The sequence below is a fragment of the Triturus cristatus genome, chromosome 5_1 (assembly GCF_964204655.1).
Source record: "Triturus cristatus chromosome 5_1, aTriCri1.1, whole genome shotgun sequence".
Classification (NCBI taxonomy): Eukaryota; Metazoa; Chordata; class Amphibia; order Caudata; family Salamandridae; genus Triturus; species Triturus cristatus.
In genome coordinates this window covers 553,411,521-553,555,699 of record NC_140587.1, presented here as the reverse complement: position 1 = coordinate 553,555,699, position 144,179 = coordinate 553,411,521, and the positions used below count along the sequence as shown (strand labels likewise).

Sequence of the window (144,179 nt, the reverse complement as noted above, 5' to 3'; positions counted from 1 at the left end):
CTCCTGCCCCCGGACATCTCTGTATCATGGGGCCGAACCACTACCGGCTCCCTCGCCCGGCCCGGCCGCCATCTTGGACACTGCACCACGAGGCCGCGTGGCCTCAGCTCGACCCTAACCCTGGGCCTGGCCAGGCCCTGACATCCCGGCACCACCATCCACCCAGGAGGTGAACGGACCACTTGGCAGGTCAATGGGAGAAAGAAGTGTCGATGGCTTCCCCCGCCAGGTGCCGATCGCCCCCCAGCTCCCCCGGGCGCTGGCTCCACCCCCCTGCTGGGTGTCTGGACTCCCTCATCCCGGACCTCCCGACCTCCAAGTGCGAGGGTCCGGACATCATAGGGCGCCAGACCTATAACTGGGGCGGCTCCAGAGCAGGAAGGCAGTTGTATCCTGGAGTCGAGAGACCCCGTGAAGAACTCATCCTTGACGGACTACTGGCGCTGCCGTAGCCCTGCCTTGCGAACTATCGTCCTGCCTGCTGGCGCTGCCGCAACCTTCTGCATCCTTCATCCTCGTCGGGACCTGCTGGCGCTGCCGCGGACCGTTGTAACTACCACCTTCACCGGGACCTGCTGGCGCTGCCGCGGACCGTTGTAACTACCACCTTCACCGGGACCTGCTGGCGCTGCCGCGGACCGTTGTAACTACCACCTTCACCGGGACCTGCTGACGCTGCCGCGGCCCGTCCATCTAGAACACCGAGCTCGAGGATTGTGAGCTATCCATCATATCATCGCATCTACCAGATTGGTAACAAGACTGTCCCGCTACCCCCTTTCCCAACCAAGAGACTAGAATCGAGGGGACCCCTGAGTCCTGACCTCCTTGTACCATTCTATCGTACCTAAAGATTGCTTATAAAGAACGTTAAACCTTATCTTCGTGTGGTGTACATCTGTGGGGGGGGAAGTTACTCGTCTGTACGATCGCTGGAGACGGCTCTCCCCGGAGACCTCTCCCCTTGTCCTCGGCCGACCCTCCCGGTCCGTCTAACACAATCTAATAGAATTTAGTTATCCTTCTTCAGGTACATACATCCTAATGGATCTCAGTTATTCGTCTTCAGGTACATACATTCTAATGGATCTCAGTTATCCTTCTTCGGGTACATACAATCTAGTGGATCTCAGTTATCCGTCTTCGGCTACATACAATCTAATGGATCTCAGTTATCTGTCTGCAGGTACATACATTCTAATGGATCTCAGTTATTCGTCTTCAGGTACATACATTCTAATGGATCTCAGTTATCCTTCTTTGGGTACATACAATCTAGTGGATCTCAGTTATCCGTCTTCGGGTACATACAATCTAATGGAACTCAGTAATCTGTCTTCGGGTACATACAATCTAATGGAACTCAGTTATCTGTCTCCAGGTACATACAATCTAATGGATCTCAGTTATCCGTCTTCGAGTACATACAATCTAATGGATCTCAGTTATCCGTCTTCGAGTACATACAATCTAATGGATCTCAGTTATCCTTCTTTGGGTACATACATTCTAATCAACATATTCTCCAGCATAGTCCTTTTCATGGCAATTACACCTCCTGGTGAAGTATCTGGGTGTAATTTAGCCTGGCACAGGAGTTATTTGGGCGATATCTGGCGGTGTATTCCATACGGCTCTCATCACTACTGCAGTGCACCATATGCTCATATTCATATGAGAGTCACATGCCAGCAATGACAATGCACATGGAGGGCAAACAAATGTCTTTTCTTGAGCAGGCACAATGGTCCTATGCCCTGTGTCAGATATAAAAGTATTGTCTTTTTTGTGAACTCCCCAGCTACACTATTTTCAAATCTCGTTGAGGGCATGTCTTTTAGAAAACAGCTACGAGAAAAATAATTAGAATGATCATTACATTACCAATGCATGGAATTATAATACCAAATCATATATAATGATCATAAGGCATTCTAGAAGAAAAAGTTGTTATTTGGTGTTTGATATCGGAAATGGTACCAATGACAGAGCTGGTAAGAAGGCTTTTCTCTAGTGAATCCTTTTTTAGAAAAGAAAACCATAATCTTTTTCACTGGAGAGGGTGTGTCTGAATAAGAGAAAGAAGGACTGTTGATGCTATTATTGAAGCGGGTTAGATCAGTCACCCAGTCTCCGATTTTAATGCGGTAAAGGGGTTTGCCAAACCTAGGGTGATAATTATGTTTACCTTATTGACAGGGCACATGTTTGATTGACTGACTGAAATAGCAATTCATATATAATAATAACACCTCTTGGCCCCCTCCAGTACTGAGCTCAGTGCTTGAGGAGAAAGGCCAATTGACAAACATCTATTCCGCCGGTCCAGGATAGCACTCTCCCCAGCAGCTCCGCTTCACTGCCGCAGCCTTGAGTCCACAGCTGCGCAGGGTAAGCGCCTGCTGCCCGCCAGTTTTCGTCAATTGACTTCTCGTATTTTTCATTTACTGTGCTCTTGTATTTTTCATTTACTGTGCTCTCGTATTTTTCATTTACTGTGCCTGTTGTCCGCTTTTCCTCCCTCTTGTTATTTACTTGCCAGTCCTCAGCCCGGTTCCTGCCGCTGCTGCCCCTGTGGCCCCTCCCACCCCGTCAAAGCCTCCGCTCCTGCCTCCCACCTCGGATCACGCCCCCCTCGCCTACTTATGGTGACCACTGCAGGGGAGCGCGCGTGATTCCTAGACCTCCGGTCCAGGACAGCACTCTACCCAGCAGCTCCGCCTCACCGCCGCAGCCTTGAGTACACAGCTGCGCAGGGTTCATGCCTACTGCCCGCTAGTTTTCGTAATTTGAATTCTCGTATTTTTCATTTACTGTGCTCTCATATTTTTCATTTACTGTGCTCTCGTATTTTTCATTTACTGTGCCTGCTCCCTGAGTATTTCTCCTGCTGTCCGCTTTTCCTCCCTCTTGTTATTTACTTGCCAGTCCTCAACCCGGTTCCCACCGCTGCTGCACCTGTGGCCCCTCCCACCCCGTCACAGCCTCCACTCCCGCCTCCCACCTCAGATCCCGCCACCCTCCCCTGCAGCGTACGTGTGCAGCGGGTGCGTCGCTGGCGTGCCGAAGGCGTGCCTTGGGCAGACCCATCTGCCCACCTCTGCGATCCCACCATAACCAGTGCCAGGAACCCTGGTTCATCCAGACCCCATGGAAACGACTCAACTACCCTCCACACACTCAATCCCGGAAGACACACTGACTGAGCAAAATATCCTCACCGAACACCACCCATGGACAGTTCTCATGCAGACCCTGCCGCAGATCCTTCACCATCGACAAAACTCCCACCACCAACGAAGGCCCGCCCGATGCCCGCTACGCAGAAACCCTGACTTGCATCCTCCTCAAAGTGCGCACCCTGCATCGACATGCCATAGAAATCTGGGACCTGATCGACACCCTCTCGCCCGACGTTGCCTTCTTCACGGAAACTGGACCAACGCCTCCTCCGGCCCGGACATCACCACGGCCATCTCCGACGGCTACAAGATCCAGAGAAAGGACCACCCCCACTGTCCAGGAGGAGGACTTGCAATCACACACAAGACCCCCCTCCTACTCTCCACATCCAGCACGAGTGATCCCCGCTCCAACACAGAACACCTCCATTTCCAGATCCGGACGAGCCCCAGGACCACGCTATGCGGCACCCTCATCTACAGACCACCAGGACCTCGCACCCAGCCCTCAACTACCATTGCCGAGCTCATCGCACCCCACGCCATCACCTCTACGGACTACATTCTACTTGGGGACCTGAACTTCCACCTCGTCAACGGCAACGACCCAGACTCCACCACTCTCCTCGACAACCTCGCCAGCCTTGGACTGAAGCAGCTGGTCAACACGGCCACCCAGAGAGCTGGACACACACTCAACCACATCTTCGCCGGAGGGAGAAACATCCATTTCAGCCACACCACCGAGCCCCTCTGGATGGACCACCACTGCGTCCATTTCACTTTCAACACCACCACCGCACCCAAGCCCACCCCGCACCCGCCACGACAGAACAGGAACAAGGTCACGGAGGAACTCCTCAACACCACCCTGCTCCAAAAACCCCCGGCACCACCACCGACACCAATGCCGCAGCCATAGGTTTTCACTGCTGGATCTCCTGCTGCGCCGACAAGCTCACCCCCCTCCGCCACCCCACCAAACAATGCCCTCTGAAGGCCGCCTGGTTTACACGGAACTACAAGAAGCCAGACACACCTGCAGACGTCAAGATAAAACCTGGCAAAACCAGAAAACCACGGAAGCACAGAACAACCACCGGAGCGCCCTGCAGGAATACCACCAGCGCATTAGAGACACCAAACGTACCTTCATAAGAGACAAAGTCCAGACCAAAGCAACAAACCCCAAGAAACTGTTCAACGTTATACAGCAGTTCGCAAAGCCCGCTAGCGAAGCCACGGACATCGTACCTTCCAAGGAACTCTGCGACAAACTTGGATCCTATTTCCATCTGAAGATCAAGGCCCTCTACCACAATTTCAGTGAACCAACGCCTGACTCCACCTCCCCACCCACCGATGCTGATAAGTCTACCATTTCGACCTGGGACCCAGCCACCGCCGAACACATCACCGCGACTATGAAGAAAACCCACTCAGGAGCCCCAACGGACCCCTGCCCACCGCACATATTCCACAGAGCCTCCGCCGCCGTCGCACCTGAACGAGGACAGGCCATCAACGCCTCCTTCAGGTCCGGAATCTGCCCTGACGACTGGAAGCGGGCGGAGGTAAAACCCCTACTCAAGAAACCAACAGTCCACCCTACTGACCTGAAGATCTACCGGCCCATCTCTCTCCTCCCTTTTGCGGCAAAAGTCACCGAGAGACTCGTAAACACCCAGCTGACCGCATTCATCGAAGAGAAATCCATCCTAGATACTTCCCAGTCTGGATTCCACAGCAACCACAGCACCAAGACCGCCCTCCTCGCCGCTACTGACGACATCCGCTTTCTACTCAAACAGGGACACACTGCGGCCCTCATCCTTCTAGACCTCTCCTCAGCCTTCAACATCATATCACATCGCACCCTCGCGGCCAGACTTTACGATGCGGGATACAAGGAACCACCCTCTACTGGATCCAGTCCTTCCGCACCGGGAGAACCCAGCGGATCAGACTCCCTCCCTTCCTCTCCGAACCCACTGATATCAAATGCGGAGTACCCCAAGGATCATCACTCAGCTCCACACTCTTCAACATCTACATGGCCCCCCTCGCCACCATCGTCAGACAGCACGGGCTCAGCATTGTATCCTATGCCAACGACACCCAGCTCATCCTCTCACTGACGAGTAACCCGGAAGACACAAGACTCTGCTTCCAGGAAGGAATGAAGAACTTGGCAGCATGGATGAAAGACAGCTGATTGAAGATCGAATCACAGAAGACCAAGGTCCTCATCCTCGGATCCTGCACCTCTGCCTGGTGGCCCTCCACCCTCGGGAACCCACCCACCCCTATAAACCATGCACGAAACCTCGGCATCATCCTTGACTCCTCCCTCTCCATGAGCTGCCAGATCAATGCCGTGGCCTATACGAGCTTCAACTGCCTGTGCATCCTCCGCAAGACCTTCAAATGGATCCCCCCAACTGCAGAAGGACCGCCACCCATGCACTCATAACCAGCAGACTGGACTACGCAAATGCCCTCTAAGCCGGAATCAACAAGACTTTTCTACGCAAACTCCAAACCATCCAGAACACCACAGCCAGACTCGTCCTCGAGACCCCGCAACACGAACACATGACCCTACACCTACGAGGCCTCCACTGGCTCCCCGTCGAAAAGAGGGTCACTTTTAAGCTCCTCACCCACACCTACAAATCCCTATACAACATCGGACCCAAATACCTCAACTAGATATTCTCTTTCCACGTACCCAAGAGGAACCTCCGCTCCGCCGACCTCACCCAGGCGGAGGTCCCCCACATCCGTAGAAGCAGAACAGGCGGGAGAGCCTTCTCCTACATCACAGCCAAGACCTGGAACGAGCACCCTGTGAACATCAGACGCTCCCCAACCCTGCACGCATTCAGAAAGAACCTCAAGACCTTGCTCTTCGACTGATCCGGAGCTGCCCAAACCCCCCCCCCTCCCCAGCGCCTTGAGATCCTCACAGGTGAGTAGCGCACTATACAAACCCCTGATTGATTGAATGATTAATCTATTAAAAACCTGGAAATTGGGAAAGTGCAGCTATGCCCAGCCAAGAATGCTGTCACCTGAATGAGCACAGCTGATCAGAGTTAATCATAGAGCTCTGTCTGACATGATGGGCCCTGCGGCAGTGCTGGGTGAGAGGCGTGGTGGCACGGGTGTCAGTCGCTTGCCGCCTCCCATGAATGACTTCAGAGGCTGTGGCGTATCACTACCTTTTCTCAGCTGACCTCGACCACTGGAGCCACTACAGAGACCTGCACTTAAAATCTGGGTCTCTTCCTAAAATGATGAGACTCTAGCGATGGGACCCTCAACATGAGTACCACACCCTGAGTCAAGGGCATGCAGTCAGATGAACCCAAGAAACCAGGCAAAGTGAGCAGGCAGAACAGATTCACAGTATTGACTCCGCCTGTCACATAGAGGGATTGCCTTACCCCCTTATAGGCACTGCACCTGCATGCCATGTTAAAGTGCACTCATCTCCCGTCCAGCGAAGATACAAAGGAGTGACTTTCTCCCATGACAGGATGGAACAGAGATGCGACTGGCAAATTCCTGAGGGAAGGTAGGAGCCTGGTAGTGGGCGATGCTTCAGCCAGCTACCTTTACTGTTCTCGGTGCCATAGTAAGCAGTGGCACCATATCTGCTTTGGATTCTGTGAAGATCATCTGCCCGGAGATACAGCTGTGAAGTCTGCAATGCTATTCCCATTTCTCAACAAACATACCTTACCCCATCCACCCACAAAGCACTGAATATGTTGTCTTGCACTAAACCACCATCGGGCAGAAGACGGCACAATAAATGCCTCAACAACCTGCATGCTATATCAGCTCCTCTGGCTGATAAACATATTGAGGAGCTCTCGCACATACTTCCCATGCATCAGCTGTGATTCTTGAAAGCACTCGCAAATCAAATGCACAAGGCAAAAACAGGTACAGCAAAGGTGGCTGAAACATTGCGGAACTTGATCATGAAGGAAAACTCAAGAATGAAGCCACAAAGTCCTGACTAGATATAACTACTATTGTCCTGTATCGCATTTGCCTCTGCCCCCAAAACACCCTAGGACACAGGTATGGTCGTCTATTTCTTTATTCTTCTTTTTGTCTCGTGTGCTCGCAGACACTGTGCCCAGCCCCTTCCCTGACCGGAAGTGGTGTCTGGTGGCTGGCCCCTCCCTTCATTCTTGGGCAGGGTCCTACTGCCCTCTGCATAACATCACGATAGCTATGGACATGTCCTCAGAAGTAAAAACAATTAGTACAGACCAAGTGTCCTCCTACAACCGTGAAGCTGTGACTGGAAACAAGATGAACTAAAGGTTAAATATGACAATACAGATGACCAAGGTAATGATACCTAGCATGTGAAAAATAAGGTGACTGATTTGGAGGGTCATTTGTGAAGGCAAAATATACACCTCTATTGTGGAGAGAGCAAGTGGTGAAAGATATGCCTCCTGATGAACTAGCATTAGCTCAGTGTAAGAATGTGGGTTATTAGTTATGCAGGACATGAGCCTGTGCAAGTAATAGGTTCACAATTTACCCTATCTGGGAACCAAGCAACCCAGTGTAGCACTTGACTCTGTCAGGGTGGGGAAGAAGAGTAGTCCAAGCTTACTCAGGGGAGGTGGTGTGGGCTAGTAATCACTATTCACAGGTACGCAATAATACTCAATAAATAATTATCCAGTCAGTGCTTTTTCTTTCAAAAAGGAAAAGTACATTATTACATACACATTACAAACTACCAGTCAGATAGAAAATAACTTAGGTGACATTCTGACATCATAGTTGAGCACTAATGAGTCATGACAGTGGTAACAAGACTTTGTCAATAATGCATTGAAAATATACATACCATGCAGCACCTTTAGGCCACATTAAGTGCAGCCATGAAAACAACTACTAGAGATCGCTGCACTCCCAGGCTGTAGAATAAAATTTCCAGCCTTGGGAGTGCTTAAAAATAATGTTGAAAATTATGAGGGTCATGAATTTCATGACCCCAAAAACTTATGGTCAGTTTATCAGTCCTTTTAAGGGGCTGCTGCTGCACTCTCAGCAAAACCCACAGTACTTAAAAGGCAGGTCAGTGCTGCCCCTGCCCTCCTGGGACCATAAGAAGGAATATTTTATGGCCATGAGCCCCTCAAGGTATTATGGGATGCTCCAAGCCTAGGTGTCGTGCAAATTATATCAGTGGCTCAGCTGCATTCATTGTCTATGCAGAATAGTGCATTTTTTTTATTTTATTTTCTGCTGGTAGTGCTTGATACCACTCGGGCACCACAATATCTACTTTTATTGGAGCAGCACAGGAAGCCCGGTCCCACTGTGAACAGCTGGATTCCCACCTGAGTGGCTTTGTCTCAGCAGGTGCAAGAGCTGGCAATGTCATTCTTCTTGCTCCGTTGCCCAACAGCATGTTTAATTCGCCAGAAACTTCAAAGGCCCATGGTTCTAGGCTTGTTTTACTTCTGGTGGGGACCTCTAGCCACCAGGAGCATTTGTAGCAGGCGTCCTGGCCTAACGAGGGCTGCATTCATTGCAGGGAGCTGGTTCTACTGGCTCCGATTGACAGCTTTCTTCTTTTCTTTGGTCTCTGGTGCTCCTCTTCTCCTACTGGGGCAGGGAAGTCCAGATCTTCCCCCAACTGCTCCTTAGATGGTGCAAGGACACCAGCCTCACTGGTCCTAGAGAGACCACTGGTCCTGGGGTCAGCTGTAGGCAGAGTCCTTCGTCCAATTGGAGCTTTCCATTGTGTTGCAACTGTTCAATGTCAGTGTCCAACTCTCTTTCTTTCCCTTGTGCAAGGGTTTCTCAACTGGGGAGGAACATTCTAGTTGCCAGGCCCCCTTGGCTAATCCTAGGGTGCCACACCACCTTCCATCCCTGTCCCAACCCTCATGCAGGGCATGCTGGGACAATTCAAGAAGGCGCTGTTAAGTAGTCTCTGTTCACACCCCCTTTTGGGGCCTCAGCGCCACCCCTAGCTGACATCACAGTTAGGGACACTCCCACCAAAACTTCAAAGGAAAGCCCAATTCCTGAATTGGCTTCAGAGGTCTGGGCTTCATCCTTTGTTCAGTGGGCCTGCCTGAGCAGCCCCAGCCCTGGTACAGTGTGACAGCTAATAAACAGATGCTAATTTTCTTCCCCACCCCTTCCTCCTCAGAAGCTGAGTGAAGCATTGTTAATTACTCTTTTTTTGTTGGATGCCTTTGTTCCACCTGCTGGGTAGCAGAGTAATTACCCTGGCCCATCAGGGTGACAAAAGGCCTGGAATCTGATCCTGAGCTTAGCCAGAGATATATGACAAAATCTAGACGACCCATAAAATGTACATGTAGCTTCTTGGGACATGTGTAATCAAACTTGTGCACGTGTTTCATCCCAGTTTAATAACTTATTGGACTTTGCAGGGAAAGGGAAGCAAAACTACATGTTAAGGCAGATTTCCCCAGATGTGTTTAAAACAGTGACACTGCAGATAACCCAGTATACCCTAGTTTCCTTACCTATGAGTAACCACTAATATTATAAGGCTTATCCCAGGTCAACATCTAACCTTACAGAATCCCCTCTGCATCAGGCTACCTGTGCACAGTTACTGGGCTGCACGCCATGGCAGCCTCACACGTGCAGCGCGCAGAACTGTTTTCATGTGTAACCAACCAAGTACCCCTTTTCCACTAGCTGCATCACAGTGGCCTTATCTTAAAAGGTGGACACTGGTGGTAAACACCCCCAGTTATTTACACTATGGGTGAGAAACAAGTAGTGAGACTCACCCACAGTACAATGTTAATAAATGGGTGATCAAAGATCAAAAGCAAGTTGTGGTGTACTAAATGGGTGGAACTCATTTGCAATACTCAGTTATCTAGAAAAAAGAGAGGATCATTCCTATTTGAAGTTGAATCCAGCCATGTCACAGTGGATGATACAAATATTAAGAATAAAAAGCTTCTATCGCTACGAATAAAGGCAGAAGCGTTTTTGTGAAAATAAAATCTCTGGCAGGACAGTAGTAATAGTTACAGTATCTATACGAAAATCATAGGCAGCATTTTTTCTGTATTCTATCAGGAATCTTTTGTGAATTTGGGTACACCCTTTTGTAGCCAGAGAAGACTGGAACTTGGTACCAGACTCAGTACTAGAGAAATCAGGGTGCCTTTGTATGTGTTTTGGGAACAACAGAGTTGGATGTTGCATGATTTGTTTACTGATTACACTGCGATGGACATGGTGGAGCCTGTGCTTCACTAATAGAGACTACAATTGTCTCTCTTTTCTACATGGCATATTCTCACAGATCTACTAGTTTTTGGTTCACAGACCATTGTTAATTTACTTTTTCACATTAAAATATATGCAGACAGTGCGATTACCGATCATGCACCAATTCTGCTGGCTCCAATGATGAGACACAACACAACAGCACCTGCTTGGTGGCGTAAGAGAGCTCCTACCTATAGATAATCCTAAAGAACGAACATCACACATACAAATGTATATATCTAAGAATGTTAGCGCAGCCACATTTGTGCAGACAATATGGGCAGTCGTAAAGGCCACATAGAGGGTGCTCCCAATCATATACTAGGTGATTAGCAAGTTGAAGCTTGGGACAGAGCAAGCGTTCCTTGAAGAGATGGTTGGAGAAACACTGTAAAAGTTCCCTCCCCTACTGTTAGACAGCTGTTAATGACAGCAGAACTCACACTGCACACTTTCTTTACAGACATGGCAGGACGATCTTTAGTAAAGCTCAAACAGAGACATATGAACTTGGTGAGAAGGCGGGTAGGATTGTTGGAGGTGTAGATGAACCAAAATTAATGACTGACCTATATTTGAGCCATTAATTTGAAGGAGAATCATTTACTCACGCATCCCCATGACATTGCTCAGGCCTTTAAATCATATTTTAATACACTTAAAAGTTCAGAAAATGCTGACACTCTACATTTGGAGAACAATCTCCTAAGCACTCTACTGCTCCCCACCTTCACTCTACTGTCAAGTGAAATATTTAAAGTGAAAATAGCTGAGACTATTTCTGCTCTTCTCCTATGCCTGTTCCCTGAGAGGAGGATTTTCTGGTGAGTTCTATAAGAGAGCCTAATCTTTTCTACCTTTTCTACCTTTCTTGCTATATGAAGCATTCCAAGAGGTGGAAAATGCCAGTTCCTTGGACCTCATCTCCAACACTATCAATATTTATCTCATGCAGAAATAAAGTAAAGATCCTCTTGATTTCTCCAGTTATCACTGGAATATCCTTGATTAACACTGACATCAAAATTCTAGCTTTTACTGTGAAAGCGCACGGAGAGTGAAAGATACAGTGCCATGTCGTTGTAGATATGACACTGTTCTGCTCCCTTTGACACAATGCAGCTCAGCAACTTTGATTTTCAGTGCAAAGAACACCTTAGGCAACTACTATTCCCCTAGTAATCTTGTATGGCCACAAGAAAACAAACCTAAAATCATTCAGGAAACAAAGTTTGCAGTCTTCTCTGTCTTATTTATTTGCCATAGTGAAAAATAATCCATCAAGAGAAGCCTTAATTCTTTCAAACATCTAACTAAAATGTCATATTTCAGACACTCTCTGCATCCTTCCTTAGGTTATCACAGGTGTAAGACATTGTTACAAGTCTTCTATTGCTAATTTGGTAAATACAAAACTCTTTCAAAGATACGCTTCAAGGAAGTTTATATTTGAGTGGCCAAATTTAACCAAAAGGTGAGAAGGGAGAAAAGGTGCAGGGGAGATGAGCAATGCATTGTAGGTCTGGTTGTGCATGGACCCAATCAACTGCAGACAGTAGGAAAAGTTCTGTTATATCCCCTACTGCTGCTTCTCTCTTTCTCTCTGATCTCCTCTTCTGAAACCATGGTTTTGGATTTGTGAACACTTTCCTCAAAGTAAATGTGCAGAACAAATATATCTTGTGAAAGAGCAGCCCTTTAGTTACAGCCCACAATATCCTCTATTTTACTGGGATGTTTTCTTATTTAAACAAAATACATTAATCTGCCAGAAGGTGCTTGTAAGAGAACAACTGAGGAATAAATTGTATAACAACTAAAATGTGAACAATAATTCATCCTGTGTAGCTGGACTTTAATATTGAATGTTAGATTGAACTGGTCAGGCCAAAAGTGGAAAAAAGGAGTAAGATGCACTTAGGAATGTCACTTATCAAACAAAAGTGACAGGAAGGTGCAGCATCTATTTTCAAGATACCAGACACAACTGAGAGGAATCCCCCAGAAGGGAATTTGCTGCCCAAGCAATGTGATCACCTCACTTTATGTCATTAGGGTCACAGTTTCCAGTCCGGATTTGTGTATGTTAGCCTAATGCATCTTGGCCTTTATATGCTTGAGAGTGTCTATTGAACTAATTAGATTACCAAACTTTATAATAGTGATTTGTAGATGAAATGTTCAGGACTGGAGACACTGTCCATGATGACATGGAGTGAGTTTGTCATCCCTCTCCCCACAAATTAATGAAATACATAATTAGTAAATCTAAACTGGTAAATGGTGGCAGTGTACAAATTTACCAAAATATCTGACAGTGAGTAGTGTGCCAGAAAACTTAGAAGCGTGAGTTGTCTGACCTATATTGGGCTTAATTACAATGTTGGGCAAACCACAACTGACCGACCATCAGTTGTGGTCCTACCAACATCTGCCCTTGCGGTCCACCCGCTGCATTACGATGCAGCAGGTGGAGGCATCGGGCAGAGGTACTATCGGGCAGAGGGACAATCGGATGCTGTTCCGAAAGGCTCAAGGAGCCCATCAAAGCATCGGAAAGAATAACAATCCCATAATGATGGCAGAGCCAGCCTCGGCTCCGCCGTCGGGATTATGATGTCACTTTCAGACAGCCTTTCCATGTCAGCCTTTCCGACATGGAAAGGCTGTCAGAAAGTGACTTTTTCAATACGCAACAGTGTCAGGGGACACTAGTCAGCCTGACATTTTAATCAAGCCCTCAGACCAACAACCGATCTTCAAAAACTAGAAGAAGAGATCCATAAATTCACATGTAGAGTTCTGAACATATTAATTAAACATGTTTAAAAACTCTCTGGAAAATTCAATATACAGTACAATTGAAACAAGATAATATTTATTTGAATCTAGGGGATGAGGAGGAAGTTTTCTTTCATGAAATGAAGACAAGTCTGTTGTACTTAAAAGAAGAAATTAAGACTAAAAAGTACAGGTAGTTTATTAGGAATTGAAGATAATACAACCCCAACAGAGCATGCATCATTGTCCAAAAATGTGATCTCTACCTTTAATCTAAACAAAATAGATTCTTTATTCTACAGTTTTAGTGATATAGCTCCTCAGCGATTAGTGCTGAAAACAAGAATGACAGAGATGAAGTGTAACCAATCACCTCATATTTTTTAACTCAAACTACAGAAGAAAAGAAAGAAGAGCGTGAGGCAGCAGATAGTCAAGGGGCAATGGTAATCTTAGAAGACATTAAGGAGCAGAAGAAATGAGACAAGATCCATACACAGGTCCAGAAACCAAATCCATGGTGGGCAATCAATGTATCAACTGGTATCTTGCTAGAGTCGAATTCATCCCAGATTGTTCTGAGCCCCATAGAACTTGGAACTCTAGATCATGGACTTTCATTTGCACTATTTAGAAATTCTGATGCATTTAATTTGAAAGCTAATCGGTATAAAGTTAAAATTGTGACAATCTTTTGCATGTCAGTGTTTGAACATGGATAAACAGAGTTTAGCTCATCCTTTGTCTATTCTTGAATTACAGATCATCACACTTTTAAACTGCCTTGAGAATGTAACTGATGTTGATACAAATGTAGAATAAGAGTTCACATCGCTATGAATAATTGAATTAAGAGAAAGTCAGCATTTTTCCCAACTCTCAGTGTTTTTAAGAATGCCAATGACTTTAGGAACTTGAGGTCTTTCTTAGAGTTTGGCAGACAGGATATTCCAACACAAAGTTGGCATATGCCCCTTTCGCTGTATTAAAAAAGTCATTGGCTAAAATGCACTTGTGAAATGGTGGACAAGACATCAGTCACATTTGTGAGGGAGTCTCCTGTTCCCCATACTCTAAGTCAGACCTATAGGGCGTCATTACAGTCGTGGTCAGATGAGCATCAACCGCCATCGTAACAGGATTGGGACCGCCCAACAAGTAGTCAGTGACCCAACCAGCCAGATTATGATGCGATTGCCATGTAGGCAGTCAGAAAGATCCCTTTTTCTATTGTGGCTTGTGCTGCGGCCCGGAAAAGGGCCACAGCACAGGCCGCAATTGAAAAAGGGATGTTTTTAAACATCCATGCACTGGGTGCCGGCCACCATGTGTTGCCTGGCACATGGTACATTGATGTTTGGGGGCAGTGCATGTGCCTCCAGCCTCAAAGCAGAGGCCCACATGGGACATGTGCCCTGTTAGGGGGCCCCAAAGTCCCTTTCTGTCTGCCTTTATATGGAGGTGGGACCGCCATGTATAGGCTGAGGGAAAGGTACATCCTAATCCCAACTGAGGTGTATCTGCAGGCGCCGCCTCCATTGTAGGGATTAGTCTATGACCACCACCCCAACTGGCTCCTTGAGACTGTCAGAAGCAGCGATCTTACCCCCCACCCAATCGCTCCATCTGCCGTAATCCAGCGGTCAGACCGATACACTGGATTTCAGGCGGACTGCCACTGATGCCCTGTCATTGGCACTCCGTCTGACATCATAATCGGGCCTCAAGTCTTTGATTAATGATTACATAGAATTCAATATAACAGTGTGAGAGGTTGAAATTTAAGAAAGGAAGAACCTCAAGGGTGCTTGGAAAAAATATTGATTTAAAAATATCGGAAGACAGACATATCAGAAATTAAGTATCGTGACACATTAATATTGTGATGCACAAATATTGTTTACAAGAATATCGTTTTTAGAAGTAAGTAATATCATTTTAAATAATATTGATGTTTTTAATATTGTTTTCCCTAATATAGTGGCTAAAAATTATTTTCATTTATTTTAGTTGATAAACTGCTTTTATGTGGTACTATTGTTTATATACATTTTATTAATTGTTTTTAAAATATGGCTTTCAATTTTAGGTTATTTCGAATTTGTTATTAATGTTTAATGGTAACTTATAGTGTCAAAGTTGGTTGTTAGGTTTGTAGGAGGATAGAGTGGGAAGTTAATTAGGTAATAATTATTTATAGATTTTATTTAATTATATGTTTGATATTTATAATTTAATTTATTTGATACTCATTTTCATTATACGTTATTTGTGGTCTGTTTGGTTAGTAGGGGTATAGGGTGGGATGTTGATTAAGTAATAATGAATTCACAATTCATTATGAATTGGTAATTCATTTTTTCATTGATTTTTACCTATGTAATTTATAGAATACTTATTTATTTTCCTTATATTTTAGTTGTAGGTTGCTAGGTTTGTAGGCATATAAAGTTAAAAGTTAATTAAGTGATAATTAATCATCAATTTATTAAAAATTGGCAATTACTCATTTAATTGATTTTAATTATGTAAAGTATTGAATACTGAATTATTTAAATTGTATTTTAGTTGCAGGATGCTAAGTTTGTAGGGGTACAGGGTGGGAAGTTATTTGACTAATAATTAATGAACTATTCATTATTATTTGTAAAAACATGACATATTTGAATTTTAAATATGTAAATTGGGGAATATTTTTTTGTTGTTGTGGGATGCAAGGTTTGTAGAGGTTTAGGGTGAGAAGTTAATTTAGTAAAAAGTATTTAACAATGAATTATTAATTGTTAATTATTTTTAAAATTAATTTTAAATATGTAAGTTATGGAATGGTTATTTTCTTAGTTATATATTTTAGATGTGTGCTGTTGGGTTTGTAGTGGTAAAGGCAGGGAAGTTAATTGATTATTAAAATAATAACAGTTATTTAATAATGTATAATTATTTACAGTAAATATATAAAGTGGTTATTTGTTGTTATATTTTGTAATAGATATGTAAGTGACATTGTTGCAGTGTTCACGCTAGCTGAATTTGATCCAGACAGCAGTGCCACTGGTTATACATTTCTTAATTTGGCGCATATGGAGATACATTTAGAGATGAACTGTCCAAGTGCCTTCAAAACGAAATCCACTTTTACTCCCACCCTGCCCAATAATGCAATTGATACTTTTGAGACCATGAAAATTCAGGACCTCAAGAAATTGGCCGAAAAAGAGAGATGGCATTCAGATAATTGTCCTAAAATTGATAGATTAGCAGTAATAGGTTTGCCGATGGACATGAATAATGTTATCAGACCATCAGAAAAGGTGGCAATGTTGTTATCCTATCCAGAGAACAATATTTGAAGTAAAGCTAACAACAATTGAATGTTGGGGATTGTTATGAAGTGTTACAAAAAATTGTCATCGATGAGTCACATTCTAGATATGCTGACACACTGAGGGAGTGGAGGGACCAAGGCCTTATTGAATGGGTGGAATTATTATTATGTGTTCTTATATAGCACTCAACTTACCCTTGGGCATCTTGGCGCTTGCATTGGGAACCCGTCCTGGTTTTTCCCTGTGAGATAACCCGTACTGGGCATCCCCAAGGTGAAAGCCAGGCATCCCGCCGCGGGGGTGCCGTTGTGGAGATTAAGCAAGCTTGTTGCCCAGAGCTGCATAGTGTGAACTCGTGCTTAGAGTGGGCACCGAAGCGAGAATTATCGAGTTCGTGGACAATTGGGCTCCGGACCCTGCCGCATCAGGAATTGAACCCTGGTCCCGGGTCTGACCTCTGCTTCAGGGTATGCCTCCTCTAACCAGTGAGCTACACTTCTCCACAATGAATTCAAATGTTTACACTGCGAACATCCTAAGGTGTTCTGTATTTACTCCCCAAGATTGATCATTAGTAATGTTATCAATTATGTCATTTGAGATGTCATCAGTGATGTCATGAGTGATGTAATTATAACATGTTATGAGTGATGTAATATGTGAGGTAATAAGCAATGCATGGTAGGCATGTACGTTATAGTTTGCTCTTCTAACTATAACTGTGAATTTCTGTGGTTTTTTTTATGTTAACGTTGTCACTGGCAAATTCACCTAACTATATTTGTGACTTTAACCTTTGGTTTTTTCGGTAACTTTCTAACGTTTAAAAAAAAAAAAGAAAAGATCTGTTTTATCGTATCTAGCTATAAAGATAATTTACCCTTTGTTTTTTTCAGTAAATTTCTAGTTAGTTTTTTTAAACGTAAACTAATATATTATTCCCATACTTAAAGTCATCTCCCCGCCACACATGGCCTTTGGCGGTGCACAGCAGTGGGTTGGCCACAGGGCTTTATGTTTTTTAAAGGGGAGGGGTGCTACGTGGCACTCCTCCCCAGCCTAATTAAGCCTGTTAGGCCCTGTGAGTCCCAGGGCTTCATGTTTTCTTAAAGGAGAGGGGAGCCAAGCAGCCCCCCTCCTCCCAGAGCCTTATTAGGCCTTGGAGACCATATCCCTCAGAGTCATTTTTTATAAAAGGGGAGGGGTCAACATTGCCTACCTCCCTGAGCCCTATTAGGCCCTGAGGACCACCTCCCCAGGGCTTTTTTTAACGAATGGCGAGCGTACTGTGCAGCCCCCCCTCCTGAACCTCTCTAGGCCCGGGGGACACCATTCCCTCTACATATCAGTTAAAGGGGGTGGAGGACTGTGCATCTTGGGGACCTCATCTCCAGAGCTTTTTCCTGAAAGGGGGGGGGCCTTGTGGATCCTTTACTCGTGCCTCTTTGGACCCTGGGGACCCCATCCCCCAGGTCCATGCATATAAGTTAAAAGGGCAAGGGAACTTTGCTTTACCCTCCCGAGCCTCTTTAGGACTTGGTGACCCCATTGCCCAGTGCCCTTCTTCTTTTAAATGAGAAGGGGCCACACTACCGAAGCCTATTTAGTTCCTGGGGACCCCGTATTTCAGGTCCGTCCTTATAAGTTGAAATGGGAGGGGGCCACATGGCACCCTCCCCGAGAAACTTTAGGCACTGGGGACCATATTACCCAGGCCCTTTTTTTATTAAAGGGGATGGGGGGCTGTGCAGTTCCCGATCCTGTCCACTTTAGATCCTGGGTAGCCCATCCCTCAGGGCCGTACATATATGTTAATAAAGGAGGGAAGCTGTGTGGCCCTTCCTGAGCCTTGTTGTGCCCTGAGAACTACATCAACCAGGGCCATTTCTAATAATAGATGGGAGAAGAAGCTGCACGCCCCCTCCCTGAGCTGTTATCTAAATCATGCCCCAAATTTGTCTCGTCAGAAGTTTCATCTTCTTACTAAGGGCCTGATTTAAGTCTTGGCAGTCTTACCATCTGCCTGCGGCAGCAGGGGGATTGAGAACTCTTCCGAGCCGATGGTCTTCCGCCCGCTGTCTTTAGATGAATACGCGATCCAAACTAGAACGCCTCAGTGGTGGACTTATGTGCTGATAAACCGCCCGTCATCGCAGTCTTGATGGCGCGTTCCCGTCGAGCAGATTTGGATGTATCCGTTAGGGAGGTTGTATCCGTTAGGGTGGTGGTGTCCTGTCAGTGGAGGACTGACGGGGGAGACTATGGTGGTGGGGAGACAGGTAAGCAACTTTTTTTATATATGTAAAAACACATATATGTTGTGTAAATGTATATATGTGTATGTAGGTTATGTGTAGTGTACATATTGTCTACATTCTGCATTGCATGCCACCAAAATAAACACACCATGTAATGTATACACACACACCACAAACACCTACCTGTAAGTCCGTCAAAATGAGGTGTTGAGCCGGTACTTTCAAGGTGCAGTAGGACAGGGAGAACCTGGATGGAGGAGCATTCTGCATACTAGAAGTAGGAGGGATTCCCTCCAGAATTGCCTCAGAAACGGGCCACATCCAAATACCAATGGCGGGAATCTTGACTGGACTCACACGGCAGCCTGCTGCAGCCCATCCCGCATTAGGTGTGGGAAGCGTCCTGGCAGATTGGCTGGACCACAGCGGTCTTTTCTCCCATTGCTAGCCACCCTCTAAATAGAGCAGGTTATCTGCTAGGTTGGTAGGCGGGAGGACTGCCAAAAAAGCCCACTCCATTGCGGTCCCAGCAACATCTAAACCTCTAAACCTCTGATCTGGAATCAAAAATCTTCAGTGGGCAAAGGAAGGAGGCTGTGACCGAGAAGGGCTCCACCAGATCGTATAGCTGTTAGACGAAGTCCCGGTGAAACCACTGACTTTTGGTGAGAAAGCTCAGAGTGGGAGAAATTCTAAATTTGTGCCCAAGGAAGGTTCTTTGCTGGCTGGATACTTTCCCGGTAAACATTTCTATGTCAGACTTATTCACATTTTTGAAGCTTGGATTCCTCCAGTGGGGCATGGCTACAAAGCTGTAGCCAAAATGGCTCCACCAGGCCAAATACCTTCACCGCAAAGTCCCACTGAAACAGATTTGCTGCAGGAGCAACCTGAATCTTTGATCCAGCAGCAATGCGCCTTTGTCTGATTGACTTGACTGGACTGTTCCTGTCCTCCAGAAGTCTTTAGAGTCAAAAGGTTTCTAATTCCCAGGTTTTTCAGTATGTTAGCAAGAGCACACTTTGACACAGCCAAGCGTACCAGCACATCAAGAACAATAGTTGGGTTGTTATATTTCATATCGGTACCCTAATATAGGTTTAGAGAACATCATACTCTTTCCCTACATCATCTCCCCTTCATTTCAAATGAACGAGCCTTATAAGGACATAACTCCAAATAAGGACAGAATGCCTTATAAGGACTGACGCCTTTTAAGGACTAAACCTTTCACCTAGTTCACCTAGTTCTATGACGAGGGTGGGTTCTGCCCGATCGATATTGCTAAGACGTCATCCTTAGCACATATGAATAATTTATGAGTACACTCTCCAGGGGGCATACTTCACCTCTCTTATCTACGCACAAAGGTTTCATCCCCAACGTCATCCTCATACTGAACAATGGGTAACATACGCACAAAGACTGTATAAATACAGCACCTCTTGCTATCAGTAGGCAGGAGGGAACCGAGACTTCAAGGCCGACACAATGACCAGAGATGCTGCAGCTCCGGCATGCCATCGCTCCAGCTGACAGTGGTCTAACTATCCCTGACGGGGTGTCCAACTCAAGTCCAGGACGAAGTCCCACACTCTCACTATTCAGGTATGGAGGTTCGACTAAATCCTAGCGGGATTCTTGGCTCTTAGATATTAGGCTCTTAGGCTTAGTAGCTCTTTCGCACCTACTTATATGCTAGGTACACTCAGGTACATCTAGACAGGCATCTTAGGAGTACGCACTTTATTTTATAAATGCATTTTATTTTCACGTATGTGTTCATGACTATTGCAAAATGGTAGAACAATACTATTCCTTTTTATATTCACTGTACTGCTGATACTATATCTCTGCTACTGTGTTACAGTTGTAGCAGCACATTTGTTTTACATGAGAAGAACAACGGTACAATAAATTCTTATTGTAAACACACCCAACTGTTTCCTCTATGTATCTCTCTAAGAGCAAAACAAGCAAGCACAAGTGACTGGGTGAAAAGTAGTATAGTGTTTCCATGAGTCTGAGGTTATTGTGTTCTGAGGTTGCAAAAACTAATCTCTCTGATAACAGGAGATTCTAGTAGCACTACGAGCTAGCTAATGCGAAAACAGGCTGACATACTCGGCGGGGTGTACAGAGTCAGTCTGCCAGCAGACCCACAGTTTATGTTATACGCAAATGCGTAGGTCCTGCATGAAGAGTACTATTGGAACTATACTACAGGGTGCTAAGATTCACTTCAGCAGAAACCACCAGCATGTTACAGGGCAGGTCCAGTTGGGACTCCACAGCTGGGCTCTTCAGTAAAAGTGCTTCTAAGAACTTGTTGTGACACAGATTTAAAAAAGCAGCATCATCAGTCCCAAAAAATCTGCAAACCATCGCTATCATTCTTTCACTAAAACTAAATTGCCTAGACAGTGCCAATGCAGCTAACTACCATCTGATTAAACTTCTCCCTGCTATTGACAAAGAATTGAGTCTTGCTAGCAAAGCTACTCTTTGACCACCTGGAAAAATATCAGCTTCTAGACGATGCTCAAACTTGATTGAGACTGGATAAAGGCATTTAATTAGCTGAAGTCAGAACATTAAACAATCTTCATATGGCAGAGAACAACAACAGTGCATGTTCCCTGATATTATGCGATCTCTTGGCCATATTCAGTACTGTTGAACACAAGATTATGTTCAATAAACTAAATAGACTATCATGAGCAAGCATTTAATGGCTTTTTTCTCTTCTGTTAAACTGTACTCAGAAATTTAACTTAGGCTCTTGTTGGTCAGAAATCTTCTCTTGTCTGAGCTGTTTTCTCAGGGTTCTACCCTGTCTTCTTTTTTCGCTTGCTTCTGTGTTCATCCATTATCTGTGGTAGTGTGCTTCCATGATATTAGATTCTATACATATGCAGACATCACTCAAATCATATTTAAGCTGGATACCCAAAATGGAGACTCTCTCAAAGTTTGCATGACAAATATTAACACGTTGGTGAATGACCACTTTCCAAAAATCAACTCACATAAAACGGAGGTCTTGGTAATAGGATCCCTTTTCTCACAATGTATAATTACTTATGGCCTTCACCTAAGAGCAGCTGCCCAATTTGAGTCAAGGTAGTCAAACGCCTTGGAATAACAAGCATTGGCAAAGAAAATAGGTCCCGCCTATGTGAGAAGTATTTTTTTGTCAATGTTCTTTTACACATCTTGCACAGCAGCATGAGCTGCTAAGCAACATGGCTTTAAGTCAAGAAAAACAAAAATACTAGGACGCAGCAAGATAGGCTTCTCCAACATTAATATTTTGCAAAAACGATGACAACACAAAACAAGCCTGGCGGCCATTGCAGACCTGTTGGCTTTGCCAATGCTTGTTTAATCCTTGTTAAGGCTGCTTCCAACACCAGACTTGCATCGCTTTTCTGCCTACATAAGTATTGTATTCAATTGCACTCTCTTATTCTGTTTCAAGGTGAGCCACTCAAATATTTGAAAATGTGCCTGTTCATTTTCTAGCAATTATAGACTGATGCTCTGAGTCAATGCATATTTTGGGTAGGGCATCAGTGTCTCCTGCTGAGATTACACGTTATTCTGCCTTTACAAATATCAGACCTTCAGAAAGTCTGAGTTTATATCTTAGTTCACTTTACCCTCAAAAACATGGCAGCACCACAAACACAGGTTCCTTTCTGCTCACTGACTGAAGTTACTTTCACTACACGGATGTGGCTACAGCCAAAGAGAGCTCTCCTCTTCTCAGCTGGGAGGATACAATCTTAACAGTCTTTCTGCACCCCCATCTGATGTGTTTGATGTTTTCAAGTGTTCAGTTTTGCAGGCACTGTTCATCAGGGTTGCTGTGGGACAGAAAATATGCCCTGCCACTAAAATAAATGTGGCCCCATTACTGAATTAGATAGCTAAGACATTGGACTAGGGGTGGGCGGAATTGGCGGAAGGCACTTCCGCCAATTCTCGCGAGAATGCAAGCAATTTCCGCGATCACGCGATATTTCCGTGATCGCGGAAATTGGTGCTTCCGGCCTGCCGCTGCCGCCCGCTACAGGTTGTGTACGTTGCTAGGGGTGGGCGACAATTTCCGTTCCGCTCCCGGAAATTGCGACAATTCGACATTTCCGCGTTCCGACCGGAACGCGGAAATGCCGAATTGTCGCAATTTCCGGGAGGGAACGGAAATTGTTGCCTGGCCAAGCACTTACAGATATAAATAAAGCAGGTGCCCGAGTTGAAGCTCAAATTCAGTAACGCATTCATCGGCACAATACATTCGGGAGCTAGGTCGAGGCTGGGCAGGTGTGCTGTTCTCCCCATATCTACCGTCAAAAACTAGCTGTGGTCCTTACCTGTCGCGCAATCCCCGTGCAGTTCCTGACACCAGCTGCTCTGATCGGTCTCTGGCCCGCGGCGTCTCTGGCCCACGGCATGTGAACTGCATGGAAGCCCCACCCCACACACCAGCGGTGGGCAACATCTTCCGCCCTTTCCCCCACTACGATGGACAGCTGACTCGAGGGACCCCAGGGACGTCGGCGCCGTGGCTGGCAACGTACACAACCTGTAGCGGGCGGCAGCGGCAGGCCGGAAGCACCAATTTCCGCGATCACGGAAATATCGCGTGATCGCGGAAATTGCTTGCATTCTCGCGAGAATTGGCGGAAGTGCCTTCCGCCAATTCCGCCCACCCCTATACGTTGCCAGCCACGGCGCCGACGTCCCTGGGGTCCCTCGAGTCAGCTGTCCATCGTAGTGGGGGAAAGGGCGGAAGATGTTGCCCACCGCTGGTGTGTGGGGCGGGGCTTCCATGCAGTTCACATGCCGTGGGCCAGAGACGCCGCGGGCCAGAGACCGATCAGAGCAGCTGGTGTCAGGAACTGCACGGGGATTGCGCGACAGGTAAGGACCACAGCTAGTTTTTGACGGTAGATATGGGGAGAACAGCACACCTGCCCAGCCTCGACCTAGCTCCCGAATGTATTGTGCCGATGAATGCGTTACTGAATTTGAGCTTCAACTCGGGCACCTGCTTTATTTATATCTGTAAGTGCTTGGCCAGGCAACAATTTCCGTTCCCTCCCGGAAATTGCGACAATTCGGCATTTCCGCGTTCCGGTCGGAACGCGGAAATGTCGAATTGTCGCAATTTCAGGGAGCGGAACGGAAATTGTCGCCCACCCCTACATTGGACCATGTTTGCATGTCGGGCATTTTTGAACTCGTAAAGACAGATTGTTTAAGTGTTTCTTTAAAAACATCTTTTTATTAGCATATAATGTCAAACATGATCACAGGTAATCTAGTCCAATTGATAAATGAATTCAATACATCAGGCAGAGGGTTACCTCCCAGCTTTAAAAGCACATTACAATTACATTTTCAGTATTTAGGATAGCAAGTGATGAAAAGAAAAGAAAATATGTGGTTATGTAATCACCTAAGTACAAACAGTATGTTCTTCCAAACTGGCAATATCACAGTGATCCAAGGAAGGCTAATTCAAAGCCATGGTGTTACACCTTTGGTGCAGGCAGATTGATTGATGTAACAGAATTAATATTACTGTGGGAATGCCAGTTAAACCAAGCCCAGATGCGATCACATTTATTAATAGAGCGAAACCCCCTTGATCTGCTTCACAATTGCCCACCTCTCAGCTACCCTAGGAGGCAATGAGGAGATCCATGCTCTGGCAATACAGAGCCTGGCCAGCACAATAATGATAGATAATATTCGTTGTAATCCCAGGTCTGCTTCCACTCTATGGGGCATATCAGCAACAACTGGTGATAATTATCGCTCAGCGCTCTTAGCGTGAGGATAATTATCGCCGGGTAATGTGGATTTTGTATCACTGAGATAGCGTGCTATTAGCAACGCTTATCTCCTCAGCAATAAAAATCCTCACGCTAACTGCCTAACGTGAGATTATCGCTGGAAACCCAGCGATAATCTCACGTAGTGAGGCGTTAGCTTGCTGATAGTGACTCACAAACTTAGCCATGATATCCACCTTCCATAGGATATCATGGCTAAGTCAGTCCTGAAGCAGGCGTAAGGAAAGTAGCGAAAACAGGGGTTATCGCTACTTTTCCTGACGCTATGCTTCATAGCGTGGGTCTTGATGATAGGAGAAATGTCGCTTAGCGACATTTCTCCTGTCATGCTATGTCAGGAACGCCCACTGTGCATCTCATTAGAGATGCAAAGCTGGGCGTTAGGAATCCCGACGCTAAAGCAAGGTTTCACGCGTTAGCATGCCCTTGCTAATTAGGCGATAAAATTATCTCCGCTTTTCGGCCGAAAACGGCCGCAAAAGCGGCGATAATTTTTTATCGCCAGCTTGTAAATATGCCCCTATATCCTCATATAATCTCTTGATAGGTAAACAGTATGTCTTAACTAATGCGTAATCCAGAGAGCTGACTCACATCTGCCCGAAACTCCCCCAGTTTGGGGCAGATAGCAAACATATGTAAAGCCACATAGTTGCTTTTGGGACACTTGGTCTTATCCTCACTATTATCCTCCTGGATCACCTTGAGATTCCATCAAGAGTATAATATTATAATACAGCATACATATAGTTTTAAATTGTTGCATTTTTTAATTGATAGAATGTACCAAACCCTCTATAGTCTCTTAATGCAGCAAGAATTTCAGAGGGAATCTGAAAGGGCATTACTCCATTTAGCAGCAGGTTTAAGACTATCATTGGTCCTATACAGACAAACGTTTTGATGGACAATGCTCATTAGTGACTTCTTAGATGACCTGTAAAGACAAGAAAGTAGGTCGGGACTTGTGGGTGCAGTTAGAATCCTACTACCTACCATGAAATAGTCCCCACATATGTCACTGGAGGTGCCGGCTCAGATCTGTAGACGGCGGTAATCACTGGAGGAGTTCTATCCAGCTGTGCGCTGTGGAACGGTGTGGCTGACATCAGGTACAAGAGCAATGAGGAGGAAGCGCTCTCAGCGGGGAGCTCAACCCGCCATCTTCCTCAGCCCCTATTTAAGTGTTTTGCAATATATGGAAAACTGCATGGATTTGAGCTTGCTGCAGGCAATGTTTGTTTTAATATCAGTGACATCAACAGTAAAAACAGGCCCAGGAGACAAGAAACAGGCCCACAAACTGCTAAAAAATCAGCCCACACCTGGCCCTGATTGACTGCTCTATAGGCCAGTCTGACTCTGTAGTTTGTTACAAATTGTGATTTATCTCAAGTAATCCCAAGACCATGATTATTGCCGCTGCTAATTTAAGTCTCTTGTTAAAACTGTACTTAAGTTCCATCCAGTACAGACCAGTGTCACTGAACCATTATATAATATAGTTCACTACTGGCAATACTTCGTCAGAATGTTCTTGTTCCAGGTTCGGGAGGTGAGGCCTAACAACGTGGTTTGTTCTAGTTCTGTTTTATAAACCATGCTTCATTCATTTATGGACTTGTCTACTTTTCCATTAACCCACACATTCACTCATCCACGCAATCAGGCACCTATTTATTCATGCATGTTCTCAGGCAAACATCCATCCATTCAATCATTCACCAATTAATCTATTCTTTCATTCAGCCACACACAAAACACTCGCTAATCACAAAGAACCGCTTTTGGTTCTTTAAACAAATTCAGCCCTATTGGCTTTGGTAATGCGGTAAAATAAATGCAGTCACTGTCTGGACCCAGTGACTAGCGGCGCCCCTGCAAGCAATGTGAAAACAAACTACATATCCCAGACAGGGGCTTTCATGTTGCCGCTTGATCAAACGCATAAGACATTGTTTAATTATTTATTTTATTTATTTACGCAACTTTTATAGCGCGACAAATACCCGAAGGTGTCTCGGCGCTGTGGAGCAACTAAAGTTCATCATCCTACCGTCTTCTCACTGGTTAAACAACCATGTTTTCAAAAGCCTACGAAAACTAATCAGATTCGGAGCGGCTTTAATGACAATTGGCAAGAGGTTCCAAAGTTTTGGAGTGGCCACGAGAAAGCGCCTGTCGCCCCAGGAGACTGATCTTGTACGTGGCACCGGCAAAAGGCTGGTATTGGCCGATCTTAATTGCCTTCTGGGGGTATAGAACTGAAAAGCTTCGATCAGGAATCTGGGTCCAGTGCCATGTATGGCCTTATAAGCAATACAGAGGGCCTTGAATTTAACGCGGCTCTCAACTCTCAGCCAATGAAGCTGACGAATACCAAGGGTGGTAGATTTGCGGCGAGGGATGTTGAGGAGAATCCTAGCAGCCGCGTTCTGAATAGATTGCAGCTTCGTTATGACACGCTTCTGAGTATGGAGGAAGAGAGCGTTCCCATAATCTATTTTTGAGAAGACTAAGGTAGAGACCAGAGTCTTCCCAGCTGACGGAGGGAGATATGGTAGCAGCTTCTTAATCTTTTTCAAGATGTAAAATGAAGATGACACAACCTTATTGATATGGAGGTCAAAGACCAGCTTGTTGTCAAAAATCACTCCCAGATTTCTGGCTTTTTCCACTGGGACAGGCGGATGGCCGAGCTTTTCTGGCCACCAACCGAGGGACCATTCAGGGGAAAGTTTTCCAAAGTTCATGATCTCGGTCTTGTCCGAGTTAAGCCTGAGGCAATTCAAGGCCATCCAAGTACTGACCTCGAGCATAGCTTTCTGGAAGTTGGCTGCTACAGTAAGGCCATCCTTATGGATACCCAGCACCAGCTGGGTATCGTCTGCGTACGATTTTAACTGTATCCCATAGGCCTTTATTATCCTCGCTAAGTCCGCTACATAGATGTTGAAAAGCATAGGACTTAGCGAGGAGCCTTGTGGGACTCTACAAGGGAGTGCAGAGATGGGAGAATAAAAGTCTCCGAGCCTTACTGTCTGGGTACGGTTTGCCAGGAAGGATGAAATAAGATCCTTGGCCCGACCATTTATCCCCAGAGCTGTGACACGGTCGACAAGAGTGACATGGTCGACCGTGTCAAAGGCTGCTGACAGATCCAAAAGGATAAGAACAGCCGCCCCTCCCTGATCCATGATCGTCCTGATCTCATCAGAGGCCTTTATCAAGGCAGTCTCTGTTCCATGCCCTTTCCTGAACCCAAACTGCGTTTCGTCGAGAAGTTGGTGGGTCTCGACGAACTCTGAGAGCTGCTGATTCATCAGATATTCGCATACTTTGGCAGGAAAGGGCAGGCACGCAATCGGTCTGTAACTTGCGACAGCAGTAGGATCTAAGGAAGGTTTTTTTAAGAGGGGTTTAATAACAGCCTTCTTCCATATACTAGGAAATTGGCCTGTTAGGAATATATTATTGCAGATTTCCATCAAAGGGAGGGAGATCACTTCTGTGAGTTTCTGCATCATTGTTACTTCCGCAATGAACTCTGTCATTTCTCTAATATGGCTTTCATCAGACCTTGAGGAGAGTTGTGGCAGTCTGGGCTTGCGGCAGTGCTGGGAAGACGCTGGCTTTCTGGGTTTTCAAGAGCGGGTCACGTGAAGCTGAAACCTATACCCGAGACATCATGTCATGGGAGGGTACAAGACCCCTTCCATTGGACCCACTCCATGCTCACAGGCTACCTTCTCTCAATAAACGGGGGAGGTGGGGTGGACTCCTACTGCAGACCAATAAGGTCCCATTTCAATAAAGTATATAGTGGCATTGTGAAACTCAGTCATCTCCTTACGCACACACTGCCCTGTCAATGTATGCATCACACAAAGCAGTGAGGCAGAACCGTCTAATAACCGCCCACAAGACACAAACACAACCTCCTCTTTACACAAAAAACACAAACAAAGCCAATACGATATAGGCGCAAACAAGTAAACTTGCATTGGTGAGCTTACTTCAAAGCTAGAAAACAATGGCGCTGATTGGTTGCTTCTCGTGTGTCTTCAAAGAGAGCAGGTATTGAGAGACGTAAACACCTGTAATGCAAGTGATGCTCATGTAAAGCGCTTCAATACCTTCGGCTCGAGTCTTGGTCACGCTACATAACTAGGGCAAAAAAAAACAAATTTCACCTCAGTTACAGCATTAGCAGTGGACAGACACTAATTAAGCCTAATCAATCTGAACTTGCATGGTCAGTGACTGGCTACCGCCCTCCCCCTATGACCACACCACCCCCGAACACAGCACATAGACGTGGTATCTTTGGAAGGCGGGAGGTCGCGAGACCCCCCGGCCGTATTTATTAAGTACAAAACAATACATTTTTAAATTTGCATGATAAACAGTTATACAAAAATCAGCAGGACATTAGATACATTATTGTCAACAGGTGTGAGTGACTATCCTTAACAAAGACTCTAATACAGGTTGTTTCCTAACCGAGTCTAACATCCTCCTCTGCATTTTTGTATACTAACATTTCTGGGCCATATGGCAAGGTCGCTAACCGGTGTCAGGTCCTACTAGTTGCGCTTCCCCTACAGGTGTGCGCATGCGCAGCCGGGCCCGGTAATTACCCGGTCCACGCCCTGAACTTCATTTACCCACTAAAGGAGGGCCCTTACTCTGCGCCATCCGGTGACGTCATGAGTATGCGCGCGCGGGGTGGCTACCAGCCTAAGGAAAGCGTGACTCCCCAACCCGCGCCCCTTTGAAGCAGCAGTTACCTTGCCCCTGAAGTTCTAGGAGGGGCCAATGGCCCCTCCCCCTGGGCGGGCACCTCCGTAGGATGATGCCCGCCCCCTCAGACCTTCAAATAGTTGCTCACCGGTCATGACCTTACCGCATGCCCCATACCTAATAAATACGACGACCTATGGGAGAAAATTCTAAAGGACAACTACACTGACTAAAATCACACATCATGTATAACACCATAAAGCTGCAAGGGAAGGAAAGGCCTAAACACAACTGCACCAGTTACACATAATACAGTATCATTCACTACCTTGGGAGAAAAAGGCCTAAGAGAAAGCATAATCAAGAACATAACTTCACAATACAATATTGCTCGCTACAATGGGAGAAAAAGTCCTAAAAGAAAACCTCATCAGAAACTAACATTTCCTAACAGTTTACCGCGCCCAATGTCCGCTAGTCGGACTAGCAACGCATCAACCACGTACTCCAGGGATGGTGGGTGGGGAAAATTTAACGCCCTGAACGCCGGGGCACGTCCGTTGTGGGGGAGCGTCCAGGCAACAAGGGGGTCACCTGGGCGCTCCCCACCTCTTTATCCCCCCAGTGGCCCGCCCCCCCTCCCCTCCGACCCGGATGTCGATTAACGACATCCGGGTCGCGTAAGCAGCCAATCGGTGGTAGGGCGCGCCCCAGTGGACACGCCCCCACCACCGAGAAGTTCGGGGGAGGTCGCCGCACTGCCATGCAGGCGTGGGGGCCCAGAGCCCCCCCTTTCCACATGGTCAGTGACTGGCTACCGCCCTCCCCCTATGACCACACCACCCCCGAACACAGCACATAGACGTGGTATCTTTGGAAGGCGGGAGGTCGCAAGACCCCCCGGCCGTATTTATTAAGTACAAAACAATAAATTTTTAAATTTGCATGATAAACAGTTATACAAAAATCAGCAGGACATTAGATACATTATTGTCAACAGGTGTGAGTGACTATCCTTAACAAAGACTCTAATACAGGTTGTTTCCTAACCGAGTCTAACATCCTCCTCTGCATTTTTGTATACTAACATTTCTGGGCCATATGGCAAGGTCGCTAACCAGTGTCAGGTCCTACTAGTTGCGCTTCCCCTACAGGTGTGCGCATGCGCAGCCGGGCCCGGTAATTACCCGGTCCACGCCCTGAACTTCATTTACCCACTAAAGGAGGGCCCTTACTCTGCGCCATCCGGTGACGTCATGAGTATGCGCGCGTGGGGTGGCTACCAGCCTAAGGAAAGCGTGACTCCCCAACCCGCGCCCCTTTGAAACAGCAGTTACCTTGCCCCTGAAGTTCTAGGAGGGGCCAATGGCCCCTCCCCCTGGGCGGGCACCTCCGTAGGATGATGCCCGCCCCCTCAGACCTTCAAATAGTTGCTCACCGGTCATGACCTTACCGCCACAGGCCAGCATTGTTAACCGACGATCTGGCCTCCCCCTCTACCTAGACCTAAACCAGGAGCGCGCTTATTTTGCAAATCCCTCCAACCAGGCCCAGACATTATTAGACCACAAGACGTTCGCCGCCTCCGTCAAGCGCACCCCGTCCCTCAAGTAAAAATGCTCGCCCCAGATACACCCATGTGGAATCGTCTGCAACTGGGGGGTCCGAAATAATTTGTCCAACTGTGTGTTGACCCTCCGCACTGAGTGATTCAACGCCCTGACCGAGACCCCCCCTCGCCACTGCCACCGAGGGATAAGTTGAGACCAAACTACTGTGGAACCCTGGCCACCCACCCCGCAGTGGAAATGATCTCCTCAATCAGCACGCGCCTCCCCAATTTTGCCAAATCATTCTCCCCCAGGTGAAGTATCACCACTGACGGGGGGGCCGCTGCTGAGCTAAGAGTCCCTGGAAAAAATTCCGAAACTGGCTGAGACATAAACCCCCCCTCCCGAAAAATGATATATCAAACCCCTTTTGCGCTGCACTCGTCCTACGGTCTCCTGAACGAAAAACATGTTCCGCACGCCTAACATAAGAGTGGCCCACAATCCAAGTCACCAATTTCTTGTGTCCTCCGTGCTGTGCCGATGTCAGTCGTTGGCGCCCGGTGACGAGTTCCTCCCCTGCGTGACAGGTTCGAGAAACTGCAAAAAACCAGAAACATACCAAGCGTGAGCACCATCCTGTCACAACATGTCAATTCGTACATAACTCTTGTAACGTTCAGACGACCATCTCCCCAGTGTCTTCACATTCTCCACTGAGAGACCCCTCGCCACTGCCTCAGTTAATAATACTAATAATAATGCAGCATTTTGTAGAGCGCGAACAGTTACCTCACAAGGAGGTGTCCCGGCGCTAAAGACCGCTGGGGAACCCGTCCTGGCTTTCCCTGTGAGACGGTCCCTTTCTGGGTGTCTCCAAGGTGAAACCAGGCATCCCCGGCGTCTGTTGCAGAGATGAGGCAAGCTTAATGCCCAGAGTTGCCGAGTGTGTTCCTGGTTAGAGTAGGTACCGAGCCGTGCACTCGCGCTGCCTGCAGAAAGCCTCCACGTGAGAAACCGTGCAGCAGGGGTTGGCCCGTGCCCGGTGGAGCACTATGGTGTGACCCCGAGAGTCCTGATCGGTTTTCGATCTCTGAATTGTTATTCTCATAACGTCCTCCCTGATCTCCACACCGGCCCACCGTAGTCCGCCCACTCTATCAGCTTTTGACCCAGCAACTAACTCCCCAACCCTCAAAGCCCCATAGAAGGCCAGGGAAAATGCCGCCTTGAACAAGATAACCTCCCACTGGGAGCTACAAACACTGTGCAGCACCCCCAATAAGGCCGTCAGGCGTGCCAGTCCAATGGGCCTTCTCCTATCGCCCCGGTAACCCTGTAAACGGCGCCAACCCCTCAAGGCCTTGCGCACCAGAAAGGTGTTAGTGGGATCTCGCATACCCTTACCCTGCGCAAAGAAGGAGACCGCCGCCTTATGTCTGTTCGAAGTCGCCACTGAGCGCCCTTCCCTGTGCATCGATTCTAGGTAAGCTGCAAAGCTGTCCTCCTGAGCCCACCTAGCCTCCCAATCCTGCCCCAAAAAAGCCCGGTAAGACAAAAACGCCCCTTCGTAAGCTGTCTTGGTCCTGGGGGCTAAGCTAGCAACCACGAGGTCCTGTAATCTGGGGCACCAATCTGCCAAAGTACTGCCGGGAATTGCGCCGGCTGGGGATCTGCCGCAGGAAGATGTGCCCTGAAAACCTGCATTTTAAAGCGAGAAAGGGAGTCAGCTGCATTATTGAGGACGCCAGGGACATGCTTGGCTCTGAAAACCACATTCCATTTTAAGCATTGCAACACAATCTCCTTCAGTAAACGGAGTATGAATGGACAGCGTGCCCCCTGCTGGTTTATAAGAAATCCTTCCTACAATTTACTAAAGATACCCTATTTTCTAAAACGGTGTGGAGTAAAACTGCGGCGTTTTCACTGTGTTACCGTGAGTGTTGATACAAATACTGTACCCAGTGCCTATGATAAACTAGACTGCTCAGGCCAAGCTACCCGGAGGGTGAGCAAGGGTTATCGTAACAGTGCATCCCCCTTACCCTACTTGGACAGTGGTACCTACCCTGCCCACCAGACACCCCCCGACCTAACATCGGGCAGTCAGTTTAAATAAAAAACATTGCAATCGAATTTCCAATTAATGGCACCTGCCATAGCACCAGTTTGCAGTACATGAAAAAACTTTGAAATCAACTTTCAGAGAGATTTTGAGAGCGCTAAGCATAGTACCAGTTTCATTGCCTGCGGAACATTGAAAGCACTATAGTGCAGCACCAATTGTCATTACCTGGTGAGCATTGAACTCAGACTTTCAAAGTAGTGCTTAGCTAAGTACTAATTTTATTCCATGAGGGACATTGTTCCCTGATGAACATTGGAATCAGATTTTTAAAAGGTGCCTAATATGCGGACCCCTTCATAGTCACGCAGGTGGCTACACCATCTCCCCAGCACCACATGTGTGTTCAATGCCTAAGAGATTCAGATATAGAATACCCTGCTCTGCCATTAGCAAATGGTCCTGTCCTAAAAGAGCGAAAAGCCATTAATAGCACCATTGTTGGGGAAACCTAATGCACCTCCAGGTGCTCTGCCTAATATGAGGCCTATTTCTCTCTTGCTCTCTAATTAAGATACTGCAGCAACACATACATCAAAAGTTGTCTTTCCTGAATCAAAATCTGTGTCTTGTTTGAATCCAGCAAGCTTTCGACCAACTCATATGCTATTCGTCTCTCCAGATTGGAAAAATGGTTTGTGGTGAGCCAACGAAGTGGTGCTAGTCTTACCTGGAGAAAAGGTATCAAACAGTCTATCTACCCCCACCCTTTTTGACTATACGTCCATAAAACCAGGGCTTTCCCAAGGGTTAGCGTTAAGCCCAACATTCCTTCATCAAAGTGCGACCTTTGCCACCACTATTCTGATCATTTAGTCTCAGTTTAATTAATTATGCTGGTGACAGGCAGTTGGCTGTAGCCAACGATACAAGACAGTGGTTCTCTAGGTAGATCATTCCACAACCAGCTATGAAATGACTTCTGGCCACCTTCTGAGATCAAATGTGTCCAGCAAATTGCATGGCAACCACATAGCAGGTGATGCCACCATCCTGCGGACATAATACATGGGGCAGACAAATCCTTTGCCGGTCTAGTGCGAGACCCGAGAGGCAGAGTTAAGTGACAGACATGTGCTCTGAAATTTCCGAAAGCCGCGTGCCCTATGTCCTGCAGCGAAATGCCTGCCCTACTGTTGCGCCCCTATCTAGCGTTCCATATCACACTTTCGTCGCTTCACAGGCACTTACTAAGGGTGGACACCAACTACAACTGTTGTAAATCCTGCACTCACAAACACACGAGACCTGTACGTTTGATAGCTAAAGGGTTGTATACCACAAAAAGAAACGCGATTCCCCTGCTGCACTTGAGGTAATTAGAGGATTAACAGGTCTTTTTGGCTGCTATCAATATGCGACCTTTGCGCAGGTAAACGCGCATCTTGTGCTAATTCATGATATGGAGAAATATACGCAAAGACCAAGTATGAATAAAAGTGGTTACATGCACACACAATTACTATATATATCCGACCCAGCGACATTGTTTGTACTATGTACTTCCTGCCTCGCGCTTAACATACAAATCAGAATGCTTCTAATGACAACAGGGGCTGTACAGTCCGCGCGCTGATAGCACAAAAGCCTAGCAGCAAAGGTGTTCAATAATGTGTCAAAACATTTTATCGACAACCACATCATGAAGGTTAAATATAGACAGACAACTATATTTGCGCTACCAGTTTTAACACCTGATGTATGTATTGTGATATATTTAGAACTATAATTCTGCAAGGTGCATGCCTCGACGCAGACGCGTGCATTTCTCCAAAATACGGTCATATTTAGCAGCCCGATATCAAAGCATTCCAACCCAATGCTTCTTCGGGAAAAACCATCGGAAAATTCTTGCATAAACTTCATTTGGAACTGCGTGGCAATTCACAAAATAGATATTTCATACGCGATTTAGAATCCCATAATTTACGCTCGCCAGCTGCGGATTGTTTAGCTAAATAAATCTTTATAGCCACAGACGAAATGAAGGTGCACAGTTTATTCTCCCGAGAGGCATTAAAATGCGGTGCTAATGAACTATTAGAAGGCACCCTGCGGGAAAGAGTGTAGCATAGACCATCTGCCGGGATATTATTGGGCGCCAAGATACGCCTAGGAAGCAGTCGGAAAGTTCATAACAAAGAAATACATGCCTCCATCACAAGGAGACGAGTTTGCAAGTCTTTCTTCCATAACATGTCACGTCCTGCCCCATATGACTCATTTCTGTTGCTATTACAAATCGCTAACCACTTAAATATTAAGCTTGTGCAAAACGCAGTGCTCACCTAGATCGCATGCCGAGTTCTGTTCTCCGCTCTCAAGTACAGTTTCCTCACATGCCAGGGATATTTAACCAGACCCCATCAGTTTGCCGAAATAGCTGGAGATGTCATTAAATCTATGCAAAGCACCTGTGCGCCGAAATAACCTGATACTGTTCACATCTCGCCGCCCTCTAGACTGCTCCTGTTTTGGAATGAGCACAGCCTGTATTTCCCGTCCTAGGCGGAATACTGTGAGCAGGGCTAAGAGAGACCGGTTCCGGTGAGTGAACTAATCGTGCTAAGCCAGTCAACCCCGCTCAGAACAAGCGGGAAACATTTCAGTATACTAAGGGAGAATCAAAAACTCGCTTCAAAAGCCGGTCTATCGTTTTCTCCGGCCAGGGAAGCTTTACAGCGACATCGAGGCGGGAGCTGGCTGCAAAGCCTGCCACTGGACCCCGTTTGCGCCTGTGCCAACTAACTCGAGGTCCCTGAAAGGACAGCTGCGGCGTCCCTGCGTGTAGCTCACCACTTACACCGAGTGCGAAAGTAGCGTGGAAATTAACTTTGAAAAAACGTTGCGTTATATAAGCCAAGCAGGCTGCAGGCATAGAGCGTGGTCGCATGACTTAACTTTAGCCTCTAAAAAACCACTGATGGTCTCCGGGGCTCCGCAGCTCCCAAACCGGCTGGCACACTTCCATCGACGAAGATAGAATTCCTCCGGTGCTCTCCCAGGCTCGCAGCTCCCCACCGATGATGACGTTCTTGACGAAGGCTCAAACGCGGATCCCCGGCCTCGGACTCCGATCCTAAAAGCAGAGAAGAAATACAAAAAAGGTTAAAGGTCCTCCCGAGGGAGGAGGCTGAACGCCGGGGCACGTCCGTTGTGGGGGAGCGTCCAGGCAACAAGGGGGTCACCTGGGCGCTCCCCACCTCTTTATCCCCCCAGTGGCCCGCCCCCCCTCCCCTCCGACCCGGATGTCGATTAACGACATCCGGGTCGCGTAAGCAGCCAATCGGTGGTAGGGCGCGCCCCAGTGGACACGCCCCCACCACCGAGAAGTTCGGGGGAGGTCGCCGCACTGCCATGCAGGCGTGGGGGCCCAGAGCCCCCCCTTTCCATTCTATGTGCCAGTGAAAGGAACAGATGTGATGTGGTAAGGGACACCTTGCACACGCTGCTGAATTAGAAGGTAGCAAAGAAGAAAGATAATGATGCCAACATATGGAAAGTAATGGGTGATCTTAAAGCCCCTCTTTAGATTTTTTTAAGAACAATACATCGTGGCTAAAACAAGAGTGCATGCATGCTGCATGCAGACTCGACCTAAAATTGACAAAGAACTCCAAATGTCTTTGCAGGTACTTTCAGTAGAATCATCCAACACCTTTCAAATGCCTTACACACACCATTAACCTTCTCCATATGGACGGCAGCAGAATCATGTCTGCAGTGATATATTCAAGATTGGACTACTGTAATTTAGTTTACTTAGGCATGAAGAAATCTTTTCAACACTATATGTAAATAATTAGGAATAGTAGGACTGTGAAGTCTGTTTTCTAACAAAAATCATTCACCTTGTGATAGAAAGCTGAAAGTTGGTACAGACGTTCGTATTTGTAGTAGTAAACATAGAAGAGCAAGACCCCAAACAGATTCTGCCTATCACATCATATAGTCTAATTAAAATTCATGATTGCCCACAAATATCAAGAAATAATTTCATATCTTCGGATTTGCATCAAATTTGACACAAAAGTTCATATGTACACATCAGTGCATGTCATTTGCATGCCCAAGCTCAGAAAAAAAACATAGTGATACAGATTTATATGGTAGCTCAGTTAAAACACATTCAGCAATTCCAGTTCCTAATAAAATTCCAGGAAGAGAAGCATGTTTCTTTTGCAATAAATCAGATTTATCTGAAAAGCAAAAACATATGATGTGGATGCTAATGTTCATTAGTGTGCCAAGTTAGTCCAAGATACAGCACTTATTGCAAAATTGGCTCTGGATGATATGCACCACAGGATGCTGAATACCATCATAAATGTTTAGTTGGACTCTTTAACAGAGCAGGCAGTGTACGAAAGAATAAAAACGAATCATCTATTGAGACCTGAGAGTCAGTTGAAGGAAAAGTGTTAGCCAAGCTTGTATCTTGTCTGAACGATACGCGTGTGAGAGATGTTAAAATAATTTTAAAACTCCTTGGCTTAGTAAACCTTTAAACAAGCAGAGGAACAGAATCAATTCCACTGCAGGTAAAGTTAACTCAACACAACTTAAAGAGAGAATTCTCAGAAGTACAAGAGGTTTGAAGGCAGACAATGTAGAAAGAGATGTCCTTTCGAAGGTGATCTAGGTTCCGCATTAGTATTTGCCTGTGACAAGTCAGATTCTGATGGCTTAAATATTGCTAATGTAGCAAACATTTTTACAGGGGACATGATGCTTAAATATGAAAACTTCAATGGAACGTTTGGAGATGATTGTAGAAACCGATGATCCCGGAATTGCTTCTTGCCATTTTAAAAAGTAGACTTATAAATCCGGCATAAGAGATTAGTGTTCCTGTAAAACAGCCCCTACCATTATAGCGTTGTCTATTTTGAATTACTGATGTTTAACAGTGTAAACAATTCAAGAACAGACTCTTCTTCAGTTCCTAGACATGACAGCAACAAAGAAACTCCTCTTTCCATATAAATTGCTCTTCTTATCCACAGTCAAAAAAGAAATCGAGAACTTATATACAAGTAACATTAACTAGGTATTTGTATTTCACGTGATGGGGTTTTGCAAATATTTGCTAACGTAGGAAACAGCATTTGCGCACTGTATGCGAGTGAACAAGTTGTGTGTCCACCAAAACTGAAGGTGCAAGTACTCAACAGTGGAAAAATTGATAAACCAGATCACAACCCAAGTTCATTGACAGCGAAAGACTCCTTCTATAGAACAGCAATAACACAACACCCAGAGCAAGAACTAGAAGGAATTTATTATGGTATTGTGGTGATTAGGCCTAATATAGTAAACTCTAAACAAATTTCAAATCTTCCAGTACTGTATAGATATATTGAACCAGCTTCAATGAACAATACAAATGATCACATTCCATTACTATCTGTGGTGGCTGATCGCCAAAGTGATCTAATTGATGCTGCTGAAACCTATGAATATCAATGGCTTGAAAGAGTGATGGGCAATGTTGAGAGTGGAAATCTATCTTCTGATGAAAACATATCTTGCAAAAATAACAGTTGATGGACAGAATGCAGAACAATGTCATACATTCACCCCAGTACAGAGATCTGGGCCTAAATCCATCGTTTTTTTGCTCACCATGCCATTCCAGTTTGAACCCAGCCATATGCAAATCAGTCTTGACCCTGTGCCTCATGGGAACAGTCCAGCCGGAACTGCCAAGCCAGGTCCTCCCTGGACTGGAAACAAGCATCCTAGGACCGGTTTCGGGGTTTCACCCCTCTTCAGCCAGGATAGCTTGATTCCAGTGGCATGGAGAGCACGGGACCTACGTCTAGGCATACCCGTCCCACTCGGGGTGACAAATGCAAAAATAACAGTTGATGGACAGAATGCAGAACAATGTCATACATTCACCCCAGTACAGAGATCTGGGCCTAAATCCATCGTTTTTTGCTCACCATGCCATTCCAGTTTGAACCCAGCCATATGCAAATCAGTCTTGACCCTGTGCCTCATGGGAACAGTCCAGCCCGAACTGCCAAGCCAGGTCCTCCCTGGACTGCAAACAAGGATCCTAGGACCGGTTTCGGGGTTTCAACCCTCTTCAGCCAGGATAGCTTGTTTCCAGTGGCATGGAGAGCACGGGACCTACGTCTAGGCATACCCATCCCACTCGAGGTGACAAATGCAAAAATAACAGTTGATGGACAGAATGCAGAACAATGTCATACATTCACCCCAGTACAGAGATCTGGGCCTAAATCCATCGTTGTATCTTGGGCAGGATAGCATGCACCATTGCTACCACGCATCAATAGACCACTGCTGCACTGTTGCCGCTGCTTACAGAAAGTGCTCATTCTAAATCTATGGTCTTTTATTGCACGAAAGGCATTAAAGAGTCTGTTTATTATCTCAGTCTGAGACTGTTGGAATGTGGTTTTAGTAGGGGTGAGTAGGTAGCTACCACTAGCAATAAGGCTTTAATCACAAAAAAAGGCCCAGTCAAGGTCTCAATAAATAATTCCCCTGCTCAACTCTTGGTAGCTGGCTGCAAGCAGGCAGGCATAACTTAGGACACAGTTGTGTAAAGCATTTTAAAAAAACAATACATTAAATATGTAAGACACAACACCTAATAAAATTCCAACACCAATTGATAAAAATAGGAAATATTTTGATGATTAAAATGACACAAAATTACAAAGATCCATTGTGGGACACCGGTGATATGTATTTTGAAAGAATAAACATTTCCAAGTTTCTAAAAGCCAAAAGTGCCACTTTGGTACATCTGGTGGTGCGGGGCCTGATCGGTACAAAGTCAAAGTTTAAGGCCATTGGTGATGGAGCGTGGGTCGGATTCACTTAGCGGTAAGGCCCGCTCAAGTTTTTACCTTCTGACTCAGTCACTTTTTGGAGCTCTTTTTCTCGGCATCAAGTGAGACTCCTCGTCAGGCTGGCTTTGGGTTTGACGACGGCACCTTAGCTGAGCACGATCCTTCGGTCAACTACTGGAAGTCTTGTTGATGATGAAAAGTTCTGGAGGTTCAGGGGGGCAAACTGGCATCTCAGGCTGAGTTTTGTTACGATGTTGCCATCTTGATGGTTGTCGACGGGTCGGTCACCTTTTGGAGCTTTTGTACAAAAATCTCCAAATCTTCACAAACTTCCGTATCTCCTTCCGGAAGGTCCGTTAGGGGTTCCAATGTGTCCACAACACCAATCCAAGGTTCCAGAAGCTCTGAGTTGCTCTTTTGGATGATGGGACTACATCTACCACAATTCACCTGGCCATATCCTTTAAAGTCCAGCTGAAGGTGGTCATCTGACTTCTTCTTGCTGGAAATAGTGCAGGTGGAACTCTGTTGACCTGTTGTTTTCAGGAAGTCCACTCCTTCACTTTTCAAAGCAAGGCAAAGTCCTTAGGGCTGTAGTTCCAAACTGTGCACAGGTGCAGTCATTCAGAGTGCAACCCATTTAGTGCAGGCCAGGGTTCCAGTAAGGCAGTCCTTCTTCTTCTTGTTTTTTTTCTTGCAGGGATCTGAGTTGCTGGCCAGCTCTCCCGTATTTATCCAGTGCTTTTGGGTGACAAGTAGGAAGGCACCCCTGACCAATGGAGTACAGGGTGCCACACAGAAATATGACAGCTTCCTCAAAAGTGTGGCATATTCGTGTCCCTGAAAGCACTGCTCTTTTAAAATCCAAGATGGAGAAATTCTCTCTGGGAGGTTAAGATCTGGCTAAGCCAACTCACTAGTGTGGCTACGTTTTCCTAACACTCCAGCCCATCTGATAATTCAAAAACTGGGGTTCCTGTCCACCTGGGGTACAGGATGTGGGGGTGAACCCGTCTCCTGTCCTGACTGTCATTCCCTCTTTGAACCAGTATGGCTACTCCACCCCATCCTGCCTTCCGCTCTGAAGCTGCAGATCGCCTCCTACCAGATGTCCTTTGTCTCTATGCAGGACACTTTCCACTATTTTTCTGAACAAATAGACAGCAAAACAACAAAAATTAAATGTAGGGAACTACACATATGAATGTTTAAAGAATAAACACTTTCTGGTGCTTAAAAACCTATAGCGTCACTTTGGAACATACGGTTGTGCTTGACGGGGACAAAGTCAAAGTTTGAGACCAACCACGGTGGAACCCTGGATGGACACACTAAGCGAGAATTCTCAGTAAAATTTTTACCTATGGTCTTAGAAACTTTTTGGGAAGATATTTCTCTTGACAATCCAGCAGGGCGATGTTGATGCAATATCGTCAGATTGCTTCCCCGTGAGGCCTCAGTCAAATCCTGGAAGTCTAGAGTTCTGAAGCTTTCAGGAGGACAAACGTGAGATCCAGGCCAGGTCGCGGTTGATGGTGGATGGTGTGACTCTCGACGCCAAGTCGGTCACCTAATGGAGCTTTTTGTCAAAGTGTTCCCAAACTGCACCAAATTTCTGAATCTTCTTTAAAAAGGTCTCCTTGAGGGTTCAAAGTGTCCGAAACACAAACCCAAGGGTCTGGAATGTCCTAGACGGTCCTTGGGATGTACCACAATGCACCTGGCCAAACCCATAAAAGTCCACTGAACATGCTGAAGGATGGGGACTTTTGGTGGAGATGATGCAGGTTGGCTTTGTTTCAGTATGAACATTTTATTGCACAATTTCTTAAAATCATTTGCAATATTTCTTACATCAATAAAAACATGATTAAAATTCTATCTAGATCACACAATAAAATTATGTAGAATGTTTGCTCATCTAAAAAAAAATTTTTTAGCAGCATCGATTGAAAGTAATGTCTGTTTCCTGTCTTGAGGCCCTCATATGGCAGGATTGAAAGGAGTTAATGGAATCTATACAAGCCACCGGTTTGTTTAACCGCCTCAAGGTTAAAGTGATCAAGTGACTTGTACCACATAACAAACATAATATTGGAACTGCGTGGTGAGTCTCTTCCCTGCTTGTTTACTTGTTGCTTGTGCAAACTACACTAGTGTTGTCAGGACCTTCTTTCTCAGAGAGCTGAGCACACACCTCAGATATATACTTCCCAATTTGGACCAATTGTGTAGGTACTGTGCAGGAAAACAAAGCAGATACTGCTTCTTTGCACGTCTGAGCCCCTTTGAATAGAAATATCGGTCTTAGCAGCTTCTGACGTGGCGGTAGCAAACCAGGGCAACAACACACCAAATGCAGCTGGGACTGCTTTCTATACTTACAGATTCTCCACCTGGTTATAGAAGCCAGGAATTTCCATCCAGGATTTAGTTTGTTAATTGGCAGGGGCACAAGCCTGGCTCACCTAACATTTTGTAAAGCCTTCTTCCCTAGTGCTTGCTTCAGGTAAGGCTGTGTTCTATGCTCTTTGTATGATGTCATCAGTCCTGAGAGGCCTCCCCTAGCTGTGTAGTTAACCTACAGCTTACAGGGAGGCCACTCCTTAATCGTTCTTGAAGCAAGGCAAAGTCCTTAGGGCTGTAGTACTAGATTGTGCAGCAGGTGCAGCCCTTCAGAGTGCAGTCCTCTGGGTGCACATCCAGATTCCAGCAAGGCAGTTCCTCTTCTCCTTGTAGTTGCAGGCATCAGATCTGAGGATCTATGCAGCTCTCTCATATGTGCTTAACACAGTGTCTGGGCGTCAAGCAGGGGGGCACCCCTAACCAATTAAACTCAGGGTTCTACCCATCTGTATGACCACTTTCTCCAAAGTGAGGCATATTCTTGTCCTAAAAAGCACTTTTCTCTCAATATCCAACATGGAGAAAGTTTGGGGTTCGAACTGGCTAAGCCAACCCACTGGAGTGGCTAAGTTTCATGAACACACCCCTGACTAACCTAACTGCTGAGGATCCTGTGTAGCTGAGAGTGCAGGATATGGGGGTCAGCCTGTGGTGGTCCCAAACGTTCATTCTCCCAAACGTTCATTCTCCCTTTGAAGACCAGTTGGTCTGCCTCACCCTCTTCCCTACCTTTTGCAGCTAAAGATCTCCACCCACAAGAAATCCATTGTCTACTCTGACAGGACACTTCTCATCTCATCAAGCAGCTCTGACTCAAATCAGAAGAGGACTATTAGAAAGAAAAAATGGAATTGGCAGTTTTTCTCTCATCAGGGCTTATAAAAAATCTTTTATAATGTCCCTGCTTATAGTCACGGGGCACGTTACTCTTGGAGCAACTAGGGGAGACCTTAGGGGTGAATTATATGATAAAAAATTAGGCAGTTTGAGACTTTGGAAGTAGCGTTAATTCCAAAATCAAATTTGCATATAATTAAAATTTAAAAGCATCCTGCATGACAGGGCAGGCTGTTAAAATGACAGCAGGCAACACAGCAGTGCGCACTCTAGTGCAGGAAATCTACTTAGTCTCTAAATCTCAATGCCCTTTTATATATACTAGGGACTTATAGGTAGTTTGGATCCTCTTGCCTTATTATATACCAGGGACTTACAGGGATCTGTTATTGCCAATTATTATTATTCCTTACCATGTACCATTAATCAGAGCACAGGCCCTCGGTCTGGTTAACAGAGCCCAGGGCACAACTAGAGTCGGAAAACAGCACCTAGTAATCAAAATGGGGGCACAAAGTGGGGGGAATGTGCAAACAGGTCCTGATTTCACCCCCCCCCCTCAGCCAGCAGCCCAGGAGACTCAGCCCAACCCTATGAGAGTGTACCTGGTCTGTCTGTTGAGGAAGAAAGTGAAGACATCAGGCTGTACAATTGCAGAGGCCACTCTGCCTTACATCCTCCTGCCAATGTTAATTCCTCTGGAAAGCTGGCCCATCTCTACAGTAACAGGATCCATTTTAAACTGGAGCTTCATCACAGCTGTTTCATTTTCTTCCTCCCTCTTTAGTTGGGGTAGTAAGATGCCCACCTTCTCTAGCCCTAACTTTGCTAGGTTGACACCTGGCTTACCCAGAGAGGTTACCCAGCACTTGAGCAACCCCACCATGACCAACAGGTTCACGGGACCTAACTTACTTTTGGCCATGGGATTCTGTCTCCCATGTCAAGTACAGTGCTGGCATGAAGGCCAGCACCCAGCAGAGGCTACTGACAGCTGTAAGAATCCAGAAAAGCACTCCAAGCTCTCCAATGACAGGTGTCTGAGCTACTTTAGGGACTACTGTGGGTTCCTGGAACCTCTCTTGCTGATCAGAGTGGGGGGCTACCACATCCTGTGGCAAACACACGCCTTCCACTCTCCCCTCTGTCAGTGCGGGGGTGGCACCCTGCTGCTTGGCGCTTCTTGAATGTTCAGGACTCCCTTGTGGCCAGGTGAAGCCTCACCAGTGCCAACTTTAGCTTTCTCCCTTACTGGGACTGAAGACCCTTGGCTCACTGAACCATCTTTGTGGGAGGCCAACCTTTCCTCTTCTTTTTTCCCTTCCTTTTGGGACACAAGTTTCCTAACTGTCTCCCCAGGAACTTTGGGTTGGGTGGGCCCAGACAAACTGCCCAAGTTGGGTTTCGACCAACCTCTGGGAGGTCATTGCCAAAGAGACACGCTAAGGGGAGGTCTGCACTGACTACCATCTTATTCCAGCTAAGGGTACCCTCCCATTCTAGGGGCACTATGGATACAGGTTTGGTTATGACATTACCTGTGGCTACCCTTCCTCTTTTTGATTCTTCTGGCACATACATGTGTTTTGGGCCACTGAACTCACTCACTATAGTGTGACTGACACAGGTGTTTCGCAGGCCAATGGCAGTGATCCCATTCATCTGAATGGAGTGGAAGTGCCGACTTCCACCCTCGGGATCATCAGCTTATCATCTGGACCTGTCTCCCAAACAAATGCTAGGAGGATCTCCTCATCTGAGGAGTCCTCCTCTATGACTACACTGGACTGCTAACCACCTTCTTGGAACAGGCGGGGTCACCCCTGAAGTGACTTGACTGCTGGAAGTCAAAGCACACCCTGTTGTCCAAGTACTTTTTTCTGCCCTGGGTTACCCTCCCTCTGCTAATCATGCTAATCAAAGTTAGGTGGGATTTCCTTCCCTCTTGTTTAGGGTTCTGGGGTACTGAGGAAGTCTCTGTGGTGGGATTACCACCTCCCTCATTAGGTTTTTGAGGGCCTAACCCCCCCCCCCCCATTCTTGGAGTCTCCTGCCTGGTGCTGATTGAAAACTCGGGTTCTCACCCACTCAGCTGTCTCTCCCAGCTCTCTGGGATCTGACAGCTTAGAGTCCACTAGGTACTGGTGTAACTTCTCCTGTATTCAATCAGATATGATGTACTCTTTAATAATTATATCACAAAGCCCCTCATAAGTACTTACTTTGTTACCTTCAATCCAGCCCTCTAGTGCCTTCACTGAGATGTCAATAAAGTTCACTCAGGACTGTGTGCTTACTTTCTAGGCGTCCCTGAACTTCACCCTGTACTGCTTTGGGGTCAGACCAAATTTGGGCCTCTAAACCACCCTGCCCTATTATATACTAGGAACTTATAGGTAATTTAAATCCTTATTAGCCTTATTATATACTAGGGACTTACATGGGTCTGTCATTGCCAATTTTAATTATACATAACCATGTTCTTTTAATCAGAGCACAGGCCCTGGGTCTGGTTAGCAGAGCCCAGGGCACAATCAGAGTCATAAAACCAGCACCTAGTAGTCAAAATGGGGGCAAAATTTGGGGAAACTCTGCAAACAGGTCCTGAATTCTCACAGACAGTATAACAGACACCAATTTGACTTGTTCTGGTTTTCCATTCTGAATAGATTTTGTCCTAAAAATGTGGGGCATTATTCTGTAGGGTGTCATTTCCCTGCACATTTTCTGTATTTCATTTTCTGTATTTCTGCTATATTTGTATTGTCTTTGATGGTTATCACTTTTTGCAACACTTTTGTCCTGATGATGGCCTCGGTTTATTCTAACATTGAGCTGAAACGTCAACCTTCCTTTAATAATGCGGACTTCCATAAGTGTATTTATAAATTATTGTCTCTTTTACATATTGTTTATTTCTTAGATTTATTAATCATACCTGCAATTAAGGCAACCATTGTTTTCTGTATATGTTATATCAGAATTTTATGTGTTGCTGTTTAAGTTCTCTGTTTTTTTTGTTAAAATAGTTAGTGTTTTTTGACGTGTAAAATGTTATGGCCAATATGAGTTTGGGTTGGGACAACAGTTTTTCCTTATTTCTTCTTTCTTTAATTTTTCTCTTTTAAACTATATTGAGGTATTTCAAGAGGTGTATTCTTAATGTGGTAGGCTTTTCCATGTTTGTTGTATTTCATTTTAAAGCTTGTATTATATTGAATTTATTGTATAGCTTGACACAGATGAGTCAATGCTATTAAGAGTGAACCTTAGTCAGTTCTGTTAATTGATTTAAAATGACAGCAGGCAACACAGTAGTGCACACTTAAGTGCAATAAATCTGCTTGGCCTCTTAAACTATATGTCCTACAATATACCAGGGGCTCACAGGTAGGTTGTCATACAAACTGTAATCATTATACCTAATTAACATATAGCTTTTACACAGAGCACTCACCCTGGGTCTGGTTAGCAGAGCCCAGGGCACAATCAGAGTCAGTTACGACCAGTATCAGTAAAAGAAAAGGGGGTGATCGAGGCAAAAAGGATAACTTTCTCACATGGACAAACACCTATTATTTCAATGGACCAACCTCTTTGGAAAACAAATTTGATGGGATGTACCACATCTATATGGTAAAGATACATATTTTGTAATGAGGGGGGGGGACTTAATATGGAAATGATTTTCTTTAAAGTACTTGGAGATTGGCTTTCGAACAGTGGATGGACCAGTATATTGCGAGCTGACATTACTACCATAGGAAAAGTTGATGCTATATTGAAGGTTTCACACTTAACCCATACATGTTATGCTCATCAAATTACTGTTGCTGTGCTGTACATAATATAGAAGAAGTCTTATCAAAATTATATTGAATCTGGACATTCCCATGAAGAAATAAGGGAATTTTCTAACTGGATAATATCGAATGAGCATGCACACTTTCAATTTTGGGCAATTGCTATCGATCTGCAGATACTTGCACTTGAACGTTTTCATCCAAATAGAGAGGGTAACTTAGATTTGTATGCAAAAGTACTTGATCAGATGGTTTCAAGGATGTTTGCTACAGATCATAGTCATTATTCTCAAAGGCTACCATCCACACTAGCAGAATGCCATCCACACATTCACTCAGAGTATCATAAAGGAAAGTTTGTTGTCAATAAGAGCAGCAACACATTCTCATCATTTGCTCTAGATCAAAATCATGAGCAGGAAAATGCTATCAAGGCTGATGGAGGTGCTGCAGGTCTAATGGAAAATCCAGGTGGTCTCAGATGATGGATGATATATGAGCCACAGAGTTCCAAAATTGTAAATTAATTTGAACAAACATTCATGAATGCCAAAGCTAGCAACCTTTGCCACCATTAACAAATACCTAATGTGCAAAAATCTTTTGGAAAATATATCAAATCTCTACTGTACACAATTGAGGAAGTTGGTAATCCGTTTATGGAGGAGAGCGGTGATCTATTTAATCTGTCCAGCATCAAAGTTATGCCTGCTAGAATTATCAGATCTGTGGAAACAGTGCATAAAATAGGTAGATCATAATATAACTCCTATTTTCATGCGGTATTGCAAATGTGTTCGAAGCCCGTAACAGATAAATTACCAAGGAACAAACTTCAATTATTCAGCACCACCCTGCGTAAAGCTTCTCAGTCCTAAGACAAACTATCCTAGCTAGAAAAGTAATTGCAGTCCATTTGCTAGGTTATACATCAGGTGTCAGGCAAGAAATGGTAATTTAGGCAAAGTTTTCAAGCACGAGAATTAGTCTTTTCCACCATCTATATCTGTGAATGCAAAACTTAGACAAGAACAGAAGCCACTGCTCTTGGAATGTGTTGGCGGAAGTACTACCATAAACAACACTCCTCCAGAGGAGGATGTAAACATTTTAAATGGTGCAGCTATAGTAAATATGCTAACTCCCAAGTCTTGTAAAACATTTGATGATTATGTTTCGACAGTTTTTATATCCTACATAGAAAACAAAGCAAGGAACGTGAAACAATTGGATCTTGTGTGCGAGATAAATACTGCTGTAAGCATCAAGCGAAGTGTTAGAGAAAAAAGAGGTGAGGGACTTTGCAAGCAAGTTTACTCTAACACTCCTGTACCCAAAGATTGGCATAGTTTCCTTCGATAAGACAAAAACAATACAGATTTGTTTGGTTCACTAAGTAGGTGTGGGCAAATTATTTACTTCAAAGGGAAGCAAATAACTGTTACCTTTTAGGATAAAATTGCAAGTTGCACACCAAATGCAAATTTCTAAATGATATTGCCTTGCAATCATGAGTTATGCTTCATTCTTTCCATGCAGCACCTGAAGGTCATTCTAAAATAATTATTTGTACATAATATACCGATGTAGTCATTCTTTCGATTGCTAATTTTAAAAACATTGGCTGTCAAGAATTGTGGTTAGCATTTGGTACAAAAAATGGTTCCGCTACATACCAGCTCACAGTATTGCAGCAAGCTTAGCCATTGATATATGTGAATCTCTACCCTTTTTATATTCTGTTACAGGTTGTGACACCACATCAGCTGCTCATGGGAGAGGGAAGAAAGCAGCTTATGACACGGGAGTGGAACTATCTTCTGCTACTTCCGCATTTACATTTCTGTTGATCCTGTTCACTTCGGAAATGTCGAGAGATTCATCATACTGATGTAGAGCTGGAATTGTCCATTGCATGACATGAACAGTGCTCACCAATTGATGTTTGCAAATTGCAACAGAACTATTGAAAACATCCTACCTAAACAAGATGCTCTTCTTCAATATGTCAAATAATCAGCATACCAAGGAGGCCATGCCTGGGGTCAGACATTTGTGCCCATGCAAGAACTGCTAAATTTAAATGAGTGAGGCTGGAAGCAGAATGATGGAGTAGTGGTACCACATTGGATGATAATTCTGGAGGCATCTAAGGTATGCAAAGAACTTATTTGTTGTTGGTGCAAAACGTTGTGCCAAAATCAGCGCAAATGCCCAAAGGTGAGCCTCTAGTGCACCGACCTTTGCTTTTGCAGTAGAAACTGTTATCAAGATTAAGACAGTATAAAAACTCAAATCATCATTGTTTCCCATTAAAGAAATCAGGGTTTAATATAGTCTTGTATTGTTTAATTGCAATGGAAACATTATCTACAAGTTCATAGTATGTGTTGTGAGGATACAAATGATGCAAATTATAAGTTTACTTACGCTACAGTGTGTGTCACTTATTACTGGCGTCCTTGCTGGGGGCCCAGTTAAATGTTATATTTATGACGTCACAGTCTAGATCCAACATGGTCACGCACATGAAATACCCTGACGTGTACACATAAACATTTGTGTCAAATTTGATGCTAATCGGAAGATTCAGAATGATTTTGTGATATTGGTTGCCAATCTTGAATTTTGATTAGACTATATGACGTCATAGGTAAGATCCACTTGGGGCTTATTCTTATATGATTACTATTACAAAGATGAATGTCTGTACCAACTTTCAGCTTTTTACCACAAAGTGAACAATTTTTCAGTCGAACAGCTATACTAGAACACAGCAGCCTGCTTGGTCGTTGGAGTGGAGCTTCCTGCAGAAGCAAAAAATCAACATTAGCACAAATTGCTTCTTACTATACGGCATTGCATTACCTTGAATGTTGCCTGTTTCCTTCATACATTTTATGGCAAGATTTCTTCCTTTTTGTGTAGGGAACTCTTAGAACACAGTCACTCTGTCACTCTCCATTCTTCCAATAGATTACTACTTACCATTCACCAAGTTAAATATACTCGGCTAGGTGACAGAAACTTCTCAGCTTTAGCTCTATCTTGCTGGGTTTGGTTTTTAAAAGAAAACACATATTTCTTTAATCTATAAACTTGTATATTCATTCTGCCTTCTTAGCTGTGATCCCTCAGTAGCAGGAGACTTCCTTGAGGTCACAGTGAATTCTACAAATCCCCAATAAAATAACATTTGCTGCTGACACACACAAGATCCAAGTAGGCCACTTTCATTGTATCTTGGGACACCTCTTTAAAAGTCTTTTGTATTGCATCACCACATGTGTTAGGGCACAATGTTTTTGACCATACCATGTCTCTTTGGAACCAGAAGCCTCTGTTTGATACTGCTTTCACCTGAGAAACACAGTGGTTGGCGTGGTTGGGGCATGGTCAAAAGCCAATCCAGAAGCCCCTGTCTAAAGGGAACACAGACATTTTCTGCAGTTTCTTTGCATCAAAAAGGTGCCATGAGCACACCACTAAAGATTGCTTAACATCAAACCCCTTTCATGCAAAGTGGGTATCAATCAATCAATCAGTGGATTTATAGAGTGCTTCTTGTTGCGCTTAAAGGTATCCAGGTGTTGGCAGGGTTCAGTTGATCAGCCAAACAGCCAGGTCATCATGGATTTTCAGAACTCTCGAATAGATAGGGAGGTCTGTAGATGATAGGTTAGATTGTTCCATGTCTTCGCTGATAGGTAGGAGAAGGAACGACCTCCACATGTGCTACTTCAGGTGCAGGGGTTGAGGGTTAGAGAAAGAGACGAGGAGCATAGGTGTCTGGTGGGTTGATGGAAATTCAGGAGGTGGTTCAAGTAGGTGGATCTGCAGTTGTATAAGGCTTTGTATGCATGGGTCAGGAGGTTGAACGTTTCTGTACAGGGAGCCAGTGGTGTTCCCTGAGATAAGGGGTAATGTTGGTTTGTCTACGGAGATCCAGGATGAGTTCGGCTGTGGGATTCTATATGGTCGTAGTCTTTGGAGGAGCTTTGCAATAGTCCAGTCGGCTGGAGATGAGGGCTTGGGTGATGGCACGTCTTGAGCTTTGGGCAGCCATTTGAGTCTCTTATGAAGCATGTGGAGTATGAAGAAGATGGAGGAGGAGACGGAGTTGATCATTAGTTGTCTTGGTTCTCTTGTTGTACCGAATGGAGCCTAGGTTCCTGACATTGTCAGTGGGGGTAGGAGTAGGATCAAGTTCTGAGGGCCACCAGGATGCGTCCCATAGGGAGCTTTTGTTTCAGAAAATCAGCACCTCTGTCTTGCCCATGTTGAGCTTAAGGCCGCTGTCCTTCATCCAGCTGGTGACATGTGTCATGCAGTTGTGGAAGTTATTCTTGGTGGTGTCGTTGGAGAGGGAGATAATGAGTGTGTGTCATCGGCGTAGGATATGGTGTTGAGTCAATGGGTTTTGGTGATGCCGGCCTGGATGATGCTGGATATAACATGTTGGGAACAGCACACATACTTTTAGTAGTCCGCATAACACCGGACCTGCTAATGGAGTGTGATTTGGCTTTAAGTGAAATTCTAGTGCCAAATGAAAGCACAGTAAATAATGTGTAAAAGGAAACCCATTTAATTCCCATATATTTAGTAATGCAATTTCTGCAAAATTATAAATACTATGCAATTTACCCATGGGTGGTCATCTGCGCATAGAACTTGTATGAGAGCAAGTTCCTTGAGCACAAATCTCATGGAAAATAGCACTCGCTTGTCATTCTACTGTGATGCAGTGCCTAGCGTCTGTCAAAAAGTAACTTTTTTGTGCAAGCAACACTAATGACATTGGCACACACGTTAGTAAATCCTGACCCACTGGTTATTGAACACTGTATTTTATTTAATACTACTAGCTAAATAACGCCTACATCTTATATTCTCAGTCAACCTTTTCACCTGAAACACCCTGGTGTGTACAGTCATTCTTGAATAGCTTATATAAAACTTTGCTAAAAAAGCATTTAAAGATGACCATCTGTGAATGCACATGATGGCCATTCCTGTATTGATGTATTGAGTTTTAGAAAAACCCTTCAACAATGGCAGCATGTATGCCTGCAGAAATACACACATACAGACATCTTGGAGTGGTAAAGTATTTAAAAGAAAGTAAAGTTTTCAGCTAACAAAAAACCTTTTGGCATTGGCAAATGCGGGTTCCTTTTTGGTACTGATACATGTTAGTTGAAAAAGTTAATTGTTTTGCCAAACTTCAACGCTATCCAAATTGGGAATTTGAGTGGCAACAAATGCATTAAAGAGAGCTCAGAAATACATTCTACTGTGGTTATTATTAAATGAAGACAAAACTGGAACAATAAATCGTGTGATTAAAGCAAGAACAATTAATATAAAAATGGAAATGATTCCAAAGCATTATTGGAGACTCTTGTGTCATATATGTACATTGAATAAAGCAAGGCTGGGGGAGGAAGGGCCTGTGAGATTGTACAGAATATGGTTCTGGCTGATGCTGCAGGTTCCCCAAGAACTCAGCTCAAATAATTCCCTAGCAGCCGGGATACGATGTCCAGTCTTTCAAAGAAGATGGTATTGTTTACAGAAGTGTATGCTGTGAACTGATCATAGTAAATAATTAGATAGTTATTTTTGGGTTACCATACAACAAGGTCAATGAAGATGGAGAATGAAGGGTGCCAGCTACATAGCTATTGTGCCAAGGCCCTATTGCAAGCATGGAAAATGCCCCCCACCCACTTGGGCAATAGAAAGCCACCATAATTGTGGTGTAGAAAGTTCCTCTCACCCCTAGAACTCGGTTCCACTGCATCAGTTTCTCTATTGATATCTAAGCCCCTGGTGGGATCCATTAAACTGCCATGGAGATCTGCTCCTGGATGGCCCCAGATTCATCATACAACAGCGTTCTTTTGAAGAAATTCAAGGATTGAACAATTTGAATATTGACAATAATTGGGGTAATTTCATGACCTGCAGATTATTAGCTAAGTGGTTGAAGGCTGTTATGCTATTGATATGATGGGACAATAGATTGGTCAATAGAAGTACCAACTGCTCAAGTAATGTGGGCGCTTAGTGGCAAGGATCTGAGTATTGGATGCTCCTAAGTAAAAGTGCGGCTTGGAATCAGACACGTGCTGAAGAAAGTAGAAACTAAAAAAGAACTTTTAAAGAGGTGATGAACAGTGATTGAAATAAGGGCATGCTGCTAGGTGTGTTTGCATTAATGCATGCAGTCTAAATGTTTCTTGATTTATATCTAAACCTGCACTCCTTTGTTATTTGTCCTGTTATTCGTGTGTTTTAAAAGAATACTCTGCAATTGTTAATAATCTAGTAGAGAATACATGCTTATTTCTTTCCCACACTACAAGTGTACTTGAGTTTTCATTTTTCTGAATTTTCATAACCGACTCCCTGTTAATCCTCATAGTTCATTTCATAAACTGCAATTGACTATGCACACCCTTGTAACAGGTGGGACAGTATGCCGGGTCTCTCATGAGCACTGGTTGGAGACATGGTCTTTTCAGGGATCCCTGCAGAACTCCAGCCATACATTCAGTTTGTAGCTCACCCTCCACTGTGTCTGGAGCCTCGGGTAGGCCGCTCTATGGCGGCCTCATCTTTGTGGATCTGCTTCCAGATGTCATTCAGGAAGAAAGGCAGGTTCTGCTTTCTGATGATTTATACCCTTAAACAGCACAAGTTGTTTTTTAGAGTCACCAACAAATTTTTGTTTTTACATAATACTCTGACAAGTTATACAAAAAGAAGCCCATTCATCGTTTTCAATCTCCAGATTCTTATATTTATCCAGGCATTGTATACATTATTCCAAAAATGACAGTCTGTATTATTCACCTTAGTAAATAGTTGGGAGCATAGAATAAACAGGGGTTAAGTGCTCTTCAGAGGTTTAACCATTGCGACTTCCTTTCTCCTCTGACATGCGTTCGGATACTGACAGTAAAGCAATGAGGGTTCAAACCAAAGAGAATAAGCACTGGTAAAGCCAATACATCTGGCATTAGCCACTAGCCTTTTGACTTTGTCAATGTTTGTTTTTGTGTCATGGTTTTTGCAAAACTTTATTGTTAGGGAAGCTGTTTGGCCTTCATAAATCTTATAAAAACTATTGGGGAAAAGTTAAAATATGTTTTGGTCTCAAAAAGCATACATTGTCATAATAGTCCCTACACCTAAAAGGACCACTTGATGTGTCTATGTGGAAAGGCAGAAGGCCCTCGCTCACACTGAAGTTAGCCAGTGACTGAAACCAGCTGATGATTTTCTGAAAATGCTGTATGCTGTAATAGGTGATAGAAAGTGGAGCGATAAATGAAGAGGGAAGGTTAAAAGCCTCTATAACTATGTTATTCATATATTTTTACTAAAAGCAAAAGGTCATGGCTAATGTGAGACCTAAAAATTAAATCAAGAACTCGTTGAATCTTGCCCTAGTGGCAGTGGTGTAATGCAAAATGATGGAGCCTCACTGTTGAATTTAGGGAGGGGCCTCTGAGATTCCTGTATCTCACATATATTTAGAGGCTTAGGCTGAATAGGGCCCCGTGAAGGAAAGGGCTGCAAGGGCGTGCTTTATGGGCCTCCTTAGTGGATAAGAAGAACCCGAACATGCATACCAACAAAAAAAGAATGTAATTGTTGAGGATCAAAATGTTAAATCATTTCTCTTGTACAGTTTGTCATGAGAATTTCAAACTTGATGTTGAAGAAACCTTAATACTTTCTGTTTGGATTTGTTTTTTTGAAGATATTAAAACATGTGTCCATATGATGAAACCCATAAATTGTTAATTTGTTAGCTTGTGGAACGGTTAAATACTGCGTGAAATATATCATATTCTAAAGCCACGGCCCCATCCCTTTTATTTCATATTTTTCACATTGTTTGGCTTATTTTTTTATAATACCTTTAATTGGGCTTTGAGACCTACAGAACATTAACAAGAAAGAGTAAAATACAAACACAAATAAACAATGCTGTAAAGTTATCCAGCACTCCCCAGTCATTAAGTGAATGTAACATGGATTCATCCCATATGTGCCAACCCCTCAGAGTCGTGCCATCTGAAAAAGCCAACCACCCCCACCCCCTAGGTCTTGCGATGTTTCCTCTGAGAGCCACAGGATTTATGGACAAGTTTTTTTGCAGCAGCACTGTAATTCATCTCCCATATACAATCTGACAGTGGTGGTGACTGCGTGGAATGCCAATGTTGCACTATTTCACTTATGGAAATAACGAAGCCCAATGTAGCGAGTGCACTTATGTAGCAGCTCCCCTACCGCCCCCCCGCCCCCGTTCATCCATCAGCTCAGATTTTTTTTTGGGGGGGGGTTCGGGTATCACTGTCCTACCCAATACTTGGCAGAGGTTAGTGCACACATTCTTCCAGTATTGTTGCATAGCAGGACATTCCCTTATTGTGTGAAAGAAGGCACCCAGGTAATCTTAGGCACCGGGAGTCGTGGCCTCCCAGTATCTTATTTAGCCTTGTTGGACTATAGCATTAAAAGCTTTAGTTGAATAAGACATATTTTCATAGATATCACTAGCACTATAGGGGGCATTCTCACCTCCATCCAGTCTTCCCCCTCCAAGGGCCCCACAGCTCATTCCCACAGTTCCCTTAACACCATCATCAGGTCCAGCATGTTATTTACCAGGGCACTATATAGGATAGAACTTACTTCCTTCTCCTCTTATATTCTCAGACGTGTTTCCAGGCTGTTATATTGTGGGAAAGCTTACTGCGGGTCGAGGGAGGCCTAGAGTGTGTGACAGTGGTAGATATCAATAGAATTGTATTCTAAGCAATGTATATGTGTCTGCGAGGTGTTGTAATGTGCACATGGAACTGCCCCTCCTGACGTCCCCTAATTTAGATATGCCAATGTTGTCCCATGCTCAGGACCCCTCCATTGTAGATGTGTGCTTCAGCCAGGTGCCGGCCCACAGAGGTGTTTGTGCTGTCAGCACTCCATGCCACATGATACACTGCAGTGCCCGATGTCAGCAGGTGAGGGACATTTGTGCTGCAGGTAGAAGGGTGGTTGGTGTGTCGGATCCATGAAGATTAAGCAGTCTCTGGTGCTCAAGAGCACGGAGTTCGAATGCAATGGAGGCTCATCCCGTCCTGAGAAAAAACACTCATTTATTGACAGAAGGTGGCTGGCCCAGTAATATAGCTTTAGATCTGCAATCCCCAGACCCCCATCATAAGGGATGAGTACACATTTACTGTAGGAGGTTCGTGGCAGGCCTTCTGACCATATATATATCACCATGTCTGATTAGAGGGTGCGGAAAAAGGCAGACAGAATAACATGTGGGTAATTCTGTAGCATGTAAAGGAATCAAGGAAGTGCTATCATTTTAAACAGTGCTCCTCTCTCCGCTATATTCAGCAGAAGCATTTCCCAATGGTCCATGTCTCTCTGTATGCAAGTAACCAGGGGGGTGATATTTAGGGCCCATACAAATTGTTGTGTGAGCGCAACATGCATCCCTAAGTATTTGAAGTGTTGAGTTGCCCATTGTAAGGGAATCACTGCCTTGATGTCTTCTTGTGCGTCAGTCAGAGTTATATAGTTTGATATGGGCAAGTCTCTGTGAGGTCAGATGCATCCATATATACCTGCAACATACTCTAGAGTTAGGGTAGGGAGGTCTCAGGGCCAGTGATATATATTAGTAGGTCGTCGGTATATAACGACAGCCTGTCTTCACATCCATTAGGCTGTCAGAACCCACTAAACTGTGCGTCCCGCCAGGTCCACTTGGCCAATGGTTCTATAACAAGAGCAAACAAAAGAGGAGAGGGGGGCATGTCTTGTTCCCAGTTTAATATTAAAGACCGGGAAATGTTCCCCATTCACATGGATTCTCACCCATGGCTTGGAGTATAGTACTCGGACATAGCAGCGAAAGAAGGGGCCAAAGTTAATGTCTTCCAGCAGACGGAACATTATTTGTCATTGAACCGAGTTGAAGATCTTCTCAAAATTAATCGATATGAGGTCCCTCAAATCAGCACTGTCTCTAGCTAAGGCCATTGAATCGTTCAGGGGTCAGAGACAGCGGTGAGAGCTACACCCAGTCATCAATCCATTTTGGTCTGGATGTATCGTCTTTCCCAGTCAGTTTGCCAGTACTTTGGCTAACATCTTCGTCTCCATGTTGATAATGGAGATAGGTCTATATGATTTGCACTCATCTGGTGCCTTCTGTGGTTTCTGAATTACCTTGATCGCGACTCCTAACCTCAAACCCTCATTATACATGGAAAGCAGAGGTGGGAGCAACCGAGATGCATGCCGCTTCTACATTTTCAATGGGAAACCATTTGGTCGGGGTGTTTTCCCGGCTGGGATAACCTCGATGACTTCTAATATCTCTTTAGCAGTTAGTGGCTCATCTAGGTCTCGACTGTCTGCGTCAGAGAGTTTGGGTATAATGAAGTCATCGATGACAAGGTTGCTTTGTTCGGCAGCAGCTGCAGGGCATTTCGCATAGAGGTGGGAAAAAAAGTTTGCAAGTTCATGGGTTATGAGGTGGTGTTAGTGGCCATGTTGGTGGTCAAACTGAGGATGAGATGGAGGGCCTGATCCCTACTCGTGAGCCAGTGCAAACGTTCCCCACTTTGTACCCCACTTCATACAGTTTGTATTGCATAGTGTGCTGTGCTAATTGTGCTGTGTCAAGTAGTTTCGGTCTGAGTGTCAGCCAAGTGTTCTTCCACCATACGCGTGCCACATTCTAGATCAGCTATGTCCTTGTGATTATGGGCATTAGCCGTGGCTTGGGCGGATAATATTTGTCCCCTCAGAAATGCATTTGAGGCCTCTCAGAATGTCATAAGGAAGGCCACCGTATCTGTATTCATTATGAAATATTCAGGGATTTGCCGTAGGAGGTAATAATAAAACGCAGGGTCCAAGAGCCACCAAGCACTCAGTCTCCATCACCCCTTCCTCCGTCATGCTGTCGATCTAAGGGTGAGGAATATTGGGGCACAGTCAGCCAGAACGTGAGAGATGTGGCCCACACCATCTCATAACCCAATAATTTGCAACTTTTATTAATTCCTCTGTGCTAAAAGCCCCGCCCCTGTGGCCGAACAAAACAACCCCGGCATGGTACACCCTTGTTTAACCACCTTGTTGTAGGAAGGGGCAGTTATTACCAAGAAGATGTGTTTCCTGCAGTGGTACCACTAGTGAGGAGTGTTGTTTAAGGCACTGAAATACTGCACCTCTTTAGCTTTTATTTTTAAACCATTTTAACGTTTTATGAGAGTGTGGTGGTCGGTTCTAGTGCTTCTGCATGGGGGTTTGGCATAAAAGTGGTTCTTTAGGGGGACAGACCTACAGTGCAGTTTATTGTAGAAGAAGAATTGATCCTGAGAAAACAAAAATAACAAATTATGCGATATAACTACCCCAGTCCCAATGAACAACATCTACCACCCCCCACACTTCCACCCGAGAAGCATCTGTTGCCTTCCCTAAACCAATAACTAGGTGGCAGTTCAAGAACTGGAACCCCATCCAGGCCGAGCCAAATCATGATTAAAAGGAAATAGTGTTGCTGACAAAGTTTAGCAGGCACTCGACTCACTCATTTGATGGCACGAAGGCTCAAATGTATCAGGGTATGTCCGTCTCATAGATCCCATGCGTCTCCTCGGGTGCCACCCCTTGACGTCATCTCTCCATGGAGCATTCATCCCCTGTAGGGGTGGCAGGTTACTCACTAGTGCCCGCTGTTTGTTCACCCAAGTCCAGGGTGCCCCAGCTGTCTCGAATAAGAGGGACTTGGAGTTATGTAGTACCTCCTTGATTATAGTGTCTTAATCTCTGTAGTTCATCAATTTCACAATTATCTGGCAGGGGTGGCTCGCGGGGGAGGCTTCTGTGCTAGGGAGCGATGATCCTTTTCCACGACAAAGCAGGCCGAGAGCAGAGATGCAGGAATCCGGGTAGCAAAACAGGTTTGCAAGAATTGTACAGGTGCGAGGCCCTCCACCCCTCAGGAAATCCGACAAAGTGCAGGTTACACCTATGGGCCCTCCACTCAACATCCTGCAAGTGGATCTTTGGAAGTTTAGATGCGGAAGAGAGACAAGGACCCCTCAACATGAGTTCCGTCACAGTGTGCTCGAGTTCAGACTCCTAACCTTCCGCCTCAGTTACTTTGTAGGCCACCCCATGCAGGTCTTAGCGCAGAAAGGTCACTTTCCCCCAGCAGGGCCAGGCCAGCAGTCCTCCACTTCTCGAATGGAAAGGGAGAGCATACAAGGCCATGGTCCGCAGCCGCACACAATGTCCCATGGTGGTCAGCTCCCACAGGGTCGGGGCCCACACAGGGAATAATTCTTGTCCACAGCTCCCGGTATCAAAGGGTCCAGTGAAGCACGCCAGTGGCAGAATCACAGCCTCCGGGCAGGATGGCGAGGCAATTGGGCCACGTAAGGGAGTTCAGGTAAACCGGCTACCATCACCGATTATGACCCCTAAGCATCATCCCCGAATGCAGGGGTCCCTTGGGTGGTAATTAGAAAAGCAACCTACGTCAGCACCCAGGATTGCTGACGATTCAGGATGGCAGCCGGGAACTTAGTGAGGCGTGTCTACCATCTTGGTCAGCGAGGCCACACCCCCAAACGTTTGGTATTAAAAAAAAAACCATAATCATATCAAAGCTCTGCGAGGCATGCGTCAGTAAAGAACTCCGACCTTTCTTTAATTTATCCAATTGAGTATCATTATACTTCCTATTTCCTTGAGACACATTTACCAATACAATAGATTTCAACTGTGCAGAGTTTGAAAATGTTTTCACCTCTGTAATTTGAATCCATTCACATGTGTCAACAAGAGTATAAGGTGCATAAGATGGGTACCAAGTGTAGAATACTGTGGCTCGGTCCTCAATTCCTCTCAAACATGGGCACGCTTTTGGATAGCCCAACTAAAAACTGTTGCACAAAGACTCTTGGGAACACAAGCGTTGTAATGACTGGAACTCTAGTACCGGGCACAGAAGGAAGAGCTCTGTGGGCAGTGCACCCAGTTATTAAAATTTAGTGAGTTTGCTATTCAAAATTAGGTTTTAGCCTCAAGATATTATGGGGCCCTGAGAAACTAGAACATGCTAACCCTTTCTAGATGTGAGGCAGACCACAGTATTCATTTATCAAACTTGTAAGGATGAAAAGCCACTCTAAAAAATCAAACCCCCGTCTTCTAATACATCATGCTTGAGCGAAAAAGTTTTCATTTTTTTATTAGGTCAAAAACTGACATATAACCTTACCCTCCTCCTCTCTGATGTTAAACACAGATACTTCCTAGTACATTCCTAAGCTGCTGTCAAAGGACCATATGGAAATCGTTTTATTGTATCCTGGGCAAATCCCTTAATCTCTCCGAGCCTAACAAAAAAGAATGTGTCTGTCTGTAACGTAACTGTAACATAACAGGTACTCATGTAAAGCGCTAAGATACCTTTGGGTCTAGTTTGCGCTATATTAAACCCCACAAAAATAAAAAGGGGGCCTGGCGCACGTGCCCTGAGCTAGTTTACTACAGTTCTTCACTGCGTCTGTGTCATTTTTAGGTCAAGCATCAGCGCGCATGCACTGCTACAAGAGCTGGTGTTTTCAACAAAACCGCTACTTACCATTGCCTCCCTCCTCCGCCGCTCTTCTTTGCTGCCTCCTAAGTTGTTCCTGCAGCAGATGCAATACTTTAGTCAAAGCCAAGGAGCACCGGCCAAGCATGGTCTCCTTATGCTTCCTTTCTTCATCTGTTGTTTAACAGAACTTTTTTTAAGGTTTTGCCTGGTGTTAGCAGCGCGCATGCGCCACGCGAGGGCCTTTTGGAATCAATACGGATTCCAGATGTGCACACGGACGGACAGAAGATGTGCACGCGGACGGACAAAAGATGTGCGCGCGTATGGGTTGTGGGGCATGCATGGCGCGCTTTCGCTTGCAATTAGAGGCTCTTTGAAGATGTGCATGGGTACGGGTGCAAATGGCAAGAACACCCCACAAAGATCTAGGTGGCAAGGTGCGTAGCTCGTGCCGGGCTTCCATCTGTTGAATATGGAAACGGGGGGTGCGAGGTCTGGCCGTGGGAGGGGAGGGTGCCGCTATATGCAGAGCAGAAGAGGGGACTTTGAAGGCAAATGATCCCTCCGAGGACTCTGCATGCAGCCGCGGTGCGTCCATTGGGGCGTAGGGGCGTAGCCCCACCAGCCCTGGACCCGCGGCTGCCGTACGGTAAAATAATTAAAATAAATGTTTTTACATTTACTTACATTTACTTAGTTTTAGCACGATATTTATCCGGCGCCGCCGGGCAGCACCCGACTGAATTGGGAGTGCGCAGGGGGGGCGGGCTGCCAGGGCTGGTGATTGATTGACAGATTGATTCACTGAGGTCTTAGTTGTTTTCCCGCATGTATGCTTCGGGCAGCAACTTGCCCGAGCATGCGCATTAAAGTCCCCAGTGCCAGGGCCCCATTAGCTAGTAGGGGGGGGGTGCAGGTTTATGCTGGCGACAGCCCCTGATAGCAAAAGGGCGACAGGGCGAGCAGTTAGTGTGCCCTCCAAGCCAATCCTGGCGCTGCATGCAGCACCAGGATTGGCCGGTCACCGCGCAGCACAGCAGGGGCAATCCATATTGGATGCCGAGCGTGGGTGGCTCAGCCGCCCTGCACAATGGCCAATCACTGTCTCTGACTTAATGTAGTCATGCAGTGATTGGCCATTTGCGGCACGCGGCGCTGCAGTGTCGTTGGATCCGGTTCACGGTTCACTCGCCTCGTGGACCTCGTGGTGTGTGGACTAGAACTTAGAAGTTCAATCAGGTGTGGTAAGTAGTACCCGGCTCCGGGCGGCCGCTGGCCGCTCTCACCCGGGCTGTAGCGTGCGGCTCTGCGTGGGGGCGGAGAAGTGTGACTGGCAACTCAGCGTGGAGCTTAAAAAGTGTGCTATGTAGGTAATCGAGCGTGAAGGTGTAAATGTAACGTGCGGCTGCTCAAGGCGGAGGTTTACTATAGTGACATGCCGCCGCTTACTCGCCGTGAAGGAATAGAAGTGAGATAGTTCACAAGTGTGACACGCAACTACTTACGCACCTTTCAGGTTTAAAAGCGTGACATCCTGCTACAGCGAATCAAGGCTCACAAGCGTGACATGGCTGTACTCATGTGTGAAGGATCAGAACTGAGATATGCAGCGTCTCAGCCTGAACGGGGTTCACAAGTGTGGCATGCAAGTACTTCCTCCGTGTGAAGGATCATATCCAGCCCTTCAGCGTGAAGGTGTACAGGTGTGACATCTACCTACTCCGAGCGCAGGTCTAATAGCGCGCAGGCAGCACAGAGTTTTAAAAGTGTGACAACATGCGGCTAGTAGTCGGGGTTATGTTGTGTGAGGCGCTATTCGCATAGTCTACGAATTTAAATGTTTTACATGCCGCCTTTCAGTCGGAGTGAGGATTCACGTGTATCGGACACTGGCCTCTCGCTGGGAAGGTTCATTTGGGCACTTATCATCTCGCACTGTGCGGCTAAGGATGTGCGACATTTCCATTCAGTGACCGCCGTGAAGGCTGTGATGTGACAGCCTGCAGTGCTTGAAATGGAAACATAGACGTGCCGGTACTCTCTAATTGAAAGTATTGCATTTCTCTTGAGAAGTGCCGGTACTCTCTCCCACTAAACAAAAAAGTGCCGGTATCCAGTACCGGACAGCCGGCCCATGGTGACCGGGATGATTCACTCGTTTTTTCAGTGGTGGTGACGGGGTGTTAATTATCCGTGTGACGAGTGTTGTCCATGCCGTAGTAGCTGTAATTTGTAAAAGCCAAGGCACGCTGCACGCATAATAAACAGAAGTCGGACTCGTTTCAGCCTGTGCCAAGGAAACAAGGTGCAAGTGAACAAAAGGAAGTACGCTCTGAACGTTCTGAATTGGAGTATGTCCATTTTACTCTGATGGTGCCGGACCTATACCACCGCTTGTACTGCAGCTTTCGTGTTTGGGAGCGAGGAAAGATATTTTTATTGGGTATCTTTTTCTTTCGCATTCATTTTGCCCATATTTACTTGAATTCATATTCAACTAGATGCTGTCTGATGCTGCTTTCGTCTTGTTTTTTTTAGGTCTCGCCTACAGATTGCCTTAGTTGTCTGGGGAGCCCTTGTTACTGACAGAAACGCTCCCCCTCTTGGTCTTTCTCTCTCTCTTCCTTCCCTCCCTGTCGGCCATTGTCTACTTTCGTTCAACTGACTTTAAACACAGGCTTAGATAGTTGTCCATCAGTCTATTACATATATGAACTACTTAAAAAAGTAGTTCACATCCACAATCTGGCTCCGCTTGAGGGTATATTTTTTTAATCACAATACATGGTCATAAAACTGTTATGTGCTACTCGGACGCTCACTTTATTTTCATATGCTTTTTAAAAACAAATCTTTACCTTTTTGACACAGGCATGTTGAAATAATGCAATCAAAAATAGATGTGAATGCATTGCATCATGACGACGTATGCATCATGATGCATATGCTGTGATGTATGCACACACGTGTACATGGAGTCATTGTGGGTTCAACACGAGATTATAGCTGTACATGCACAAGTGGCAGAGTCCATTGGCACGTATGCGTTGTGTCGTATGTTCTTCTGTTGCACCATGAGCTTTAAAGCAATCATTACAAAGCCAATAGTTCAGGAATCTCCTTTGAAGGCGATACCTATTGACTTTGCAAATGCTTGTTATGACAGGCACTCTGCTAACATTAGGTTGAGACTGCGCTGTCAGGTTGCGAAGTAGTATTGTGGGTGGGCGTGCTAAGAACATACAGGGGCTTGCAGCCTGCTCTTTTTTACCATTGGTTGGCTTTCCTGTCACTCTCCTTAAGCTAATTCTTATTTGATGCCTTTTTTTCCAATCTTTTATTTGTCCCTACAATGCAACACAGCCTCTTTACTACCTCTTTAATTGGCTGGTTTCTATGCTTCCTCTGCTAACTTTTAGGGAACTTTTTTTTGGATTTTTTTAAGTACTCCATTGAAGTGCATGTGGTTTCCGGCTGACTCCCCAGTGTGCTTTTCGCCCCTCGCTCTCTCCGCCCATGTGCTTTTCTCCCTCCACCTGCACTTTGCCTGCACTCTATGTTGTTCTCTTCCGCCCGTCTTCTCTCCCTCTTTTTGCATCTCTCCATTCGGTTTGTTGTGTCCCCCTCCTCCTAGTCCCCAATACACTCCCCAACCTGCTCATTCGTTAATTTGTTTTTATAAAGTGCTTTTGTGCTATATTTTCAAATAACACCTTCACTCTACTTTTATCCATCTTAGATCAGTCATTTTTTAAAGGGTGTTTTTTAGATGCCCACATGCGCAGGCTTACACAATGACTCGATGGGTGTATCACTATTTGTTTTTAGCCTTATTGCACAGCAGCTACAATGCTGTGCATAATGGCAAAAAAAAATTAATGAAAAGCCAATAGGACTTATTAGCAGGGTCTGCCAATGCTTGTTTTTAGGTCCTGCCTACCAGACAGTTGTGAAAAATCTGTGGGGTTACCAAGAACTTACAGGGTCATAGAGCCCGCCTATTACTTACCATTCCTTGTGTTTGTCACTCTCATTTAGTTGCTTCTTATTTGAGCCTTTCTTTATACACCATTTGTTTATCCTTTCCCTGGAGCATAGCCTCTTTACCATCATCTTGACTGGCTGACTAGCAGCGTTCCACAGCACACTTTTAGGAAACCACTTTTTCTTTGAATTTTGAATTTAATTTTGAATTTAAAATTTCTTATAAAGCGCACGTATACCTGCGGTTTCTTGGCGCTGTTACTAACCGGATCCTAAATTAAAAAGCTGGGGGGACAGGAAAGTTATTATTCGAAATATTTTGTGAACAGGTAGGTTTTAAGTTGGTTACGGAATTGTGGGTAGAGAGCAATGGTACGGAGTTCGAGGGGAAGGGAGTTCCAGAGGATAGGGGCGAGAATAGCAAATTTGGAGCCTCCCCACTTCTTTCTCCGGAAGCGTGGGATGGTGAGGAGGGACTGGGAGGATGAACGAAGTTCCCTGGTGGGAACATAGGAAACAATCTCGGAGGAGATGAACGCAGGTGCGAGTCCGTGTCGGGCCCGGAAAGTGATGGAAGCAAGCTTGAATTGAATTCTGGCTCGCACAGGGAGCCAGTGAAGTGATTTTAGGAGCGGGGTAGAGTGGTGAAATTTGGGGAGTTTGAAAACCAGGCGGGCCGCCTGGTTTTGGATCTGTTGTAGGCGACGCAAACTGTAGGCGGGGATGCCGGCATACAGGGCGTTGCCATAATCCAGGCGGGATACCACCATGGCCAAGATGATGAGCTTTAGAGCAGAGAAAGTGAAGAAACGGGACACCCTGCGTATAGTGCGCAGTGAAAGAAAAGAAGAAGACACCACAGAGCTAACCTGGGAGTGAAGAGTGAGTTGAGAATTAAGTTTTATACCAAGTGTTTTGACTGAGGAAGCGGGGGTAGGAGGGGGGCCAAGAGAAGGGGGCCAGAAAAGAGGGGACCAGGGGCTGGATGAACCACCCGTCAACACCAACTCGGTTTTGTCGGGGTTGAGTTTAAGGTGATTGTGGTTCATCCAGTCCCTGATGTGAAGCATAACAGATTGAAAGTTTAGAACAGAGGAAGGAGAAGATAGATTGAAGACAAGCTGGAGGTCGTCCGCATAATTAAATACGCCGACCTCCATCTGTTGAAGCGAGAAAATTAGGGGAGCAATATACAGATTAAACAAGAGGGGAGAAAGAGAGGAACCCTGGGGAACCCCGCACTGAACTTTCCGGACGTCCGCCGTGAAGTCACCCAGGCGAACAGCCTGGGTGCGGTCACTCAGGAAGGAGGACAACCAGACCAGGGCAGTCCCCCCGATCCCCGCCGCTCCGATACGGGAGAGGAGGATGGTGTGATCCACCGTATCGAAGGCGGCTGAGAGATCGAGGAGTACAAGGGCCTGGTGCTGATTAGTGTCCATGCCCTCCCTGAGGGTGTCCAAGACCGACAGGACAACGGACTCCGTAGAGTGTGCAGGGCGGAAACCGGCCTGACGGGGGGCAAGAGCACCATGATTCTCCACAAAAGAGCTCAGAGCACAGGTGACGTGGCGCTCGAGCACCTTGGCTAGGAATGGTAGGAGGGAAATAGGGCGGAAATTGGCGGGGACAGAAGGGTCTGCCCCGGGTTTTTTTAGGATGGGCACAATTACCGCCGATTTCAAGGGTTTAGGAACGATGCCTTGGGCAAGAGAGCTGTTAAGAAGGTGAAGGGGAGGGTCAGGGCAGGAAACAAAGATATGGCGGAGAATGTGAGCGGGACAGGGGTCTAGAGGAGAGCCGGATTTGACCAGGGGAACCAAGGTGATCAGGCTCTCCCGAGTGATAGGGGGAAGTGAGGTAAGCACGCCCTTGGGGGGGGGACATTGGGGGTCGACAAAAGAGGGGGAGGGTGGCGGGATATTAGCCTTGATGGTGATGATTTTGTGAATGAAATAGTTGTTGAGAGAAGAACAGAGTTCTTCGGACGGGGCTGGCTTAAGAGTAGTTCTGTCCGAGAACGCTAGGTTGTGGATGATGGTGAATATCTCCTTGGACTGGTTTTCCGCAGCTAAAATTTTGGAGGAGAAGTAAGATGTTTTTGCCTCCAAGATGTCTTTTTTATACTGGCTTAGGATGTTAGTATAATCCAGTTTTAGAGTGGGGCAGTAATTTCTTCTCCATGCCCGCTCCGCGCGGCGTACTGTTAATTTGGTGGTCTTAAGCTCTTCGGTGAACCACCGATTAGCGTCCTTGTCGCGTTTGGAGGTAATGCGCTTGAGCGGGGCAAAAGCGTCGCGTCCGTGGGAGAGCCACTGATCTATGGCATCGACCTGGGAAAGTGTGGGAAGACCCTGAAGGGGGGGGAGGGATGAGGTAAGATGGGAAGAGAGATTCTCCAGGTTGACACGACCCCATGATCGGACCCAGGTGTTTTTAGGCCGGGGGGGCTTGGCTGGAGGGGGGATGGGAAGAAGGAAAAAGATCAAGTGGTGATCAGACCAGGAGCAAGGGGTAATAGAGAGTGAATCCACAGGGCAGTTCAGGGACCAGATCTGATCAAGTATATGACCTTTGATGTGGGTGGGGGAATGGACATGGGAAATGAAGTTGAGGGAGTGAAGGGTTTCGGAGAATTCCTTGGAGGATGGGCACTCAGCGGAGTCGGAGGGCCAGAAATTAAAATCGCCAAGGAGCAGAATGGAGGAGTTGTTGACTGTGATGGTGGCCAAGACCTCCAAAAAGTCGGGGAGAAACTGTGAGGGGGACTGAGGGGGACGGTAGGTAAGGAAGCAGGTCAGGGGGGGAGAGGTGGAGACTGTGCGGATCACCAGAAATTCAGTGGTCGCAATGTCAGGTAAAGATAAAATTTGGAAGGGGAGGTTGGTGCGTGCGATGACCGCCACGCCACCCCCGGCCCTGCCAGAAGGGCGGTCCGCCCTGAGGGCATAGTAGGTGGCCGGTAGGGTGGATAGTAGGGCAGGGAGGGAGTCATCGCAGAACCATGTCTCGGTTAGAAAAAGAAGGTCGTGAGCATGGAGATCCAATAAGACTGAGAGTTCATGTGCGTGGGCAACAGCAGACCGGGTGTTGAGATAATAGGCTGTGAAGGCTTTGGGGGTTGATGAGGGAGCGGTGCTACAAGACACGGGAGGGGTGTCAACTGTGGGGAAAGGACAGAGGAAGGGAGTAGCAGGAGAGAGACCAAGGGAGGAGATGCGAAAGCAGATAGAGGCCGGGACAGGCCAGGGGCCCTGGCAGCAGCGAAGTTGGTCCGGGGTATAGGTGATAGGCGGAGCAGAGTGACGAGCCCCTAGTCCCGGCCAGTCGCGGACGGGCGCAGACGGGCTTGCCTTAGGCGCGCCTTCGGCGCGCAATCGTCGCGCCCGCTGCGCTCGTCCGCTGCGCTTCCTGCCAAGGCACATGATTTATGGTGAAAGAACAGGAAATTGGAGGGGGCGTGGCCAACCGAGGGGGCGTGTCTCGAGGCGCGCCTCGCCCTCGGGAATGGCGGCCAGAAGGAGGGGGTCGTTGCAGCGTGGAGCGCTGTTCCGAGGATGTCAACAGGAGATAGGTAGGTGAGCAAAGAAGTAAAAACACAATATCACAGCAAGTTTTTAAAATAACGCAGAATCTATCTCCCGGCTTTCCGCCTCAGGAGTCCATTGTTAGTGCAGCGCCCAGCTTTTGGCGCGCGCTATTTATGCGTGGTGAGGGGGCGTGGCCAACCGAGGGGGCGTGTCTCGTGTCTTTTTGAGCAATCACTCCATCAGAGTGCATGTGTTTTCCAACTCTATCCCTTTAGTGTTTTTACCCCTCAAAAATACCTGCCCCCATACTCTGAGTTTGCTCTCTCTCATAGCTACTTACTCTCTCTTGTTTATTTCTCCCCCTGCACCCCAGATTCCATCTGCACTCACTCTGGCTGTCTCCCTCATGTTTCACCTGCTGACCCTATGACTGCTTTTGTCAGAGAGATCCTTTTGTTACTTGCAGTTTCTAAGTTAAAATCCTAACATACAACAGAGAGCTATTAACTGTCATCTAAGAGCTGGATGCAAACTGCAAGGAAAAAATTGGAGCGTTATGTTTTTTCCCCACAGTCTTTGTTTCATTACCCTACTGTTTCAAAAATAAATTGTTATCTTTTCATTTTCAGCACCTGACAACCTGAAACATTACCGCATTTTGGGGCAATTTTCCAGCAAACAACAAGAGGACCCCAACCTCCTTTGCTGCTCTCTCACCCGACCCCAGCTACAACCCAGCAAACACCAGTGTTAAAGGTAAGGAAACTGATGCTATATATTTTTTTACATGGGAGTTAGGACTATGTATGTATGTGGTCACTCTCAAGGCCCTCAAGCAGTGTCTTTCAGTGCCTCCAGCAACCACTATGGCACAGAGAGGCAGGAGGCAGTATGGCTCTATTTTTAGCAGTCATTTGAGATGTATTAGGATAATGCACAAGATATATGTATAATGTATTTATACTGAAATTTGATATTATTGCACTGCACCTTATACGTTGTACTTTGATTATTGACAGGTTTCTTTAATATATATATTAAGGGTGGGCGTAGTGGGCGTAGTGGGGCTACGTGAAGCAGCACGTAGTGTGCCCAAATCTACGCACACTACGCGCTTCGCGTAGCCCCACTACGTGCCACCCACCTCCCGCCCGCCCTCCTTTTAAATAATATCAGCAATGTAAAATAAATTAAAGTAAAGAGACTTACATTAAGCGCGGCGTCTCCGGGGCTTCCTCTTCTTCGTTTCTAATTTCTTCTGACAAATGCGCATGCGCGGGTGTCCGCGCATGCGCATTTGTCAGAAGAAATTAGAAACGAGAAAGAGGGAGCCCCGGAGAAGCCGCGCTTAAGGTAAGTCGCTTTACTTTAATTTATTTTTCATTGCTGATATTATTAAAAGGAGGGCAGGCGGGAGGTGGGTGGCGGGTGGCAGGCAGCTACGCTTCGCCCTCGGCGTGTGCGTAGCGCTGCCCTGCTTCGCCTACTTCGGAAAGTGCGAAGCAGGCAGCGCTACGTACACTACGTGGGCGAAGCGTAGTGCTACGCCCGGGCTTAATATATATATTGGTAAGGCCAGCAACACACCATCATGAATACAGTACAAGAGCAGATTACAAAGTCATTCCAGTCACGGCCACTTGAACAAAAACTACAGATAAAACAATTAGGACCTCATCAGCCTGAAATAAACCTACAGCAAACTACCCAGGACAGAGGAAAAATGTCAAAACGTACATTCTCAAATGCCTGGTACACAAAAGCTGATTGGCTTACAGGGTGCCCTATAAGAAATTCTCTGTTCTGCTTCCCCTGCTTGCTGTTTGGCGGTGACTTTTCTTGGACACGGCAAGGAATGGTCGACCTGAAGCACATCGGTGAAAAAATAAAGAAGCATGCGCTCACAAGAAATCATCTGGAAAACCTGACAAGACTGGGAATGTTGGGGGAAGACGCACCAATTGAGCAGCAGATAAATGATGCGTATCGCAAATCCATTCAAAAACACAATGAAGCTGTTGATAAGAACAGACAAAATCTATCCAAGATCATTGATTGCATTCGTTTCTGTGGTGCTTTCGAACTGGCATTGCGAGGCCATGACGAATCAGAAACTTCCTCAAAACCTGGGATCTTCCGAGGCCTAGTGGATTTAATGTCAACCATAGACCGGGATTTGGAAAGACATTTAGCACATGCTACAGTCTTTAAGGGCACCTCTAATACAATGCAAAATGAACTCCTTGACTGTATGCTCGAAATTATAAGAAGCCATTTTGTGCAAGAGTTGCGAAACACAGACTTTGTGGCTATTCAGGCTGATGACACCACTGATGTGTCCACTCAAACACAGTCCGTGTTAGTGTTTCGGTACCTTGACAGTGACAGAAACGTTGTGGAAAGATTTTATGGCTTCACGCATTTAAGGACTCTAGTGCAGCAACCATCACTGAAGCAATACTGTGTCAACTGGACTTAATTTTCACTGACCTGCCTCAAAAACAAAAACTTATCGCACAAAGCTATGATGGTGCGTCCGTAATGAATGGAAGCCTTAGTGGAGTACAGAAACGAATTCGAGATGTGTACCCTAATGCTCATTTTGTGCACTGTTACGCCCACCAATTCAATCTTATTATGCAACAGGCGGTATCAAAGATCAGAGAGACACGAGTTTTCTTTCAGGATATCGGAGGCATAGCAGCATTCTTCACACGTCCCCCCAAAAGAACAGAAGCCCTTCATGAGATTGTGGACAAAAGCGTACCAAGGGGATCCTCAACTCGTTGGAACTTTCACATTCGTACAGTCAACTTAATCTTTGAACAGAGGGAGGGCCTTGAGAAATGTTTTGTCGCCATAGCATCCAGAGCAGACTTTGATCACACAAGTCAGAGTGAAGCCCATGGCTTTATTAGAACACTACAAGACAAAGAGTTTCAGTTCTTACTGTTTTTATTTCATGACATAATGATTCCTGTTGATGTGTTATACGATCAGTTGCAAAGAAAAGACCTAGATACTGTCTCTGTGAAAGCCAATACATCTGCATTTGTACAACAGATTATGAAAGTGAGAGATGGGGTTGAAGATTTAGAGAGCAAACTGCCGGAGCATTCTATTTTTGCAAACCGCAGACAAAACATCACCTCTCTGGTTCGAATTGGAAAGTAGATATGTGACATTGTAATTGTGCAGGCAAAAGAACGTTTTTCATTCACAAAACATTTGGGGCCTCATGTAGGTAGCGAAATACCGGTCGGTAACGGCCGATTTTCGGTAAATATGCCGTTACCGACCGGTATTCAGACAAGTGAGATGTAGGAGTCCAAAAACCACTTTCCGGTAAATATGAGGCGGTAAATACCGATTCATAGTTACCGAATTCTAAAATACCGATTCATATTTACCGAATACATAATTAACGAATCGGTAAATATGAAGTGGTAAATATGAAGTGGTAGAAATTTAAAATGACATGTAGGAGCAGTCGGTAATTAAGAAATCCAGGAAAATCGGTAAATAAGAGTCGGTAATTAACACGGATTGAAAGCAGGTGGTAACCATCAACAATGCACATAAGCAATCCCAAAATGCAACAGCGTGGACAACATGGCCGCCATGTACGTCATTGCAAGGCGCCTACGTCTACAGGCAGCAGGACTGAGGGTGTGGCGACGGGAGGAACAAATCTACAGACAGCGCATCACACTATTACAGCTGACTGATGCAGAGATACATGAGAGGTACAGGCTACACCCCGAAACCATCATGGACCTGATAAGGGACCTGCACCCACTCCTGGACCAGCCAACAAGAAGGGCGCACGCCATACCACCACATGTGCAGGTGCTCTGCAGCCTACATCTACTGGCATCCGGCAGTTATCAGGTGGTGATAGCTGCGGTGGGTGGTGTATCCCAGAGTTGCCTGTCCCGTTTCTTCAGGAAGTTCCTGGATGCCATGATGCAGAGAATGCACCACTACATAAGCTTCCCAAACACACAGGCTGCACTGCAGAAAACAAAAACAGACTTTTATCACATGGCACAGTTCCCCCATGTCATCGGCTGTATTGATGGTACACACATCCCAATCTGTCCACCAGCTGATACAGAGCACATCTACAGGAACAGGAAGTCCACCCACTCCATCAATGTGCAGGTGATCTGTGATGCAGGGAACATCATCACAGATATTGTTGCAAAGTTTCCTGGGAGCACCCACGACTCTTACATCTTCCAGAATAGTGGGATCTACACACGACTGAGTGCCGGCGAATTCGGAGAGGGATACCTGCTGGGTAAGTAACAGTGACGCCCCTTGAAACCTGCAAATCAGAGTGTATAGAGGCATGTAACTGATGGTTCCCTTTTACTCATCCAGGCGACAGTGCATATGCATGCCGTTCATTCATCCTCACTCCCTACCTACACCCAGCAACCCAGAGTGAGAGACGATACAACGTGGCCCACAAAACAACACGCAATGTGGTGGAGCGCACGTTTGGACTACTGAAGAGCAGGTTCCGCTGCCTCCACAAGAGCGGAGGCGCACGCCAGTACAAACCCATCACCTGCTGCAAGATTATTGCCACTTGTGCAATGCTGCACAACCTTGCCACGAAAAAAGGTACAGATGTGGAACTAACATATTTTGAGGACAACGAGGATGAGTCAGGCCAGCCAGAGGGCAGCGCAGCTAGAGTGCCAACTGCAATCGATGGGAGAGAGAGACGGGCAGAGATCACATGCAACTATTTCTGAGTAAGTGAGGGGACACAGCGAGTTGTGAGAAGTCATGACGTAGTTTAATGTGGCACCACGCCATGAACACATGAACAGGCCAATCTGGCAATATACCATCTATACAAGGAGTATGTCCAGGGTTACGTCACCTAATGGGAAGTGGCTAAGCAGGGCCACATCAATGTTTGCGCATACGCGCTGCAGTGGTGGATTGCACGGCCTGTGCATCCTCACTAGAGCCAACCCCAAGCCGCCTGCTGCTCCTGCGTGCTTCTGGGACGGGGGGTGTGATGCTGCTGCTGGTGTCGATGCTCTCCGCAGCATCCCCTGCAGCAGTTGTCGACGCCTGACTAGTCAATAGCACCCCTAGTGCACTTGTCACCTGCACCATCCCCCGAGACAGGTCGCTGCAGCACTGTGTTAGGCCCTCCTGCATCGTCACAGAGCGCCGGCAAAGTAGGGAAGTCGCAGTTGCCAGACGGTTGAGTGCCCTGCTGGTAGTGTCCCTTCTCTGGCGTTCCCGGCGCCGTGCTTCGATGTCAGCATCTAATTTGCTGCACAACTGCTGGATTGACTGGGACATGTCCCGAATGCCCGCAGCCATGCCGCCAATGTTTGTGTCCATGTTGACTAAGCTTGTCTTCATCACCCGCATGTGCCTCTGGACTGACATAACTGCCTTTGATTGCAGGCGCTGTTGCTTCAACATTTGGCCCTCGAGCCCCAAGAAGACACCATGGCCGTCAGTGGGTGCTGGTGGACTCTGGACACGCGACCTGCGGCGCCCTCTTGCTCCCGTCTGTGCTGCCTGTGAGGTGTGGGGCACAGTGGGATGGCTCCCTTCCTGGTGCCCGGTGCGGTCTTCTGGGCCCATGCTGTCGTCTGACGAGGTGTCGAAGGCTCGTAGCCTGGCTGCTGGACGCCTCCTCATTCTCACACCTGCAAGCGGAGATGTGGCCGGTGATTCGAACATGAGTGGCGATGCTGGCTGTGGTTGTGGTGATGCTGGCTCTCGGTGAGGTGATGCTGGCTCTGTGTGCGGCGAGGCTGGCTGTGTTGGTGGTGCGGCTGCCAGTGGGCCTGCTCCCTGGTCTGAACTCGTGCTGGCTAGAGGTGATTTTTGTGGCCGGTGTGCCGTCTCCCCTGCAGCATGCCCTGTACTGCATGATGTCACATCTGTGGACAGAAAAACAACATTGGCTCAGTGTCCCCGAAGGGCTGCATTGCAAGCGTCACAATAAATCATTTCACATTCCAATCTGTCCTCTGTCTCCTTGTGCCTCGAGTGCGTGACATGCCTTGTTGCCCTGTGACATTTACGTCATGGTTAGTGTTGCCCTGACTACATCTCCCGGAATGCATTGCCTGTCTGCACTGACACGTGTGGACTGCAGTGTGATTCTCGTTTCACAATGGGGGATGTGGGATAGGGGTAGGGGGGGCTACATTGCTGTGCTTTCGTCTTACCTTGGTGTGTTGCGGCTCTGGCAGAGCTGTCGGCGTCCCCAAGACCCACGACGCTCTCTTGCTCGATTGTGGCCGCCACCAGCTCCTCCAGTTCGGTGAGGGCAGGTGCCCTGTTGGTTCCACCTCCGGTCTGGCTGGCCTCCTTCTGGATGTCGCCCATCTTCCTCTTGGTCACAATCCTCAGGTCATACCAGCGCTTTTTGAGGACCTCAATGTCCCTGTGGGTCACTCCCACAGCATTGACCTGCGCCTGGATGGCCAGCCATATGTTGCGCTTTTCGGCCTCAGGCACTTGCAGGGATTGCCTCCCAAACAGCTTCTGGTGCTGCTTCACCACCTCCTCCACCAGCACCTGGAGTTCCTTGGGGCTGAATTTGAGCTTCCTCCTCCTTTCCCCTCCGTCTTTCTGTGTTCTCTGGCTGGACATGCTGTTCGTTTCCCGCTCGCACATGCAACTGCTCCCTGCCTCTCCTCTGCACTCCAAGCCTCTCCAGGGTCGGCTAATTATGTACACCTGCCTGGGTGTGGCCACGTCGGCTAATTGTGTACACCTGCCTGGGTGTGGGCAGTTCCTGGTTGGGTGGGCTGTCGTTGCACAGGATTAGCTGTTTCGTCAAGTCATGTGATGTTATTTACCGAATCCGTACATACCGATTCGGTATTTTCCGATTCGGTAGATACCACCTCGGTATTTTCCGAATCGGTAGATACCACCTCGGTATTTTCCGATTCGGTAATTATCACCTCGGTATTTACCGATTCGGTGAATTCCGATTCGTATTTACCGAATGTTACCGAATCGGTAACTGTTACCGAATTTTTACCTACATATAACTTACCGATTCTAATTTACCGATTCGGTACGGCTCGGTATTTAAGAACCGGTAAAATTTATTTACCTACATGAGGCCCCAAGTGAGTGCAACTTTATTGCAAAGTAAAGAGTTTGCACAATATGATGAATCCTTCCCTGAGCGTGCTCTGAATCAGGCTGTGGAAGCATATCCTATGCTCAAAAAAGAGCAGCTGAGAACTGAGTTAACTGTACTCTACGGAATGCCTGTGTACCGGAAGGCCAGAAGCGCCTTGACTTTGCTGAGTTTAATTCATAAACTGCATATGGAAAACTCACTTACAGAGACAGTGACTTTACTAAAAATTGTGATTACGACTCCAATGACAACAGTAGAAGCTGAACAATGTTTTTCAGCCTTAAAGCGCATAAAGACATTCCTCAGGAACACCATGCTAGAGGAAAGACTAAATGCTTTAGCGATGCTATCTGTAGAGAGCAAGCTAGTCCAAAAGATACCGGACTTCAACATGAAAGTAATTGACAAGTTTGCTACACTGAAAGACAGACGTGCGGATTTCATTTACAAAAAGTGAATGCTGCTACTTGTTTGTTGAATACAAAAAATTCTGATTGAGGTAAGAAATGCATTGCTATCTCTGTTTTTAAAAGTTTTGTAGTGTTTGTTCTATTTGGAGACTACACAGATTTGCTCACCTTTGTTCACTGGCCGGACCTGTCTCCCGCAGGGTGAACGATTCGTTGCTTGTGTTGCCTATCAAACCTTTCCCCTTGGCAAATTGCGAAAACCTTTATACCATTTATATTTGGGGTACTTGCGTGGACCTATGTGAAGTGTGTGTACAAAGCTCAGCTCAACCAGACTCACGGTAACAGCGCATTGCGCTGCCTCTTTTATATTCAGTATATTGTAAGACTGTTTTTCTTCCCCCGCCTTTCCTTGTTTTGTTTCCCTGTTTTCCCCTTGCGTGCCATTCGTTACTCTAGAGTCTAATAGAGTCGGAAGGCTGTAGGGGAAGACTGTGGACTTTTCTTCAAGTTCCTGACGCTCCTGCGGAACGAGCCTGGCAACCATTACACTGCTGTGCAACTTCTTCTACTCTTAGAGCTGAGATTTTCATGAGTCTTATAGTCTGAATTCAGCACCTAAGCATACTAGGACAGAATGTATGAAGCTCTGTGGTAATACTGAATAAGCAGCTACCTATGTTATGCCATCTATTAATGTAATAACTGCACTTTCACAATTGCTTTATTAACCTTCCTGCTTTCTCAAATTTGCTTGAAAATGCACCATTTTTCTTCTTTTTTTTCAAAATTTTCTTGGGGGGGGGGTGTAGCCCCCCCAAACCCCCCTTTTGGGGTTCGGGGTCGCTCGCGGCGCTCGCTCGTTACGGTGCTATATGCCAATTCGTTTGCGCCTCACCACTTTAAATTTTCTCACCCACCGCCCCTGTCTGCATGCCTGCTCCGTCACAGACGCTGGAGCGCGCCTTGTTAACCCGCGGCAAGGGCGGTAAAATGCATCGGTGCCACCTGGCAGGAAATGCAGGCTTCTAGAATCTGCCCCAGGAAGCGCTTTAGGGATCGGCTATAGTATGTGTGTTGTTGGCATCGCACGGAGAATCGCTCACCTACTGATGTTAATGACCAATGCAAGCATTGCCTACTGTCATGCCTTCTCAGTCCCTATAGCTTCACTTTACTAGCGTTCAGGAGTTGGGATTTCAGGCCTCTTTGCCAGTATACGACCCCTTCCAAACAATTTGAGTTCTCCAGTGCATGTACCTTTAAAAAAATGTCAACAGTTCCTATACAGCGCCGTGAAGTGGTGCACAGTTCGAGTTGCTACTATATGTTTTGAACTCGGAGGAAACAGAACACTAAAGCGTTATTTCCATACAAGACACCTTTAATGCATGGTTAGGAAGAACTGGCTGACGGCTCTCTTCTGTTCCATATTTTGTATATATTTGTATCGAACTAAAACTCTATTTTAGCAGAACTTAAAATTTGTTTTTGGTGGTTTTCGTGCAAGTGATAAATTTGCTGTTTGGCCAGTCTACCTAGGAACTGCTTTATGATCATATACTTCATGTGCTCAGATTGCCAAAACATTGTTAGTTTGAGAGATGCCTAAAGTTCTCATGCCATATCACTAAAATGAGGAACTTATAGTTTATCGAAGCTGGAAGTTGTATGCCTGTAACTGGCTTTTTGATGCTCTGTCAGGACAACTGGGAGTTAATAATCTGATTTTGTAAAGGGGTTTTTGGACAGCCCATGCAACAAAAGTACAAGCATTAAAAATGCAATAGGTCTCGCCTTTCATTAAGTTAAAGCCATTTGCTTTGCTATACAATACCATTAGCAAAGCAAATGGCTTTAACTTAATCAAAGGTGAGAACTATTGCATTTTCAATGCTTGTTTTTAAAGCTTGCTTTCGGTCCAGAACCCTTGCTGTTTCCGCCTTCGGCATACCCTCTGGCAAAAGTGCATCATTTCCAATGTAAATGCCACGGTGCTGGACACCAGTGTGTTGTAATTTACCTGTCCCGCTTTTTTTCAATTGAATTTTTTTTATTTACGTTGTTTCCTTCCTTTTGCCCCTCGCAATTTTTTTTTCATTGCGCCGCCCCTGTTTACAGTCCCTTTAACCAAATGTGCAGCACCAACACGGCATACAAAGAGATTAACGTGTTGCCTGGAGCACATTTCGGGAAGAACATTAAATGAAAGCCCAATCCCGCTTTGTGGTACTGCGACTTGCTTTCACTTGTTTGCTTTGTTTCCAGTGCTATTTTACAGCTTTGTGCAACCTGCACTCACGGTTTTCACTCACACGCACTACCAGTATTTTGCTGGTAATAACTGTGAGGGAATAGCGTTTAAAAAAAAAAAAATGTAACTAGCACGCACAAAAATAGTATCATCATCATCATCATCAACTTTATTTCGGCGAAATAGCCATAAAAGCAAAATGTACATAAAAACATTTCCAGCAATTAAATACATATACACAGACCAGTATTCGGGTAATACATAGAATGGGACGAACACGCAATTAATCTATCTCAATAGTTGTGCAATTACCGCATAAAAATCGAAAAGAACATTATAATTTAATTTAAAAAGCCAGATTTAAAACTTTCTTCTAAAACATATCAAAAAGGAAGGGATCAGTACTTGTCTTGTTAACCCCTTCAGTGCCCATGACGAGCTGGACTCGTCATGGGCCGCGGTGGCGCTGTGCCCATGACGAGTCCAGCTCGTCATAGACCCCGCCCGCTAATGCAACGGCCGGCACTGGGCGGGGAAAGGGGCGGGCACTGAAGGGGTTAACTTATCAGGGCTAAGGGAATAGAACCCACAGCAATTCATTACAACTTACAGCCGATCTGTTTTCTAGTAAGGTACACACTGAATAAAAACCTACTTATACAAAACACTACCAGTTGGGTGGTATTTGACTTGAGTATGCGTTCTGCCTCTTTATAAGACCTAACCCCCATGTTTTTACATAAGGGTTTGATCCAACGGTCCCTTGATTGTGCATCATCTTCTTTTGCTTTTTGTGAACAGAGGGTACACAGCCCGCTGTCGTTTTTGCCCCCCCACCTGCAAGTATTTGCGGTGGTTTGTAAAACCCCGTATCTGAATTGCAGGTATAAAGTTTTTGCTAAGGGTGGTTCTATCTCATCCATAAATTGTTCAAATTCGGGAATATCCTTTAAAATAAAAAATTTCTGAGACAATGTGCCAATCGTTGAGCTATGAACTGATTCATCATTAACATAAGACCAAAAGGTAGACTTTAGAAGCTTTTTAAGAAAGGGTGTCATGTTCTGGGGTTCTTCCCATAGCTGGGAGAGTCCCAGCCTGTTAAACCACTGAAAAATGTGCTTTAACCATGCGGTTTTCTTACACCCAACATTCTGAGTTATTTCTAACAGCCCACTCTTATAATCGCTCAGCTCCGGGGTTGTCCATAATCTAACCCAATACAATAATGGCCTTAATATTGCATGGTAATCTGTCCTTTTGAGATTAATGTCCAAAAACACTGGTACTAGGGGAGTTCTTGTTGGTATCTTAAGCAACCTGCGTATAAAATAGTTTTCTTCTTTCTCGAAGTTGCTTTTACAGGAATACCCCCATAGTTCCGCTCCATAAAGTGCCGCTGATTGAGCTTTTGCCTTAAATACTTCCAATGCCGGAGTAATAGTTTTAGAATAGCTGCTACCATGCATTTTTAAAATGGGCATTGAATTTTGTTTTAGAGATAATTTACTTTTTTCCAGCTGCCCCTTCCAAGAAAGCGTACTATCCAGTGTAATTCCTAAATAATTAAAACTCCCCAGGTACTCCAGTTTTTGGTCATTTAATACCAGGTTTTTCCTAAAGGACTTCTGTGGGTTTATGGACATATATTTTGTTTTGGATGAGTTTATTTCTAACCCCTTCCCCGCACAGTAATTATTAAAGGAATTCACTAAATTTTGTAGACCCTTGGGTGTTTGTGAGATGAGAATCGTGTCATTGGCAAAGAGTAGTGATGTAATCGCCTCACTTGCTAGCTTCGGGGAATCATGATCACAATTACTTAAATAGGTGGGTATATCGTTGACGTATAATGAGAAAAGTGTGGGCGCCAGCACACAGCCTTGACGCACACCCCGACCTATAGGTATAGTCTTTGATACCTCACCGCCCTTCCCCCATCTAACTTTGGCGTAGTTCCCTGTGTGTAATCTAATAAGTTCTTTAAGTAGCTCACCAGGGACTGCCATATTCTTAAGGTTGGACCACAGCAAATTACGTGGGACGAGGTCAAAAGCAGCCCTCAAGTCAATAAATGCCACATACAAACTGCCCTTCCTTATGTTAATGTATTTCCAGCAGATGCACGTGAATCTGAATACTTGATCGACCGTGCTGGTTTTGGATCTAAACCCTGCCTGATATTTAGTTAATATCTGAGTCTCCTCTATCCATTCTAAAAGACGGTTTAAAATGTGTCTGGCAAAAACTTTTTGTAAAAGATCTATTAAACTTATCGGTCGGTAATTGCTCGGGTCATAGCGATCCCCTTTCTTAAAAATTGCTACAATTTCAGCCCCTTTCCAGGTTTCGGGAATTGGTGTTCCTGCCACTATAGAATTACATAAAAAATGTATATAGGGCCCCCAGACTTCCATGTCGTGCTTGAATAAATCACCAGGAATCTTGTCAGGACCGGGGGCTTTGCCCATTTTAACGGCCTGTAGTATCTCAGTAGTCTCCTTTAGGCTAAACCACAAGGGAGCAGTACTCGATACTAGAATAATCTCTTGGTCCCCCGTGGGTGACCCCTCGTCATTAGTAGCATATAGTTTCGAAAAATGGTCGCACCATGTTTTTTCATCTAAGTAAATATCCCTAGGTGATCTACCCTTTTTATTTCCCTTTGCAATTAAATTCCAAAAAGTACTCTGATCTCTCAGTTTGGCCGCATTTAAGAGATCAGCCCATAAGGCATCGTCCCAGTCTTTTTTTGCTTGGGTCAAGATTTTATTGTATGCCTGTCTTCTATCTCTTATATCCTTAGGGTTCTTTGATTTAACAGCCTGGATCAAAAGGGACTTAGCTGTGCGACAGTCCTTGTTATACCATTGATTAACTGATTCTACCTGATTATCTTTGTGATTGTTATCCTTTTTGTGGATTTTACTCAGATGAGGAGTTAGAGCGTCTACTAGTTTATAATGCATATCTAAAACACCCTGAGTGCCTAATAAGGGCATCTGACATGCTTCAATGGTATCAGTGAATGCATTATAAATTTTTAGCAACGTCTCTTCTTTAGCCAGAATATATGGCCATTTTAAAGCACGCCTGTTATTTGTTATTTGGGGTTCCCCGAATGAGCTACTCAGTATAGTTTCTCTGACTAGGTTAGATATAAAAGGCTCAGAATCCAGCCATAGTTGGAGTGGAAAATGATCACTCTCTGTCCTGTGATCTATATTAAAATCGATTATTAGATACCATAGGTTCAGGGAGACCAATATAAAATCTATATGTGACCTACAGTTGCCTTTGCAAAATGTAGGGGCAGGAGGTCTGTCGGACTGAAAACGGCCATTACATGCCCTTAAATCATGAGTTACGGACAGCTGTAGGATCTGGATAGCAGCTATAGAACTTTTAACCGATCCAGTAGAGTCCAGGGACAGGACATTATTTGCAGAATCCTGCTCATCAAATAAATTGTCCAGGCCCGACACTGGTTCGTATTTACAGTTAAAATCCCCACCAATCACTACCTGTGCATCTGGGCTTAATTTGTCCAAGACAGAATCCAATAGCTCTATCACCTTGGATTCCTTGTTTGATGAATGTGGTCTATTATATATATTTATTATGTGTATGGTACCTTTGTCCCTAGTCTCTATTTTTAATATCAATAAATCAGGAGAGGAAGTCGATAATTGGGTAACATCTATTTCTAGAGTGACCCTTACCCAAATCACCAATCCCCCTGATGCTCTCCCTCTTACTGATGGGATTGCGCCACAACAAAATGTTTTATACCCTGATCTATGCGGAATTTCAACGGCCCAAGTCTCCTGAAGAAGAATAATATCAAACTTCTCAATGTAGGAGCACCAAGCTGCGTCCCGTAGATTCCTAGTTATACCTGCTATATTCCATGATATTAATCTAACAGATGGATTTCCTTCTGGGCGGGGTGAAAATACCTTCACCGATCTACCATGCCCAACTACACCAGATACAGGGCTAACTAGAGTGCTAATTTTATCTGTTGTAAATTTTATAGTATTATTAACCTCAATCTCATTGGTCCCAATACTACACTGTCCACCCTCGCCCAAGTTAGGATTACTAGCTTCCATAGTATTTGAGGGCTCATCTAATATCACAGCTTTAGGAGTCAAGACGGGTGCAAGTCTAACATCAATAGGTAATGAGGGAACCTCCAACTGTAGTTGTTCAGACTCTATAGCACTCAAACTCAACTCCCCTGCCTGGGTATCAACAGATATCTCTAGATCAGAAGTGCCACCTGACGAGAGTCAATCATTCTGATCCAGGGAACTCAGTGCCAAATATCTGTTATTAGTAGGAATCTGAAAAGTTGGACATCTGTTAGAATTTTGGGGTCTACTTGGAATATTAGCATGGGGGACCCTAGCTAAATGACTATAAAAATACCCCAAAGGGTGCACACAAAAATAGCATAATTTCAATTTGCACCAGCTATTTCCCATGTTGGTGTCAATGTAAAAATCGCCGCCGCACCCCCAGCACCAGGGCCGAGTGCCTCAATGATGCATTACCCGCACCAGTAACTGAAAGATGACAAAGGGCTGAAAGGAGTAGATACAGGCAATGCTCTAGCTCTGCCCTCCGAGAAAACATCAAAGAAACAAGCAATTAAGAACATTTAAGTGAATAAATTATTCAGCAGGAAACAGAAGAAAATCCTACAGAAGGATTTGGAGCAGAAAAAGAAGCTTGAGGTACGTAAACACTTTTTTTGTGCGAAGACCGTCTATTGCAGGATGCTCAGATGCTCTCATTGGAGGGAAGCGATAGCTTAAATTGAATGAAGAAGCAGCTCTGAGCACTTGAAGAACAGCTGTAGTTTGCCACGAGGCACAGAGGCTCAGGCAAGCTTGTGTAATGTGGCTGTATTCCACATTTTTTGATCCAGTGCCCCTCCGTTCTGACCACATTACAACACGTTTGTGCCGATTTGGCTCTATGGCTTATGCAGGAATTAAAATAAACAAGTCAAATGCATCAGAGATGAAAATAAAAACAGCGAATCTGTCCCACTAAAAAGATGTATGCGAAATAGTTACGAATTTGTTAAAATATGAGCGACAATCCTCAAGTCATACAGAACTTACACTGGTGCTGCTCACTGGAGGGTTCACACTCTGCTTATTCAATTGTTGGCCTCTCTGCTGAGACGGCGAATAAAACGCTATTTAGTGTTCATTTGTATCAGAGCATGAATTACAAGACCAGTGAGTAGTAGTGAGACCAACCAACAATTCTACATCAGGTCGCAAATAAGGGGCCATTCTAGAATCAATCAAGCATTTGTAAAGCGCACTACTTACCCGTGAGGGTCTCAAGGCGTTGAGGGGTGGGGAATGCTGCTACTGTTCGAAGAGCCAGGTCTTGAGGAGTCTTCTGAAGGTCAGTAGGTCTTGGGTCTGCTGTAGGTGGATGGGGAGGGTGTTCCAAGTCTTGGCGGCGAGGTGAGAGAATGAACTTCCGCCGGTGGTCACTCTTCGGATGCGGGGGACAGTGGTGAGGGCGTGGTCGGCGGAGTGGAGCTGGCGGGTGGGGGTGTAGAAGCTGAGTCGGCTGTTGAGGTAAGCTGGTCCGGTGTTGTGGAGTGCTTTGTGTACGTGGGTGAGGAGCTTGAAGGATATCCTCTTGTTGATGGGGAGCCAGTGCAAGACTCAGGTGGGGGGTGATGTGGCTATGGCGAGGGATGTCGAGGATCAGGCGTGCGGAGGCGTTCTGGATGCGTTGGAGCCGTTTCAAGAGTTTTGCCGACGCTCCTGCGTAGGGGCGTTTCCGTAGAATAGTAACACTCCGATCCCGGACTGCCTAACTATCGGCCCACCCATAGTTTAGTCTGGTAAAGATGGTGCTCGCATGTGCCTGTGCAGCAACAAAAAATATCAAAAATGTATGTTCTCGCAGCGCTTAACTATGGACCGATAATTTTTTCTCATATCATTTTTTAAAACACAAATGTTCCTCTAAGGCACATGGCAGATGCTATCTGTAGCCTTGAAAGTCCATTGGCCCTGAGAAGTGAAAGGTCATTGGTGAGGGCAAGTTGTGCTAAGACATACTTTATAGAGACATCTGTCCTACTTGTACTAGTTTCGGCTTGTGTGCATGTGTTTGGGGAGCATTGACCAATCTGGCGGCCTAGTCACTGGTTCGAGGCCTTGAGGTTCCACTCAGTCTTCATTCACTCGAGGTCGATAAAACAAGCTGTGGTGACGTTCATTAATTTTCGAAAGCACCTAGAAGCTCCCTCCGAGATGAACTGTACGACAGATATCTGTTCTGGGTGTACACTGAAGTTTGATAGGTACAGTTTGCACAATTCAAGTGCTTCTTGGAGTAGAAGAGAATTGTTTAACAGGCACTCAGAGCACACAGTTCTCTTAGGCACACATCCAGAATATAATGGATGCTTTAAAAACATTTTGTAGTTTAAATACAGGGAAAGTGGCATTACCTCATCAAGGAATGTGGTAATATCACTCTCTGCACAAGTCCTGCGTGGCTTTCGGCACACGCCTAAAACTAGTGCTAACACTACACCTTTAAATGCTAAAAATAAGCAAGTTCTTTCTCATATAAATAAGCTTCCGATAATAGTTACATTACTGAAGAACCGGGGTTTAACCCAGCGGCGTCAGGGGCACGCCTAAGATCTTCGAGTTCACCTGTCTTGGTATACAGAGACACGGAATACTTCTGGATGGCATCAGAGACCAAGTTTATTAGCTGCAGCTAGTAACAGTGATCCTAGAAATACATCACGGTGTAAATTCTCAGGAGACTGCTCATTTTACTAAGGCGAGACGTCTCCTTTTATACCCAATATTCACATTATAAATGTACACCCACTGCACAAAATTCTAGCCAATAAGGTACATTTTCAAACAAAGTGTCACATAACAAAAACTCAATTTACAGTATTCCAACCCAAAAGTTAATTATTAGGAATGTCCCAAATTCAATCTCCACAAGCCGGACAAACCTATAATTGAAAGCATAACCCATGTAATGAAGAAACATAAAAAAAGAAACGGTAACAGATGCTGAACAAGATAAGGCATGTGCAAGGAAACTAAAAGTTAACGATGTCCTGAACATTGATTGGCAATCTCAGACAAAGATCGATCAGGGAAATTGGCTTTGCGGGGTCAGTTTAAGGTGCAGAGGTCAGTTTCTTACAGTTCATTTCAGAGTCAAAAAGAAACCCAGTTAATGTATACATGAACTAAGAAGGCCAGGCCACTTTATTCACCAGGCTACCTTCACAGGCCTACGTGAGGGCAACACAAAATGGTGGCACAGAACAAAATGGAGTCAGACTCGAGAATTACAGAACCTCATTGCAAAATCGTGTTACCGCGTCCAGCCTGACCTACTGAGGGCCTTACGCAGATGTTGAGCATGTGCTCAGCTGCCATATTGGTAATATTCACCAAATGTGGCCTGTGGCTTGTCGCTCCTGTTGCAAAGTGTGGTGCGTGCTGGTGCACCGTACGTGGTCCTTCCTGGCCAAATATGGTAAATGTAGTTGGTCTACCACTTGTGCAATGTCAAACTGTATATATCCACCTCTATACACTCAACTTGGATTCCGCTGTGCGCTAATGTCGCCCTGTTAAACAGTTGGCACCAGTAGTGTCTCATGGATGCCTTTGGCCACGGTGCAAGCAAGCACAAGCATTTGCAATGCAATAGGAAATGCAATTGTGAGACTTTGAGCTATTGGCATTGTAAATGACTATGCTTTTTATTTATTATCTGTTTAAAAAACCTGCAATAATAAAAGGCATTGTGAGTTACAATACCAGTAGGTCAAAGTTTAAAAAATGCGAGACCTATTGCATAGCAAATGCTTGTTTATGCAGCATGCAGACCTAGGGCCGAGATCCTTACATTCATTACATCATTAGACAAGTCATGCTACTGTAACTTGCGCTCTTAACAGCACTAATTCTAATCTCTTGCAACAACCGAGGGCATTCATTTCAAGCTAGTGAAAGATGCAGGAGCTTATTAACATGCTGTGTGCATGTCTACACAGTGCACAACGGGTCTTCGTTGTTTCCTGCTATTCATCTACAGCAAATTGAGGAAGAAAAGTTGAACACTGACTTGTGCTAGATACCAACTTGAAGAAACTGTAAAGGCACATCTTTACATGCTGCATAGTCAAGAAAAAGGCAAGCATATACCACACCTAGATGTGCACTCCAGGGGCCACATTACACATAAAGTGCATTTTCATTGTTTGAGCTGGGTGCACCTTTAAAAAGGTGCACCAGATGCAAACAGTGAAAATGCACCCTATTACGATTAATGCGCTGCCCCCGGGGCAGTGTATTCAGGTGAAAACGGAGCTGCTGCTTTACAGCCACTCCGTTTTTAGGTCTCGGCACCATCCGGTCTGCCGAAGGCAGAACCGGAAGTCGAGAGATTTAATGTTTTGGAGAAGAGGGGCTTGAACCCGCCCCTCTTCTCCCCTGTTCTCCATTGGCTGGCCTCTTCAATGCTGGCCAGCCATTGGAGAAGAGGTCCCGTCACTCCGATCATGCCCCGTCCTTTTCGGATCGGGGGGCGTGTTTTTTGCAGAAAGTCTAATTTTCTCCTCCAGCCAATGGCTGGAGGAGATAACAGCAAAACACACCCCCGAATCCGAAAAGGACACTGCGTTTCTCCGAGGCATTTCTGCTCTGCCTCGGAGAAAGGCGGGGGTGTCTTCCGGTGCCCTTGGCTTGTTCCTCTTTACTTGCGTGAAGGAAGAAGGACAGCCTGGTGCGCCGGTGAGGAATCTGCCAGACAAAAAGCAATCATCGGGTTTTAGGGCTAAATAATTGGCGGTATCATCTCGCCCTCTCCGGCGTCACTAGATCCCGCCCCTAAAGGGCAGCTTTATACTTCCCATACTGTCTGTCAGGTAGGCCCGTAAGGTTTACACGTGTTTGCCCCAGCATGCGCCAAAGACGTGTTGCCCTCCTCCCGGTTGCCCCCTCCAGACACCCTGCACTGGGACTGCTGGGGCACCCCTTCTCTGTGCTCCTACCTACCTGTGGGAACCTACCTCAACCGCGAGTTCATCACAACTCCTGGTCATAAATCTGACCCCAAACATCAGCGCACATTCACGTGATGCCTCCCACTCGCAAGCACCTGTCGAAAGGGACCCGGCACACACCCTGGTGCCTGAAACCACAGCTTACTGCCCAGGAACAGGAATCCAGGCACAGGGGCCCCTCTTATGTCCGCCTGGTCTGCGCTGGCGCAAGTGAACCGATTCCAGGGGTGCGCACTGTCTGCGCAAATCGTTCACTGTGAGCTGCACCCCATATAACTCTTTATACTCTAAGTACACGTGGGTGTGTTTGTAGACACACAACCACAATGTCACTAGAACACTGGGACATGAGTACGGATCCTTGCGCGTACCCGTTGCACAAATAGTGCACTCGGAAAGGAAATAAGATTTTCATGTGTGATTCTGGCAGAGAATCGGTGATCGCGTGAGCAGACCTGCTGTGGTCATACTGGCGCCCCCCAGAGGCGCAGAGGCACGCAGGGTGACGTCATGCTCGCCAAGATGGCGCGTCCACAGCTGCCCCACAGTGGGGAACGCACCAGTGGCGAGAGTGAATCTTTCCCGCTGCTCAGGGGCAGTGCTGGAGGGACAAGCTGCGCTCCCTCTGATGTGGCCTCCTTTCTTGGCAAGGAGAAGGGCAGGAGATGTGAGATAGATAGGTCTTTGATGAGGGGGGGAGGAGCTGGAAGGGGGGGTCCATAGATGCCACTCACATTCCAAGAGACACTTCGTCACTGCTCCTCGTAAAGAGCTGCTTTCAAGCCTTGCTCGCAGTCGCAGGGTTCGGCAAGTCTCGTTCGGGAGGCAGATCCTTTTCCTGCCTTGCCCCCCGCCCAGGAATAAGCAAGCCCCCATTCCATATACGTCAGCGCGCGGACCACTGTACATTTAGCAAACTCCTACTAACGTCACTATATTTGGCCTAACTCAGTCTGTCTGTCAGTTTATAAGCTGCGCCGAGACACCCCTCTGGTGGTGATTTGCGCGCATTACACATTAAATTATTAATATAACAATGTGTCTGGGGAGAAGATGAGCCCTGTGTTTACATGTTTTAAGGGCCCCTCAGAGAGCCACTGGTATCCTTCCACAGAGACAGTCAGAGGGCCACGTATCGGCTGCTCTGACCACTGCCACCCCGCACATAGCCCAGTCCAGGACACAGGGGACAGGCTCCCGAGGGATATCCCACAACCCACTGCGCTCCCTACCCAGGCCCACTGCGAGGGGCTTATAAACCCCAATAATGTGGGTTAGTCTGTTTTTCTTCAGTGTTCTTTTTTTGTTTGACATACTTGCTGTTTTTGAGCCACAGAAAATTACCCTTGAAATTATCTCAAAAGCCCCATCAACGCGGCCACTCCCGCCCCCGCAAGTCTAGACATAACATTTGGATGCGGCCCACCTTCCAAACACTTTTTTTTGGTGAGAGAGGGGGGCAGAGGGACTCAGAGCAAAAACGTTTGAAGAGCTGTGTGTTAGACTGCATGTGGCCCTCAAGCACCTCCTTGAGTAAGCCTCGACTGCTGGGTCATAGCTACAACTGAAGAGGCTGGGGGAGGGGGTGGGGGCAAGATGAACCCCTGGGCTACAGGGATCAAGATATCTCTAAATCATGTCTGAAGGGATGAGGGAAATGAAGACTCCAGCAGTACGTACTCTTGTCACTCACAGTCCCTCTGCTGACACCATGCTTGCTCTTTGGCAGTTCGGTCTCCGTATCCTCATTTCTCAAGGGGGGACCTTCACTCCAGGGCCGAGCGCCAGCTTGAAGCCAGCATGCCTCTGACACTTAGTGTGATCTTGGACAGGCTGGAGGGCCCCTCCGTTGAGAGGACTTTACCCGGTGGCGACCACTGGATGGGTTAACCCCCAAGAAGAGGAACAAGCATTTACAATGCAACGGTCTCGGCATTGTTAAAGTTAGAGCTATTGGCATTGCTCATGACAATGCCGTTTCTTTAAATGTTTTAAAAACAAAAACATAAACAAAAATAATGTCATGAGCAATGCCAATAGCTCTAACTTTACTAATGCCGAGACCATTGCATTGTAAATGCTTGTTTCACTGTGCAGGCGGCAACTTGTCTGCACTTTTGAATGATGATTAGCGATCCCCTTGCAGGCAGGTGCACCCGCCTGCAATGTGATGTCTGGGGTCAATGGGACGCACTTTCCCCCACAATAGGGCTGCAATCAGAGGGAGGGATTCTTTGCCTCTGTGCCCATGTTGGTCATACAGCACTGGCACAGAGGCAAAGGGGTTCCCTCATTTGCATGGGGCATGCCCCCATGCAAATGAGGGAACTCTCCCTGCAGATAGCGCTGGCGCTTTTTGTGCACCAGCGCTATGGGTATTACAGAAGGGGTCGCACAAGCGTCTGCGGCCCCTTCTGCATTACGGCTCCTTCTGTAATACAAGAGTGCCCGCTGTGCACCCGGGGCACTTTATGTAATACGGCCACTGAATGGAAAAACAAACATAGAGAGAGAGAGAGACATTGGCTTAACACACAACAGACAATAACTAAATCTGCCATCTTCCGGTTGCCGGAACTTGCCTTACTTCTGTTACCAAAGAGACATGAAGCAGCTTCCACCTACCTGTGAAGGCGTCAGTTTTTTTTGCTCTTGCTTTCTACAATGTACTACCCCCCTGACGATATATTGCTTCCCCCTTTGATTCTATACTACACCAGCCTCTGGACCTTCTGCTGCGTTCTTCCCTGCCCCCTGTGCTGCTCTCACTTTGCTTATTGCACTTTTTATTTATTTGTAAAGGGCGGCAATTGCCCATAGGTATCAAGGTACTATAGTTGCAGCAGTTTGCTACAGAATCAACAGCAGGTCGACCATTTACCAGGCAGAAGGGTCTGACTTAATAGTATACAGCCAGTCTTAAGTGACTTTCTAAAAGGCAGTTGCCCATTGATCAAAGTCAGAGACTGGGGGAGGGTATTCCAGAGTCTGGCTACAGCCACCAAAAAGGCTTTGCCCCTCATCTCTACTTTCGGATTCTAGGCAATGTAACCAGATTATGATCCGGGCTCCTGTTTTTATGGTAAATATTTGTTTTTTACATTTCTGTCTGTATTTATCCATATGTATGTTTTGGCCATCCTATTGCCATTTATCCATATTTATTTTGTATTTTGAGAATAAATGGAGTTGTAAAATGTTTATTTCCACATTTATTTAACTCTTAGATGTGCACTTATTTGTGGATGCCTGTCATGTTTTAGCAAATTATGCGGCCATATATAGCAAAACACTACACCCACAGGTGCATATTAGCATAACACTACGAATATATATTAACATATGCCTGTATTAAAGGAAATCTCATACTCCCAAGCTGTCTATCTGCTCAGCTTTTGCCTGGAATTCATGAAAGACAGCATGGAGAGTCTGCCACAAAAAGCACAATTTTCAGTATTTTTCAGCTTTTAAAAATAAATACAGACAGGAAAAGACTGTTTTCTGCCTCTATTTATCTGTAAAATTCAGAAAAATGGAAACACGGATCCTTAATTGTGATGGACTGAGTGGAGATTTCTGCCTGGGGTGTACCAGTGGAACATATTCCTGGTCTTAGCTGGACTCACTTGATGGAGAGCCTTGTGAACAATACAGATAGCCTTAAACCTGATCTACTTATTGACGAGGAGCTACAGTAGCTCACACTGACTAGCAGCAGCTAATTGGCTCTTTGGAATGTCAAGATATGCCCCCTGCAGTTGGGCCTGGTTACTGATATTGGAGTCCAGAAATAGGGCATTACAATAATCCATTCGGAACCTGACCAATGCCAGCACCACCTGTTTCCACGCTGAAAAAGGGATAAAGGGGAACACTTTCTTTAACTTCCTTATGAGCCAGCAACAGGTCGCAACCATACATTTTACCTGTCCATTAAATGAAAGTTCGCTATCTAGGATCACTCCAAGGTTTTTGACCTGGGCCGGGGTAGGTAGCATACCTAAAGTGTCAGTTCACCATTTGTCGTTCCAAATTGAGGCATGCACCTCGGTCTTTTCCCCAATAAGTTTGAGGAAATTCCTTTTTCCTTTTCATCCAGCCTGCAATCACAGACATACAAAGAGAAAAGTTGTCTGCGGTTGCTGCCAAGTTCTTAGAGATCAACACAATGATCTATGTGTCAGCAGTGTGTCATATCGCGTGCAGCCCATAAGAGCAGATAATGACAGCCAGTGGAGATACATTAAGATTAAACAATATGGGGCTTGGGTATGGCACTGATGGGGTTGAGTCTGTTGGTGAAGATGAAGTGATGGCATGTGCATCTGTACTACCTTACCTATCTGCCTCCTACCTATGCAATATCCCTGTGAAAGCATATTTAGCCTAAGCTTTTCCTACCTGTTCATGTCTCTGTCCTCTTCAGAGTCCTGTATATTTGCTGAGTGCAGCGTTACTAAAGCCTTGTGTTGCTAACTACTTGAAGGTCAAGAAAAGGTGTCTTTCAAGTCCCTTCACCACACTCACTGTACTAAATCCAACTCCTTCTGGTTTGTGGATGCAAGTTTGGGGTGTCCAAGACTGCCATGCAAGGTGCACAGTCCTCGAACTGATTGAGCATATCTATCCTTGAAACCAAGGCAAACATGCTGGAGAAAACTACCTGAGGGAGCACCAAATAATCTAGTCAAGACTTTACGTTTTGCCACACATGGTACTCTTGACAACATGGCTTTGTTCCACCATTATATGCAGTGTGGTGACTCTAATGCATTTGTCATTTGGCAAACAGAACACATACCATGTTATGATGGCGAATAAAGCAAGTCCATGATTTCCTCAAGTAGAGGGAAAACAAAATCTACAGCTGCTTGCCTGTTGAAGTAGTGGCCCATGGAAGGTAGATACCCATGCACAGTAATTGATAGAGATATGTTATGGCAGCTACCCCTTAGTCAGTTTCTCAATACTTCACTTTTGTATGCTACAACAAAAAGCAAGTAGGAGAACACAGGGTTGGCTAAGATGGGCACCCTGACCAGTAACAACAACTCTACTGCCTCTTTCCGTGCTTAGAGAAGACTCTGCAACTACGACATGGTCGAGTCTTTTTAGCTATTTCAGGAATGCGTTCACCAAAGTGTCAATCCTGCAGCCTTTCCATGTCCTCCAAAGCTTATGAATTGGAGGCTGCTGCTTCTGTAGCAGTAAGACTTTCAATGATGGTCAACTGAAATTCAAAGAAAGGAATGAGCCTTCCCGGGGTGGTTTGAAAATAAACAACATACACATTATATGTTGCTATCTGATTCAGGTGGGTAAAGAGCTTCTTATACTCCAGTGACTAGCAGTCGTCCTCCCCGCTAGTGTAAGTGTTCTTGTGTTAAATGCTGCAGTTAACTGGTTACCAGCCTTTTATACAAAGCATGTCACAATGGAGATATAGTGACATCTTATGTCTCCGCTCTGTGGGTGATACCATGTGTTTCTGAGGTGTAATAGGGAGCAAGGTACCCAGCTATAAATCCACTAAGACTGATCCTGCCATTACAAGGACCGGTGCTCCGTGACATATTCCCTCAAAAGATGTCTCTTTTTTTATCTTTGATGCAGTGATGACCTCTCATATCTGTGAAAGTGCTGTAGTCTTCTTGTAAACTGGGTCTCATGCAATCACATTGTAGGACTGTGTTGTCAAAAGCTTTTGCTCCACACAGTTCTGATTCTCATGCTGCTGTGACAGGATGGTAGCTTTCAAATGGATGTTGAAATTGGTCTTTTTTCTGAAACGTTTATACACAACATTACGCTCAGCCTTACAATCTTCTCTTGGATCAAGTGGTGATATGTAAGTCCTTGCGGTACCTCCTGCCTCGGCTTAAGATTCAGTTTACTCCATTTGGTTTTAGAGATGCTTCTTATGAGCCAGGCATGACGTGCATGAGTATATTTTGTGACTAGTGTGCTATCAATATAGAAGCTCTCAGCATCTTCTTGCCGTATGAGCAAAGAGTCCCGGGGGTGGATGCAGGAAAGTGTTCAAGCTATTCTTCATAACACCAAGTCAGGCTCACCCCTGGAACCATGCAGACCTGCAGTTTTGCACATGGTGACTGGTACTGCTGCATGCCCTCTTGCATCCTTAATGGATAAAGTCATCTCCCCTGGCATCTCTCTGCTGCTTTGGAAGGAGGCGATGATCATGCCTCTTATTAATATTGACAATAAAGATCCGAAAAGCTACTGTCCAATCTTGTGACTCCAGCATCTTGCCAAGATTCTTGAGAGACATATCAATGGCTACTTGATGGAGTTTGTGGAAGATCAAGGGTGGCTGGTCACTTCTCAGTTCAGCCTCTGAAAACACCATGGAACTGAAACTGCACTGGTTTCAGTCACAGACTGCATCAGGCAATTAGTAGATGAAGGGCAAGGCATGGCTTTGATTCTGTTAGACCTGTACACGACGTTCAATGCCATCTCCCCAATTCTGCTGAGTTAATAGCTACAAGAAATAAGCATTACGAATAAGGCTCAGGTACTATTGTCCTCCTTCCTTAAGAGCCGCTCTCAGAGGAAGACGCTACATCAGTACTACTCTGATCTCTTTTCTTTGCCATGTGGCGTGTCACAGGGCTGATCATTGAGCCCAATACTGAATTATATACTGAATTATTTACTGACTTAGTTAAGCAGATGCCTCGAAACAATACAAAATGCAGCAGGCAGCCTCCTCCCTCAACATCCCTCTACACACACACCCTGCACCTCAAACAGCTTCACTGGCTCCCCATCCACAGCTCTTTTCAAAATCATGACACACACATTCCAAGACTTACACAGCAATGGCCCAGCCTACCACTAAACTGCCTCAAATTTTACAAACTTTCCAGACACCATTGCTCAGACGTACCCGTACTCAAATATATCACATGGATACGCAGCACCAGAACAGAAAGAAGTTTCTTCTCCTAATTTGCTCTGAAACAGTGGAATGACCTGCCCATACACATCTGCGCTATTTTATAAAGTATTAAGCTGAACACTTGGCTCTTCGACTAGGTGAATTCCTGGGTTATCCCTGACTGCTTTGGGCTGGCAACAGGATACCATCCAGTGTGATATTGCATTTTAACAAATGCACAATGCATTACAGAGAACTCTGCACCCAACGCTACTAATAGAGGTGACATATGTGTCCTGCTTGCCATGATTATTCTCTGCCGGATCATAGTAGGTGTTCAGTTTGCCATATGACAAATTCTTTACAGTCACAGCACTGCACAAAAATGGTGCACAGGACATGTGCCCCTTTCTCACTGACTACCCTGCATGTTACAAATTAGCTTTTTAGGGAACTTAGGCAGTCTTCCTCAGCATTTTTGCTTAAGTTTCAAATGTAGATATGCACACTCCGTTAGAGGACTGTGGGATTTACATGGAAGTCTCAATAACACCCAACATGCATCCACAAACTAAAAGTAGTTGTTTTTGGCACAGTGAGTGCTTTAAAAGCACATGAAAGACATGTCTTCTGAGCCTCATGTGGTTGTCAAGGGAGCCATTAATAAAGGTTCACTAGGAACACATTTGGTAATATTGGTAGATACTTGGGAGGTAGTACAAACGTGGTCAACCTTTTTATACCTTTGTGAAGGTTATGGAGGCACAAACAATCAACATGTCTGGACATATGTGTTTCTAGAGATTTGTCTGTGGTGTGTTTGTATGCAAGGTGGTTGATGAGTGGTTGAAAGGTTGTTTTGAATGCGGATTCCATCCTGTGGCATATGAATGTGATGGTCCCTTGAATGGTGGCGGTATGTTGGTGTGAGTGCACTAATCTGTTGGATTGGGCCCATTGCTGGTGGTATAAAAGTATTGTATGTGGTGCGTGAATGGCATGTGACTGGATCGACCATAAAGGGGTTGGTGCCTTGACGTGGCTCTATGTCTCATTTTCAGGAGTCTGTGATGGTAACTTTTGGAGTCCACAGAAATCTGTAAAATTCCAATCACCCAGCGTTACCCCACTTGTGCCGATAACAATGTTGTCCCACTACTTGCATTGACCTTTGTTTGATCCATTTCTGTTGTGGGCACTAGGCCTAGTCATACAAGTCGGGTAGCATTTGTATTGGCACAAGTGGGGTAACACTGGTTGGTAGGAATTTTGTGGATTCCTGAGGATGTTTCCTTACCAGAAATGTAGGGAAAATACAAAATTTATACAAAGTTTGAGATTTTCAGGGCATTGTGGGTAAGAAAACCTTGTGAGAGCCACACAAGGCACACCACCCTAGAATTCCCTAGTTGTCTAGTTTTCAAACATGTCTGCGGTTCATAAGCTTGCAGGGGTGGCACCACAGCACAGCCCCAATACCACGGCTACTCCAAGGGTTTCTGGATAAACTGACCTAGTGAGAGTCATGCATGAAATGTATCCTGCTTGTCTTGCATTAAAAAAATGCAGGTTTGCCAGGACGTCTAGATGCCGGCTCAGCTAGGGCCAAACTCCTCTACCCACATTGCCAATTTTTTTTATTTTTCAGCCGAAATATGTGTTGTGTGTATGTTGCAATTTGGGCCTTTAACTGTTGCAAGCATTAGAACTACCCACACAAGTGGAGTACTGTTTTTATCTGGAGCCTTGGAGGAATGCTGGGTGGTAGGACATTTTCAGCTCCCAGCAGATTTTTTTCTCAAAGAAATTTGTGGAAAATGTGTGTTTTTAGTCAAAGTTTAAAGTTTGGAAAAGCTACTGGGTAAAATTACCTGGTGAGAGCCATGCAAGTCACCCCAGCCTGGATTTTGATAGGTGTCCAGTTTTCAATAATGTAATTGCTTGCTAGGTTTCCCCAGGTGGCAGCTGAGCTTAGCCACAAAATCCACAGCCATCCACATTTCAAAAAGGGTATTTTTTCTGTGTAACAAATGTGATGAATCCATGTTGCATTTTGGGCCATTTCCTGTCACAAGCATAGGTCTACCCACACAAGTGAGGTACCATTTTTATTGGTCGACTTCTGGGAATGCTAGGTGGAAGTAAGTTGTGGCTTGCTGAAGATTACAGAACTTTCCACCACAGAAATGTGAATAAAATGTGTTTATTTAGTCAACGTTTGAGGTTTGCAAGGGATTTTGGGTATGAAAAAGCTGTTGGGAGCCATGCACGTCAGGTGTCTAGTTTTAAAAAATGTACAGGTTTGCTAGGTTTCCCTAGGTGTGGGCTGAATTAGGCTCCAAAATCCACATCAACCCACATTGCAAAAAATAAGTTTGTTTTCCGTGGAAAAATGTGGTGTGTCCATGTTGTGTTTTGGGCCTTTTCCTCTTGCAGGCAATAAGCCTACCCATACAACTGAGGTACAATTTGTCTTGGGAGACTTGGAGACATGGTAAGTGGTAGGAAGTTTGTGGCTTCCCACATATTCCAGAACTCTCCATCACAAGAATGTGAGGAAAATGTGTTTTTAAGTCAAGGTTTGAGGTTTGCAAGGGATAGTGGTTAATTAAATCTGATGGGAGCCTTGCAAGCCACACCGTATTGGATTTCTCTAGGTGTCTTTTTTCTAAAAAATGTACATGTGTGCTAGGTTTCCCTAGGTGCCGACTGAGCTAGGCCCTAAAATTCACAGCTACATACATTGCAAAAAAAGTGTCCGTTTTCTGTGGAAAAATGTGATGTCCATCTTGTGTTTTGGGGTGTTCCTGTTATGGGCACTAGGCCTACCCACACAAGTAAGGTACCATATTTTATTGGAAGACTTGGCAAATTGCTAGGTAGAAGTAAGTTTGTGGCCTCTCGCAGATTCCAGAACTTTCCATCACAGAACTGTGAGGAAAGTGTTATTTTAATGCACAGTTTAAGGTTTACAAGGGATTGTGAGTAAAAAAACATCTGACAGGAGCCATGCAGGTCACCCCACCCTGGATTCCCCAAAGTGTCTAGTTTATAAAAATGTACTGACTTGCTAGGTTTCTTTAGGTGCCAGCTGAGCTAGGGCCCAAAATACACAGCTACTGGCATTGCAACAAAGGGTAATTTTTCAATGAGAAAATGTGATTTGTCCATATTGCATTTTGGCTGGTTTCCTGACCTGGGCACTAGATCTACCCACACAAGTGAGGTACGATTTTTATCAGAAGACCTGTGAACATAGGATAATATTGCATTTGTTATCACCAATTGGATTTTGCTGCATTTGTGCTATCCAAATGTAAGCAAGTATGTAATAAAGAAGGCATTTTGAAATTACTTTATGAATCACATGCTAGTACGGGTATCTACAAATTCAGAGATGTACAAATAACCACCATTCCTAAACTTTGTATTGTGTGCCCATTTCAGAAATACATAGGTTTCCTTGATACCCTTTTTTCACTCGACATATTTCACCATTTAAATTGGTTTATACTCGGTACACCATTGTAAAGTGCAGCTCAGTTGTTGGCTCTGGGTACCACTGGTTCTTAGAGCACCTACAAACCCTATACATAACCATGGCTAGGGTGGTCTACCTGACATAATGGCATATTGCTTTTGTAAATTGTCCATTGTGCAAATATTTCCAGGTGAAAATGTCGTCATAAATGGATGCTTTCCCTACTCATCTTCAATATTTCTTTATATCAACGGTTAGTTTATTTGAGAAAACCTCAACAGATATACAATATATGACCCCTTGCTGAATTTGAACTTGTTATTACTTTTCAGAAATCTGTAGCATTCCTGGCTCACCTATGGGTTTCACACTGGTTTCCACAACAAACTAGAAGTAGGTTGTAAGCACAATAATAAGAAAAATGGGCTACCTCTTTGAAAAATGTTGAAACTGTGGTAAAAACTTTTCGATTCAGCTCTGCATGTTCCTAAAGGCTGGGTAGATGGCTGATGACTTTAGCTCAACAAACTGTTTGTTGATGTCATTGTTAGGAAAAAAACTGAAACTTTTATCTGGAGTAGTTTTTCCTATTTTTCCCAAAAAGGCAAAATTAAGCTATATTTTGCCTATTTACTCTGCCCCCTCCAGGAGAATCTACAAACTTTGGGTGCCCTTTAGAATCCCCAGAATGTTGGTAAATAAGGACACAAATTTGGCCTGGATACAAAATGTTCTGATTGCCTATGAGTGAACTATTCCAAACAGCCAAAAAAAGGTCTCAGCACTGGGCTTCAGCAGTTAAAGAAATCGCGGTTCAAAACCTGAGTTGCTATAGAATTTGATGGCCGATTTTAAGTCATGTTCATAAATTTGGACACACTAAAGTCCCAATCAGACAAAATAGGTATGAAGATAAATGTGCAATCACTATTTACACATTGATAATTTGTCCCCATAACTAAAATAATTGTGACATGGCAGCTTTCATTGCATGCGCCATATTGATATGGCAGCAGCCATAGTATAAACAATGAAAATATGTTAGCCTAAATGGGAGGTGACATGATGCTAACACTTCCGCGCATGTCTAAAACCTCACACTTTTTAATAGAAAGACATGAAAGAGTATGCAGGCAAGTACGAGATAAGAATGAAAAAGGTCTCAGTGGGACAATGTTCACAACATGATAGATCACAAGGCCAAAGTTAAAGAGGTAATTAAATGTCTCCATAAACCCAAGATGGCAATTTAGGACCACATTGCACATGTTACACATTCTTCATTTTTATACAACATGTTTATTTTGGAGCATTTAGCTTAAAGGAGCTGTTTTCTTGCAGTGAAGTTAACGATTTGTACCTTTTATGAAGAAATGCTTGGCAAAATAATGGCCAAAGGTAAGAGCTAGTGGATTCCTGTGATTATGTGGCTGCTGTTAACTGCATAATTATTGATTTGGCACACTATTGGCCACATAACTTGCACAATTTGCTTTCTAGTTAAACTAGATGAAACCAACACTGCCAAAGAATGTGCCACATAATTTGCATGTTGTTTCACAATTTAGATAACCTTCCCACATAATTTGATCCTCAACGCAACATACACCTAGTAGCTCTGACATTGTAAAGCTCTGCCAAGTGGTTTGGGGCTGTCATTACGATGATCAAATCCCTATGTTATGGGGTACTGTGAAATATTTTCCATAGTTCACGATTTCCTGTGAAATATGAGGTTTTTTTTTTTTTACATTGTATTTTGAGCAATAAAAGCGCTCAATCTTGTAGATAGACAGTCATGCTAGACAGATAGACAGATAGACGGATAGATAGATAGATAGACGGATAGATAGATAGATAGATAGATAGATAGATAGATAGATAGATAGATAGATAGATAGATAGATAGATAGATAGATAGATAGATAGATAGATAGATAGATAGATAGATAGATAGATAGATAGATTGTTGCACTGTATTAAGAAATGTGTGACTCATTGCTTATAAGTACACTTGTATTTAAAACGTGTCATTACGCTTTAACACGTTATGTCCTCAATGAACCCGATGTTAGCACGCTTTTTCTGTTAATTAGACTGAAACTGTGACTTAGTTGGTGAGTTAAGTCCAGCAAATGAGGTATTGCAATTATAAGAAAAATAAGATAGCTAGTTAGCCCCTGGGACAATTAAATCATGTAAGATTTAAAGAACTATCCTTTGTGTGGTTTAATGCTCAACTCTAAAACACCTTGTAAAAGCGCCTAATCACAGAACACTTCCGTTCCCGCGAAACCGACGTGGTAACAGGGACAGGCTGTGAATTGTAATAAGAAATATAAAGGCTAATGCTGCCATCGTGCCACTTTAGCCGACCTTCTGGGGTACTTTGCGCTTCAGAGATGTACTGCACAGGGAGAAGGTGAAATTATATGTATTATAAGTATGTATTTCTTATTTATTTATGTATCATAGATGCCATAGGTGCAACGTGCAGGTCGCATGCATCTCCAGGGTGCCAACCAACTTACACAGTCAACGGAGATGGATGCCATCGGCAATCACGGATAAAGATTACCATATTCTTGTTTAGACATAGGGCCACACGCCTCGCTACAGTGAAACATGCCTCTCTACAGAACTGGGAAACCGTTACAATCGTGGGGTAGAAGCCTCGAGCTGCTAGGCTTTGGGGACGGGAGCAGGGAGCTTCCGTCCTAATGGCAGGCGAGGTACTGCTTTGTGAGATCTGTATTGAACTCCAGTCTGAAGCGCAGGAAAGACGGGGCCGAGGCTGATATATGGAGAGACTCGTATTCGCATCATTGCTGCGCTGCTTGAAATGACGTCTTTTGTGTTCTTTTTCTGTCCTTAGAGGACTTTACCACACGATCCAACCCAACAAACAAATGTTGTCCCTGAAGTTCCCCTTATGCATTTCCTTTAATTTCAGTTTTAATGGCCTAACTCCAAGGCCGCACCAAACTACCAGCCCGTTATTCCACTGGGCATTTCCGTGGTAGCCTGGGGCCATTGGAAGCAAGCTTTGAAATCCTAGGGTCCCTGATGGTGCCTTTTCCCCCAACTCCCTGATGTTAACTGCAGCAGGCACAGGGAGGTTTAAGAGAGAACGAGAGACAAGCCAGTGAGAGAGAAAGCAATCAGAGAGGGAAAAGAGAGGGAAGAGATAAGGTGAGACAGAAAATTGCTTCATGGCTTCCCACACTCCATTCAGGCCTCCCCGAAGGGCACCCTGCTCACTTTGGCACATCTCTTTCATGGCCTGAAGAAATATGGTCACATCACTTTCATCCTAATGGAACTCCATGGCCCCTCACCCTCTTGCCGGCCTGCACCATCTTCAAAACCAGCTGCATCTTTTACAAAGCCTTCACCACCAGCACCCCCGCTCATCTTGCAGACATCATCTTTGGTGGTTCTTGGCACAGCCAGGACACCATCAGACGGTAGTCTTAGAAGTGCAAAAATATAGAAAACAAAGCAACATGCTTCTTTGATCTATATACACTCAATATTTGGAACAACATCCCAGTATCCACGAGGACAGCCCCAGTGCTGCTTCAATTAGGAAAGAGTTGAAGATACACATCTTTAAAAAAACACTACGTCACAATGCAATAACAGCCCACCCCACGAACTACAATAACAGCCCGCAAACTAGCTATCTCTTCTATCACTCTTTGACTTTATGCTTTTACTTAACCATTTACAGACCTCTGCTGCCTTTTGCCTAGGTTCACATTTTAGAAATACCACATACATAAAAACACATGCTTTAAGTGTGAAACTGTGCGAGATTAAATAAACTAGAGCCCAGTTGGGGAGCACCAAAGTCCGTACAGGACGGTCCAAGCCTTGGGTAAGCAAATGAGAGACGGATTTGTGTCCCAATATTATCTACTACTGCTTCATGGGATCACTCTATTACAAGTGGGTCAATATATTTCACACATGGCAATGACTTATTCGTTTGCTTACTGATGTTATGTATTTTATACTAAGGTAACTTTTTGCATGATATGGTATACTTTATTTGTTTGTTTTTCCATTATTGAATGTTTCTCCTTCAGCTGATTTGGCTTTGGTATATCCTCAATATTTGATTAATCATTTAAGGGAGCAAGATGGTGAGATAATGCCTGATTTACTTATGGGATTATCGATTACTTCCTATTTTCAATCAATCAATCAATATGAACTTTATTCGGATAAAAACAACATATCCATAAAAGTGCAGCATAAAATAATATACAAAAATTGCTAAAAATGCCACAATATACACAAATTTTAAGAAGGTCAATTAATCAGGGTGCATAGAGTTACGTATACGCATCACTGTTTTCAAAAATAATCCGACTCTTAGGCATAATTCATCATCAGTAATAGCTAGCACCTTTTCGTAAGCCACTTTATAATCCGTAATGTGGCGAGTTTTAAAATATGGGATCAAGAATATTTTAGTGGGGGCTGAATAGTAACTACAAGAGAACAGGAAATGAAGCATTGACTGCTTATTGGTATTATTACAAGGACACAATAATAAGTTAAAATTGTGTGTAAACCCAATGGGGAATGACAGCAAATATTTCATGGTGTCTGTCCTTAGCCTAAAGAACAGGCCCCTTTCCCAGCAACTAATTGGTTTAAGGAGAAATCTAGGCATGGCAGGGGATACATCTATCTGCATATATCTAGCAACTGAGGTTTTATTACACTCAGTTGATACTCGTGCATCTTTATAGGAGTCATACAGAGTCTTTTCCACTTTTTTAATATTAACAGAGTTATGTTCCAGTGGAGTTAAAAAGAGATGTTCCATATTTAGGCGACATAGACTTTTCCAAACCCCTGCTAACCACGGTATGTCCATCCCTTTATCACATTTTAGGCAGTCAGTGATTATTTCCCTAGTCAACTGCGCAGCCGGATTCTTCCAGATTCTTAACCAAAACAAAATAGGGCGAACCTTGATGAAATCCTCAACGTATGGTAAATTAAGTTCTCTGTGAACAGCATATGTTGAGGAGAAAAAAGGTGCGCCTAGAATCTTACGGCAGAATCTATTCTCTTCACGTTGTATAGGTATACTAACCGTATTCCCCCATACCTCCGCCCCATATGTTACTGTTGGTATGCATTGCAATCTATACATTTTGATAATGGATGATACGACCTCTATATTCTTTGGCTTAGGTAACCTAAGTATAGTGTTAATAGAGTTAGTAAACTTTCATTTGCAATACGCTATATGATCATTCCATAATCCATTTGATGCAAAAGTCAGACCAAGATATGGAAAGGTGCAAGTACTCAATAATTGATTAGAGTTTATAGCTATTGTAAAGTTGGAATATTTCTTAGACCCACACGACATTAAAAAGGATTTTTTAAAATTTGTGCACAGATCCAGGGATGCCATAAACTTAACAAAGTCTTGAACCAGGCTGCGTAGGGCTTTAGGGGTACGCCCCATCAGAACTGCATCGTCAGCATATAACAATGCAGGGATTTTGTTGCCACCAATTGTTGGGACGTCTTTTGTTGAGATCGACAAAGATTTAGTTAAGCCATTAATATATAAAATAAATAGGAGAGGGGCCAGTACACAGCCTTGTCTAACCCCTCTACCTACTTCGATAGCTTTGGAGATCTCACCAGCCATACTAATGCGCACCCTAGCTTTTAGGTCTCTGTGCAGGTAAGCTAAAAAAGAAACTAAAGATTCATCCAGCCCGAGATCCAACAAGATTTGCCACAATCGTGATCTATTTACAAAATCAAAGGCCGAGGTAAGGTCCATAAATGCCAGATACATAGGGACTTTTTTGGCTACATTATATTTACCGATAATTAGATTAAGGTTGAGGCACTGTTCCACAGTGCCAACCTTACTCCTGAATCCCAACTGGCATGGATGGAGTACCTTAGAATCCGCAGCCCATGAACTGATCTTGTTAAACAGCACCCTTCCCAAAATTTTAAGGGTGTTGTCAATCAGCGATATTGGCCTGTAGCAACTCGGATTTGAACGGTCGCCCTTCTTAAAAATTGGAACTATAGTGCTACAGGACCAGGTTTCGGGGATGGATGAATTAGTCAAATTGTTAAAAACATTCGTAAGTAATGGCGCCCAAAATTCAGAGTGACTCTTAATGAGGTCGATAGGAAGACCGTCTGGGCCGGGGGCTTTACCTCCCAGACATTGGCTAATTGCTTCTTCGACTTCAGATAGGTCAATCAAGATGTTAGCAGTGTGTGTGAGCTCCCTAGGTTCCCAGATAATGGGGGCGGAACTACAATAACAGCCCGCAAACTAGCTATCTCTTCTATCACTCTTTGACTTTATGCTTTTACTTAACCATTTACAGACCTCTGCTGCCTTTTGCCTAGGTTCACATTTTAGAAATACCACATACATAAAAACACATGCTTTAAGTGTGAAAATGTGCGAGATTAAATAAACTAGAGCCCAGTTGGGGAGTACCAAAGTCCGTACAGGACGGTCCAAGCCTTGGGTAAGCAAATGAGAGACGGATTTGTGTCCCAATATTATCTACTACTGCTTCATGGGATCACTCTATTACAAGTGGGTCAATATATTTCACACATGGCAATGACTTATTCGTTTGCTTACTGATGTTATGTATTTTATACTAAGGTAACTTTTTGCATGATATGGCATACTTTATTTGTTTGTTTTTCCATTATTGAATGTTTCTCCTTCAGCTGATTTGGCTTTGGTATATCCTCAATATTTGATTAATCATTTAAGGGAGCAAGATGGTGAGATAATGCCTGATTTACTTATGGGATTATCGATTACTTCCTATTTTGTCTTCCTCCCTTCCATTCATGATTTCCTACCGTCCATCAATTGTGGAGCGGAAAGAGATGAGCATCTGTGGCATGATGAGAAAGAACATATCAGTGTCTCCTCCTTTTTAAATATACATACCTGAGAAGAGAGGGGCTGAGGAAGGAGGAAAGTTATAAGGAGAGCTTAACAAAAATAATCTAGCCAGTAGCTTCTCCAGCTGTAGGCGGCGGTTGATGGTATCAAAAGCCGCTGAAAAACAAGTTCAACAATATGAAGGTCCCTACTCACCCCTATTCACTTCCCTCTCTCCTCAGTTGCTCTGGCAGGGCCACCAGCTCTTTGTTTCTACCTGGCATACAGCTGGCTTGTTAAGCATTCTGGAGCACTTGTTCCTCTAAAACACCCTTCAGTTAACCTCTTACCGTGATTTCCAGGAGCTACGGGGCATATTATCAAGCACGGCGTTAAAATTATCGCCGCTAGCGGCAGAAAACTGCCGCTAAAGCGGCGATAATGGGCTTGATAATATGCCGCAGAGAATTTCAATAGAAGCCCATGTTGACACCAGAACATGGGTTTCTGTGGGAATTCTCTGAGGCATATTATCAAGCCCATTATCTCCGCTTTAGTGGCAGTTTTCTGCCGCTAAAGCGTCAATAATTTTAACGCTGTTTCTTGTTAATATGCCCCTACGTTCTATAGTGTGGAAGTGGAAAAGGGTGGAGATTATTTGAGTTCCCTGAGTCTAAAGGTAATGAGAGACGTGGCAAAAAGTCCGTGAGCGCCTCAGCTCACACAGAATCCTCCTCTTGCTTCAAAAACAAGCAGGACCTAATTCATGTTGTTACTATCAGAAATCAGTTATCTCATGTCTTGTACACAGAGTAGAACAAACAACGTCACGGTTGGCCTCGTGCAGAAGCAACAGGTGTAGCTCGTGGCTGTGGTGGACAGTCTATAACTGCCTCTTGAATTGCAGCCCATATTTTTGTTACTTTCTACCAAAAGAAGGAAGGGGCATATTATCAAGGACGGCGGTAAAAAATTATCGCCGGTTTAGCGGCAGAAAACTGCCGCTAAAGCAGCGATAATGGGCTTGATAATATGCCCTTGAGAATTCCAATAGAAGTCCATGTTCTGGTGTGAACATGGGCTTCTATAGGAATTCTCCAGGGCATATTATCAAGCCCATTATCGCCGCTTTATAAACCGGAGATAATTTTAACGCCGTCCTTGATAATATGCCCCGAAGGCAGGTGTTCACCAAATGTTTGAGAGTCGGGAGACAGGAGTGCAGCATCTGTGAATAGTAGAATTCATGATCAATCTCCTAGACCGTTCTTTAGCCATTATAAATAACTAGATATACCTTCTCTTAAAGAATGTAAATGCTCTTTACTTTTGCCTTGGTACTCGCCTTTGCCTCAGATGAGTATCCTCGCCATCCCCGCACTGATCTACGCATTTTCCTTTTCAGAGCCCCGCTTGTCAGAAAATGGTGCACGGCCTCTTTTAAGATCTGCGTGATGGGATGCAGTTTGCTTATTCTTCCAGTCTTTTCCTGTGTCCAGTGCACTACTTAATTTGTAAAAAATTAAGTGCCAGGGCTCAAGTCAGCAGACAACTTTCGCTTGCACTGCCCAATGTCACTGTCAATTACAGTAACAGCATAACTAATAAGTCACACTCCTACAAGTGTTACAATTCTAACAATTTCAGGACCCCAAAGTTAAAACAATAGCTTTGGGAGCAGATATTAGTCATTCTTATTGTCTATTGAAATAATAAAAAACAGTTGTGATAATTTCTGAATTAAAAAAACAGCACCAAATCTCCTTCAGAAAATGGCAAGAGTGGTTGTCCTTCCTCAGAGGGGCAGATAATATTTCCCTACACTCTTCACCCTGGCGTCCTTCACTTAGGAAGCTATGGAAGTCCCTCAATGCCTTTTCATTCAAGTTTGATCCTCCCTCAATCAAATGACTCAGTGTGAAACCATTTCATACATCCTACTGTACCTACTGACCACAATCAACGGAAATAAGTCATTCTGCCTATGGATTGCAATCTCGTTCGGGAACCCTCTTGCATATCCCCACACATGGGTACTGTTTTCCACATGGCAGATCTCACACTACCCTCACTATGTTTCGAACATGTTATAATGTGGACGTTAGGTGAGGATTGGTGAGAATTACGTGTTTATTGATGTTCTAACATTTAAGTCTGTACATAGGATATGCCTAAGCTTACTATATCACGATAATGGTTCCTCTAACATGATGTCCTTGCAACACATCTGATGCTAAATTTTATGTCTTTAATTATGTGTTTTACATGCGACCCTACGGTCGTCCTACACTACAATGTCAATAACGAAAACAGTGCGCGATTAACCTGATCGCACGTCCAAATGCCATGTGATTACGTTGCCTCTCTGCAATTCCTTCGCCTTTTTGTATTCCATTCATTTAATTACGTATTTATTATTTATTCATTTGTTATTATCATTTACAATCACATCTGTAACGGTATTTTAACTAATGCCTTTCTGCGATTTTCTGTTTGAATATCTACGTTCCTGTTTTTCTTGAAAAGTCAATACAAATTATCTGAAAATAAAAAAAAAACAGCGCCACCATGTGACAGATCTGGCAATTAAGTGCAGCTACCTAGCACCGGAAACCACAGGTTCAAACTAAGTACTGGTCAAGTACGGTCTTTGTGGTCGTGCATGGGATGTACCCACCTTACTGGAACTAGTTTTCACGAGTACTGCGTCACTATTTAGTGTGGTGCCTGCAGAGTGAAGTTTGAATAAGAGAAAGGTGAAGTTCATTAAAATCAACAATACACTATCCATCCTAGTATCATCAAATGCTTTCCCACCTTGGCTGTTCAGCACATACTGTTGTGATTGTGATGCTGAAATTTTGGATCTGTCAAATGGAAACACATTACTAAAAGTGAAATATTGCGTGTTTATGAGGTACCAAGTTAACAATGGATGTATGCATTACAGTAAGCAGAAGAGATCTGTAAACAATGCTTTTAGTTTTGAAGGCTGGCCTTGCGCTTATGTCAGATGTGGACCCTTCAGCCAGGCTTGGCATTTTATCAAACAGAAATTTGCACTGTAGAATGTATAGTTCTGATGTTACCACCATGCAAAAGTACCTTATTGCCGCATCCCTCCTCGCCTCTACTCCATCGTCTCTTCAGGCCGAAAAAAGAAAGCAGGAAAAACCTGGCTCCCAGGCTCCCCATAGCCATTCACAATGCTGCAATGTCACGTGGCTAATAGGGACATTGTTGACATCGCTAAGTTAGCATGAGTCCAGGAGCCATGCTGCAGCTTTTACGCACGTTACTACATAGCTTTGTTTTTGCAAGCCTCTGTTTATGACTTTCACATGAGAACCGTCTGCTTTGTTCATTCTCTGCCTGTTCCTGGAGTTTAGTCTGAACATAGTGAGCAAGGTCGATAAACAATGCCCCTTGTTATTCTGTTCTAGTAAGTGCCTGCCTAGCACCTAGACAAAACATGCTAATGCAGCTGCTGCTGAAAGCTCGTACTTTGATATTATGGGGATGCATGTTTAGGTAACACACACTTGGAGAGGGAGATTTCCAGGGAGTTGAGCAATGCAGTTCCTATGATGTAGATATATCATCTAGGCACTAAGGTATGGGGTCTGCTGAAAAAGCCCAGAGATCTTCTATTATATCATAATAATTCTTCTTACCAAGGGGAGGGTGGTTAGGCTGTATAGTCCGTTTTCCACTGTCTTTATATGATGACATCTCCCTTTATGATATATTGCCTAGCTACAATGCTATCTGTAGTAGTTGTATGCATTTTTCTGCTTGTTGTTGCACATATACTGCATTTTAGAGCACAATAGTTAAAATAAACATTTTAAGCTATATTCGTGTTACAGTCAGTTCTTCTTGTGGAGAGGTATGAGAGTGTGAGCAAAAATGTTTGTCTTATTACCACGATTAGTGAGAAATCTGGGAGTGTTGTGTTCTGGGGAGTCTAATCATTTGCTTTCCCATGAGTGTGTAGGAGAGTGAGTGAGACACTATAGCTAGTCGGTCCTGGGTTTGTGGGCACTAAGGTGGTGGGAAGGCTTAGCCCCTATACAGCGAGGTCCCATATTCCTGCGCATAGTTGTGAGTTTGTGCAGAATCCCTGCAACATGGCACCACCAATGTTTGGTCTGGTACTTATACACAAGACCCCTGAGTAACGCTTGTGCTTGTCCACAATACCCTCTCACTGGTTACAGAGAGGCCCATGGTGTGAAGGATTGACCTCCTATTTGTGAGATTTATAGCTTTTTTTTCAAGCTTAAATTGTTAAAAGGTCTAGTTTTTTATAGTTCTTTGCCCAGTGTTTTGCCCTACTGTTTTTTTCTTGTTTGATTTCCAGTGCCTGTAATGGCACAGCCAGTTAACATTGCTGCGCCTAACTGCTCCGCGGTTACTGCTCATTTGACTCAACATGGAGTCCCGGTTGTGGGAGCAGATTTGATATTTGTAGTAGAGGCAGATGCGTCTTTCCGCTTCAAAGTTTATTATTCTTGGGTTAAGTTTCCGGCTTTTGAAGGGAACGATCACTTCTTTCATGAATATGAACGTGGTGCGGTTCCACAAGTTTACTGTCCATATCGTTTACTTGAAGTTCTGTTGTCGGCTTGGGAGCACTTCCTCACCCTGTCTCTGTGGTCCGTCTTGGCCCCTTATCGGTCAACAGAGCCACATGGCCCATTTTGGCAGGATTTACTCCTCATCCAAATTATCTTGGAGTTACTGTTGTAGAGCTGAGTGTGTTACACACATCTTTAATTCACATACAAAGAAGTGTCACACAATATATGTCTCGTAATATACCGGCTGCTCCGGCTGGTGTTGCTCAGCCACCAGGGCATGGTGGTGGCGTTTTTATTAGTCCTATCATGATTAACTCAGTATTAGGGAAGCGTTAACAGAATAGGGATGATTTTCCCTTCTGGTTCGCCAAGATGTTTGAGCAACTCGAAGCTGTTTTTCCACATACATCTCCTGTCAATGAACTCAAGATACTTACGATGAGTTTACCTAAAAGCCTTAATCCTAATCTGGCTCATTGCACCCCTTGGGGTAAGGTGTTTGCGGCTGTTTATTCACTATGTTTTGGCACACCCTCAATGACCGTGCTTCGAACGCTTCTTAAGAAAGTCAGGATAAACATGGGGCGGAGGCTGTCCTGGAGTTGGGTATGAGATTAGTGGGCGCGTTCCCTATTTTCTCAGACATGATTCTTGTTAACAGCAAGGGGTAAGCAGTTAGCTTGCAGATAAGTCAGCGCCTAGAGGCGGTAGCTGACATGGATAAACAACATGAAATACCTAAGATTATTGCGAAAGTGTATACATCTTTAGGGCGCAAAATATGGAAAGTAAGCCTTTTACTCAAATGCAGAATAAGCCCACTTCTGAAAAGGAGGGATGTCCAGTCTTTCCTAAAAAGGCGTGAAAAGTAATCAGTGGCAGCAACGGCAGGAGCAAGGTTTGCGTGACTGCTCTAAAATTAAGACACCTGAGAGGTTTCAGGTTCCTGATCCTCGCTCTCCTCGTTCCTTTCAGGAATCAGCGGACCCACAGTTTAGAGGTGGAGAGCATCAGGATCACAGGCAACGCGAGACCACTCAGCAATGATGTGATCCACCATGCCACTTTGACGTAAAAGCCAAATCAGAGGAACTACCTCTTTTTTGAGCCCCGTTTCAGAAGAAGAAAGTTGCCGCTTTGACAGCGAAGTATGCCTCAGATGGTGATAACCCTCCTCTTCGATTGGAGATGGGCGGTGACACTCCTCGACAGCGCGGCGGAAGTTGCCATAGTGCGAGAAACTGATACTTTCATTACAGTGGAAACAGCAGATACATGAATTGCATCCCCTGATAGGCTTTATGAGATAGTCCTCCAAATTGAAGTTGATATAAAAAGGACAATTTAGGCAGTCTTTTGTGACAACCTTACTTCCTCTTATGACATTTTATTGGCAGAGGTATATAGGCCTCCTCCATTCGTTTTTGCTTCTTCCCGAGAGGAGAAAGTGATACTCCAGAGTTTTCCCGTTACGTCTCTGAAGAGGCTAAACAAGCTTACGCATCGGAATAGGCATTAGCCCTAGTGCCAGCTTTATACCGTAATCAAGTATAAAGATTTACCAGCACATGAAATTCCTTAACAAACTATGCCACAGCCACAGGCACAATATCCGACCAAGCGTGAAGCAAAAGCATCCATAAGTGAAATTTTGAACCAGTTTGAAAATCAGGGTGTCATTGAACCCTATGCTTCATCCATGAATAATCTTCTTTTTCCGATACTGAAACCAGATGGTTCACATCGTATAGTTTTGGATTACAGACATTTAAACAGTCACGTTTGTACATTTGCAATACAAAACACACACAGCTCTGCGTTAGTGAATAATATTGTTTGCAAAAAATAGAAAACAACACTGGATATTTCCAATGGATTTTATAGTCACAATTTGGCTCCTGATAGCACTGACTTGACCGCATTTACCACGGTCGGCAACCAGAAGCGATTTATGCGCTAGCCAATGGGCTGTAAGAACAGTCCTGGTACTTTTGCTGCGCGTGTTGTTTCTCTTTTACATGACATTGACCCTGATGCTTTCTCATACGCCGATGACATTTATCTGACAGATGATGAGTTGATACCATATCTTGTATGTGTGGATAGCATCATACTATCTTTTGCAGATTTGGGGTACAAATTTAATTTTGCTAAGTCACACATCGCCTGTCTGGAGGAACTTTTCTTGGTCTACCAGCTCAATAACGAAGGTAGGGGTTTAGCCCCCCACTTTCTGGAGAAATGTGCACAGCTGCAACCTCCGTCCAAATTGAAAAAACTACAATCCTTGCTGGAATTTTTAAACTTCGGCAGGACCTACATTCCTGATTATGCCCAGAGTATCAAACCACTTTACCCATTGATACAACCCTCTTTTTCATTTTCCAGCTGGCTCCTGTAACATACATCAGTTCTTCGGTCTTTGCAGTCTGATCTGCTTGCGACTAACTTCTTGTTAACACATGACAATTCTACAAACTTGTTCATAAAAATTGTGCTAGGGCCTGAAGGTTTCACATAAGTGACATTCAATGAAGGTGACACAGTACCAATTGCTTCTAAATCGCATTTGTGCCTATCGGCGGAAATGCGATTTTCCACAGTTGAGAAAATTTTGACAGCGATCCAGATGGCGATTCTGAAGGAACCCTCTCTGGGGCAGGGAAAACACATTCTTATGGTTTCGCCCATTCCTGCTTTAGAAGCAGTGACAAAGGCAGGTGTTTTCCAAATGCTAAAGCTTTGCATCCACGTTAGATACAATGGGTGAGTTCTTTGACATAAGCTGATGCCACGTTTATCTTTGATCCCTTATTGCAGGAGTTTTTACAAAATGAACATGTTCATCCTCCTCCATTGTTGTTGCTTCCTTTGGATCAGTACAAATGTATCATCGATACTGACGGATCTGCTCAGCCTGCCTTCGGGTCAAAGAATGCTTATTCGGCGGCTTGCGCTATTGTGGCTGGCTCAATTATTAATGGTGAATTTCAGTCTTCTATAGTGCATACCCAGGTATGTGGGGACAGTATGGCTCAATTGGCAGAGCTGCGTACTTTGATTGTAGCTCTAGAATTTGCTGATCCTGATGTGAACACTCTTGTTGTGGGCAATTCTAACTACTGTGTGCAAGTTTCAATGGCAATTCATTCTTTTGGTCTCAGAATGATTATTGAGACCTTAAAGGTAGTGCAATAAGGCATAAAACGCTTTGGGTCCGAGTGGCAGAACTTAAAGAATGCTTGCCACTCACACATGTTCTTCATACGCTTGGCCATCAGTGTGTGGGAACACATGCTGTTGGTAATTCTTTGGCTGATGAGGAAGTCAAATCTGCACTGGCCACATGTACAGTAGCAGCAGTAACTTGGTCCATTACTAAGATTAATAATGATATTCTTGATGCAATTGCTGCTACGAAGCGGGGACAGCATCCCCCAAGGTTTCCCTTCTAAGTATTCTTACCATTTGTCACCTGAGCAAGTCCAATTTGCTATGATACCGTCCGTTGGGGATTGGCTGATTCCCAACGAGGACAGCAGACTTCCTTTAATCATAGCTGCACACGACGCATTGGCTTCTGCACATGCCTGAGTTTCTGCGACTGTTTCTATTTTACAGCAACGTTATTGGTGGCGTGGTTTATACAAACAAACCCGTAATTATGTACTGCCTTGTGACATTTGTCAACAGATTAAACCATCTACGGTTGCAAGTCCACCACATACACAGCTATACAATTCCAATCAACCGTTTGGTTGTATTAATCTTGATCACTGCGGTCCTTTGACTTCTGACACTGCTTACAAACATATTTTTAGTTGCAGTTGATTTATGCACCCGGTTCCTTTGGGTTTGGCCACAATGCAGTGCTGATGCTCTAAATGTCATTAGAAATTTGCGTGTCTTTGTCAGGACCTTTGCCTGTGGCACCTTTCATTATGACCAAGGTCCTGCATTTGCCTCTAAGGCTTACAAGGATGCTATGAGGTCACTGGGGGTGCTGGTGCAGTTTTCTTATCCATACAGGTCTGAGGGCAATTCTATATTAGAGCAAATGAACCTTGATTTAAAGCAAACTTTGACAGCTAGAGTCTTAGGTACTGGCAGGGGTTGGGACTCAATTATATGGGGTAAAACGTGCACTAAATAATCTCCTGTGAAGATCTCTGGGTGGGCGGACCCCATACAAAATGCTCTTTGGCATTAAAATGCTTGTTCCAGACCTTGATGGTCTAGACATTGTAGCAGCTGCTGCAACATTTGACATAAATAACCATTATAATATATTGCAGGACCTACAAATGACCCGTGACACACTGGCTAAAGATCATTTGCCCTCGCCCGCTGAAGTAGAAGTGCTGATTCCTGTTCCTGGCTGGCTTCCTAAAGTTGGTGATCTGGTGCGAGAACAGCTGGAGAACAAAACAGAATTTCTTCCCTCTTATTGTGCACCAGTCCCAGTTCTTGGATTGAATGGTACCCGTACAGTAATTTTACCTCCTTTGCCTAGCCGCAAGGAAAACAGATTTATTTCTATTGACAATGTCAAGCTACACCATATGGCCGATACTGAATAGTATGAGTCCCAGTAATCCAAGCGAAGAAGTTTCACTGAATCCAATGGCTTCAGCTTCTTGACTGCTCCCCGCATTATGGAGGGGTGTTGGAGAAGTCTATTGATTTCTTGCCTATTATACCTTCACCTTCGATTAAGACAGACATTGAGTATGATTCTCCTACCGTTGAGGTAATCATTGACTTTCCTGACCGTATCCTACATAATCCTTCTGATGCTGAACAGCCTCCATTGTTGCGTTTGGGAGCAAAAGGTATTACATGGACCGTACAAGTTTCTCTTATGATTTGTCTTCTTCGTCCTTATCTGTGTCAGCACCATCTACACGTACCAGTCTTTTTATTGCCTGGTTCAAGAAGACTTACCTGGTCCCACCCTGGACATACATCTGGATGGTGCTCATTCTTATATTCCTTTTAATGTGGATTGGGTTTGTGACAGTGTTCTTCTTGCTCATTAATGGTCATTATGTGCCTGAATGCTCTGCTGTGAAATTTGTTGATGGAGTTCTGGCTTACCATACATCATCCCATATCATGAAAAGAGATCAAGCCCTCGTGAACATTTTGGCCTTCCCTGTTGCAGTTGGTAAGTGTTTGGGATAAAGTTGCATTCGATATCCATGGTCCGACGGAGGTCCTAAACATTTCATATGTGTTCTGCGTTTCACTTGGAGATGTGGTGTCATAGGACAAACACTTAGACAACTGGGATGTTCAGACCATTCATTCATTGTTTTCTGATTTTAAATATTATGCTGCTTTTGATGCTGAAGATTTGCATTTGAATTCGGCCAATTATGCAGATTTGTTCTGTTACCAACATTATGGCCTTCATTTCTTGCATAAAACGAATACGTTAAGACCGATTTTTAATTTTACTCAGTGGGAGCATTGTCCGACTCCTTTTCAGGGGAGTTCAAATACTCTACGGAGTAAGTTCACATACTTTTCTGATTACAATACTTCCAATCCAGAGTCCTAGTTCTATAAGTTAAAATTGCCAGCTCATTCTAAATTCATATTGACTCACAATAAATTGATTTATTCTAATTCCTTTAGGACTGATTTGGCCTTACATGGTTACGAACATTGGAAAGACACTATTGATTTGAAATCCTTGTGGGGTATTAAAGATTGGCAGGTCCAAGGTACTGAAGCCCTGCATCGTGTTTGTCTAATTCTGACTCAAATTTTGTTTTTAAATGACATGGTGCAACAGACTACTTGGTTTTTTTGGGCTACAGCAAAACATTTGAATGTGCCTTCTTTTCCTTCATTTGCTGAGTACGAGACGTGGAGTACACACACCAGTCATACGATTGATGTATTGCTTGTCCTGTTCAAAAATGGTAGTATAATGTTTTTGATGTCGACCCCTTGGTATGTCAACTGTGTTTTCTTAATACCACAACAGGTTTCACACAAAGTAGGCCTGATCCACATTTCCCACATTCTCATTCAGTCACCTCATATTCGGTTGAGAAATTGACACTCCACATTGCCGTCAATGAAACAACACCTGACCCTTGTCGGGTGACATAAATTTGTTTGATTTTATTTTAGGTCTTAAATCACCTAGATAAAATGAATTGTGGAAACTGTCGCAGATGGAAGCTGTAGTGCGTCTGCGCCAAATTGACCAGGCTACTTTTGAAAAGGTTCTTGCAGTGGTGGATAACAGCATTAATACATTATCTTCCCATATCTACACCTTGGATAATATTGTTTCCTCTGTTATTGATACTGTACAGACTGATGTATCTGTGTTATATCATGGTCAAAATCAATTGCGCTCTGTGATGCAAATTGCATGGACGTTACAAACGCTCAAAATGGGTATAGTTCCATGGGAATATTTGAATGCTTCTGGACTGTTTTTGCCATTTAATTTGACTGATGAACATGAAAGACACAACTTGCACACTGTTAAATACAGAACAATTTGAACAGTTACCTTTTTCTGAAGCAGAGACTGATTCAGCTGTGTGATTAATGCATGGAGGTATTTCACTGCCCTTCTTACTATTTCAGTTAGTTTCTTGCATGAAATACTTCCCGGTTGGACGCTTTGAGCCCCTGGGAAGTTCTTTTATCCATGAACTGTGGTCATTGCCTTTCACCTGCAGATGTCAGCGCACGGATAAGAAGGTTTTCCTAACAGGGGAGGATTGGAATTCCACAGTAGGACATTGCCTGTAACGTATCGGCACCTAATTTGGCTTGTTTTTTAAAAGGTACGCCCGTTCCAGCAATTATTCCCGACTCACATTGCTTTCAAATGGCAGTTATCTTATTTTGAATAGCCACGACAGCTGTGGCTTATGGGCTAGCATCCCGTATATAGTAACGGTTTTGCAACGTGTTATTTGTTGTAGCAATGTCCTTTTTCCACCCCCGCATGGGATTGTAGATAGTTCACTTTGGCCTTCCATTCCAACTTTGAAAACAGATTTCAATAAACTAAGCAGACTCAATGTGCTATTGTTTCAACAAGAAGTGGCTCTCACATCAGCACGAGAGACCTTCAAATTGCAGGTGGTGAGAACCGCAAGTGAGATACACTCACTACTGAACACAAATCTCCCACTCCATTTTGGAGAATTAATACACCAAATATTTAATGTGTCTGATCCTGAAGGCCCTGCTATTTTTTTTTTACTTGTGGGATCTGGCATTGTTTCCTCTTTTCAGTCTATTTTTGGAGTTATAACGGCCTTTATTCATTCTATTTTTTTCAGCGCCTTCGGAGGGTTTCCATTGATCCTCTTACTGGCGTGTGGCGTGCTGGTACTTCTGCTCCTGTTACACAATGGCTGCCCCTCTTGTGGTACTGCACAGACCCAGGCAATTTCGACAGTACCGTGACCGAATGCAACAACTGTTTGGATGTTTGCCTTTGGCGACGCTAGATTTGAGTTAACTTTCCCTTACTTCACTTGTGGCAACCTGTGTTCTATTCCTGAAGGCACCCTTTCTATTGGGCCTTGGATATTTGCCTCTCCAATGCATCCTGCACTGGCCTGGATTATGATCATGCACTTGGAGTGTTGGCAGATTGGAAAACCATTGAGGCGGCACAGCGTCTCTTGCGACGAAGTTTCATCGAGTATCACGGATATGCTCCTGGAGGCGTTGGATTATGAGGAGCACATGTGTTCTTTCGAACTGCTCGACTGGATGGCATCCCTCTTTGCTATGGACGACAGGGATGACCTTTTGGAGCGGCTTGCATTCCATGGTTCACTTAATCTGATGAATTTTCCAGACTCCCCTTAAAAACATTTTCAACTAGAATTTTGGCATTTTCATGATTTGGCATTTTTTCCAAATTTTTGATTCTGCTTACTGCTGCATTCTGTTTTTTCTGTACACTACAAACTGCCCAAGGGGAGGGTGTCACCTGGCCAATAGGGACATTGTCGACATCGCTGAGTTAGCATGAGCCCAGGAGTCATGATGCTGCTTTTGTGCATGTTACTACATGGCTTTGTTTTTGCAAGCCTCTGTTTATGCCTTTTACATGAGACTCGTCTGCTTTGTTCATTCGCTGACTGTTCAATAAACAATGCCCCTTGTTATTCTGTTCTGGTCAGTCCCTAGCACCACAAAACATGTTATGTTATGTTAATGTTAAACTTTTATTTCTATAGCGCACGGCTACTCCGTAGAGTGTCCCGGCGCTTTATCGAGGCAGCTCAGTAAAAACCAGAAACATAACAACAAACACAAGAGAAAAAGAGACAGAAAAACATAACAAACAAAGACATCCTAAAGATTAAAAAGCCACGTCTTGAGGCTCTTCCTAAACAGAAGAAGAGAAGAAGAAGACTGTAGGTCCAGAGGCAAAGAGTTCCACAACTGAGGGGCCCTCAGACTGACTGAAAGAGCGACCCCCAGTACGGGCCTTCCTCACCCGAGGAACCACGGCGAGAAACAAAGATTCCGACCGCAGAGATCTAGCTGGACAATAGAAAGAGAGTCTCTGCTGTAGATACCTTGCTCCGGTGCCAAAAAGCGCTTTATGCGCCAGGGTCAATGCTTTAAACATAATCCGCTTCCGGATAGGTAGCCAATGAAGTGATCGTACCAGACCCGAGGCTCTCGCTCGCCTATGAAGGCCAAAGATGGCCCGGGCAGCGGAGTTCTGTACAACCTGCAGCCGCTGAACTAGATACTCCGGAAGACCAACATAGAGGACGTTGGCATAGTCCAATCTAGAGCCTATCAAGGCTTGCACCGTGATCTTTCTGTGCTCTTCTGTGAGTAAAGGCAGGAACTTCCGGAGCATCTTAAGCATACCAAAGCAGGTACCCACCAGGCCAGAAATATGAGAGCTCAGTGACAAATTATTGTCAACCTTCACTCCCAAATTCTTAGCCACGAGCGATGCCTGCACGGGGCAATCCATACCTAATGGCCACCAGGCCTGCCACTCAGGGTCCAGAGAACAGCCGAAGAATAACACCTCCGATTTACTGGAGTTTGCCTTAAGGCCATTTCGCTGGAACCAGCCAAAGACCGACTCCAAACAGCCCCGGATGTTCTCTCCATCGAAAGCCTGTCCTTGCCTACACGTGAAAAGCAGTTGGGTATCATCAGCGTAGGATACGATCCGGGCCCCAGAGGACTCCGCCAGTGCCGCCAGAGGTGTCATAACGATGTTAAAGAGAGTCGGGCTCAACACAGAACCCTGTGGGACCCCAACTCCCAATGGCGACATCTCGGCGGAGCACGGAGAGGCCCAGACCGTTTGTCGGCGGCCTTCAAGGAAAGATGTAAACCAATTGAACACCGCCCCCCTCAGACCGATGTCATAAAGTCTGGAGAGGAGCACCTCATGGGGGACGGTGTCAAAGGCCGCCGACAAATCCAGCATGACGAGCATGACCCTTCCTCCAGAATCCAGTGTCTCCCTGATGATTTCCGACACTTCCAGCAGTGCCGTCTCCGTACTTAAATTAGGACGGAAACCGGACTGCGAAGGATGGAACAAATCGTTGGATTCGAGAAAGCTGGAGAGAACACCATGTACATGCTTTTCTGTGATCTTAGCCAAGGCCGGTAAAAGAGAAATCGGCCTATAATTGGCCAAGACCTCAGAGTCCAACCCTGGCTTTTTGAGGAGGGGGATCACCATAGCTCTTTTCCATAGCACTGGAACCCTCCCCTCCCTCAGAGATAGATTCACCAAAGGGTTGACTAGTGGATTGATTACGGCCGCCATCTTAGCCAAAAATTTGGCAGGACAGGAATCCAATGGTGAGCCCGATTTCAGGCTGGTCAGAAGAGCAAGAGAAGCATCGGCCGAGACAAGAGGAAACTCAGCAAGAACCAGACCCTGCATCGGCAGGCTGGACATGCTAATGCAGCTGCTGCTGGAAGCTCATACCTTGATATTATGTGGATGCAGAGAGGGCGCTTTCCACGGAGAAGAGCAATGCAGTTCCTATAATATAGATATAACATCTAGGCACTAAGGTAAATGGTCTGTTGACAAAGCCCAGAGATCTTCTATTATATAATAATACTTCTTCTAACCAAGGGGAGGGTGGTTAGGTTTTGAAGTCCTTTTTCCACCGTCTTTATATGATGACATCTCCCTTTATGATACATGGCCTAGCTATAATGCTAACTGTAGTAGTTGTATGCATTTTTCTGCTAGTTGTGGCACATATACTGCATTTTAGAGCACAATAGTTAAAATAAACATTTTAAACTATATTCTTATTGTGGACAGGTACGAGAGTGTGAACAAAAAGGTTTGTCTTGTTACCATGATTCCTGAGCGATCCGGGAGTGTTGTGTTCTGGGGTGTCTAATCATTTGCTTCTTCATGAGTGTGTAAGAGAGTGAGTGAGACACTATAGCTGGTCGGTCCTGGGTTCGTAGGCACTAAGGCACTAAGGCACTGAGGTCTCATATTCCGGCACATAGTTCTGTGTATGTGCAGAATTTCTGCAACAGCAATGCAGCGTTGCAATTGGTCTGAGCACCATGGCTCATTGCTCAACCAGGGACTGGGGGTCTGGGCATGTTCTCCACCCAGGCTGTAATGCAGTCTGGGTAGAGAACTTACAAAGTGTGCATGAATGTTTGGCCGGCCCGAGACGTCCACCCGAGCAATCATGAGAACTTGGAGTGGGCAAACCACCCCTCCCCTGCCCTCGTCTGAGAGCATGGCATCTGATGTCCATCAGATGCCATGACGCTGATGTAATACAACAAACAACCCATCTAATCAACGAGCCATTGTCTTTTCTGACCTATTTCTACACTATCGACTTATTCACTCATCAGTTGTTATATCATCCATGTGAGGACCACTACCAGTACCACATTACTACGGCCCTGAAGAAGTTGATTCAGACAAAACTCGTGTTAGCTGTGCTGTTTCCATTTTCAAAGACTGCTTATTCAGTGTATCACACTACGTGTATCAAAATAGTAACTGAACAATTGTGACAAATGTCTTCTGTTGTATGCTGAAACACTAAGAACTAATATAATATTGTCAGAAATGAATCCATTTTATTGAGATTAGAAATAAATAATTCTGCTATTTTCTAACGAAATTGCAAATGACTGGATATTTTGGTGTGTGCCAGAATTTAATAACATATTGTAGAAGTTACTGCCTTTGCAGATGACTCATTCATACCTCATTCCAGCAAGGGTGTAGTCTGTGGTAGCACAGTGTAATTGTGTTCCTTATGTACTGACCACATCTATAAGGAGGCCCCGGTGGAGGTATGTGCCTTCCACTGCTGCATCTTTGTAATAGCATTCAATTTGGATTTTACTTTGTGTAGGTACTCACCCCTATACCCTTTGGCACCCACAAGCTTTTCCTTTTGAGGAGAGTGGATGGGCCCTGTGGCTTTCAGCTTCTACGTGTCCTCAGCTCCAGTGACCAGAAGAGCTTCTTATAATAAGTGCAAGTTTTATGACTAACATTGTATAGCTCCAAAACCTGGTTATTCTTATCCATTTTGCCCATGCACTTGTTGAAATCAAGTATACAGGTGGGCTTGTGAACGTCAGCCATCTGGCACCAAATGTGTGACAGTGGAAGTGCACTCATCATGAATGGTAGTGAGGACATACACATCACACCTATCAGAGAAGTTTTTGAGCAGTTTGTTGGAACACAACACAGTGGTCTGGAATGTTTTGAGCTTTTTACAAAGAAGCTTCTGCGGGAATCCTATGCGATTACAATGAACTACACAGCATATTACAGTGCCAGCTTTGTACACCTCACTGAACAGTTCTCCTACAGTGCAGAAGTTGGCCACATAAAGTTTATAACGTTTGTGAAGGAGTGGTTGGACAAGCTCCCATAGAGTCTTGCCGGTGAGTCTTAGCAAGGGAGGGCAACCTACAGGTTTTAGAGTGGAGTCCTTCCCTGTATACACTATCAAGCTGAATACATAGCCAGTGGATTTCTCACTCATCACATACATCTTGATGCCAAAGCAAGATGTTTGGCTCTCAATGCCTAGCCGAACAGCAGCCGCCCTTTCAACAGAATCAAGAACTCATCAATGGCTATATTCTTTCCAGGACTATAAATCTCTGAAAACCTTGCAGACAAATGTTTCATAACAGGCCAAATTTTGAACAACCTTTAATGGTCTGAGTGGCCTTGGGGCAGTGCAGCAGAATTGAAATGAAGTTTTCTCTGCAATAGCAAAAAACAATCTCTCCTCATGTATGGAGCAAAGATGAGTGCTACCTAAAAAACCGTGTGAGTAGACCAGTAGGACTGCAAGCTTGGTTTGTGCCCAACCCTGTTTTAAGCGTAAGGCCCAAAAATGTTTGAATTGGTAGTGAAGTGGGCGTATAGGGAAGCAGAGCAGTTCAAGTCCAATACAGGAAAGGTGGTGCCCAGTAATCTCTGTCTACTCACATGCTACAACACCACTCAATTGTCTAGTCACTCCATTTTCTTTGAAAAATGAAAAGTACATTTATTACACGCACACATTCTGAAATCACATTTGACCCTTTGTGGGTTATGACCCTCATAATCATAAAATCACCAACTCACACCAGATAGAATATCGCAATATAAAGGGTTTCATTTGAAATAAAGAACGCCTATTGCCTTTGTCAAGGAACCACCACAACAATATTTAAGGCAAACCTGTCACCACATTATAGGAACAATAATTACATGTTAAAACTCACCATGACATCACTGGAATGGTTAATCACAATCGCTATTAATAATAAACGCATTGCAATGTGTAAGAAATATCATTGTCAGAAATATACTTTAACTAAAGCTTTGAAACTCACAATATCATGTGTCTGAGTCTTTCTTTAACACACATGAAATGCAGTTATAGGACCAACCAATAGGAGACCATTGCACTCAATAGCCCAATATTAAAAGCTCCATCTATGAAAGTTTTTTTTAAAACTCCCAAAAACATTTTTCATGTGTCCTGAAACTTCAGGGAATTTGTTACATATTTTTTGGAAGTACTGCGGAGTTGCCAAAATTCTGCCATTTCCACAGGCGGAGTGGAATATTTCACCCATCCATATAAATTAGCATTGCTGGTGCCCCTTCTTCTTGTTAGGGTACCATGAGGGGGAGAACTGAATAAAAACACCCCTTGAAGGCCATTATGGGGCACTCCCAGCTGGGAGTGTGCATATTTATTTAGCAGCTCTGCCTGCTTTGTTGCGCAGCCTCCTGACATGTGTTTATTCTGCTTCTGCTGTTTTTGGAAGGGATTTCCCAGCACTACCGCACACACCCCAGGCATTTTCTTACATTGGGGCAGAGCGGGGATCCCCCACCCATACTTCCATGTTAGCCACACTCCTGGCCAACACTGCATTGTGCCGGCGCGGGTGCAAACACATTTTCTCTCTCCTGCCCTTGGTCCATGCTGGCAGGAAGAAAACTACAGTCTCCGACCCCTCTTGGGACTTTGGGGTCTTGGACATAGCCTTTACATTCAGGCCCCAGGAATGGGGTCCCGGGACCCACCTTTGAATGCACCAGCCTGGGAATGGGGTCTTCCGGCCCAGTAGGGGGCCCATGCACACTCCCTCCCTGATCAATGAATCCTGTGCTGACTCCTGCTCATTGGCCCATTCCAGAGGTATTTTCAAAATTACAGTGGCGTCCCATGAGTTGGGAGCCAAAGGTGAAATTCTTTCCACATGCATATCTTGATCTCAATTGAGCTGATTCTGACAATCTTGTTCTCATTTTGCTCCTTGAAGTCTGGCCTAGCTACTTAGAACATTTTCCACAGAGTGCCTGGCCTCTAAACGGGTATACTCTGCTGGGAGCTTGTTTCACTGGCTCCATGCACAAGATTTCTTCTTTGCTGAGCTCTAGGTCCTTCTATCCTCCTGCTGGGGCACAGACATCCAGGTCTTCCCCCAACTGGTTGTAACAGCAGGTAAGGGGACCAGTGCCAATGGCTCTGAAGAGACCCACTGAGTCCTGAGCGGTCAGCTGAATTCCAAAGTCCCGAACCAGGGGCATCAGGTGGCTTCTCATACCAGCTGTTTGTGGTGTAGCTGCTGTTGCCGTTCAGGTCTAGGGATCATGTTTGCTGTCTCCCCCTTGAGCAGAGTCTATTATTAGGGGAAAAGCTCTAGATACCATACATGCAAGGCCAATTCAAGGGTGCCACATCATCCCTCTACCACTGCTCCAACCCTTCTGCGCAGCATTCTAGGACACTTCTATGTGGCACAATCAAATGGTCTATGTTCCGACCTCCTCTGAGGGCCTCAGCTCCCGCCAGCTGACATCACTTCCAGCTACTTTTCCGTCTCTCCTGTGTTGGCTCCAAATGTCTGGGCTTCCTCCATTGTTCAGTTGGTTTGGGCTGTCCCAACCCAGGTGCAGTGTGATAGCTAATTTCCAGATGCATATTTTCCTTCCCACTCCTTTTTCCTCATAAACTGAGTCAAGCACTGATAATTGATCCTTTGCGTTGAGAGGCCTTTGTTCCCTCTGCTGCAGAGTAATTTACTAGGTCCAGCAAGAGGACAAAAGGCTTAGAATGTTATTCTGTATGAGCCAGAGAAATATGACAATTCTTGACAATCCATAAGATGTACATGTCCAAACTTGGCATGTATATTTCACCCCAGTTTGACACCTCAATGGACTATGTAGGCCTACGTGGATCAAAACTGCACTTTAAGGCAAATTAAAACCAGGTGCAGAATACAGTGACACTACAGATAATCATGTAAACCCTGCTGACCTATCTATGAATCTCCACTAATAAGGCCTACCCTAGATCAAAATATATCCTTTCACAGTCCTTTTTGCACCAGACTACTTGTGCACAATTAACGGGCTGTGCATGATGGCAGTCTCACCTGTGAAGCCCATAAACCTGCTCACAAGTGTGTGAATACATGTTCACATGTAACCAGTCTAGTGTCACTTACTCTAGCTGCACCGAAGCAACCTTATCTTAAAAGTCAGACATTGGCTGTAAACATGTGCAGCTCAATTAGCGTGTAATTAACGTGTGTGAAGCTTAGGTGGATAGAGTCACCCACACTGAGGGTCCAAAAAGCAGATGATTCAATGAGTAAAAAATCTGGGTGAACTAAATTGGTGGAATCCATTTCGCTTCATTTTCTGTCTCTTTTAGATCCCAAGGTAAATTGGTATTTTTAAATCTTGTACCTTCTTATGGCCATTTGTTTTGTTACCATGAGACCCCTTCCTTGCCTTCTTATAGCACTGATGAGATTGGGCACCCTCCTTCCCTGACACCTGCATACTTCCAAATCAGTTCTAGATTATTAGCAACATGTCAACTTTCCACCGACCAGGTGTGCACTCCGATGTTTATGACCCCCATGGCCTCAGATCAGAAAGAAACTTTGACCCTTCTTTTTCACCAGGCATATGACCATATATTCTTACAGCACTAGACTTCATGCAGCAGGTGATTCTACTTTCTTAAACTTCCACTTCAAGATGTCACCTCTCACACTGCACATACCTTTAAGAACCATTCAAAACAAGTTTGCTTGAACATGCCATACTCTACTGTGCACAGTATTGCATTGAAGCTGTAGAATTGGAGTGCAAGACGAGTCTAGAGAAGTCTTCATGGGTCAGGCTGTGGACAGCCTCTCACAACAGTGGAATGAAACACAACAAATTCATCACCAGTTGTGTTCTGAAGTACTTATTTATCACTTTAACCAATACAATAACTGCTGCTATAAAATACTTTGCAGAAACCAATATTCACAAACCAAACACTACCCGATTAAGTGCCTGGAAAGGGCACCCAGAGTACAAAAGTGTTGCATTACTACACAAATGCTCATAAACTAACAGTGAAGATTTTTATGTTTTTATAAGGTACTTACCACAAACACAAAATATTGTGAATGTAAAATACTAGGCAATAGTCATTCCCTGTATCTAGTTAGCTCTCAAGTACCCTTGCTGAATTCTTCATTTCCGCAGTAAACCTAGTGTTGCAAAGGTACTTTAGGGTGATGCTGCAGTGCTATTCAAAACTCTAATGCAAATAAATAAAATATATATGCTTTAAGTCACACATTGTTGAACCGTTACTGTGCTGTTTTTATATCCTACATGTACTCCACTTTAAAATGTGTACTACTTCACAACTTTAGACCTTTGTCTTATAAACTATTAACATGTAGCATAGATGTTAATTAGACCCGTTTCAGGAGAGGCCATATCCATACTTAGAACTGAAGAGAAAAACTACAATTCCCAGCGTGCACAGCGTTGGTGGTTAAATAGTGTAACCTGCCCACACTGGAAGCAGTCATATGAGACGTAATATTGACTTTAGAGAGTGGAGGGTGGAGTTCTATATTGAACTTCCTCATCTGAAAAACACTGTGTAATCCTAAACAAAGCAATTTTTTCTATTTTCCTCAATTCCTTCCTGTCTCTGAACTTGGAGCTGCTAGAAATAGCCCATCTGGCTTTATTAGGCACTTTATAAAAATGAGATCTCATATTTTACAATTAACACAGAAAAAAGTTTTGTTACCATTTTTCTTCGTTTTCTAGGTACAGCTTTGAAAGTGCATTATTCTTTTAAACCGTGATAAATTTAGCTACCCGGCATTCTATTTTCATCAACCATGTCCACATTCAATTGAAATTCACAGGTGGTCCATAGTAACTATGCACCGATCTTGGTTATCAGCAAACTGCCAAAAAGTGGCAGGTGTAGTTTGTGGAAACGGTCCTCCTGTTATACGGTTCCTAAAATATAGCAGGAGGGTGTATTAGACCAACACGAACTTCAGAATATAGGGACTCAGTCCACATATATCATCAGTGAGGGTTGGTGGGTTTTGGCTAGCTCACACTACCACAACTTACCCCTAAATCAACCAGGGTAACAGATGTTATTGGTAACCACAAACATGACACTCTGATTATCAAGAAATCTGTGGAAACAGATGTAACCTTTTTGCTTGGTCTCTCTCGCACACCTAAAGTAAACACAAGTAAACACAAGAAAATATGATAATGAATTCTTTAACATTTATGAAATGATTTTATTCTTGTATAAAACATGTGAACTGTGATTACTAGAAAGATGAGACATGTTACTGAAATCAGCACTGTTAGAATGGTAAACAGGATGAACAATTCAACCATGTAAATTGTTACTAATGTGTGCCTACTCCTACAGTAGCGGTCCGTGGAGGGAGTTCGGTGGGTCAGTGAGGCGAGGCGGGGGAGGGGCAGAATGGGGAAATGTAAACACCGGAATATGGATGAACGGAGGTAAGTACACATTTAAATAAATAAAACAAATTCCTTTGCGCGCGCTGCATCGCAAAATGCGATGCAGCGCGCGCAAACGAAACTCTGCCCCTCCCCCGCACCGCCTCACTGCCCCACCGAACTCCCTCCACGGACCGCTACTGTACTCCTATCTGAATTTACACTATACTAAATGGAGCATTTCAACAGCATCATTCGGCCATGTCAAATGGTATAGCCTTCCCCTGATACTTTGGCTTAGGTTTCAGAAAGGTTATCTTCCTTAGCAGGATGGAGTCAGAGTCAGCAGGGCTGCATCTCAGTCACAGTGTGCAGCGGGTCCAAGATGATTCCCTGCATGGAAATTATCATCTTTCCGAGCTTTAGCATAGAGGCTGTTTATATACTAAAGTACCATTCTTATCAAACTGCAGCAGAGGAGCAGATTTGGTTTCAACTAGCTAAAATGAATTGTCTCCTAATGAGCACAGAAAAGAAAGAAAGCAGTGGTATTGTATTCTTCATGTATGAACCTGGAACTAACTGTACAGACTACAGGGAAGCAGTGCCTATCATAGATGCACATAAAGCACATTCACATGTTATCAGAACAGTGAAGAAATAAAAAAGTGTGGTAAATGGCACAAAGAAAAAGAGATGTCAACTTAAGCAGCTGAATCTTATATGGAGAATACATGCAAGCCAAGCTACACTCCAGGGTCTAGTTATTATATTTAATTGCTGTTGTCAAAAAGCTAAATAAAGATGTGTTTAAGGTTAAATGAGTGGTATGCCCTGCCTGCTGTGGCCTGGTCCACAAAGCTGATGGGTCCATCGCCAAAGTAAGGCCAAGTTACGGAAATGTAGCATATCATGATGATGTATGTGGCTTTCCCACCATTCTCTGGTGATCTGAGGTCTCTTGCAGCTATTTGAGTAAAATGTGGCAGAAACTAGGGACTCCACAGTAAAGTTATAATGTAGCAGTGTCTACAGCGGATCGGCACCAGGAGGAAGGTTAGATGAATGACAGAATATTAACCCGAAATGTTACTTTGTACTATGAGTTACTTGGGAAAAATATAAAAAAGCATTGCTTGGGACAAATACAGTGGCATATCAAAAATTGAGGGGGCCCCTCCACGTACCTTGCAGGGGGGCCCCCTCAATTTTTGATACGCCACTGTATTTTTCCCAAGCCATGATTTTTTTATATTTTTCCCAAGCAACTCATAGTACAAAGTAACATTTCCTACGGACTCTATCAGGAACTCTTTGGCCGAAGTGCTGTGCTGAGAGGGCCCCCTGAAGTTTGGGTGCCCCACACACCATGGGGGCTGCGGGGACCTGTGTTACGCCCCTGGATAAATATAAAAAAGTAAACCTCAAAAATAAGCAAGGACACTAAAATTATGCTCCTAGGAAAAGCTAATTATGCAGACTAGCCTAGCACATTCTGTGAAAGTATCATTTCACTATTTTTGTAATTTTAATGCACAATGCTATTTATGGGTAAATGTTTCACCTTATGAGTAACTTTTTAAAACCTCCCCGCCATATCAGTATGGCGAGGGGTACCGCGGCGGACGGGAAGCCTGACGAATCGACAGGGCGGAAAAGGGTTTAATATGGTGGCGTTGTCTGCTAGACACCGCCATCCATACTAGTATGCAGGCGAAGAGCTGCCTTTCCGTGGCGGCGGTGCTGCCATGTAAAGGCATGCGGAGTTCACAGTTGGGGGCCCTTTGTGGACCCCCAGAAAGTTGGGGGGTGGGGGTGCACATGGGGGGTACCTATGGTACCCCCCTGCATTTGCATGCACAATGCGGCAGGCACCGCGCGGTGCCTGCCACTTTGTGCATACAAATGCGCAACATGCATTTTTACCATTGCGGCGGGTGCTGCTGAAAGCACTGCCTGTCGCAAAGTTAAAAATGCGTGATGTGCCCGCCAGTGTAGCGGGCGCATCCTAATCTCCCGCACGGGATCGCCGCACATATGACAGGCGGTCCCGTTTTCCGTCAGGAACCGCCCGCCATCCCAATGATGCCCTCAGTCTGCAGAAGCCCTTTCAAACAAGTAGGATCCTTGTTCTGAATGAGGAGCAGATCCTATGATGAAGTATGCCAGCGCTGATGGGCGGAGTTCTTGCATCATGTAAATAAACATATATTTTAAGTTAGCCCATTTTCCTTTTGTAGTTTTTATTCCTGTGTAGTCCAGTGTATCTTAAACATAGGTGCTTGCAACACATACAAACAGCCTTTGTGAATGTGTGTGTTTGCATATGTTGGCACATTAAACATTAGCTGTCCAGTGTCTGTCAGTAATAATAGGCAGTAAATGAGAGTGACAATGAAGCCCATGAATGGCAAGCAATGGGCGGACACCAAGACCCTAATTCAAGATGAAAACCCTTGCAAGTGAGAGCGCATGAGTGAGCCAAGTTGGAAAGGGTTAGGTCTTAACCATGTTTTCCTTCCTTGCTTCCAGTAACCAATTCATAGTTAACAGCAATGATAGTGAGGAAGCATATTCGGTAGCCTTCATTGGGGCGGATCGAATTTTATCCACTGTAAAATAGAAGTTGACCATTTTTTTTTTAAATTGTTCCTTGAATAAATGTTGCAAATTATGACATAATTGTGCAAAGGTGGCTTAAGCATGTTTGTAACACTGTGTATCACTCCTTTAATGGAAGACCTTAACCAACTTGTTGGCTGGGTTTGTCACTTGCTAAACTAGAGTAAAGTAGTGAACTCTCTTGAATACACTTGGTGATATTATTTTATGTAAATCTTGCATCTCTTCTCATCTCGTTTACTGACGTATTATGTAGACATTCCAGGTTGCGGCTATATCCTTCAAGGTTTGGTAAATCTAGGTTAAACCACTCGTTTGCTGCATTTTAATGGGTTCAGGTTTTCAAATGAATAAAATACCTATCTCCTAAGGGCCTTTTGCATTTCAGTATAGATAGTATAATCCCAGGATCTGAAACTGTGTTTCCTTCTGCCATGGAGTCTCTTTGTAGCCCTGTTTTTAGAGTGCATGTTTTATAGGAGCCACATTCTGTCCCCCACCTACTGGGAGCTGCTAGAGCTTGGAGGAAATGCGTCCTGCATTTGGACCAAATGTTGATGATGTTTTTCTCGGTCTGGTTAGAGCTCAGAGCACACATTACTAATCTCTCTACATGATGACTCACTTGAGAAAGGTATCTGGGAAGTGACTTAATGAATATTTTGGGATACCATGAAAACACCAGGAACAGCGTGAACAAATAGCAGTGGATTTACACAGCCTGGGAAACTGGCAAAGGACGCATACTTGGAGCACCTACTACGTTTGAGTTGGCAAGGTGAACAGTATGATGCAACCCAAAACTGTAAATCAACAGGATTAGCAGGGCATGCAATTGGCACCACAGCACAGAAAAGATTGAATACTCACCTTTCATTTTTACCTGGAGAGTTTTAGAGGAATAGAAAGTGAAGTACAGAAACTAGGGGCCATATTATCAAGGATCGGCGATAAGATTATTGCCGCTTTAGCGGCAGGAAACTGCCGCTAAAGTGGCGATAATGGCTTGATAATATGCCCTTGAGAATTCCCATATCAATCAATCAATCAATCAAGGCATTTATATAGCGCACTACTCACCCAGAGGGTCTCAAGGCGCTAGGGGAGGGGGTCTGCTACTGCTCGAACAGCCAGGTCTTGAGTTGTTTCCTGAAGGCGAGGTGGTCCTGGGTCAGGCGGAGGTGGGTCGGGAGGGAGTTCCATGTCTTGGCGGCGAGGTAGGAGAAGGACCGTCCCCCTGTGGTGGCTCTTCGGATGCGGGGGACGGTGGCGAGGGCGTGGCCGGTCGATAGAAGCTGGTGTTTGGGAGCGTAGAAGTTGAGGCGGCTGTTGAGGTATCCTGGGCCTTGGTTGTGTAGGGCTTTGTGTGCGTGGGTGAGGAGACAGAAGGTGATTCTCTTGTTGACCGGGAGCCAGTGCAGGTCTCTCAGGTGTCCGGAGATGTGGTTGTGACGGGGGATGTCCAGGATGAGTCGTGCTGAGGCGTTCTGGATCCGCTGGAGTCTCTTCTGGAGTTTGGCGGTGGTTCCGGCGTAAAGGGAGTTGCCGTAGTCCAGACGGCTGGTGACGAGGGCCTGGGTGACCGTCTTCCTGGTCTCGGTGGGGATCCACCGGAAGATCTTACGTAGCATGCGCAGGATGTTGAAGCACGACGAGGAGACGGCGTTGACTTGTCTGGTCATGGAGAGGGAGGAGTCCAGGATGAAGCCCAGGTTGCGTGCGTGGTCTGTTGGTTGGGGTGCGCTGCCTAGGGCGGGGGGCCACTAGGAGTCGTCCGAGGAGGAGGGTGAGGATCCCAGGATGAGGACTTCCGTCTTGTCCGAGTTCAGTTTCAGGCGACTGTTCTTCATCCATTCGGCTACCTCTTTCATCCCTTCGTGAAGGTTGGCTCTGGCGGTGGCGTGGTCGTTGGTGAGGGAGAGGATCAGCTGGGTATCGTCGGCGTAGGAGATGATGTTGAGGTTGTGCTGGCGTGTAGACGTTGAAGAGGGTTGGACTGAGTGAGGACCCTTGAGGAACGCTGCAGATGACTTCGGTGGCTTCAGATCTGAACAGGGGGAGGCGGACTCTCTGTGTCCTTCTGGCGAGGAAGGAGATGATCCATTCCAGTGCCTTCTCCTGGATTCCGACGTTGCTGAGTCGCTGCACTAGTGTACGGTGGCAGACAGTGTCGAAGGCCGCGGAGAGGTCTAGGAGGATGAGGGCCGCTGTTTCTCCGTTGTCAAGCAGTGCTCGGATGTCATCGGTGGCTGCGATCAGGGCGGTCTCGGTGCTGTGGTTGGCTCGGAAGCCAGACTGCGAGAGGTCGAGGGATCCGTTTGTCTCGAGGAAGGCAGCCAGCTGCTTGTTGACGGTCTTCTCGATGACTTTTGCAGGGAACGGGAGCAGCGAGATGGGGCGGTAGTTCTTGAGGTCGGTGGGGTCGGCTGATGGCTTCTTTAGTAGAGCGCTGAGTTCGGTGTGCTTCCAGCTCTCCGGGAAGGTCGCGGTGTCGAAGGAGGTGTTGATGATGTCCCGCAGGTGGGGTGCGATGACAGCGTCGGCCTTGTTGAAGACGTGGTGAGGGCAGGGGTCGGTCGGAGATCCGGAGTGGATGGAGTTCATCGTGCGGACGGTATCTTCGGTGCTGATCGGGGTCCAGGCGCGGAGGGTGGTGGTGGGGGGCGGTGGTTCGGTCGTGGCGTGCGTCGGTTGAGTGCTGAAGCTGTTGTGTATGTCCGCGATCTTGTTGTGGAAGTAGGAGGCGAGGGAGTTGCAGAGGTCTTGCGAAGGGGTGATGTCGTTGTTTCCGGCGTTGGGGTTGGAGAGCTCTTTGATGATGTTGAAGAGTTCCTTGCTGTTGTGTGCGCTTTTGTCCAGTCGTTCCTTGAATGCATTTTTCTTGGTTGCGTGGATGAGTTGGTGGTGTTTTCGGGTGGCGAGCTTGAGGGCAGTCATGTTGTCCGGTGTTGGGTCTCTGCGCCAGGTTCTCTCGAGGGCTCGGCAGTCCTTCTTGGAGCTCTTAAGTTCGTCGGTGAACCATGGGGCTTTCTTGCTGCCGGGTCTGCTAGGCGGGGTCCTCAGGGGGCGAGGTCGTCTGCGCAGTCGCTGATCCGTTTCGTGAGGTTGGTGGCCGCTTGGCTGGGGTTCGTTGCGCTGGTGGGTGGGTTCTTGCTCAGGGAAGTTGCGAGCTGGTCGGCTGTGATCTTGTTCCAGCTTCTGCGTGCAACCTATTGCTGTTGGTAGTGGATCGTGGTCCTTTTGAAGCTGAAGTGGACGCAGCTGTGGTCCGTCCAGTGGAGTCCGGTGGCGTGGCTGAAGGCGATGTTCTTGCTGGATGAGAAGACTGGGTCGAGTGTGTGTCCGGCGTAGTGGGTGGGGGTGGTCACCAGCTGCTTGAGTCCGAGGTTTGCGAGGTTGTCCAGCAGGGTGGTGGTGTTGCGGTCGTTGTTTTTCTCCAGGCGGAAGTTGAGGTCCCCGAGGAGGATGTAGTCAGCGGAGGGGAGGGTGTGCGGGCTGATGAAGTCGGCGATGTCTTCGCTGAATTGTGTGCGTGGTCCCGGGGGTCTGTAGATGAGGGTGCCTCTGAGGGTGGTCTTGGGGTTGATGTAGACCTGGAAGTGCAGGTGCTCGGCGGGTGCGAGGGTGTCGTCGGTGTTGGTCGTGATGCGGATGGTGTTCCTGTGGATGATGGCGATGCCTCCTCCGGTCTGGTTGATGCGGTCCCTTCGGATGATCTTATAGCCGTCTGGGATGGCGATGGCGATGTCGGGCGCTGAAGAGGCGTTCATCCAGGTTTCCGTGAGGAAGGCGACGTCTGGTGAAGTAGTGTCGAGCAGGTTCCAGAGCTCGATGGCGTGTCTGTGGACGGAGCGGGTGTTGAGTAGGATGCACTTTAGGTGGCTGCTGCTGTTGCTCATCTTGGTCTTGGTCGGTGCAGGAGTAGTGCAGGTCCGGATGCAGGTGAACTTGCAGGAGTGGCAGCAGAAGGGTCCGTGGGTGCGTCTCGGGGTGGCTCGGTAGCAACCCGAGGTTCGGCCGGCGTTGAGTGCGTAGAGTTCGGTGGCGTCGTAGGTCCGGCGGGAGGGCTGGAGTCTGCGGGGGCCAGGGGTCCTGGCACTGGGCGCGGTCCAGGCGCGGACGGGCGCAGACGGGCTTACCTTTGGCGCACCTTCGGCGCTCAGTCGGTGCTCCCGCTGCACGCGTCCGCTGCGCGGTTGCTGAGGGGGCGACATAAGAAGGGAGCCGGGAGGGCGGGTCAGCTGGGAGGCGGGATCGTGGTAGCCAATCGTCTGGCGTGGGGGCGGGGTCGCAGGCAGGCAGCGGCGGGAAAAACGGGTGCAGGCTAAGCGGGCTATCCAGCGGCGGCTGGGGCGTTGCAATCGGTGTCGGCTCTTAGCGGCGATGTGCTCAGGCAGCAGGAGGCTCAGGAGCAGGAGAGGTGAGGAGCGTGGGGGCGACCAGGCCGAAAGCCCATGTTCTGGTGTGAACATGGGCTTCTATGAGAATTCACAAGGGCATATTATCAAGCCCATTATCGCCTCTTTAGCGGCAGTTTCCTGCTGCTAAAGCGGCGATAATGTTATCGCCGATACTTGATAATATGGCCCACAGTTTGTTAGTATGAAAAACTCAGTAAACAATACCATAATATCACAACTGCAAGTGGGCCGGTGTTTTAGAAACATTTGGGAGGCGAGACTTAGGAGGCTGCCGTTCACCTCTGGAGAAAGCAAAGGCACTTTACTACCAGTAAATGCCTTCTGTGAATACCGAAAGTCATAAAGTTAGGATTTTGTCTCAGTTTAATAGTAATAAAGTTAGGAGTCCTAACTTTACTACTACTAAATGCCTTCTGTGAATACCAAAAGTAGCAAGCTTAGGATGTTATCTCAGATTAGTTCTGTGAATCTGCCCCTTAGAGGGATACAGGTCTTGAGCAATAAGTGCTGTGCAAACGACACCCCAGAAAGCCACAAGGAATATAATGCACGACAAGCGCCAGAAGCACCTAATTGAACAAGCCAACTAAGTCAGACATTCTAGAGACTAAACCTTCACAAGACCCATCCTCGCCTTCCTCATTTGAATTGGAAGCAATGATAGCCACATATGGTGGGGACCAGCGAGATTACCCAAACCTTAATCAAACAGAGATCCATGAACCGGTCCATGTTACCACTACAGAAAAATCAGCTGCATTAACAGACGTTTGGACAACCTTGTTTAGTACACTGCAATGAACAGTTGAAGCTCTAAATTAACAGGCCATTGAAATGGACACCCAGATCAAGTTACTGAACACCATGGCAGTTTTATCTCCGGGATCGACACAAAGATAGCCAATCTCAATTGGCTAATAACTAAAGCTCAAAAATCAGCTGAAATCATGCAACCAACGGACCTCTGTGCTTGCTTCCCTATTCTGAACAAACTGGAGTCACTCCCCATAGTCCTAGGTGATATTCTTAGCATCCTCAAGATGGCCCCAAATCCTGTAAGTCCTGTACACAATTCTACACCAGAAGCAACACCGACTCCCCAAGGGTCTCCCCAGTCTGTCTCACCACCACCAGAACAAAAGGCCAAAAAGAGTGTGCCTAGATGCTGTAACTACGAGGAATTTGCCTCACCCACAAGCAGTACAGCCTTGAAAACTTTGGATGCTTCAGTAAACCAACACCCTATACACAGGGCTATTGTCGTAACTAGCAACAAGACCTCCAATGAGAATCAGAAAATGCAAACAGCCCCAGATCAAATATCATAAGGCCAGCGGAGGACAAATTGGCACAAAGCACAGACGCAGAGATAAGAAAAACGCAATGAGGAAAAGTATCTACTCCGTTTTTAACAATCCAATTAGTAACCTAAATCTGTGCAGCAAAGACACACCAGTGAAACAAGCAATAAATTCCGGCTCTGGCTTATTTGACCTCACAATAACCCAAGTAACCAAAAACCGGTACTGTTAAACTCCAGGATAGAGCCACTGTAGAAGTTGAGGAAATTTGAGCCTGCAGAGAATGCCACCAAGTGGTAAACCAAGTGGACAATCTGAACTCCATAATGTCTCCGATGGGCGTTATTGCAAAAAAAGTAGCTGAGAGATCTCTCAGGCTAGGTACCCAAGAGGGACTACAAACTGAAGACAGTCCCCCTAGGGGGACCAGCTGAATAAAAGGAATGACTTGGCCAGAGTCCAGGAGCACACTACTTGAAGCAAGAAACTACAAGCCAAGATAAGTAACAGAGCAGGAGATGTCAGCACACATTACCAAGCCTAACTGCAGTATAACTAGTCCAGCACAAGGAAAAAAGGGCTGCAGGACAAAACCAAACCAGAACTAATAACCATCATAAAAATGCTGCCCATTGGAACAGGGTTTCAACACCCTCAACCAGTCAAGAACCACACCATCAAAACCAGGACATCACCCATTTGCACCACAGATAGCCAAGCAATCCTATTGTATCCAATCTATCAGTTGAGAGGGCATTTCAACCTAATCGAGGTAATATTCTCTGTCTATTAAGTCAGATTCCAAAAACCATTAATTCTATTTCAAATGATATCATTTCGGTTGAGTTCATAACTCCAACATTGGGACATAACAATGAAACCACCAAGGTAACTTGGCAATCATCCGTAGTGCCCAACCAGGGTCTGAGTGCTGCAGAGATATTATTATATTATAACTGTGCTTATGCTGTATGACTCTGTTTCAGTAAACAAATTACAACACAAGAAAGTATATTTTCTTGGAACATCAACAGCCTGTCAGTTCTCTCCTCCCAGATAGTCATGCTGCAAGAGACATGGGTAGAAAAAGTGCCTGTGATTCCTGGTTACATTAGCTACTCAGTCCCAGCCACAAAAGAAACCACTGTCAATGCGGGGGCCTAGCGATTTATATCCAGACCGCTCTAAAACGTAATCATACCAAGAAACTAGCAGCATGGAGTGACCTGAATTTTTTCTAAGTAACCTTAAGCAAGGCCCACATACGCTTAGTTTGGCACTTATGAACATGTAAATCCCCCTAAAAGCTGCTGTCATACAGTTAGCTGTGGAATAACTGATGGCCCCAAACACGTTCAAAACCCCATTTTTAAGTGCAACAAAAAGGGCTGAGAGCTTGTTAAAGAACTAGAGTTCTTGAACCTATGAGCTGTGAATGGCCTCTTTCAAAGTGACAGCCTTTGTTCAACTACCATAACTATAAGTCCTGCTCCTTAATAGATTTTACAATGCTCTTCACTCCACTTATTCATCTTGTTTCAAGTTTTTCAATGACGCCAATGGGCGAAAGTGATGACTTACCACAAGAGATAATTCTTGTTCTGTCTCTGGATTATCACAAACCAGTAGAAGCAATACAAGGCAACAACTACACAGTCAACAGCAAGGGACTGAAATGGTCTTCTAGAACTATCCACAATCTATCTGAAGCCGCCAAAAGCTTACTGACAACCCTCCTGGACAAGACACAAGGCCCCCATAATATCTAGAAGCAATTTACAATAGAATTACTCAATAATCAAACAACAACTAGAAGAAGCACTTGTAACACACATATAGTTGCTTGGGCTATATCCAACAGTAAAACAAAAGAACTAAAATGAAGCATAAACCAAGCTCTCCACTGCTTTCAAAAAGCTTCAAATGATAATGCACTGAAAGCCAGGCTGACAAATTCTGTCTACAGAAACCATTTGTGGGACCAAAACAGAGAGGCCTATGACAACTTATATGCCAAACTCTTATACAACCTTAACACCAATAAGCATGATAAGTTCAGGAAAACCGTAAATAATCTTAATGACCTGTCTAAAACAAAAGTAACAACCAACAATTAAGAGTATAGATGGTATGAATACCTCTCCAAACACTTCAGCTACCCAGGGTGTACGTCGTTCCTGGACAAGGTCTTAGATCGGCAAGTAAAAGCTTCAACCAGTACCTCAAAATATCACTAATGGAATCCTGTTTTCAAACCCTCTGAGTCTCCAGGTAGCAGTGATCGAACACCAAATCTCAAAAAGCAGATGAGAAAAAGCACCAGGCCCAAATGGCACTCCATCAGCCATCTTCAAAGAAGAAAAATCATTCTGTCAAGGCAGCTGGAATCAGTATACGAGAGAATAATCACCACACGCACCATCCACTACTCATGGAAAGGCTTCACCATCTCTCCAATTTACACAGGGGGTAGTGACTCAGATCCTGCAAATTGTTGGTTTATAGCAAGCCTGGATGTGGAATTTAAATACTTTGCCAGCTGTCGTCTCAAGGAGCTAGGGTCATGGGCAACAGAAAACAGCCTTCTTCCATTCAACCAAGCAGGTTTTTCAAAAGGAGTGGGAACAACAATAAACCTGCTGGCCCTATCCCTGCTATTCGACCAAAACAGGCCAACTAAGTATCCCCTTTTTCCTTCCATTATTAATTACAAGGCTGCTTTTGACTGCGTGGACAGAGGAAAGCTGTGGAGCAAACTAGTCTAGGGGAACATTCCGAATCAATTGCTGCACACCTTGATCCTCCTCTATACTGCTTCCTGGGTCAGAATCAAACTAGGTAATGACTCTCAGTTCTCGGGGATGATTACAAATTACCAAGGACTAAGACAAGGGTGTGTGTTAGATCCAACTCTTTTTAACCTCTTTTTTTGCAGATATTCCCACCAGCTTAGCCCAGGTAAATTTGCCTGCTCCCAAATTGGGTAAAATCTTGTTGCTGTGCATGATGTATGAGAACGCCTTAGTGTTGCTAAGCCACACAAAAATCGGCCTCTAGAGGCTTTGTAATGCCACAGCCTCACATTCTAACATAAACACAATAGAAACTAACTTGAAGAAGCCCAAAATAATGATCTGGGAGAACCATCATTGTGCCTCAACCAGTGCCACATGGAAAAGGATAAACTAGAGGTAGTATCAGAATAGAAGTAGATGGGCATGTTACTTTAAAGGCAAGTCTCTTTCACACAACATCTTGAGCTCATGTGTCTCAAATCCAAATCTCTCGCATGAGTCTTCAAGCGCACAAAAACTGCCGTAGCATCCTCTACTCACCTCTTCTGAAAATAATACAAACTAAACTAGTTACAACCATTGCTTACATAAGTGAAGCCCTAAGGGGCAGAGATGCCCTCCACCTGAACACCTGGATAAAACTATCACTAAACTCTTCAAGGCAATCTTTTCCTTGCCACTCCATTCATCCCCAGCCCAACTGCACTTGGAATTTGGCCTAGTAAAGCAATCTATAGCAAGGCAAGGAGCCTTCATCAAGCTCTGCTACAAGTTAAAGAAAGCCAAAAGTGGAACCCTAAATGGTCCTTACAGAAATTCGTAGGAGAAACTACTCCCCCGCCAGAGACTATCTCATTGGCTCTCTAATGACCATTGGACTAACAGATGATTGGGTAAAAATTTCCAGTTCTTCCCTAGTTAAGGCCATTGTAACTAAGAGAGTCAATAGTCACGCGCTGCTGGCAGATAAGAAGGCATTTGCACAGAAATGGCATGCTTGGCCTTTAAAGGCATTTTATGAAATGCTAGACCCTCAACCTTATATGGGCACAGCCATCAAAGCACAGGTTTAAACATCATTTCGGAAATATCACTTGGGTTGTTTTCCGTCACTCTTACATCTACCATCCTTGAAAGGAACTGGCAAAACAGAGGCCATGATCCATCTAATCTGCAGCTGCGAAGAAAACATAAAAGAACGAAAAACCCTTTTGAGACTAGTATGGAACCGGAACAGAATACACCTCTGTATAGCTTGTTTTATCTCCTCAGCTATACAGCTCAATTGTAGGCTGGTAAGATATTTGAACAGACTAGATCATAAAATCAAAAGCCTAACTGATTGCACACCACCTGTGGACAATCATTCTCCTTGAACAAGCTCTTATGCAAGTCTGCGAGAGCCCCGCCTTCTTACTGCAACTGCATGCAGCTCATCCATTCAGCACGACGGAGCACATGAGTGTAAGATTCCCGCATGTACAAAACCTGGATGCACTGCAGCTTATGCAAAAGCCAAAAAGCCTTAGACTAATATTGTTTCCGGTAGCACAGCCAAATCCAGCATATCGGAAACAATCACAAAGAGCACACAAGCACAATGCTCCCATTTGTACAAAATATGGATTGCATTGCCACTTTCTTGATAACTGAAAAGCTTCAGGCTGGCGGTGCCTTCTGCTGGGCCCCGGGGGAAGCAAAGTCTCAGACTAGTCTTCCCCCGGGGTCTTTCGCGTAGGGGGCGACCAGGCAGGGTCAAGGGGGTGGAGTTAGGGGGTGGGTATAAGAGCGCAGGGGAGGAAGGTGACTTCCTCTTCCTTCGCTCGGCACCATTGGGAGGGTTCAGTTTAAAGGGAAGTAGTAGTCAGTGAGGAGTTTTAGGTAGTTTGAGGCAGGGGATCATGTTTCCGGTGGTTAGAGCGGTTCGATGGTGTTCTGTGCGGGGAGCCACTGGCCGGTGGTTCCGGGAGCTCGGAGCTCGGTTGCGACGGTGACGGCATGTCAGGCATCTCAGCGAACAATGTGAGAGAGGCTTTGATGTTGCTCGGGCGTTCGGGGCGGGAGGATCTCCTCCGGCCCGGCGTGCTTGGGGAGGCGTGGGTGGGGTGTGCGAGGGCCCCACAGACGGCTTAGGCGGAGGTGGCAGCGGCAATTCTGGCGTGTCAGGAGGAATCACTGCCACCTGGGAAGAGTGTACCTGGGAGGGGGAGGGGCACGGCTAAGAAGGAGCCCACTCGCGGAGGCCGGCAGAGGCCGACGGACAAGCTTGCCTCTGCGCACAGTATTCTCGCAACGGGAATTTCATGGGCAGGGGGCGGGGGAGGGCCCGCGACTATGCAGGCGACCACTGGGGAGCTGCTAATTCAGCCTGGTGAGTGCGCACGGGTGGAGGAGGGAAGGAGGGCTGTCGGGTCTAGGCCAGAGCGTGAGGCAGTGGCTGCATTTTTGGAGCGTGCAGGGAGGGCAAGGGGGTGCGGGGTCCCTATTCTGAGGATCTGGTGACTGGTGTGGGCGCCAGGGATGTCGTAGTAGACTTGGGTCAGTGGGAGGACGCTCCCATTGACCTCTCTAGGGGGTCCAGGGTGGCTACCCCAGTTTCGGTTGGGAGTGGGAGGGGGCCCAAGGGGTTTCGGTTCCGGTGGGGGATGGCAGTTGGGTTCCCAGCCCGGAGACGGCCCCTCTGACTGGGATTTTGCAGCCTGGACGGGGGTTTCAGGGCTACTGCCTCCCCTCCCCTCCCAAGCTGGGAGGCACTGGCGTGGGAGGACAGGATTAGGGAACAGTGCCTCTTGGTGCAGCTGATTGAGGCGGGTGTGACAGAATGCGTCCAGGGTGGGAGCGGTCTGGGAAGATGAGATTGAAGGGCCCCCTACTCCCACTGCAGAGGAGGAGAGGTGGGCAGAGCAGGAGGAGATAGACAGGGCTGTGAGGGGCAAGAAGGGTGGGGAGGAGAGCCTCAAGGGGCTGCAGATGCGGGTAGGGACAGCCAGGACGGCTTTGAGGCCCGATGCTGCCGGGCCCACCCGGGTTGGAGCGACATAGGGGGTAGGGGGATCGAAGCCGGAGGAGGTCGGTAGAGTGCGGGGTGCAAGACTGCCCCAGGTCACCGGCTGGAAGCAGCAGGGTGGTCCACGGCAGCCATCCCTCCGGCGCGGGAGCGGGCAACGGCATTGTGTGTGTCAGGTTGACAGGGAAAGAGTGCTATGAGAAGTAAAGGTGTGAAGAGAGCGGTGAGAGATGTGTTGTGGGCACCTGTGGAGGTGGAGCCTGAGGTGGAGTTGGATAATGATGAAGAGAGTGAGGAGCTTGAGGACGGGGAGGTGAGGGATGATGATGACCGACCGGGACGGGGGAAGAGCAACAGTGGCCTTGGAGTTTTGCAGGTCCCTCTGCAACCGTCAGGCAAGGAGAAGACGGAGACATCCTAGGCTTCCACCTCCAGAGGATGGCCCCGAGAGCGGCACTCATCACTGGCAGGTGAGGGGTCTTGGTGGACAGCTTGGGATGGTGGGCCAAAAGGGGGTAGAAAGAAGGTGTGTAGGTCGATAGGTGTGGGTTAGGGGTCAGTGCGGGAGGTTGGTGAATTGCCAAAGGGCAGGCCTACACTGGTTGACAAGCAGGTTGGAGGTAAGTCTGTAGCTACGGCGGGGGTTCAGACTGACAAGGTGGAGGGGAAGGACGACAAAGGAGACATGTCAGAGGACAAACACCAGAAAAAGTTGCCCTACATGGGTTTGGCCATGCCCCTGGGATCGCATCTGTCGGACCAAATTAAGAGTAGAATCTTGAAACACGAGTATGTGGACGTGTTTAAGTTGTTACACAGGGAGGTGCAGGCGAAGGAGGGTTCCAAGGAGGAGGAATGGGAGTTGACTAGATGGCCCAGGGTCCCGGTGAACATGAAAAATTGGACTTTGGTGTTTCTCATTTACGCTAGTATTTACTGTGAGAAACATCTGTATAGGGCCATAGCGTTGCTGAAGTACATGGACATCATCAGTAAGGACCAAATGCAATTCGGGGGGTTCGCCTGGCTGAGTTTCGACGAGGAGTTCAGAGCTAGGGTTAGTGTGAATCCGGACAAGCATTGGGGGAGATGGATCAAGAATTATGGGTGCAGTGGATGGTATCAACTCCTCTGTGTCTACTCACACGGCTAGCGGTTTGCCGGTCACTTATCGATCTTTTCAGCTGTGTCCCGCCCGCAGCGGGGTGGGGGGGAATACTGCCAGTACAGGTAGCACAGGTCAGACCGCCAAGCCAGGCAGTTACAATACCGGGGCATGTTGGAGCTATAACCAGGGCTATTGCTCACAATACCCGTGCAAGTTCAAACATGAATGCTCCAAGTGTGGGGGGAAGCACGCCCTTACCCAATGCCTAACCCTGGTCACCCCTTCTGAGCAGTAGCGAAACGCGAAAGGTAGGGGACAGGCTGGACAGAAGAGCGCCTACACCTGTTAGGGTGGAGGCGATGGCCCTGTGGCTCTCGTGTTACCCGGACAGGGAGGCGGCTTTGAAGATTCAGTGGGGTTTCAGAGAGGGCTTTCGGGTAGGCTGTCAGGGTCCCAGGGTGAGGAGGTGGACGGACAATCTGAAATCAGCCAAGGAATTGCTGGGAGTGGTAGCGGCAAAACTGCAGAAGGAGGTGGATGAAGGGAGGATAGCGGGCCCATTTTACGAATGGCCAGCAGATGACTTGATCATCTCCCCGCTGGGGGTGGTGCCGAAGAAGGAGGAGGGTGAGTTTCACATGATACCTCACCTCTCTTGGCCGGAAGGACAGTCTGTGAAGGATTTCATCGCGGAGGCGGACTCAAGGGTGCTTTACGCGTCGGTGGATGATGCGATCCGCCTAGTGAGGGTGTGTGGGCCGGGGGCGGAACTGGCGAAATGTGATGTGAAGTCTGCTTTCCGCCTGCTGCCTATACACCCCGCGGATTTCTCTCTGCTGGGGATGAAGTTCAGAGGGGCCATCTACGCGGTTTTGCCCATGGGATGCGCGAATTCCTGCGCACTGTTCAAGCTGTTTAGCACAGTCTTGCAGTAGGCTTTTATGCAGATTAGTGGGCATCGGGACGTCACTCACTATCTGGACGACTTCCTTTTTCTAGGGAAGGCACACTCGGGGGATTGTGGCAGGGCCCTGTCATGGTTCCAGGAGATGTCGCTGCAATTTGGAGTCCCTTTCGCCCCCGAAAAGACAAGTGGGCCGTGCTGTAGTCTGACATTCTTGGGCATTGAGTTGGATTCTATTCAGTGGACAGCTCGGCTCCCTGCCGCGAAAGTGACGGAGATACAGGCGTGCCTCTTGTGGGGGATCAGAGAGAAGATATCGCGTTGAGGGCGGTGCAACAACTGCTGGGTTTCTTGAACTTCGCATGCAGGGTGGTCAGGGCTGGACGGACGTTCTGCAGGCGGCTCAGCATGGCCATGTCGGGGGCAGTTCTACAGCACCACAGGGTCCGAGTCTCCATGGGGGTATGAGCGGATTTGAGGGCATGGCTGACTTTCTTGACTGATTTCAATGGGGTGTCCCTGGACTTTGAGGACGAAAGGATGGTTTGGCAAGTTCAAATTTACTCTGATGCAGCCGGGGCAGCTGGTTTTGGGATTTTCTGGGATGGCAGATGGTGCGCTGAAGACTAGCCGGCTCACTGGGTGAAGCAGGGGAGGAGCATTGCATTTCTTGAATTCTTTCCCTTGTTGGTGGCCCTGGAAGTTTAGGGACCTGAGTTTCAGAACAGATCGGTGTTGTTCCATGTGGACAACATGGCTGTGGTCGAGTTGGTCAACCGACAGAGAGCAAGGGACCTCAGAATGCTGCGCTTGCTGCGGAGTTTCATGTTGAAATGTTTAAGATTGAATATGGTCTTTCGAGCGAAGCATGTCCCTGGAGCGAATAATGACAATGTGGATGCTTTGTCTCGTTCACAGTGGCAGCGGTTCCGGTGATTGGCACTAGGAACGGATCTGTGCAAGACCGAGCTGCCGGACGGCATCTGGGCCTTGGGGGAGTGAGGGTGATAGGCCTGGTTGAGAACTCTATTGCTGATACCACAGGACGGACCTACAGACTGGTGTGGGCTGAGTGTGGATTCTTTATGGGATGGCGCGGGGATTCTGCTTTTGGGGATCACTCAGCAGTGGAGCAAGGAGTGTTGCAGTTTGTATTGCATTGCATTGACAAAGGGCTGACGTCTGCGACTATATAAGGGAAATTGGCAGGGGTGTCTTTCTATTGTTGCTTGTTTTTTGGTTTTGATCTTACGAAAGATGTGATTATAAGTAGGGTACTCAGATGTTGGGGCAGGAAGAGTAGGGGGAAGGGGGTTGCGGGAGTCAATCACGTTTGAAGTGTTGGTCAAGTTGGTTGAGGTTTTGCCACTTTGTTGTTATGATAATTTTGAGGTTCGAACTTTCCGTTTGTGCATGATCTGGATGTTTTTTGGGGCTTTTCGGGTCTCTGAGTTGCTGGGTACGTGGGCAGTGTGTGGCAGACGGTATGAGTAGATCAGGTTGGATGCGGGGTGACTGGGCATTTGGTTGGGTCAGTCCAAAACGGATCAGTTGGGGCGGGGTAAGTGGGTTTGGTTGTGTGAGAATGGTTGTGGGGGGTGTGCCCGGTGGCTGAATGGAGGATGTTTGTGCTTTCCACGTGGGTTGCGAGTTGTGAGATATTTTGTCACGTGTCTGGGGCAAGGGTGACTGCGGGGCAGTTATTGGCGGTGCTGCGTATGGCTTTGAGGCGCT

At 45.5% G+C, this 144,179-nt stretch overlaps 1 long non-coding RNA gene across 1 annotated transcript; it reads left to right on the top strand.

Annotated features, from left to right (window-relative positions):
* The first annotated feature begins 61,881 nt into the window (after positions 1-61,881).
* On the top strand, positions 61,882-113,405 carry LOC146831186 (uncharacterized). Its single transcript, XR_014961247.1, has 3 exons — positions 61,882-61,926; positions 68,826-68,952; positions 113,275-113,405. It is a non-coding gene; the product is annotated as an uncharacterized LOC146831186 (long non-coding RNA).
* Positions 113,406-144,179: the final 30,774 nt, after the last annotated feature.